Source organism: Dendrobates tinctorius, unplaced genomic scaffold (genome assembly GCF_039654945.1).
Source record: "Dendrobates tinctorius isolate UK_male_01 unplaced genomic scaffold, ASM3965494v1 ptg000326l, whole genome shotgun sequence".
Taxonomy (NCBI): Eukaryota; Metazoa; Chordata; class Amphibia; order Anura; family Dendrobatidae; genus Dendrobates; species Dendrobates tinctorius.
The window spans coordinates 15,209,993-15,354,171 of record NW_027361993.1 but is presented as its reverse complement, the minus strand read 5'-3'; the positions used below and the strand labels follow the sequence as shown (position 1 = coordinate 15,354,171).

General features: G+C 44.5%; 1 long non-coding RNA gene across 1 annotated transcript; it reads right to left on the bottom strand.

Annotated features, from left to right (window-relative positions):
* Positions 1–87,971: 87,971 nt before the first annotated feature.
* On the bottom strand, positions 87,972–130,304 carry LOC141074151 (uncharacterized). Its single transcript, XR_012227137.1, has 3 exons — positions 130,187–130,304; positions 98,871–98,992; positions 87,972–89,928 (listed from the first exon to the last, which is right to left on the bottom strand). It is a non-coding gene; the product is annotated as an uncharacterized lncRNA (long non-coding RNA).
* Positions 130,305–144,179: the final 13,875 nt, after the last annotated feature.

Below are 144,179 nucleotides of genomic sequence, written 5' to 3'. Positions count from 1 at the left end.
TCCCATTTATGATTGTACGTTGATATATATCTTACTTCTCCATCTGTTTTGGGTTTGGATTTTTTCCACCTGTTTCCCAAGAGATCAGCCCTAGAAGACTTTTTTGGCCCGCCAGTAACCTCTCCTAATGCATTTCCCACTATATCCTCTTTGGACAAATCTTTCCCCAAGGTCCACCGCTTGAGCCTCAAATAAGGCATCAGTTGAGCAAATCCTCCTGGCACGCAGAAATTGTCCGACTGGAATGGACCTGATCGTGAAATGCGGATGTGACGAGGATGCGTGCAAAAGGGCATTCACAGAAGTCTCCTTTCTATATAAATCAGTATGGATAAAGCCATCATCCTGTACTTTTAAAATAACATCAAGAAATGTAATTTGACGATGGTGAAAAACATACGTGAGATGGATGTTGAAGCTGATCTGGTTCAGAACACCCACAAAGTCATGTAATACAGAGACAGGGCCTTGCCAGATGAATAAAACATCATCAATATATCTGAACCATCCTGCAATCAGGGGAGCGGCCTGTGCGCCATCCGAGAAAATCTCCCTCTCCCAAAAACCCAAAAATACATTAGCGTAGGATGGCGCACAAGCCGCTCCCATTGCGGTGCCCTGTCTCTGTAAAAAGTATCTATCCTTAAAAGTGAAGAAATTGTGGGTAAGAACGAACTCCAACAGCTCCAAGACCAACTCATGCATGTCCGGATCTAAATTACTTGTTTCCAGGAAAAATCTGGAAGCCCTCAGTCCATCCACATGTCAAATACTGGTGTACAGCGATTCGACATCTGCTGTCACCAAAATCATATCCGCATCCACAAACAGGCCATCCAATCTCCTAAGGACATCATTCGTGTCTCTGACATAGGAGGGCAGCGTCTCAACCTGCGGATGTAAATAGTATTCAATGAATTTGCAGGCTGGGTTGCATAGCCCCCCCATGCCAGACACAATAGGACGTCCAGGAGGAAGCACAGGATCCTTGTGGACCTTGGGGAGAAGATAAAAAGTGGGAACCACCGGAGTATGAACCAACAGGCCCTGCAAAACTTTTTTTGTTATAATGCCTCTTTCATATGCCATTTCAAGAATATTATGTAATTCATTCTGAAAGATCTTAAGAGGACTGTTTGGCAGCTGAGAGTAATTTTCTTTATTTCTCAATTGTCTAAAGGCCTCTTTTTCAAATTTATCTACAGGCCAAAGCACCACGTTTCCCCCCTTGTCAGCCATTTTAATAACTATGTCATCCCAACTTCCAATTTCACATAGAGCCTCTCTTTGTTGTGGAGTCAAATTATCACTTTTTTTATAATTAGTGATGGTTTTAAGATCTTCAGTCACCAACCTTGTAAATATCTCAACCTGGGGACATAGTGAAAAAGGTGGAAACGTGGTGCATCTGGCTGCAATAGGGGGCAAAGATCCACTTACCGAATCTCCGTTAGACTCATTCTCCAATTCTTCTAGAGTGCGTATTGCCTCAGCTTCTGAGACCGATAGACTTTGATCTGACAAAGGGCGTGAATGTAATTTTCTAAGGATGATCTTTCGGGAAAACAGGTGGAGATCCTTTACCGCTGTAAAATAATCAAAATTGTTTACTGGAGAGAACGATAAACCAAGTTGTAATACACTTTTGTGAAGATCAGAGAGCGCATGTGAGGAGAGGTTAATTACCTCTAATGTATTTGTATGAGCTTTTTTATCACCCTTTGGCGAATCAACCATTTTTCTTTTGTTGGTTTTTCCATTCTTCTAACGTCCATCTCTCACATGATCCCTCCTATCCCACAAAGACCGTACACCATCTGAACCGTTCATGGATTCTTCCAATGATGATACCGATGAAAATGAGGTGGACCTTCCTCTTATGGGACTTTTATTATTACTATTCATTTGGCGGGAACGTCATTTATACATCCGATCTTGTTGTCGATCAGTAAGATCACGCTGATATTTTTTAGTTTTTCTCTGAACAATCTCCGTCTCCCATTTCTTTAAAGATGTCTCCACGTCCAATTTCACCTTGGCTACCATCTCACCAGTAAGATTTTTATTCACCTCATCCTGTATAGATCCAATTTATACATCCAATTCATTCAGTTGTTTTTCATTATATTTAGACAGTAACTCCATATATTTCCTTGAGCATGTGGAAGCAGCATCCTCCCACTGATTGATAAAACCACTGTCATTGATATTGAAAGATGGAAACACCTGTATCCATAAGCCTCTAGGTATGAGGCCACAGATCAGGTATTTATCCATGAATGCCTTATTCCACCATAACCGTGTACATTTGTTGAGTAGCTCTTTATATTTAATAATCAATGTACTAGTGTCACCAAGTTTACAATCCGTATTAATACCAGATCCTTCATTAAAAACTTTATCAAGTTCAGTCTGCCACGCTTTCTCGCGTTCACGGAAATCCATATGTTCCTTATTGGTAACTGTGAAAACACAGATAGCAAGCATATAAAACAACACCATATGGAACCAAATATATATCCCAATAGAGTCGCCCACTTTATAGTGCCGACTCAATGGGAATGAAGAATGGACACTCCAGCATAACATATTACACAGGGAGAAATGGAGTACGAGTCTAATATCATAAAAAAATGACAAGATTTATTAAACATGTAGTACTGACAAATTACATACATATATGACAAAAATGAAGGATCAGATAATGTCTGCTGCTTATTAGTCCTACAGATTACAATATAAAGTGCTTAGTGCTTATGATGGATATGGGCCATACTTAAGGGATAAAGAGGTAAGGAGAGATCCTAACAGGTGCACATCCTGAAAAAAATCCCACTATCCCATGCAATAGTGCTTACCCATATTAAACTCCACCAGGACAACAAGCAGCGCCGCCACCGACGCGCGTTTCGCCTCTTTCTCAAGGTGCCGTGATGTGTTGTGTAAGGGACCGGGTTATATATCCTGTTACCAGGTGCTCAATCATGCGGCGCGTGTGTCCGGTGTCCTGCCCCAGAAGCTGCATCACCGCCGGCGACAGTGTGGCGCCGCGCATCAGAAGACATGTCTGTAGCATGTTGTATGTATGTTGTATGTAGTATGTATGTATGTTGTATGAATGTAGTATATATGTAGTATGTATGTAGTATGCATGTATGTATGTTGTATGAATGTAGTATATATGTAGAATGTATGTAGTATGCATGTATTTATGTTGTATGAATGTAGTGTATATGAAGTATGTATGTAGTATGTATGTATGTTGTATGAATGTAGTATATATGAAGTATGTATGTAGTATGTATGTATGTTGTATGAATTTTGTATACAGTATATGTAGTATGTATTATGTAGTATGCATGTTAGTTTGTATGTACGCTGTATGAATGTAGTATATATGTACTGTATGTTGTATGAATGTAGTATATATGAAGTATGTAGTATGTAGTATGTATGTATGCTGCATGAATGTAGTATATATGAAGTATGTATGTAGTATGTATGCATGCTGTATGAATGTAGTATGTACAGTGGGGCAAAAAAGTATTTAGTCAGTCAGCAATAGTGCAAGTTCCACCACTTAAAAAGATGAGAGGCGTCTGTAATTTACATCATAGGTAGACCTCAACTATGGGAGACAAACTGAGAAAAAAAAATCCAGAAAATCACATTGTCTGTGTTTTTTTCATTTGATTTGCATATTATGGTGGAAAATAAGTATTTGGTCAGAAACAAGCAAACAAGATTTCTGGCTCTCACAGACCTGTAACTTCTTCTTTAAGAGTCTCCTCTTTCCTCCACTCATTACCTGTAGTAATGGCACCTGTTTAAACTTGTTATCAGTATAAAAAGACACCTGTGCACACCCTCAAACAGTCTGACTCCAAACTCCACTATGGTGAAGACCAAAGAGCTGTCAAAGGACACCAGAAACAAAATTGTAGCCCTGCACCAGGCTGGGAAGACTGAATCTGCAATAGCCAACCAGCTTGGAGTGAAGAAATCAACTGTGGGAGCAATAATTAGAAAATGGAAGACATACAAGACCATTGATAATCTCCCTCGATCTGGTGCTCCACGCAAAATCCCACCCCGTGGGGTCAGAATGATCACAAGAACGGTGAGCAAAAATCCCAGAACCACGCGGGGGGACCTAGTGAATGAACTGCAGAGAGCTGGGACCAATGTAACAAGGCCTACCATAAGTAACACACTACGCCACCATGGACTCAGATCCTGCAGTGCCAGACGTGTCTCACTGCTTAAGCCTGTACATGTCCGGGCCCGTCTGAAGTTTGCTAGAGAGCATTTGGATGATCCAGAGGAGTTTTGGGAGAATGTCCTATGGTCTGATGAAACCAAACTGGAACTGTTTGGTAGAAACACAACTTGTCGTGTTTGGAGGAAAAAGAATACTGAGTTGCATCCATCAAACACCATACCTACTGTAAAGCATGGTGGTGGAAACATCATGCTTTGGGGCTGTTTCACTGCAAAGGGGCCAGGACGACTGATCCGGGTACATGAAAGAATGAATGGGGCCATGTATCGTGAAATTTTGAGTGCAAACCTCCTTCCATCAGCAAGGGCATTGCAGATGAAACGTGGCTGGGTCTTTCAACATGACAATGATCCAAAGCACACCGCCAGGGCAACGAAGGAGTTGCTTTGTAAGAAGCATTTCAAGGTCCTGGAGTGGCCTAGCCAGTCTCCAGATCTCAACCCTATAGAAAACCTTTGGAGGGAGTTGAAAGTCCGTGTTGCCAAGCGAAAAGCCAAAAACATCACTACTCTAGAGGAGATCTGCATGGAGGAATGGGCCAACATACCAATAACAGTGTGTGGCAACCTTGTGAAGACTTACAGAAAACGTTTGACCTCTGTCATTGCCAACAAAGGATATATCACAAAGTATTGAGATGAAATTTTGTTTCTGACCAAATACTTATTTTCCACCATAATATGCAAATAAAATGAAAAAAAAACAGACAATGTGATTTTCTGGATTTTTTTTTCTCAGTTTGTCTCCCATAGTTGAGGTCTACCTATGATGTAAATTACAGACGCCTCTCATCTTTTTAAGTGGTGGAACTTGCACTATTGCTGACTGACTAAATACTTTTTTGCCCCACTGTATGTAGTATGTATGTAGTATGTATGTATGTTGTATGAATGTTGTATATATGTAGTATGTATGTAGTATGTATATATATTTTTTTCTTTTACATTTAACACATTAGCCGGATGATGGGACTACTACTGTCCCATCATTGGTTAATGTGCCAATCACTGTCATTGTAGCAGGCATAGCCCGATGGGACTTGTAGTCCCATCGGACGATGCCTCCACACAGACACAAAGACCCCTGGCAGCCCACAAAGACCCCCGGCAGGCCCGCACAGACCCCCGGCAGCCGGCACAGACCCCCGGCAGGACCGTACAGACCCCCGGCAGTCCGCACAGACCCCCAACAGCCGGCACAGACCCCCGGCAGGCCCGCATAGACCCCCGGCAGCAGGCACAGACCCCCGGCATGCCCGCACAGACCCCGCCCGCACACACAGACACGCACAGTGTCCGCCCACGCACCGCCCACACTCTTCCCCCCTCCTGAACAGGATGTGCAAGTAAAGAAAGGGGTTTTTTTTAATTCCAATATTTCTGTCCCATTGACTTGAATGGGACTTCCGGTATCGCAATCCGCGGTACCCGATACTTTTTTGGGTATCGGCCGATTCAATCCGATCCGATATTTCTCAATATCGGACGGTATCGCTCAACACTAGTTACAGCCAATAAAAACCCAAAAGTCATTATCTCAGTAAATTAGAATACTTTATAACACCAGCTTGAAAAATGAATTTAAAATCTGAAGTGTTGGCCCACTGAAATGTATGTTCAGTAAATACACTCAATACTTGGTCGAGGCTCTTTTTGCATCAATTACTGCATCAATGCGGCGTGACATGGAAGCGATCAGCCTGTGGCACTGCTGAGGTGTTATGTAAGCCCAGGCTGCTATGATAGCAGCCTGCAGCTCATCTGCATTGTTGGGTCTGGTGTCTCTCATCTTCCTCTTGACAATACCCCATAATTTCTCTGTGGGGTTAAGGTCAAGCGAGTTTGCTGGCCAATCAAGCACAGTGATACTGTTGTTTTTAAACCAGGTATTGGTAATTTTGGCAGTTTGGACAGGTGCCTAGTCCTGCTGGAGAATTAAATTTCCATCTCCAAAACATGAGGGAAGCATGAAGTGCCCTTAAATTTCCTGATAGATGGCTGCACTGACTTTGGTCTTGATTAAACACAGTGGACCTTCATCAGCAGATGACATGGCTCCTCAAACCATCACGATTGTGGAAACTTCACACTAGACCTCAAGCAGCTTGGATTGTGTGCCTCTCCACTCTTCCTCCAGACTCTGGGACCTTGAGTCCAAATGAAATGCAAAACTTACTTTCATCTGAAAACAATACCTTGGACCACTGAGCAACAGTCCAGTTCTTTTTCTCCTTGGCCCAGGTAAGACGCTTCTGGCATTGTCTATTGGTCATAAGTGGCTTGACACAAGGAATGTGACACTTGTATCCCATGTCCTGGATATGTCTGTGTGTGGTGGCTCTTGAAGCAATGACTCCAGCAGCAGTCCACTTCCTGTGAATCTCCCACCAAATTTTTGAATGGCCTTTTCTTAACTACCCTTTCAAGTCTGTGGTTATCCCTGTTGCTTGTGCACTTTTTTCTACCACTTTTTCTTTCCACTTAACTTTCAATTAATACAGTGGGTACGCGAAAGTATTCAGACCTGTTTGAATTTTTCACTCTTTGTTTCATTGCAGCCATTTGGTAAATTCAAAAAAGTTCATTTTTTTCTCAGTTACACTCTGCACCCCTTGATGGAAAAAAACTGAAATGTAGACATTTTTGCAAATTTATTAAAAAACAAAAACTGAAATATCACATGATCATAAGAATGCAAACCCTTTGCTCAGGCACTCATATTTAAGCCACATGCTGTCCATTCCCCTGTTATCATTCTTGAGATGGTTCTACTCCTTCATTGGAGTCCAGCTGTGTTTAATTAAACTGATAGGACTTGATTTGTAAAGGCACACACCTGTCTATATAAGACCTCACAGCTCACAGTGCATGTCAGACCAAATGTGAATCATGAGATCAAAGGAACTGGCAAAGGAACTCAGAGACAGAATTGTGGCAAGGCACAGAACTTGGCATAGTTACAAAAGAATTTCTGCAGTACTCAAGGCTCCTAAAAGCACAATGGCCTCCATAATCCTTAAATGGAAAAAGTTTGGAGCCACCCGAAGTCTTCCTAGACCTGGCCGTCCAGCCAAGCTGAGCAATCATGTGAGAAGAGCCTTGGTGAGAGAGGTAAAGAAGAACCCCAAGATCACTGTGTGTGAGCTCCAGAGTTGCAGTAGGGAGATAGGAGAAAGTTCCACAAAGTTAACTATCACTGCAGCCCTCCACCAGTCAGGCTTTTATGCAGAGTAGCCCGATGGAAGCCTCTCCTCAGTGCAAGACATATGAAAGCCTGCATAGAGTTTGCTAATAAACACATGATGAACTCACAGACTATGAGAAATAAGATTTTCTGGTCTGATGAGATGAAGATAGACTTTTTTGGTGATAATTCTAAGCGACATGTGTGGAGAAAACCAGGCACTGCTCATCACCTGCCCAATACAATCCCAACAGTGAAACATGGTGGTGGCAGCATCATGCTATGGGGGTGTTTTTCAGCTGCATTGACAGGATGGACTGGTTGCTATTGAAAGAAACATGAATGTAACCAAGTACAGAGATATTCTGGCTTAAAACCTCTTCCAGAGTGCTCTGGGCCTCAGACTTGGCCAAAGGTTCACCTTCCAACAAGACAATGACCCTAAGCACACAGCTAAAATAACAAAGGAGTGGCTTCAGAACAACTCTGTGACCATTCTTGACTGGCCCAGCCAGAGCCCTGACCTGATCCCAATTGAGCATCTCTGGAGAGATCTGAAAATGGCTTTCCACCAACATTCACCATCCAGTCTGACAGAACTGGAGAGGATCTGCAAAGAAGAATGGCAGAGGATACCTAAATCCAGGTGTGAAAAACTTGTTGCATCATTCCCAAGAAGTCTCATGGCTGTACTAGCTCAAAAGGATGCTTCTACTCAATACTGAGCAAAGGGTCTGAAAACTTATGACCATGTCATACTTCAGTTTTTCTTTTTTAATAAATTTGCAAAATTGTCTACATTTCTTTTTTTTTTCAGTCAAGATTGGGTGCAGAGTGTACAGTAATGAGAAAAAAAAATGAACTTTTTTTGAATTTACCAAATGGCTGCAATGAAATAAAGAGTGAAAAATTTAAAGGGGTCTGAATACATTCCATACCCACTGTATGCTTGGATACAACACTTTGTGAACAGCCAGCTTCTTTAGCAATAACCTTTTGTGGTTTATCCTCCTTGTGGAGAGTGTCAATGACTGCATTCTGGACATCTGTGAAGTCATCAGTTTTGCCCATGATTGTGGAGCCTACTGAAACAGACTAGAGGACCTTTTTAAAAGATTAAGAAGCCTGTGCAGGTATTTTTTTTGTTAATTATTCTAATTTACTGAGATAATGATTTTTGGGTTCTCATGGGCTGTAAACCTTAATCATCAACATTAACAGAAATAAACACTTGAAATAGATCACTCTGATTGTAATGACTCTATATAATATATGAGTTTGTATTGAAGAACTGAAATCAATTAACTTTTTGATTATATTCTAATTTTGTGAGAAGCTCCTGTATGTATAGATATAATCATATCTCCTATGAACGCCAAGCTAAATGCTAGCTTTCACAGGAGAATCATCATGATAAGCACTGAAGTCTTCAGCAGGTCACCAACTGTCATGACAACTCATCAGCGCCCAGCGATCACATCATGTGGGCACCGATGGGCATGTGGAATGACGCACCCTTCTGCTGGCACGTGCTAAATGCCACTGTCAGAGATTGACAGCTGCATTTAACAGGTTAACAGATGCGGGCAGAGCTCCACTTCACCTGTGGCTATTAGAAGCACATAATGGTCATCATCTGCTTGAAAACATGCCAGCTCAGCGTGCGAACCTGCATCAAAGTAATGGACACCACATATGATGTACAGTATGTACCTCATGTATTGTGAAGGTGTTAATGTATCAGCTCCTGTTACAAGAAAAGTCATACATAAAAAAAATGCATTTAACAGTTCAAAAGTCCCCCACATGCCTTGTGTAGCTATATTGGGGGCACAATGAGCGACGTAAATGTGATGATAAATAAGCACACGTAAAGTATGTATATATATATATATATATATATATATATATATATATAAGAAAAAAGCAGTATATCACATTTTTGTGTGTCTACAAAGAACCACTAAAATACATTTTAAATTGTGTATATATGTATATAGAAATATAAATATATACATTATAAAAGGAAGCTGATGCCAGTCCGAATAGCTATTTCTAGCCCTGTCCCTGTGGAATAAAAAAGCATAATACTTAAAGATAATTGTCACCAAAAGTGAGCTCAATTTAAGATGCATTTTAGTGGTCCTTTACAGATAAAGAAGTGATAAAGTGTTTTTCCTTATCCTTCTTTACATTTTCCCTTGATATAGTAATCAAATGAAATATCGGAACAAAAATGGAAAAGGTTTTGAACTCTTCAAGCTGTATGTATAATTTAAAAAAAACAACTGAAAATGTACCTCATCATGAACAGGGGAAAATGGCCTAGTCTTGAACTAAGTAATGGCAATGGTGCACATTTTACAAGTACCGTATCTTTTAATTTTGGCCATTTACGAACATGAGGCAATCCATTTAACTATGAACTTGTGAACTATCGTTTTGTGTCTCTAAGAACATTTATTTCTTTTCCCTTCTTTTTTATCCTGTTTGTGCAAATGTATATTGATCTCTTCTCTTAACTCTTTGCACCGCTCTAGCAAGCAATAATAAGTCACCGCCCACAAACATTTTGCAGTAGTAGCCAGTCCATGTATTTGATGTTTTTTTTTCTAATGGTTGTTTAGTCTATTGATTAGTTTAGTTAGATATTAGACATTATCTGATTTAAAAATTTGTGCTCCTCTAACGGATTCTATTCAGGGGTATGAATAACTTCAGGACTGCAGTAATCGGTAAAAGAAGCATTTTGGAAAAATTTGCAGAAACCACATGTTACAGTAGTTGCGTTGAGCTATTTATTCTTGTTTTATTAGATTATTGCAAACTGTAGAACATTTGTAAACTCTGCAAATAAATGTAATTTTGAATAATTTTGATTGATAGGTAATATAAAAGGTGAGTGGTTCCTGAATGAAAAATTAATGAAAATAATTAGAAATAATTTTTCAGACATTTTACTTTACTATAACTATACATACAGAAAGTCAGCTCAAGTTTGTACTTTATTATGCATATACATTTGTTATTAAATATGAGCGGATCCGGTAAAATTAATATTCGCCTGTTCGCAGAGATTTTCCTGGGAAACTTGATTTGCAGACAATTTTTTTTTTCTATTTCTTTCATCTTAGGTTTATTATGCTTTTGGTTCTTTTCAGAGCTTAATATACATAAAAAAAAAATAAAAAAAAATGCTTATACTCACCTTCCTGCATCTTTCTGACCCCTCCGTTCTTCACCGTCAGTCACCTGGTCCTCATCATCTTTTAATCACCACCGCTCACTCTAAAATCTCAAAGTCTTTCACAAAAGACTGGGACTTAAGGCCCCATTACCCACCAACGATCCGAGATGGATGGGATCGCTGGGACATCGTTAGGCTGATCACTGGTGAGCTGTCACATAGACAGCCCCTCCAGCGATCAGGACCAGCTGGTTTCCAAATGGATACCCGCTGTTTACCATAGATACCAGCATGCACGCTGGTATCCAATGTACACATCGGGTAACTAAGAGTGCGCTGGTATCTAGGGTAAACAGCGGGTATCCAAGAGCCGCGCGATTCTTAGTTACCCGATGTTTACGTTGGAAACCAGCGTCGCTGATCGCTGGTCTCTCGCTGCCACACGCAGCGATGTGTGCTGGCCAGCGGGAGACCAACGATCAAAAAATGGCCCAGGACGATCGTGTACTTAAATGATGATCCCTATTATTTACATGCCTCTTTCTTGGTTTATTATGCAGTCTTTCAGCATGTAATTGGTGATCCCATACAGCGGTGCCCTCCATATAGTTTGCGGTCGCTGATCCCCGTCACACACAGCGATATCGCTGGAGAGATCGCTGATGCGTCACAAAATCAGTGATCTCACTAGCGATCTCGCTGTGTGTGACGGGGCCCTTACAGCTCTAATGAAGACCACCAGTAGGGTTTAGCACATGGGTAAAGCGTCATGACGTCCAGATGTGTGCTCTGATCTTGCACTTGTATGGGCAGAACCATCTTGGGCCTCTCACACTTGACTAAGGCTTCCAATTGTGATGAGGACATTTTAGCTCAAGCGGCAATGTTCAATAGATGCTCCAAGGACAGTATGGGTGATGATGAGGAGAGGAGAGGTCTAAAAAGTGACAAGTAAGTTGGGTATAAGTATATTTTTTACATTTTGATAGCCTTTTATGGTTTTAAAAATGGCGGCCAGGGCCACTGGAAGCAAATTACAAAAAAATGTGCATTATGGTGATTGCAGATTTTATAAAATTCAAGTAGAATTCAATGCCACTTGAATACCATTGCTCATCTCTACTAGTTATCTTTATTTTTAGCATTATTATGTTTACTTCCTGACCTTTATGCACTTTTTAAAATCGGTTCTACACCTTTGTAATATAATGAGTTGGCAATACGTCTCCTGTTATGATGCTTTCTTCTCTATTTTCGTTTATCAAACAGTCAATTAATATGGCAAAAAATAATCTCTACAATTTGCTCTGCTGGTGTTCAGTAGGCACTTGACCTCCCATACTACAGCTTTCAATGAAGCCTCTACATGTCTTACTTCATCTGTGACAATTTCTTCTTTATTAATCGTCTATTGTAGAAGGACCTTTATTTGATACAGCACTTGATGTATGATTCACTGTGTTCTGTAATATATATGTAAAGGCGCCTTCACATTATGATAATACTCTACATGAAGCATTCACGTGGGGGTTACATTTGAAGAACTGAAAATGGTAATCAGATGTTCCCATCAGTGTATGTTAATTTTAATGAGGCAAAATAATGCATTGCCATTGTTTATTGTGTCTGGCCAAATAGACTTCCTAGACCCCAGCCACATCTAGTGAAAATCCAGGACTTGAAAAAGGGTCACCTTCGAGACTCTATCCTGTAATGTAGGCTTTATGCTATTTTATGATATCAACTAAAATCTGACAAATAGCTATAAAATGTCCAAGAACCCACTTTCAATTCTTTTTGTCTAGATATAGTGGCTTCATGTAGATCAGGGATGGAAATACCATTTATACAATCTGTGCAGTGACCCTGTAGGCAGGAATCCCAGTGGAGAGTTTCGGTAATATTACAAATCTGTTTTCGTTAGGTAATTTGTAAGCTGGTGGTCGAGACTTCACCCTTGGGCCATGTTCTCTCATATCTGTTTTTTTCTGTTCTGTTTTGTTTTCCGCAGGTCCCTGCCCCAAAAAGCACAACAGCAATATGCTCTGGTTATTGTATTGTTATTCATTTTTTATGTGTTTTTCCCTTTTTTGGTGCAGATTTGATACTGTGCTTTTTATGTATTTTTAGTGTAGAAATTCTGGGATTTTGCACTTAAAAACCCTTGAAGAAGAAGAAAGCCGCATGGTGATTGTTTTTTAATCCACAATTGAAGAATTGGTGTATTTAGCTTTAGATGCATACAGGCAGGACAGTGGATAGTGTCTTTGGCTCTTGCCCTGGGCCCTCCACATGTCGTTATTGTCTTAATGTGTCTCCTGTTTCAAAGTCTGAGTCGGTGCTGTTCTCGTTGAGGACGGCGTTTGTGCAGATTGATCTTCCAGTGGTCTTTAATAAAATGGCGCCAGTGGTGCCAGATTTACATCTCGGCATGCAATGAGCTTTCAAACAGGAAGCAGATGCAGAGATCAAAGGAAGGCAGAGGGGCCAGGACCAGGACAGGAGCCAAAGACCCTACCCACAGTCCTGCCTTCAGGTACCTAAGGCTTATTACACCAAAACTTCAAATGTGGATAAAAGAACAACCAGGATGTGGATTCCTTCACTAAAGGTCTATTTAATCTGTATAACAGTGCCATCATGGCCATGCCTTTACATGCAAAATCGTGTTGACGGGTTCTCTTTGATGACGCAGTCATAGACACCTCTGGCAAACACTTTATCTTTTCTTATTTCCACAAATAAGTTAGAACAGGCTTAATTGTTTTAGCAAAACACAGGCATCTTTAGTAAAGGCTACAATTAATGCTAGCATGCACTGGTGCTTGGTGGTTTCGACCTGTACTGTGGACGCAGCTTCTTGACGGTTCCAATACAAACTCCAACAGGAAATTACACTAAAGTTTCTTATCTCTGACTTGGCTCAGGCATCTACACAGTGACAACAAAAAGATGTTACTTCATGCACTCCAGTAGATACTTACATAATTATTTTCTGACACCTGATTATCTGCACAATATACTCCTCAACACAGATACAAGAAGATAAATATTCCTACTCTATGCTCATATCTAAGAGACCTCCAATCTAATTCAAAGCCAACTTCAGGTTACAGTATGACCCAATCTCCAAGACCTCCCTATTTCTTGATTTACACTGATCACAGCCCCAGAAGTAGACCTCACAAAACTAATTCCTAGGCTACAAATACAGTGGTCTAAGCTGCTTCTTTGACAGCTAAAGTAGCCTTGCAAGCTGCTCGATTTGACAACTTTTTGGAGGTCACCTCTTTTTCAAGGAAAGCTCCATACATTCTGTGATAGTTATTAGTATGAGATAGATGATAGATAGATAGATAGATAGATAGATAGATAGATAGATAGATAGATAGATTAGAAATGTTCTTAGATGAGTTCTCACTATAGGAGTTGTAGTCAGTTATAGAAGAAATGTGTTAATTAAGTGTTTGAATTAAATTAAATTTAATTCATTGTTTTAATTAAGAAAGGTGAAGGAAATCAGCATTCCCGCTGATTCGGTAGCACACGTCTTTTTGTGAAAGATAATTAAAAGTAATTCAGACAAAAAAAAAGAAGAGAAAGATTTACTATGAGAACTTTTTGAAAATTCAGAGGGTTGTCCAGGTTCTAGTAAATAACATTTTTAAGAAGCAATCATAGCATTATTTTGCATGAATTTCCTGACTGGGGTCTAACGGGTAGCGTCTTTACTTGTGGAGATTGACATGCCTGACTTGCCAGGGTAAAGAGATTTACAAGCCATGTGAAATTACATATGCAAATTGCCTCTTCAGAGGAAGAGGACTAGTGCCACTTACTGGAAGTGACAAGATAAAACTGGGGAAAGAAAGAGCGCAATAGGGTCTTATCTGGGTAACAGATGAAATAAATTCAAAGGAATCTACTCACCTTTTCCAAGAAGGATAAAAGCATGTAAGTCAATGTCAGCCTGCTGCACGCCCGAGGTTCACATCCGTGACCACAGAAAGAAATCCTTTTGGATAAATTATTTAGGCTTACTTGTGCGCTGCTGAGACCAGGATAAAGTCACCACATGAGAAACTTTTTAACTCTTTATTCCCAACGCGTTTCGAAGTGGAAAATCACTTCTTCATCAGGGGATGACATAGAGACCCCCTGATGAAGAAGTGATTTTCCACTTCGAAACGCGTTGGGAATAAAGAGTTAAAAAGTTTCTCATGTGGTGACTTTATCCTGGTCTCAGCAGCGCACAAGTAAGCCTAAATAATTTATCCAAAAGGATTACTTACTGGAAGTAGCATTCTTAAAAGTCAATATTGATCCTGAGCCTTGTCACAAATCTTGAGATAAAAGCCAAACCTAGATACTCTATTGGCAGACACGTGTTTCAAGGTGTTTGACCCTCCTTATTGAAAAGCAAGAGACCTAATTTGGCTATATGAGATGCCTCTGATGAGGATCTAAGGAGTAGCGCCTCATGTCTGACATACCAATGTAAGAAGACTTATAGGCCAAGCAATGTGCCACTATGCCAATTGACTCTTCAGAGACACGTATTTTGGGGTGTTTGCCAAGATCTTGATTTGAACTGAGGAGAGGCACACACTCTGAAATGTGTGTCTGGAAATAGAGTATATGGTTTTGCTTTTATCCTGAATCAACCTAACTCAGGTTCATTAAAGCATTGATATTGACTACTTTCAGTAGGTGGCACTAGAGTTTTATTCCTCTCCTCTTTGAAGAGGGAATTTGCATATTTAATTTCACAGATCAGCATTGCATGCCCAGTAAGTCTCCATACGCTGGCATGTCAGGCATGCCACTCTCCAGAAGGAGAGACGTCACCCCTTAGAGACCAGTGAGAAGAAACAAGTGACTGCAAATATAGTTTCTGGTTTGGCTTTTTATTCTAAGTCATGAGGCAAGGTTTGTTATCCCCTTCACCCTCAAGCCTGTTTTCACCTTGAAGACTAGGCCAAATATTACAATTCTGACCAGTGTCACTTTCTGTGGCAACAACTCAGGAATGCTTCATCAAGTCCCACTGATTCTGAGATTGTTTTTCGCCACATATTGTACTTCATGATAGTGGTAAATATTCTTCAATATGACTTGCATTTACTGTATTTGTGAAAAAAATTGGAAATTTGGCAAATTTTCAAACTTTTAATTTTTATGCCCTTACATCAAAGAATTATGTCACACAAAATAGTACATAAATAACATTTCCCACATGTCCACTTTACATTAGAACAATTTTTGAAACATAATTTTTTTGTTAGCAAGTTAGGCTACTTTCAGACTTGCGTTAGGAGGCGTAGCGCCGCCGCTAAGCTCTGCCCCCAGCTGTGCCTCCTCCGGTCAGCTCCTCCTGTGGGCGCATGACGCTGCATGTGATCAGCGTAACCTATATTTAGCATTGGGTATGCTGGCCGTGAGCTGGTATGCTGGTATGTGCAAAAAGGGGGCATGCACCGGCAAAAACATACCAGCACACGGCCAGCGTACCCAACGCTAAATATTGGGTACGCTGATCGCATGCAGCATCATGCGCCCATAGGAGGAGCTGAACAGAGGAGGCGCGGCCGGGTGCTCAAAACAACATTCAAGAAGTTTATTAACTCTTCAGGTGCTTTACAGGAACTGAAGCAATATGGAAGGAAAAAATGAGCATTTAACTTCTTTACATCAAAATTTTACTTTAGCCCAAATTTTTTTTTATTTTCTCAAGGGTACCAGAAGAAGATGGACAATAGAAGCAAATGTGGTAACTAGGATGCAAAACTTGATTCCCTAGGGTAATAGTCAATATGCAGCATAGGGGAACCATAAAACTTAACTTTTACTATTGTAAGTTAAAATTGCTCACAAAAACAGACAAAACACCAATCAGGTAAAAAACATGAAAAGTAATTGCAAGGAAAGTGGCAATGACGAACGATATCAGTGCCGAATAAATAAAATTAGATAGATCTCACCTGTTCCTGTAGAGATGAATAACCAAGACTCACTCTGGAAAAGAAGGGGGTATCTAGTCCCTATTAACCCCTGTTGTGCCCCATGTGAGCGGTTCCCACCATAACAAGGCCAGTACCCAAGTATGACTTAATGATAATGAACCCCAACATCCCTACATGTTTTGACCCCTTCTCATGGGCCTCATGAGGGGAGAATGTATTGTGGGGTAGATACAGTGCTGTGCAAATTAATTGGGACAAAGCATTTTTTTTAAGTAAAATCGTAAGTTGGTTACCAGTCAGTGATTCAAACCAGTTTTAACTGCTTTGAACAGGTGTAAAAGTCTGTTCAAAGCAGTTAAAACTGGTTTGAATCACTGACTGGTAACCAACTTACGATTTTACTTAAAAAAAAATGCTTAGTCCCAATTAATTTGAACAGCACTGTATGTGAAGAGAAGAATGAGTGGTGCAGTGGCACTCTGAACTCAAAGGGGTAAACAGGTCTCACCTAACAATGTGCCAGGTAGCAAGTAGGCTGTGTGTAGTCTCAATGAAATTATATAGATGTGTGATGAGCACCTTGAACCCCCAGGTGCTTCACAGAAATTTATAACACTGAGCTGTGAAAATAAAAAAAAAAATCACATTTTTCCCACAAAAATGTTCTTTTAGCCTCTATAATTTTTTTATTTTCACAAGGGTAGCAGGAGAAAGAGGATGCCAAAATTTGTTGAGCAATTTCTCCTGAATGTGCAGATACCCCATATGTGGGTGAAGACTACTGTTTGGGCGCATGGCATGGCTCAGAAAGGAAGGAGTGATGTTCTGGAATGCAGACTTTGATGGAAAGATCGGCCGGTGTCATGTCGCATTTGGAGAGCCCCTGATGTGCTTAATCAGTGGAAATCCCCCACACGTGACTCTATTTTGGAAACTAATCCCCTCAAGGAATTCATCTACATATTTGGTGAGCAGCTTAAATCCACAAGTGCTTCACTGAACTTTACGACATTGATCTGTGAAAATGAAAAAATTCATATTTTTCAACAAAAATGTTGATTTAGCCATGAGAAAATAGACCATAAAACTTGTTGTGCAATGTCTCCTGAGAACACGGATACCCTATATATGGTTGAAAACTACTTTTGAGGCATAGTGCAACGCTCTGAAGGGAAGAAGTGCCATATTGGATTTTGCTGGACCGGTTTGAGAGTGCCATGTCACATTGGCAGAGCCCCTGAGGTGCCAGAGCAGCAGAACTTCCCATAAGTGACACAATTTTATGCACTATGCATCTTATTGAATTCACCTAGGGGTAGAGTGATCATATTGACACCACAGGTGTGTCACAGAATTTTGTACCATTGGGCATTGAAGAAAAAATAATTTACATTTTTACCACCCAAATTTACTTTTAGCCCCAGATTTTACATTTTCACATAGGAAAATGGGTAAAAATGTCACCAAAATTTGTCCCACATTTTCTGCTGAATGTAGAAATACCCCATATATGGCTGTACAGCACTGCATAGCCATATGGAGAGACTCAGGAGGGACAAAGAGCTATTTGTCTTCTAGAGTGCAGATTTTCCTAGAATCATTTGCAGACTACATATACAGAGCCCCTAAGCACTTGAAAAGCAGAATCCCCCAAGTGACCCACTTTTTGAAATTAAATTCCTTTGGGAATTTATCTATAGTCAAAGTGATGATTTTGACTCCAATCGAAGCGGCAGTGGATGTTGCTGAGTGAAAATAGAAAACTGCCACTGTAGTGCCCAGTACATTGTAATCACCAATATGTTGTAGTGCCCAGTACATTATGTCCATCTTGTGTTTCTGAAGACATGCACTCATAAATTAGGCGGGCACTCATTATTACAGAAATGCCAATCACGTGAATGCTAAATCTGGTTTAGCATTCTGTGGTCTCATAAGGGAGGAGGCATTTGGATTTGGGAGAGCTGAAGTAGCTGAATTTCTGTAAGGGGGCGAAGAGCCATTTCCCTTTTCCAGAGCTTTTGTACTACTAGCAGCGGGGCGCTCACCTTCATTTTCATTAACAGATGATGTACCTGAGTGGGGACTTGCCTTTTTGTAGATTGAGTTGAAGCTTTTATTGAGAACATATTACATAACGTTTTGGATCACATTTATCCTGTGCTCTACGCTGAGCACTTATATCTGGGTTTCCATCTAAATCTCCTAATGCAGTGATTCAGATTAAACCCCTGGGGAATACACTCACTATAGGGAGGCAGCAGAGTTACTCTGGACACTGTCTGACCTCTGGTCAGCATTGTCCTTCTATTCAGAAGTGCACAAAACTGTGGCGGACTGCACTTTTATGCAAGTCTAAAAAGCAGAACACCATCGGATCCAAGGTCAAACAACGTCCACAGCTCCTCCATCTACCTTATTATAGGAAACCTCCCTCCAAGGGTTCCATCTGAATCATGTTTTTCAGAGATTTACACGGAAACCCCGGTGTATGCGCACAGCATAGAGAGTAGTATAAATGTGAGCCGAGCCTTACTGCTATCTTTGGGAATAAGAATGAAAAAATCAGCAGCAGGTGAAGAATTGGTTTTATTTATTTTTAACACCGCTCCTCATGCAGTATAAGTGATTAGACGACTTTATATAAATCTGGTATCGCAATCGCACCAACCCGAAGAAAAGTTTTTTTATGTTTGGCAGCTGTCACACGTTAAAAGATGCTTTATTTTGCAAAAACTAGATCCATATTTTGAGAGCTATAATTTTTCCATATTTGTGCCGCCATTTTTTATTGGTATTATTTTCCGGCAAATTACATTTTTAATCGCTTTCTATTCCGATTTTTGAGGGACCAAATGAACAAAATACAAGATTTTATTTTTACGCTGTTCGCCATGTGTTAAACTTGACAAGGCAGCTTTATTCTTCGGGTCAGTAATTACAGCAATATAATATTTAGATTTTTTAATGTTTTGGTGCTTTTACACAAAAACTATTTTATGGAAAAAATAATTATTTTAACATCGCTTTATTCTGAGAGCTATAACTTTTTATTTTTCCACTCATGAAGCAGTATGGCTGCTTGTTTTTTTGACAGACAAAATGTCATTTTCAGAAATACCATTTTTATTTACATTTGTCTTTTTGATCGCGTTTTATACTACTTTGTGTTCGACGGTATGATGAAAAAACATTGTTTATTACCTCATTTTTAATTTCTTTCTACAGTGTTCACTTAAGGGGTTAACTAGTGGGACAGTTTCATAATTCAGGTCGTTCCAGACTCAACAATACCAAATATGTGGACATTTGTGTTTATTTTTGTTTTTACATAAATAAATGTATTTATTGGATTAATATTTTTTCATTTCTTTTTGTACTTTATATTTTGATTTTTTTTAAAGGGAACCTGTCACCCCCCTGGGTATTTTTAACTAATAGAGCCACCTTCAGCAGCACTAAGGCTGCATTCTGTGAAGGTGGCTCTTCCGTTTCTGACCCCCAGTAATGCCGAAATATTAACTTTTATAAATAGTTCCTCATACCTGTAATGCGTCCCATAGGTATGGTATGTCCCCCTGAAGCAGCCGTCTTCCTGCCGTCAATCATGTCTCTGCAGTGTCTGGACCCCGCCTCCCATAGCTGTCCATCATGCCACTGTGCTGCCGTCTGGGCCCTGCCTCCCATAGCCGTCCATCATGCCCCTGTGCTGCCGTCTGGGCCCTGCCTCCCATAGCCATCAATCATGCCCCTGTGCTGCCATCTGGGCCCCGCCTCCCATAGCCATTACCATGTTACAGTATGTGGCATCAACTTTCCACTGACTGATCACTGATCTAAGACTCTGCAATGCTTTTGCACACAGGGAGGAGGCGCATCGTGACCCTGTGGCCACTATTTTTGTCCGGGGTCATCATGCAGATCATCGGCACAACATGATCACAATTGCATTGTGCCTTTGGGAGAAGATAGAGCGCTCGCTCCCTCTGCGATACCCATTGACAGTGACATCAGAGGGGTTAAACACCTGCGATTGTGAGATTTGCTGCAGGGTGTCAGCTCTCATACAGACACCCGCATTTGATCGTGGGAGCACTCAGCATGAGCTTGTGTGATTGTCATCAAGTATATGTACGACGGTTTCCGGGAACACACCTCTAAGAGTGCCGCACATATACTGAGAATATCGGGAAGGGATTTAAAGTGGATGTTGACTTTTAGAATTCATACCTACATCAGGTCAAACCAGAATCTCAATTTGCAAACACATGTTTCAAGCTGTTGCCCTTCCTCAGTGCAAAGCATGAGATCTGATTAGTTTAGGTGGGAGGCCTCTGAATGGGGTCCAAGGGGCAATGTTTTTCCTTGTGGAGAGTGACATGCTTGACATGACAGTGTAAGAAGACTGTCATGCTTCTGGATTCGAACCCTTTATTCTGTGGTCAGCATCTCTTCCCATTGAGCCACTACAGATACACTTTTTCTTTGAGTGTTTTAGATCTGCTATCTTTGTTTCGGTCGTTTTTTGGTAACAGTTGTGCTACATTACTATGTTTGTCTGTCCTATTACCTTGCAGTGCTGCAGCTTTAAATACCTTCCCCTACTGGTGTTTCCTGCTGGTGACAGACTTTGTTGGATTCATTCACTTTGCTGTAGTTTGTGTTGGTTGCAGTTGTTTTGTGTGTGATTCCTTTACTCCTTAGGGAACTGCTACTCTACCCATCCTAGGAGCTGTTAAGGACATTCAGGGTAAGCCACTGTTGAGTGGGGCGTCATTGCCTTATCTTAGGATGCCAACCCTCACTGTCAGGCAGGGAAACACCAGGGTCAGAGTATGGCTATTCCTAGTCTTAAACTGGGACCTGTCAGATTCAGGTATTTATCTCCCTTATTTGTACATTACCCGTATAAATGTGCTTTGGCAGTCATAACAGAGACTTATTGGCCATGGAATGATCCTCTGAGAAATTAAATATGCAAATTGCCTTTTTAGCAAGAAAGGGAACTAGAACTCTAAGGCCGGCGTCACACTAAAGAGAAATACGGACGAGTGAGAGGCGTTAAAAAAATGCATTGCACACGGACTAATAATTCTCTATGGGGTAGCTCCCATCAGCCGTATTTTTGTCGCATATTTTTTAAGGGCCAAGCCAATTGCAGCATGCTGCGATTGTTAGCGTACTGCGACCGTAGTACCACAATGCAAGTCTATGGGTGTGCAAAAAAAAGCATTACACACGGAACACGTGTGACTTGCGAGAAATACACAAGACTTCTCCTGGTGACAGGAAATGGGCCAATCCATCATCAGGAAGCTTAGACATGCAAATTAGCTCAAAAAGCGCTCCAGACATCCAGGAAGTACGCCTCCACTGAGTACAGCAGCATGTCTACCCACATTAATGTGGAGCTGTTGATTGTTTTGGTCCAGGAAAGGCCCGAAATTTGGGACCAACGGGATGCCCATTATTCTGACAGGGCCAGAAAAGAGGCGGCATGGAGGCGCATCTGTGTGCAGATGTTTCCAGACTTTGCCCAACAGCCACGTGAGGAGCAACAACAAATTTGTAAGTAATTGCCTTTTTTACCAATCATCTTAAAGGCCAGAAGTGAGCTTTTTTTTAAAATAGCCCCTAAAATCCTATACTGTGTATGTAGGTATCCCTGTTTGCAAACGAAAAAGCTTGTTAAAAAGCACCCCCTACTAGGCTACATGACTATGTGAAATGTTAGGAATATTGCTTGGCACATTTCCCAAAGGTTAAAGTCAATTTTCCCTTCACATTGCAGTTGAGGATGTGATGAGATGCTGGCGCAGCATCCGCGACCAGTGCTGGCAGGAAAGACAGCAGAGGGCCAGAAGTGGGGCAGCAGCACGGACCAAGCAGAAATACATATATTTTGACCGCTTGTCATTTTTGGCACCAATTATGGATCTCAGACCGTAAGTACAGACATCCCTCCACATGACACATATGGTGTTTAGGGTCAGAGCTACATTTTTTTTTTTTTTACATTTCCTAACAGAACTCAGTCCAACCTCACAGAGATGGAGACAGGGTCGGATTCTGAGGCCATTATAGACCCGGCCAGGGGGAGGTGAAGAGGTGGCTGGCCCATGTTCTGACCCGAGCATTTGCAACCCCCAAGCTCCACCAGCACCAGGACCAGCATCAGGTTCTGGACCTGGTCCAGAACCAGAAGAGCCAACAGCACCCAGCAATGTTGAAGACCCCGGCAACAGCAGCAGCCCTACTGGCCATCTTGAGGGGTCGCCCCAGCCTGCAGCCATAGGCCACCATGGGAGACGGAGAAGAGACAACACTGCCTCTGATACCTGGAGGCATGTAGACACAGGTGTCCTCAATTACCTGCCCAGGGATGCCCAGGATGAGGGTGAAGAGGCATTTTCCCAAAGCCTGGCCCGGGACCTCTGTTCCCTACCCCGTGAGGTGAGGCTACATGTGCGAGGATCCATTCAGACCCTAATTGATGCATGCACACACCCCAATGACCCATATGAGTTATTTGAGTATTTTGAGAGGTGGCAGCTCTCACCTCGTAACCATCTCCGCCTTGCCCGACAACCAGATGTGCATGCTCAATTAGGATCTGAAGTTCCACCTGCATGTGTAGCTACACCTCCACCCATTCCCCCCCAATCCAACTTTGGCCACAACAGGGCCAAATGGCAGCCTATAACCAACCTGCCCAATATGGCCACTTGTACAGACCCGGTTTGGACAACATGGTCATATTGGGGGTATGATGGATGTGGCTACAATCAGCCACAGGAGTTTAATCGCCATTATTCTTATGGTCTCTTTGGCGCGAAGCTACATGACCATGGCCACATATTACCACAGGGCCAAGAACATCCACCCCAACAGGGTGATGGTCAAGCTGGGCACCCCAACCCCCAACTAACAGATGAAGGCATCCCGCCGGTGTAGGGACAGTGACCTGACGGACAGACGTACTTGTCAGTTATAACAGATGGATAACAGCTGGGCAGTAAAAGTGATAGGCAGTACCCTGGGTGACCACAAGGTGGCAGGGGGGAGTGTGAGGAAAAGGACTTGACAGCAGCTTAGGGCTAGGAAACCGTTGGTCATGGGGGCGGAGTTACAGGGAACCAGGAAAGACATAAATACGGAGGGAGGGTTCCAGAAGATTCCAGTCCCCAGGGGGACCTCAGGTGACAGGAGGACTACGACAGTTTGTGCTCTCTGAGGAGAACCAGACCAGGGGGACTGAGGAGAGAGAACGTCAGGGGGGTGGTCCTGACAGGAGGAACCGCAGAAGGGACGAGGCACTGGGTGTAAGACACCATATTTGACACGACGACTAAACAGTAGAAGCGCTGTTGGTTTACAGGCCTAAGGCAGTCACAGTGACAGACCTGTCAGGAGCGTCGACGAGTGAAGAGGGGACAGTGTATGCATACATGTCCCCAGTGTAACGTACAGCGTGTGGGAAGCGGCCCTGGAAACGGAGGGCCGTGAGGTGAAGGAAGTGCGGTGTGCTTCTGAGGCCATCATGCGGACGTCGAGTGAAAATAAACTTGGACCTGTTGCACCCAGAACCTGCCTCCATCTTGTCTCTGTTACATCTCTGCACAGTAAGAAGAGGGACCACCCCCCACCCCCAGCTCGGCCCACGAACCCTACACCGTCACCTCCGCCAAGCTACCAGCAGTTATAAAACCAAAAAGTTGTTTATGTTTTTGCGTTAGCAAATGTTTATTTCTTGTTACCTATTTGAGTGTCCAAATAATATAATGTGCTATACAGAAAAGCCCCAATGGGCAGGGCAATATCTGCCATATGACAAAAATATGGTAAACAGCATTCTAAGTTATTTTTTGTATTTATAAAAAAATTGAAAATGCAACTTTGGGCCTATTCTTTCATTATTTTAGCCATTTGAAAAGTAAGACAACTTTAGGCCATATAAACAGAACACACAAATCATAGGACAGTAAAAAATACTATTTATATACACACACATAAGAACATCACAACATAGATACAGCCTGATCTTGCTAGGTAGTAGCACCCTGAGGTGAAACAAAATACTGGGTGAACACATCACGTACTTTGAGTCCTGAGAGAGGATGCCGTAAAGGGAGCACATGTGGCCTAGGCCTATCCCCATTGTCCACCATACCTTCAGTCACATCAGATGAGGAGCAATCATGCAGTCTAGTGAAGTTATGGAGGACCACACAAGCTTTAATGACCTCATTGACATTGGCTTCACTCAGCTGAATGGCAGACTGGAGGACACGCCATTTGGCACAAAGAATGCTGAAGGCGCACTCCACCAGTCTTTGGGCACTTGAAAGGCGCAAATTAAAAATCCTGCACCGTGGTCAAGGTTTCTGCGCGGGTATGGCCTCATTACATGCCTGGTCAATTGGAAGGCTTCATCCCCCACTAGGACATAAGGCACAGCTTCTTGATTTGAGCCTGGCAGCTGACGTGGTGGTGGTAGGTCCAACTGGTTATGAAGCAGCCGCCGACCCATAATGGAAGAATTGAAGACTCGAGAGTCTCCAGTTCTTCCATAAGTCCCAATGTCTACAATTTTAAATCTGTAGTTACTGTCAACCAGAGCCAACAAAACTGCAGAAAAATATTGTTTATAATTATAGAATTGGTATCCTGAGTTGTGCTTCCCATCCAGGGCTCCAATACAATTGGGGAATTGGCAGTGCGACTCAAATCCCCTGGTAATCCTCAACCAGTCAACCATCTTGGGCTCTGGCATGACCAGTTGATTAAATCAGGACCAGATTTCTGAACATGTAGCCCGAACGATGCCAGATATTGTCGATCGCCGAATCAAAAACTCCAGATGGAGTGCGGCATAAGAAAGGCCAGTTGTGAGGAACCTACAATTAAACAAATGGAGAAAATATATACATTACTACATGCTAAAGGATGCACACATTACATTTAGAACATCAGAACAGTGGGTAAGTAAGAAGATAGGCGAACAATACATATACACATGTACCACGGCAATGTAATGTGTAATAACACATCAAAGTCTTCTTACTTAGAGCATATATTTGGGAACAATTCATAATGTCACTCAGCCAAAAAGGTGCGACTTAGTAAGAGAATTATTTTGGAAACGAATCATCTACATACATACTGTAGCTGAGGAATACATACCGTAACGTAAGGAGAAGCCGCTCCTCCGCAGAGATACATTTGCGCATCAGGGTGTGCTGGAAGGTGATCCCTGGGCGCACTGTCTCCAACAAAACATCAAAGGTAGAAACGGTCATCCGACAATACAGGAAAGACTGGTCAAGATGTGTCCTCAGAGCTGCATAAAGCCTGTGAAAATGGCCTTTATTGAGGCGTTGTCTCAAATGTGGATGCACCCACATTCGTCGTCTCCTCCTCCTCGGATCCACAATCACTGGGTATGGCTGGCCAAAGCGGCGGGACAAAACCCAGTTGAACAGAACACAGTCAGTTGGGGTGAACTGAAGCATGTTTGACATGTTTGTTAACAACCACCAAGACACCAACACAAGCACAGCACCAAAATGGGCAGATTGGAGACTGCCACCTGATGTAGAGGCAATAAATAGGGTTGGTGATAAAGATTTAAATTATGTGCAGGCCTCAAAACCGTTAAATGTCCATTTTGCAAGGTTGCGAGAAAAAAATGTTATACGGATCGCATACGGATCACATACGGATGCTTACATGAGAAAAATACGCGGCCACACCCTGACAATAGATGACATACGGATCACTATTTAGGGACCATTTTTCTACGTTGCGTGTGATGCCGGCCTAATGCCACCTATTAGATGTTGCAGAGGCATCTCATACAGGAAAATAAGATCATATGCTTTAGGCTGAAAAGGGGCAATACCCTAAAACACGTGTCTGGTTTGTCTTTTGTCCTAACTTATGGGGCAATAGAGTTCTAGTCCTTTTGCTCTTTAAGAAGGTAATTTGCATCTTTAATTTCTGAGAGGAGAAAGACATGGCCTATAAGTCTCTTTACACTGCATGTCATATACATAGATAGATAATTTTTATTTGTAAGTTTTTTATTTTTTTTAGCAAAAATTAATACATAATTATTTTTATGCATTACATTTACAAATTATCTATGCATTTGCAGGAAATGTAATATTTGTCATGGAATCTCTTTGAATAATTTCACATACATAATCATAATCAGCTGAACCAACTTTACTCATTGGTATAACATGTGTAACATTAGATACACAGTTCAGACAGACATGATAAATACATCCCCTATTCCTTTTCTCTGTGGGTTTTTCTTTTTGCCACATACTTAATATGAGTTTTCGCTGTCCATAGGGAATTCCACAATGATGGATTTTTCATGTTGACAAGAACGTAAGCATTGCTCCAATTTAATGCACTTCCTGAGTTCTTTGCTTATTCGAGTGCTGGTACCTTTTTAAACAGATCCCAGAGGGTACATGTCAAGGCGCTTCAGTAGTTTTCACTTGATGTACACTGGCAGTGCAGTCAGAATTATAAATTTGAGCAATATGTCATCGAATAAGTGCTGTCACATGCCATCTTTAATGTAATATAAGAGTTCAAGGCATGAATATTGTAATGTACAGTATTGCATGGAGATAACGCCTAACTTAATATTTAATTGCACCATCCATTCATCCTGTAATGATACTGTGTAATATAGCTTGAAGGGGTTGGCCAGTTTGTGGAAAATTTCTGACTGGCTATAAACTGGTGACAGTTTTTATGTTTTATCACTGCTCTGTAATTGACATTCCCTTCCGCCCAGGATTAGTGTCTAAAATCACTGGTGACCGGTGATGTCCACCTCCACAGGACCTAAGATAGTGGCAGCCAAGGGATTTCACTATGTCACCCCACCTTGTGTCCTATGGACATAAAGACCTTTGGTGTCCACTGCTTACATGGACCATAGATGGGCTGCACCGGTGCAAAACTAGGGTAAGGCCTCTTTCACACTTCAGTTGTTTGATGTCAGTTGCAAACCGTCAGGGTGTGTGCTGCGGTGTACAGTACCATTATAACCTATGTAAAATGAAAACCGCAGTGCAGACACTGCAGAATTTTCCGCGCGGTTTTTCTGTGGTTTCAAAACCGCAGCATGTCACGTCTTTGTGCGGATTCCGCAGCGGTTTGGCACCTGTTCCATTACAGGTGTCAAACTGCAGGGGAAAGCCGCAGGCTAAACTGCAGATAAACCGCAGGTTTTTGACCTGCGGTTTTTATCAAATCCACGCGGAAAATTCCACAGAGCAATCCGCAGCGCGTGCACACACCCTTAAAGTGTGAAAAAACGGATCCGTTTCCGCTTTGCAAAAAACGGATGCATCGGATTAGTTTTTTGGACGGAACCGCTGCAGCCGCTAAGTGCATGTAATTTAAAGGAACAGAGGTCTGGAAAAGGAGAGAGAGAGACTATTTTATCCTGTTCCAGAACAGATTTTAGGGTTAAAACGCTTTACATGAAAGATCTTCCGGGCATGTGCAGTTTAAAACAGCGGGTCGGCAGCTGAACAAAACGTTTCTTTGTCCGTCTACTCAAGACAGCGGACGTTAAAATTCAAACAGATCCGTCAAAAAACTGATTCGAGAATAAATAAGATAGTATCTTCTTCGGGTGACCCCAAAACTCACCCTAGGGACATTGTCAACTCGTTTGCAGAATTCTTTAAAAATCTCTATAATCTGAAAGATGACCCCCAAGCACCGGTGGTTAACTCGAATTTTGTAGATTCATTTCTACAGAGTATCGATCTACCAAGAGTCGATGAGCTGGACTTGAGTTATGTCAATAGCCCCTTTACAGAGAGAGAAATTGTTGACGTTATCAAGAAACTGCAGTCCCAAAAATCACCAGGGCCGGATGGCTTCTCTGGAGACTACTATAAATCCTTTTCAAAAGTTCTGGCTCCACAGCTGGCTTCCGTCTTTGATCTGGCGTCCTCTCGGGGTTCCTTCCCAAAGGAGATGTTAGAAGCAACAATTATCATGATTCCAAAGGAGGGGGGGAACCCCGAGAGGATACAGAGCTATAGGCCAATATCGCTCATAAATAGCGATATTAAAATCTACTCAAAGATCATTGCAAACCGATTAAAACACATCCTTCCACGTCTGTTGGCGGATGATCAAATAGGCTTTACAGAGGGCCGCCAGGCCTCAGACGGAACTAGAAGGGTGTTGAATCTGATAAATTTAGCGAACAACCTGAGAACCCAAACTGCTTTTCTGGCACTGGACGCTGAGAAGGCGTTTGATAGGCTAAACTGGCTTTACTTAAAAGCAGCTCTCGCTAGATTTGGCTTTGACAAGAAGTTTCTATCAACAGTCTTCGCCTTGTACTCGGGTCCCAGTGCCAGGATTTATGCAAACAATTTCCTCTCCGCCCCATTCGACATTACCAATGGCACGAGACAGGGGTGCCCCCTGTCCCCCCTTCTATTTGTGCTTGCCATAGAGCCCCTAGCCGAAAAAATAAGAATAAACAATGATATTAAAGGCTTTGAACTGCCATCACGAAATTTTAAAATTGGATTATTTGCAGATGATCTATTCCTCACGCTACTGGATCCTGCAAACTCCATTAAAGCCCTTTCAGTTGAACTAGAAAAATTCTCTAGAGCATCTTATTTTAAGATAGACCCAAACAAATCAAAATTTATAACTCTAAACATGAAACAATCTGAAATTAACGAAATAAAGGCCCAAACCCAGTTCATTTGGGAGGAGAAAGAGATTGTCTATCTAGGGATTAGAATAGCTGGATCAATCCAAGCCACAGTTAGGGCCAATTTAGACAGCATTATAAAGACTATTACAGGCGATCTATCCTTTTTGGCTCAGCTAGAGACTTCCATCTTTGGGAAGATTCTGGCAGTCAAAACTTTTATCCTTCCCAAAATTTTATGCATATTTAGGACTTTACCAGTTAGCCATTGATAGAGCTCAAAAGCTCATCCAACTATTTATTTGGAAAGGTAAAAAAGCAAAAATATCTGCAGACTTGATGTACAAAAATAAAAACATGGGGGCGCAGAACTGCGCTTATTATCAGGCCTCGCTCATCAAACAGAGCTGGCACTGGTTTACTGAAAACATGACGCATCCAGCTTGGTATGGCTTGGAGAGAGATGCTAGTGATAGAGGTTCCTTGCAAAAGCTTTTCTTTCACTTCCTTCTGCAAAAGCCCAGTGCGAACTCATCTCATCCTATATTCCGGCCGATAATCTCAGCCTGGAGGGATCTCATTAAGCCGACTAAAAATATCAAAAAAGCAGAGCAAATCTTAAAGTTGCCTCTATCTTCATTGGCACTGATGGATGATCTCCCGATACTGGAGGTTTGGGGGAAATCTGGAATTAAAAGGGTGGGGGATGTTTTTAGTGGAGTGGAGTTCCTGAAATTCGGTGAGATCAGGGTTAAATATAATTTACCGTCATCTGAGCTAGTCTTTTACACCATGTTGAAAGACAGAATTTGGAAATTCATAAAAGGGAAGACTTTGAATTATGAAATGCTATCTTCACTATTGTGCAACCTTAAAAATAAAAACCTCTGGAGTCTGCGTAATTTGTATAGATCTGTTGTCAAAGATCTAATGAGCCACAAAAACATATACATGAAGAGATGGGAGTCCGATTTTGGTGCTGATATCCGTCTCGAGAACTGGAACGATGCCATCAAAAACACTTACAATTCCAACATATCAATGGGTCTTCATGAGAGTTATTTCAAATTGTTAAATAGGTGGTACTATACCCCGACGAGGTTATCGCATTTTAACACAGAGCTATCTTCCTTGTGCTGGAGAGATTGTGGACACCAAGGGAACCTCTACCATATTTTCTGGGGTTGTTCAAAAATCAAAAACCTCTGGCTTCAAGTCACACAGCACATTAACCTCATTGCTAAGGACTTCACAATTACACCCGAAAGAGCACTTCTTTCATTAGACATGGAACAATTTGATGATTCGGTAAGACACATTATCATACACATCCTCTTAGTGACCAAGACCACGTTAGCACAATGGTGGAAGAAAGCAGAGGTTCCCAAGTTTTCAGACATACTTGACAAGATAGGCCAACAAAGCGATTTAGAACGCAGATTTGCGATTAACAACAATCACATTCACAAATACTCAAAAAAATGGAAGACCTGGAACAACAAATTTCATATCAAATAGACTCAACAAGAGGCACTATATTTTGAAGTTTAAACCTGGGCGCTTTAGTACTGGGATGCTGTATCTCCTTCCAAGAATGTTACCCCATAATAAGGATTGTCGATTTTTTTTTTCTTTTATGTTGTTATTCGATATATGTTATTCTATGACTATTTGTGGGTTCTCTAGTTTTTAAATTTTTTTTTCCGTACCTGTACAAGGTTGTTTATTCCCCACTCCCTTCCTACCTTCCTTTCCCTACCCTGTTTATTTCTAAAAAAACAATAAAATTATTTGAAAACAAAAAACTGATTCAACAGACGAGCATCTGTCACAATCCGCCGCTAATGTAAGTCTATGTAAAAAAAACGGATTCCGCCCAAAAAAAGCCCGGATCCGTTTTTTTCAAAAAATAGCGGATTTTGATTGACGTCAAAAGACTGAAGTGTGAAAGAGGCCTAAGATGATTGTAATAGCTCAAAATGCCTCCACTTTTATGGCCTAAAACAGTGTCTTTATCTAGCGTCCAACTCATAAAAATTGCTACTATACACCTTAAGGTCTAGCTAAACTCATCAATAACTTTTGGTTTGTTGTAGCTACTGGTAAGGTCGTCAGTTCTTGTTAAAACATGGGTGGGGAGGTTGACGATTCGGAATCACATCTGCAGTACTTTAAGAGGACCTGTCCCTTGTTATCAGTATTTTTTTTACCTGGTGTAAATGCCGCTGTTATCCAGAATTTGGCAATTTTTCTATTTTTTTTCTGCTCCTCTCTGACTTGAGATATGGCCTTTTCTTCCCTGTAAATAAATATGATCTTGCTAGCCAAGTTTGAGTGGTGCTCAAATCGTCTCTCGCAGAAAAGAGTTGATAACCAAGCCTATGATCAGATTTACAGTTGTGGCCAAAAGTATTGACACCCCTGCAATTCTGTCAGATAATACTCAGTTTCTTACTGAAAATGATTGCAAACACAAATTCTTTGGTATTATTATCTTCATTTAATTTGTCTTAAATGAAAAAACACAAAAAGAATTGTCCTAAAGCCAAATTGGATATAATTCCACACCAAACATAAAAAAGAGGGTGGACAAAAGTATTGGCACTGTTCGAAAAATCATGTGATGCTTCTCTAATTTGTGTAATCAATAGCACCTGTAACTTACCTGTGGCACCTAACAGGTGTTGGCAATAACTAAATAACACTTGCAGCCAGTTGACATGGATTAAAGTTGACTCAACCTCTGTCTTGTCTCCTTGTGTGTACCACATTGAGCATGGAGAAAAGAAAGAAGACCAAAGAACTGTCTGAGGACTTGAGAAACCAAATTGTGAGGAAGCATGAGCAATCTCAAGGCTACAAGTCCATCTCCAAAGACCTGAATGTTCCTGTGTCTACCGTGCGCAGTGTCATCAAGAAGTTTAAAGCCCATGGCACTGTGGCTAACCTCCCTAGATGTGGACGGAAAAGAAAAATTGACAAGAGATTTCAACGCAAGATTGTGCGGATGTTGGATAAAGAACCTCGACTAATATCCAAACAAGTTCAAGCTGCCCTGCAGTCCGAGGGTACAACAGTGTCAACCCGTACTATCCGTCGGCGTCTGAATGAAAAGGGACTGTATGGTAGGAGACCCAGGAAGACCCCACTTCTTAGCCCAAGACATAAAAAAGAGTTTGCCAAAACTTACCTGAAAAAGCCTAAAACGTTTTGGAAGAATGTTCTCTACAAAAGTAGAGCTTTTTGGACAAAGGCATCAACATAGAGTTTACAGGAGAAAAAAAGAGGCATTCAAAGAAAAGAACATGGTCCCTACAGTCAAACATGGCGGAGGTTCCCTGATGTTTTGGGGTTGCTTTGCTGCCTCTGGCACTGGACTGCTTGACCGTGTGCATGGCATTATGAAGTCTGAAGACTACCAACAAATTTTGCAGCATAATGTAGGGCCTAGTGTGAGAAAGCTGGGTCTCCCTCAGAGGTCATGGGTCTTCCAGCAGGACAATGACCCAAAACACACTTCAAAAAGCACTAGAAAATGGTTTGAGAGAAGCAATGGAGACTTATAAGGTGGCCAGCAATGAGTCCAGACCTGAATCCCATAGAACACCTGTGGAGAGATCTAAAAATGGCAGTTTGGAGAAGGCACCCTTCAAATATCAGGGACCTGGAGCAGTTTGCTAAAGAAGAATGGTCTAAAATTCCAGCAGATCATTGTAAGAAACTCATTGATGGTTACCGGAAGCGGTTGGTCGCAGTTATTTTGGCTAAAGGTTGTGCAACCAAGTATTAGGCTGAGGGTGCCAATACTTTTGTCTGGCCCATTTTTGGAGTTTTGTGTGAAATGATCAATGTTTTGCTTTTTGCTTCATTCTCTTTTGTGTTTTTTCATTTAAGACAAATTAAATGAAGATAATAATACCAAAGAATTTGTGATTGCAATCATTTTCAGGAAAAAACTGAATATTATCTGACAGAATTGCAGGGGTGTCAATACTTTTGGCCACAACTGTATATACAGAAAAGAAGGGACAATATCTCAGTAACAAAAATGAGCAGGGACACAAGGAAAATCACCCCAGATTCAAGGGAAGTACAACATTTACTTGGGATCTAAAATGGCATTTAGGGCAAATGACAGGTCAACTTTAAGGGTTTAAAAGTTTTAAAAATTAATTAAAAGTTAACTTACGCTACACAATATTTTGAAATCTAAATTGGTTCAAAGGTTTGTCTTGAGATCAGTGATCTTTTTTATTAGTTGAAACATCAGATACCCCACATTGACAAAGACATAATTAACCCCTTGCTCTTACATCAAATTTTGGTGGTCAAGACTTGATCACTTTGTTTTAAACTTATCAATTTAATTGGTAACTCCTTTGTAATGCTTCTACATGTTCCAATGATTCTAAGACTGTTTGATTGTGACACATTGTAATTTGTGTTGAAGGTGAAAATATCTGCTAAATTTGCTAAAAGTTTTGAAAACTACCAGTAGCCATTTTAAAATTGTAATTTCATGCGTCTAAAAACTAGTCATACTGCACAAAATAGTTCTTAAATAATCTTTATTAGGGATGAGCGAGTAGTGAAGTATTCGGACTCGCTATACTCGTACCGTGTATACTATAATACTCGAGTATTCGGTACGAGTAGCGAGTCCAATGACAGTCAATGAAAAATGCGAGTAATTGTCTGCTGGACCCTACAAAGTGGTCTGGGGGCTGAGGAAAAGGCTAAAAAATGTGTAAATGTTAAAAAAAATAAAATGTATGCTGTAAACAAATGTATATAACATGGGGGCACCTGGTCAGGGGCTGCACGAGTGGTTTTACACCAGTTTCACTAGAATGTACAAACACTATTTGAAGTCCTGTGGTTTTTTGCCAGCAGAGCGGGACTCATACGCCACTTACGCAGTGCCAGTGATATATCAGAAGTGCCGTAAGAGCGAGTGATGATGGAGGCAATCTTCTGACAGCTAAGTGTGTAAGTGGTGTAAGGAGAGCAATCTGCCCTAGGGGCTGTGTTATGGTTAACGCAAGAAGAAGCCACCCATCATTATCTTCATCACAAGGGTTCACAATTATAAAGCTTGGACTACTCTCCTTGTTGTGCCACTGCCCAATGCGTAGGCATAGACATAGTGTCTTCAAAACATTAGCCCTAGTGCTGTATCATGGCTGATTAAGGAAGCAAGACAGGTCTGAAGAGCCAAACAATTATGACGTAGCTAGGACTACTAGCATAGAGGTTGCAGTGCCCATTGTCCAGGTATAGCCATAGTGTGTCCAAAAATTTGCCCAAGGGGCTGTATCATAGTTGATGAAGGAAGCAAGACAGGTCTGAAAGGCCAATTAATTATGATGAAGCTAGGACTACTAGCATAGAGGTTGCAGTGCCCAGTGTCCAGGTATAGCTATAATGTGTCCAAAAATTAGCCTAAGGAGCTTTATCATAGTTGATGAAGGAAGCAAGACAGGTCTGAAGGGCAAAACAATTATGATGAAGCTAGGACTACTAGCATAGAGGTTGCAGTGCCCAGTGTCCAGGCATAGCCATAGTGTCTCCAAAAATTAGCCCAAGGGGCTGTATCATAGTTGATGAAGGAAGCAAGACAGGTCTGAAGGGCCAAACAATTATGATGAAGCTGGGACTACTAGCATAGAGGTGGCAGTGCCCAGTGTCCAGGCATAGCCATAGTGTCTCCAAAAATTAGCCCATGGTTGATGAAGGAAGAAGGGTCTCACTCTCATCACAAGTGCCTCCGATGGGAAATATTAATTAACGTAACATTGTTTTTAGCTTATTGACCATGAGGTACATGTGTCAGAAGCAGGTTATAAAAACATGTGTAAGAAGAAGAAAAGGGGCTTGTATGGGAAGGGATGGACGTGATCATCACTAATTTAAAAAAAAATAAAGTTTTGGGTGACTTTAGGTTGGGATACTGTCATCTGGAGGGCTTAAATACTGTTGTGAAATCCAGACCTTGTTAAATGTTATCAGAGTCAGCCTGTCTGCATTCTCTGTAGTCAACCGTGTGCGTGTATCTGTGATGATTGCCCCAGCGGCACTGAAAACACATTCTGACATCACACTAGCAGCAGGGCAGGCCAGCACCTCCAAGGCATAGAAGGAGAGGTCGGGCCAACTATGCAGCTTGGATACCCAGTAATTATATGGTACAGAAGCGTCAGGAAGGACGCAGGTATGGTCACTTAGATAGTTATTGACCATCTTGTTCAACTTCTCCCTCCTTGACATTGCTACTGTTCCAGCTAGTCCTTGGTGATGAGCCGGTTTATTGAAGATGGCCCAGTTTGTGGACATTTTATCACCACCCCATTTGGACCTGCTTGGCGTATCTCTCCTCATTAATGCATGCTGTTGCACAGAGCTGGTATCTCTGCTAGCAGTGGTGTCTGATGGTGCTGTTGCCATCAAATGATCGACAACGGCCTTCTTGAAGGATTCCATTGTGAAACCCTTTGGCGACTGCAACAGTAGCGAAGGAAATTTGTCCTTGTACTGTGGGTCTAGAAAGGTGGCCAACCAGTAAAGGTTGCTATTGAAAAAGTGGATTATGTGAGGGTCTTGGCACAGACAGTCAGATATGAAGTGTGCCATGTGTGCCAAGCTGCAAAGAGGCAAATATTCTGTGACCCCTGAAGGAGGAACAATACCCATCCTCTCCCCACACTGACTCTCCTCCTCCACCTCCTCCTCTCCAGCCCACCCATGCTGGACAGACATGAAGCTGGGGTTGGGATTCCCCTCTGTAGCATGAGGTGTCCCCTCAGTGCCACTGAAAAAGAAGTCCTCTCCCTCCTCATTTTCATCATCATCTTCATCCCCCAATGTTACCTGATGATATTGGCTGGGCTGGGTAGGATCACCCATTGTGAAATCTAGCTCCATACCCAGCTGCTGGGCACACAAAGATTCCATTTTTTGATTCTGCAGCGATTTTTTCAGTAGACATAGCACAGGAATGGTTACGCTGATAATAGCCTGATCACCGCTCACATGCTTAGTGCAACACTCAAAGTTATCAAGCACCTCAAAAATATCAGCGATCCACACCCACTCAACAGTTATGTGTCTTGGCTGAGTCTCAGTGTGACGGGCATGTTTAAGCTGGTATTCAGAAAGTGCCCTCTGCTGCTCAATTACCCTTGCCAACATATTATATGTTGAGTTCCACCGTGTTGGCAGGTTGCAAATGAGTCTGTGGTTTGGCAAATTAAATTGCATATGAAGTGCTGCAAGACTGGCAACAGCGGTTGAGGAGTGGCGGAAATAGGCACAAATACGGTGTACCTTCTCATGTAGGTATGGCAAGTCAGGGTATGTTTTTAGAAATTTCTGCACCACTAGGTTCAGCACGTGAGCCATGCATGGCACGTGTACCAGCTTCCCGAGCTTTAAAGCCGCCACCAGGTTACGCCCATTGTTGCAGACAACCAGACCAGGTTGGAGTTGCAGTGGGGAGAGCCACTGATCGGTCTGTTGTTGTATTCCTTGCCACAGCTCTGCTGCAGTGTGTGGTGTTTCACCTAAGCAGATCAGTTCAGCAGAGAGTTTTGCCGCTTTACCGATGCGCTGCTGCACAGCTCCCAACTTGGGAGTGATGTGGAGGGTAATTCAACATAGGATGACGAGGCAGAGGAGGAGGAGGAAGAGAGGAGACTGGACGTACATGATGAGGCGGAAACCCTGATTGAGGTTGGGCCCGCTATTCGTGGCGTGGGTAGGATATGTGTTGAGGGTCCAGTTTGAGACTTTGTCCCACCCTGAGCCAATGTGCCATGACAGATGTATTGTCCCTGGTCACAAGCACTGGTCCACGTGTCTGTTATAAGATGGACCTTGGTTGGTGAGAGCACACTTTAGATTAAGACGTGCTGGTGTAATGTGGATACGGCACACCGGGAAAAATAGTGCCAGCTGGGAACCAAGTATCGTGGGGCAGCCACAGCCAAAAGATCACGGAAAGACTGTGTCCCCACAAGTCTAAACGGCAACATCTCCACGGCTAGCAATTTGGCAATATGCATGTTCAGTATTTGTGCTTGTGGGTGCATGGCTTGGTATTTACGCCTCTTTTCATATATCTTGGTAACGGACAATTGGACGATTTCCTGGGACAAACAAGTTGATGAGCTTGTTGTGGCCTGTGTCTGTGCAACGGCAGCTTGTGAGCAAGAGGTATGATAATCACCTGCTTCCTGCCCAGCAGATTGGAAAGGATGTATCACAGGCGACATGGCAGTGGTTTGACCCGCAGTCGCAGACACTGATTTGGTACCCTGTTGTTCAGCCCACCGACTAGGGTGCTTGGCTGCCATGTGTTTCCGCATACTGGTGGTGCGTTGGTTGCCTTTGCCCTGGCCTCTGCTCAGCTTCCTATGGCAGATGCTACAGATGACAACATTTGGTTCAGAAGGACTATCAGAAAAAATTTTTCAGACAGCGGCTGAACGCACCCTTGCCTTGACTTGGGGCACAGAGAGATTGCTCTTGGCAACAGTTGACACACTTCGCACTCTGCTCAAACCAGTAGCCCTGGGTGCCTTTGTTGGTGCTACGTATCCACCTTCATCCTCTGTGCTGCTGTGCTGGATATGCATGCCAACGGTCCAGGTCGGATCGGTGGTCTCATCATCGACCACCTCGCCGTCCATGTCATCCTCCTTCCGTGTTGATATTGGCGACTGGCCAGATGGCAACTGTTTGTCATCACCATCAGCCTCCACCTCTTCACCCAGTATATCATGTGGATGAAAGTGGCTTTCTTCTGGCCGTGGGGTTTCAAATATTTGGCCTATATGGGTAAATGTTAGCACAGCCAGTGGGGGAGGTGCCAAGCAGTATGTTCCCAAACTTTTAGGATATATATCAAATTCTGGGCACACTCATGAGATTCTGATGTGAGAAAGAAATTTTAATACATACAGTAGCCACTAGTTACAAACGTTTTGGTCATGATAGACCTTCATCAGTGTACTACGGAGGAAAACAAAATAAAATAAAATAAAAAATAAAAATAGTGCAATAGTGTATTCAGATAACGAAAAGTATATACAAAATACATGCGATAAGCATAGGTCAGTAATATGGCAGCTGATAAATAATCATTTTAGAGACAATACAAATTGCATAAACATGTATTTGATCTGATAATAAGATGCTGACATACCTAGAGTAAGTTTGAATGGTCATGTGAGAATCTCACATATGATGTCGCTGAGAAGATAATAGTCTGTGGTAGAAAGAGGGCATAAATATCAGGGCCGTTTGTGGGATACCATAAAGGTAAGTATATAAAAGGTGGAATGAACCTTAATATAGAATTTGATGGGAGTGTTGGTGGTCTGTGACCGCAATAATAGCCAAAAGCTGTAAAGGAAGGTATAAGTAAGCAAATGAGGGCCAGCGTTATGTGAGAGTGAACGCTAGTGGCGTGCACTTACCAATGCAGCTGCACTGCTGTGTGCCCTGTGACGCGGTTTCCGCCGCCTGTCAGGGAGGTGTAAGGAGGAGCGCAATGTGCCTATTTATAGCTACAGAGTGCGCGCACAGCATTCACGAAACCCGGAAGTGGATGGCTATGAGTGATATCTGAAGGGCGGAAGTGCCCTTAGCGTGCGTTCCAGAGCCAGGAAAGTTGACTGGCGTGCGTTCCATGGTGCGTCGGTCACAACGTGGCATAATATGATAATCGATAGTGGAGAGGCGGAGCCTGTGAGACCAGAGCTGGACAAGGTCGGGCAATATAGTGAAAGATCATGTTTCATAATATTCAATACTGGCAGTTCTGTGGGAAAAGAAAAACAGAGTCAGAGCAGGGTATACACACAAAGTATATAAATAGTATATAGGCAAAACATTAGTTAAGCATAATAGCACATCTCAAAACATTTTAGGAGCGGGCAATAAGTAATGGCAGATGTGAGATCCACAATTCAGATGAAGGATTGCAGATCATAGTCTCTGTTGAGACCATTAGGGGTCAGAGTCTTGAGTTCGTGGATCCAAAACGCTTCCCTGCATTTAAGCAATCCTATACGATTTCCCCCACGACGTGTTTGGGGGACATGTTCAAGAACCTGGAAGCATAATTGTGATACGCTATGGCCATTTAACAGAAAATGGTGTGGAATGGGTAGAAGCTCGTTCTTGCACCTCATGCTGGATTTGTGCTTCGAAATTCTGTCCTTAATGCACTGCGTAGTTTCGCCCACATACATCAAGCCACACGGGCATTTAATTAAATACACCACAAAGTTCGTATCACAAGTGAAAAATTGTTTGATATTGTACCTCTTGGTCTCTTAAAGCAGGGTAGAAAGGGTTGTGTGAACTCCTCAATTGAAGGATGAGTAGTATGAAGAATATGCCAGTTTTTCCAAATTGCTTTGTGTATAAGGTATGCTGAAGGATGGTAATGATGGACGAATGGTATGCGGTTTCAGGCATTTTTGTTCCTAGACGGATGGGTATCATCTGGGGGGACCAGGGTATGTGGGGGATAGCCTCTATGGTTTTAAGAGAAACTGAAATTTACAGGATACCCTAGTCAGAGCAGACATAGATACAAGTACACCAGCCATCACACAACATTTTCTCGGTACCCCTAGGATTGGCACTTTTCCGTGTTTAAATTGCAATCAATGCAACAATGACATTAGGGGAGATACCATACACCACCCCCAAACTGGCAAGAGGTACAATATCAAACAATTTTTCACTTGTGATTCGAACTTTGTGGTGTATTTAATTAAATGCCCGTGTGGCTTGATGTATGTTGGCGAAACTACGCAGTGCATTAAGGACAGAATTTCGAAGCACAAATCCACCATCAGGTGCAAGAACAAGCTTCTACCCATTCCACACCATTTTCTGTCAAATGGCCATAGCGTATCACAATTATGCTTCCAGGTTCTTGAACATGTCTCCCAACCACGTCGTGGGGGAAATCGTATAGGACTGCTTAAACGCAGGGAAGTGTTCTGGATCGAGAACTCAAGACTCTGACCCCTAATGGTCTCAACAGAGACTATGATCTGCAATCCTTCTTCTGAATTGTGGACCTCACATCTGCCATTACTTATTGCCAGCCCCTAAAATGTATTGAGATATGCTATTATGCTTAACTAATGTTTTGCCTATATACTATTTATATACTTTGTGTGTATACCATGCTCTGACTCTGTTTTCCTTTTCCCACAGAACCGCCAGTATTGAATATTAAGCAGAGAAAGATTTCCAGTTTGTCAAGGAGCGCTTCCGGCTGACTCATTAATTACTCCGAGTATTTCAAGGAATATCCAGAAAAAGAAGAGGGGTGCAGATCTAAGTGCAGAGTTTTAATAATGTCAGATAGAAATAAAAAATTCGTCTCACCTTTTTGGTGTCTTGTTGCTCAGCGTATAACCCTGTGTTTGGGTACTGGAGTAATCGTCTGGATCTGCTGGCCTGCAGCTCAAAACAGGTGGAACGAACTACCTTGTAGGAGATTCGTCAGAGAATGCAGAAAAGGATTTCCAGTTTGTCAAGGAGCGCTTTCGGCTGATTCATTAATTACTCCGAATATTTAAAGGAATATCCAGTTTATTATTAGACATAAAAACACAACGCGTTTTGGCTATACATAAAATTAGCCTTCATCAGGTAAAATCATATATATCTTTAAAAGACACATTTATATAGGGGAAAAAAAAAAAAAGGTTCCACCCTTCAATCAATTATCATCGATTAAAAACATGTGCACACCTTTCCAAACTGTTGGGAGGCTAGCTGTAGGTGGAATCTATATTATTTGGAATCTAATAAAAAAAACAAAACTTTTTCTATGTGTTTTTTTTTTTTTCCCTTTTTCCCTCTTTCCCTCTTCCTTCCCTTTCCTTCCCTTTTTTCCTTTCTTTTCTCCATTCTCTTCTCATTATATATATATACTTCTTCCATGTTTAAAATTAATAAGGTTATTTATCGTTTAGCATTAGAACTCATGCATTCATATTACCTATATCTTTTTATCTTTATCTTTACATGAATGCATGAGTTCTAGTCCCGACAGATACTAGTTAATCTGATTGTCCCTAGTGATGAAACTAATAAAATGAAATTATCTACGGGTTGGAAAAATAGTTTTGACTCATCAGAGATACAGTTGTGGCCAAAAGTATTGAAACCCTGCAATTCTGTCAGATAATACTTAGTTTCTTCCTGTGGATCATAGAATCATAGAATCATAGAATCGTAGAGTTGGAAGGGACCTCCTGGGCCTTCTGGTCCAACCCCCTGCTCAAAGCAGGATTCGCTAAATCATCCCATATTCCTTTAAATATTCGGAGTAATTAATGAATCAGCCGGAAGCGCTCCTTGACATGCTGGAAATCCTTTTCTGCAGTACTGAATATTATGAAACATGATCTTTCACTATATTGCCCATCCTTGTCCAGCTCTAGTCTCAGAGTCTCCGCCTCTCCACTATCGATTATCATATTATGCCACGCTCTGTACAACGCACCATGGAACGCATGCCAGCCCACTTTCCTGGCTCTGGAACGCACGCTAAGGGCACTTCCGCCCTTCAGATGTCACTCATAGCCGTCCACTTCCGGTTTTCGTGCACGCTGCGCGCGCACTCAGTAACTATAAATAGACACATTGCGCTCCTCTTTACACCTCCCTGACAGGCGGCGGAAACCGCGTCACAGGACACATAGCAGCACAGCTGCATTGGTAAGTGCACGCCACTAGCGTTCACTCTCACATAACACTGGCCCTCATTTGCTTACTTATACCTTCCTTTACAGCTTTTGGCTATTATTGCGGTCACAGACCACCAACACTCCCATCAAATTCTATATTAAGGTTCGTTCCACCTTTTATATACTTACCTTTATAGTATCCCACAAACGGTCCTGATATTTATGCCCTCTTTCTACCACAGACTATTATCTTCTCAGCAACATCATATGTGAGATTATCACATGACCATTCAAACTTACCCTAGGTATGTCGGCATCTCATTATCAGATCAGATGCATAGTTATGCAATTTGGATTGTCTCTACAATTATTTATCAGCTGCCATATTACTGACCTATGCTATTCGCATGTATTTTGTATATACTTTCGTTATGTATTTTCTGCACTATTTTTATTTTTTATTTTATTTTATTTTGTTTTCCTCCGTAGTACACTGATGAAGGTCTATCACGACCGAAACGTTTGTAACTAGTGGCTACTGTATGTATTAAAATTTCTTTCTCACATCAGAATCTCATGCGTGTGCCCAGTATTTGATATATATCAAATATTTGGCTATCATCAACAGACGATACCCCCTCATGTTCCTCTTCAATGTCGTGCGGTGAGAGGCCAGAGGCAATGCAAGGAAATGGATCAACAGAACCTCGGAGTGACCAAGGTTGGGGTCAAATGTTTCCTGTGACTCCTGACCGGGTGATGAACTAGGAACAGGTTGAGAATAGGATGACCCAGCGTTATCTGTATGGACAGTAGACTGTTTTGTCATGGACGATTGGGTGCTGCTAGAACATTTTGCTGAGGCTTTATCAGCCATCCAAGACAGTATCTGCTCTTGTTCTTCTGGCTTCCAGACCCGTTTATGTTCCAGACCGGGAAATTTCGTCAGGAACCTAGATGCATCAACCTTCTTTGGTCTCCCAGACTCTTTGCCTTGTTGGGCACCAACGACCCCACATCCACATCCCTGTCCTTTCACAACAGCCTTTTTAGGAAGTTTGAATATTTCTGCCATAGTTGCAGATGTTCAGATGCAGATATTGGGGAACAAGGAGAAGTTAGTGCTTTGTGGAAGGTAGCACTACAGCCTAGTACTGCTTTGGGTTTTACAAACAGCTCCGAAGCAGCAGAAAAAAATTGCCCTGAGGATTAAGGTGAGATTAAGCACGCCAGTAACCACACAAGACAACGGTGCTGCCACTAAAAAATTGCCCTGAGGTTTAATGCAAGATTACGCACCCCAGTCACCACACAAGACAGCGGTGCTGACTGCGTGTCAGCTGTGCAGTACCGTGCGTGCATTCTATTCGCTGTGAACACAGCACCGCAACAGCACAAAAAAATTGCCCTGAGGTTTAAGGCGAGAATACGCACCCCAGTCACGACAGAAGTCAGCAGTGCTGGCTGCGTGTCAGTTGTGCAGTACCGTGCATGCATCCTATTCGCTGTGAACACAGAACCGCAACAGCACAAAAAAATTTCCCTGAGGTTTAAGGCGAGATTACGCACCCCAGTCACCACACAAGACAGCGGTGCTGGCTGCGTGTTAGGCTGGTTTCACATTTGCGTTAAAACAACGCTGCGCCCTGCGTCGTTAAGCCCCGCCCCGAGCCGGCTCCCTGCCCGCCCCATCCGGGATCACCGCCTACTTTCGCATTTGCACGCATGCGATCGGCGCACCCTATCTTTAGCATAGGGTGCGCAGATCATGCGCTGCCAGTGTGAAAGTAGCGTGCTGCGCACTTTTGACGGTGCGCCGTGCGTGCCGAAATGCAGCATGTTGCATTTCGGCGCGCACGGCGCACCGTCAAAAGTGCGCAGCACGCTACTTTCACACTGGCAGCGCATGATCTGCGCACCCTATGCTAAAGATAGGGTGCGCCGATCGCATGCGTGCAAATGCGAAAGTAGGCGGTGATCCCGGATGGGGCGGGCAGGGAGCCGGCTCGGGGCGGGGCTTAACGACGCAGGGCGCAGCGTTGTTTTAACGCAAATGTGAAACCAGCCTTAGTTGTGCAGTACTGTGCGTGCGTCCTATTCGCTGTGAAAACAGCAGTAGCACCCCAACAGTGAAGCGATCGCTGGGGGACCACTACAATGCAGGGAGACTTCGGTACACAAGTTGAGGTGCAAGCAACAAAGGGTTAATTTATTTACGGGCAAGGAATGCAGTGGTAGGAAAGTGTAAACAGGGGTATGCAAGGACATAAAACAATTTACAAACGTGATATTCTCTAGCTATTACAGATCAGTGTATTCTTTCAAAAGGCCAAACAATACAATAAAGTACAGTATGCTGGTACTCTAACTATAGCCTGACTGGCCGCTGCTACTTCGGCCGCACAGCTGCCGTGTTCTGTCTATTGCAGCCTATCCTAAGCCCTAAACATGTGCGCACACGGGGATAACACTCACAGTAGTTGGTATCTCAGTCCATTCTTGGGGGCCCTGAAGCTTTGCAAGATGGTGCGCACTTCTTCCTGGAAGCTCTGTTTTCCTTGTGTGCAAGTTCAGTGATGCTCCTAGAAATGGTGGATTCCTCCTCTGGGTTCCTTTCTTGTCCTTTCTTCGTGGCTTCTCACGGCAAGTCAGGAAAGCCACCTTTTAATCCTCAGAATAGTTTACAAAGTCACAGTCGCAGACTAAACGTTCTTTTCCTCACAGCTCAGGAGGAACGCCTGCTTCCTGCAGAAATCTCAGGTCTCTCCTACACACAGAAAAGCAGCCCCTCCCCTCTGAAGTCTGGCAGATGAAACCAAACAGCCTTTACAGCAGGGAAGCACAGAATGTCCCACTGCTCTAACCAAGTGGGTGCTGTCTTTTAAAGGGGCATCTTGTCTCTACTGTCCATAGCACTGCCACCCCCTTAAAATAGTACAAAAAAACTGCCCTGCACGGGTAAATGTGACCCCAAAAATAGCTGGGAAAACTGTCACTACTCAGTCCCTGACCTTATACTTTCAGCTCTGAAAAGAGCTTTTGGGTTTTACAGAGGATTTCTGGATGATTTGCACAAAAAACACAACTCTCCCTAGCAGTTGCTCACACTCTCCCTACACTTGCTGTATTCTGCATGCAATATGCAGAAAAAGGCGGAGGCAGGACTTAGAGCCAGGCTATGATGGCTCATAGCCTATGATGACGCTGGGTAGCCAGCCATTCATAGTAATGCCGCCCACAACCAAGAAGTCTGCGGCATTACTGTGATTGGCAACTGCTGGGCGGGAGATCCGAGTAGTGCGAGGCGAGTAGTGAAATACTCGCTATGTTCCGAGTACTGCGAGTACCGAATTACTCGCCGAGTACCGAATAACCACGATTATGCTCGCTCATCCCTAATCTTTATCATTGTCTACTTTACAATGGACTCATTTTGCAATGTCCTTTTATGTTCTTTAAGATATTAGAAGACTTAAAAGTTTAGCAGCAATTTTTCAAATTTTCATGGAAATTTACAAACCCTATTTTTTGGAAACACTTCACTTTTAAAGTGATGTTAAAGGGCCTACATGTCAGAAAACTCCAAAATAGACAGCATTTTTTAAACTGGACACCTGAGAGTATTTAAAACCACATTCAGGAATTTTGGTGACTCTTCATATTCTTCACAGGAATTAGGCTGAAGTGAAATGTAAAAATGAAAGATCATTTTTTTCCACTAAAATGTTAACTTAGCCCCATATTTTTTATTTTCACAAGAGTAATCAGAGAAAATAGACCATACACTTTGTTACACAATTTCTTCTTACCTCAACAACACCTCAAATATGTTCAGAACTACTATGAATTTTATTTGACTTTTAAGATGCACATTTGGCTGGAATAGATTGTGGACGCTGGGTCATATTTGCAGAAACTCTGAGGTGTCAAGACAGAAGAAATTACCCTGTAAGTGACCCCATTCTTAAAACTGCACTCTTCAAGGAGTTCATTAGAGGTATAATGAACATTTTGAACACATGGCTGTTTCACGGCTTTGTGAAACAGTGAGATGTCAAAATGAAAAATGTTATTGTTCCCTCTAAAATGTAGTTTTTCCTCAAGTTTTATTATTTTCATAAGGTGTAACAGAAAAAAAAAGACCCCATTACTTGTCCCAAACATGGCAATACCTTGAGATGTGGTAAAAAAAACTGCTGTTTTGACACATGACAAGGAGATTATAATGCTAGCTGGCGTCCCTGTGTTTTCCCTCTCCTCCTCCCTGCAGAAACATCAACTTAGTCACCGCCCCGGCATGCAGCAGTATCATTGTTTGCTTCCGTGGTTTTGTGCACGCCTCACAGGTCTCCCACTTTGGAAATGAGGCCAGCCAATAGCTGGGAGGCAATACGTTTGTAAGGCACGCATCCCAGTAGGAAGGTGCCTGAGCAATATTTTTCATTCTGTAGTTTTGTGCAACTAGGGAGTTGCCAGGTCTCTTTGTTTAGTATAACCCAAGCTGTTTAGCCCTGTACCCTAAAGCCATATCGGTGGTACCCGTGCCTTAACGCCACTCCTTGCGGTACCTGAATCCTGATACTGCTCTGGCGATACCTGAGTCGTGACACCACGACTTGCGATATTTAAACCCTGCTCTTGCAGTACCTGAACCCTTACACCACTCCCTGCAGTACCTGAACCATGACACCTCTCTGGGTGTACCTAAATCTTGACATCAGCCCCTACAGCACATGTGCCTGAAGCCGTACCTGTGGTATGTGAAGCCTGACACCTGTGCCTGAAGCCACAACAGCAGTATGTGAACTCTGTTGCAGCTCCTGCGGTACCTGAGCCTGACTCCGCTCCAGCAGTACCTGTGCCTGAAGCCACACCTGTGGTACATGAATCCTGACACCACTCCTGCAGTACCTGAGCCTGACACTGCTCCTGCAGTACCTGAGCCTGAAGCCATACCTGAGCTACCTTAACCATGACACCTTTTCCTGCGATACCAGCGCTTAACACCCTACCTGTGGCATCTGAATTCTGACCATGCTCAGGCAGTATCTGTGCTGGAAGCTGCACTAATGGTACTTGAACCCTGTAGCCCCACCCACCTTACCTGAACTTGAAATCGTTCCGACGGTACTTGAACCAGCACCAGTGTTTGCCCTTTTCATTCGAGTCCGTACTGTCAGAGACTGTTACAGTATCCGAATCCTGTCCTGGTGATCCAGAACCCATTTTGTCTGAACAGTGTCTGAATCCTGTCTGAACAGTGACTCCGAGCTTATGTCCAGGTCTGCTATTCTGACACTTATGGTCAGCAGCTGCAGTATTAGGGGCTGCCTAGAAGTGGTACCTGGCCACTACCTGCAGGTCAAGTATATCTCCACCCTCAGGAGCATTAGCAAACAAACACCAATGTCCCTCCTAAAGAAGCCTCAATGGCACAGTGAGTTCATGATCCACATGTGTGACAGCGATTAATTTGACTTTTGGAGCACAAATTTGACAGGAATAGATTGCGGAAGCCACATTGTATTTGCCAAACAGATTAACTTAAAACTGCAATTCTGGAACTGTTTTATATTTCTATTTTTACAGGGTTTGCTGCATGGTATAAATAACATTTTAAGGTTTGGTCCAGGCTAGCGTAGAGCGAAACGGGTCGGTCAAATTCAAAAGTCGCCGACTATAGCTAAAGTCAGGTTTCGCTGATCAAAACCCGACCATAGCGTGAGGTCGGCCATGAGGTCACCGACCCTCGCTCCAAATTCACGTTTCAAATAATGCTTCCAGCGCTTTTTCTCAGCCAATGATGGAGGACGCACATAGTGGGCAGCGCGATGACATGGGCAGCGGCCACCACCATCTTAGAGAAGGGCATTGAAGTGATTGGTTGGATTTGTGTGGCGTCACAGTGGCTATAAAAGGCCGTGACCGCCGACCGCCATCTTACTTCTGCCGATCTTAGAATAGGGAGAGGTGCTGCTGCTGATTCTGAATAGGGAGAGCATTAGGCAGGGAAGAAGAAAAAAAAATAGCTTCTGCTGATAGCGCTTTTCACTGTACAGTTAGTGTGCAGTGAAAGGGGAGGATTTTTGTTGTGTGCAGCAGCGCTGGTGGTGATTAGGCTGCCTTTTAAAGCTACCTGATAGCAGCATTGCTGTGTGCACACTGCTGTTCAAACTGCTTTTTTCAAAGCACTCCAACTTTTATTATTTTGCTCTGGTCAGTTACCGAGTGTTCATTTTTTCACACACCATATAACGGTGTACGCTCCTCACACACTACCATGTACCAGCTGATATCACGGATAAATACAAGCTCTCTGTGTGTGACTCTAGAAAAACAAACCGAGGAGCTTTTCCATTTTTCCAGACCTACACTGTATAGCACTGTCCGCTTTTCAAACAGTTTTGTATATCTGCTGTTTGATTACAGTCAAAACCATACAGAGACAGGGTGTGTCACTCCGTATAAAAATAGACGGAGATTTAAAATTTTCCATACAGACACCGTATATAGGTGTACTCTCCTCACACACAATCGTGTACCAGCTGGTATCACGGACAAATACAAGCTATCTGTGTGTGACTCTGGAAAACAAACCGAGGAGATTTTCCATTTTTCCATACCTACACCATATAGAGCTGTCCGCTTTTCAAACAGTTTCGTATATCTGCTGTTTGATAACGGTCAAAACTATACAGAGACAGGGTGTGTCACTCTGTATAAAAATAGATGGAGATTTACAATTTTCCATAGAGACACCGTATAGAGCTGTCCGATTCTCAAACAGTATTGTATATCTGCTGTTCGCATTACAGTCACATCTATACAGAGTCAGCGTGTGTGTGACATTCCGTAAATACATATACGGAGATTGTTAGTTACACAAAAAACGTATACAGCTGTACACTTCTGATACAGTTCCGTATATCTGCTTGTTGGATTATAGTCAAGTAAATACTGGGAGAGAGTCTATGACTAACAAAATATATATGTAGATTTAATTTTTTTAGGCACCTTACACAGCTGGACGCTCCTCATACAGTACCATCTCTCTGCTGGTATTTTTGGTAAGTTTTCCCAAACATGAGGAAGTATGGTGGAGGAGGTCGCGGACGTGGGCAGGGATGGTGGTGGTCCATCGGCTGGTTCTGGCAAAAGCACAATAGCAGCTAAGGCAGGAGGTGTTGAGGCTGTGTCATCGTCTGGCTCAAGAAGGGCCTGTAAGGTTACCTTTTCTTGGAGGAGGAAAACCGCTTTTAAAGCCGGAGCATCAGGAACAGATTTTGGCGTACATTGCCGAAACAGCCAACAGCTCTATTGCCTCCTCTTCTGAACGTTCGAAACCTGCAAGCACGGAGTCGTCAGTGCAGGGTTCTGGTCAGGAAAAACACCTTTCCTTGTGTCCTTCACCCCCACCAAAAGTTAAGGATGCGGCAGCCCACACTTCAGATTACTTTATGGAGCTCTTATTACATACCATGCCTGGGTTATCCAGTCAAATCCAGAATTCCCCAATCCAAGATGAATCTGACATGGAGTGCATTGATGCACAGCCACTGCTAGATGATTCTGCTGGTACATTGACCCAGAGAACTACATTGCCCTCGCAGTCTCCTGAGCCAGAATCTGACCCTGTTGAAACTCAGGTGCCCCTTCCCGCATACTATACCACCTTACACGGTGACACAGAGGAAGGTAAAGAGGAAGGTGCAGATGACTTTGAAGAAGAGGTGATGGATGACCCAGTTCTTGACCCGTATTGGCATCCATTGGGGGAGGAGGGTGGCGCTGGCAATAGTTCAGATAAGGAGAAGGATCCACAGCAAGCGCTGACATCGCAGCAGCGGTTATCTGGCAGGCCTGTAGCTGTCCAAAAATGTGGACCAAAAACTAAAAGAGTTGCAGGACAGCTTGGCTAGACGGTCAACTTAGCACAGCATGCAAGGCCAGAAAAGGTATACCATAGTAGGAAGAGTGCATTGTGGCACTTCTTTGTCCAAAATCCTACTGATGAGGCAAAGGTTACCTGTAAGAAGTGCGGAAGAACCTTTAGCCGAGGTAAACAACTCAGAAATTTGAATACCAGTTACATGCTTAGACATTTAATCAACATGCACTTGCAAGCATGGACTGACCTCAGGAAGCACATGTGCACCTGCTCCGACTGAAGGTAGCCAGCAACGCTCCATCGCTTCCCCACTGTAAGACCACCGCCACCGTTAATCACACCAACAGCACTAAATGTTGAGGTGTCGTCGCAAGGCCAAAGCACTCAGGGATTCACAATGGTTTTGCAACACAACACTGAATCTAGGCCATCACCACCAATAAAATCACCAACCCCCTCTCACTCCGTCCGGTCCACCGCTACTTCCCCCATATGCAGCTCTCCAGTCCAGCTCACCCTACCAGACACTCTGAGTAGGACAAGAAAGTACTCATCTTCTCATCCACGTACACTGTGTTTGAACGCCTACATTGCCAAACTAATGTCATTAGAGATTATGCCCTACCGTTTGGTTGAAAGCGAAGCTTTCCGCGAGCTCGTGGCCTACGCAGTCCCATGCTATGACCTACCCAGTCGGCACTTCTTTTCTCAAAAAGCCATCCCAGCCCTCCACCTGCATGTGAAAGACGGCATGGTCCATGCACTCAAGCAATCAGTGAGTGGAAAGGTGCACCTCACAACAGATGCATGGTCCAGTAGGCATGACCAGGGCCGTTATGTGTCCATCACAGGGGAATGGGTTAATATTGTGGATGCAGGCTCCACAGGGGACAGCGGCGGTGGAACAGTGCTGCCTAGCCCACGGTATAGAAAACAGTTGGCTGTAGGCTTTCGATCCTCCTCCTCCACAAGCGAAAGCTCGTCCACAGAGCGCAGTCACACGAGCACTCCATCTGCAACTGGCAGTGTTGCACACGAGGTGTCCCACTATAGAACAGCTAGTGGTAAGCATCAGCATGCTGTTTTAAAGATGATGTCTTTGGGCGACAACAGACACACCGCGGAGGTACTGGCCGACTACTTGCAGCGACAAACTGAGTCATGGCTGGGCAGTCTACATCTTGAGCCAGGCAAGGTAGTCAGTGATAACGGATGTAATTTTGTGGCAGCCATAGACCTTGCTAAACTCACACACATACCTTTCCTGGCTCACACTTTGAACCTGGTGGTGCAGTGCATCCTTAATAATTATCCGGAGTTAACATCCCTTCTCCAAAAGGTGCGAAGACTGTGCTCGCACATCCTTCGCTCGCCCGTACACTCCAGTCGTATGCAGAAGCTGCAGCGATTGCTCCACCTCCCCAAGCACCGCCTAATCATAAACATTGCAACAAGGTGGAACTTCACCCTGCACATGGTTGAGAGGCTGTGCAAACAGAGGCAGGCTGTAATGCATTTGTGGGAGGATACACGGGCAGGCAGTTTGAGGGAAGACATGGAAATGTCGGGTGTGCAGTGGTCAAAGCTGAAAGACCTCTGTAAAGTCATTCAGTGTTTTAAGGAATGCACATGGCTGGTAAGCGCAGACAATGCCATCATAAGCATGAGCATCCCACTTATGCATCTGCTAATGAAAAGTTTGATGCACATTAAGAATATGGCATCTGCAGTGGAGGAGGAACAGGAGGAGGAGGAGGAGGGAAGCCTTGCTGACAGTCAGCCATTGTCTGGTCAGGGAACTGCCCTGGACGAGGTGTAGGAAGAAGAGGAAGAGGAGGAGGAGGAGGATAAGGGGGGGAGATTATTTTGGGCAGGAGGATGCTCCTCAGGGGGCAAGAGAATATGTTGGCATTCCAAGGTCAGGTACAGGGTTTGTGCGTGACTGTAGGGATGTGGATTTGCCAGAAAGTGCTCCTCCACCCAGCAGAGCAGTGCATTATTGACACCTGGAACATAGGCCCACATGTGCGATTATGCCTTGAGGATCCTAAAAAGGGACCCCCGCATTTCCAAGATGATGAAGGATGACGAATGCTGGCTGGCCAGAATCCTCAATCCACACTACACAGGCAAATTACACAACATCATGCCACAGGAGATCCTAGAGATAATATTAGCTAACAAACAAGCAACTCTGGTAAACCGTTTGTTTGAGGCTTTCCCAGCACACAGCAGCGGTGCTGGTTCTCCCACGAGCCGTAGTGGGCACAATGGAAGAGGTGTTCGTGGTGCACACAGCCCAAATGGCGTTTGAGACAGGGGTTTTATGACCATGTTGTGGAATGATTTCTCAAGTACCGCTCACACGACTGCTAATACTGCATTAATTAAAAGTGACAGGAGACAGCAGTTGTCGACTACGGTTACAAACTACTTCTCCTCCCATATCGATGTTCTCCCTCACAGGTCATTTCCCTTTGACTATTGGGCCTCTAAACTGGACACCTGGCCTGAATTGGCACAATATGCTTTACAGGAGCTCGCTTGCCCTGCTGCTAGTGTATTATCTGAAAGAGTCTTCAGTGCTGCTGGATCAATCCTGACAGAAAAAAGGACCTGTCTGTCGACCCAAAATGTTGATGATCTAACCTTCATTAAAATGAACCATGCATTTGTTTCAAAGGATTTTGTCCCACCTTCCCCTGATGACACATAGGTTGCCAGAAAACTGCCTCGCTTTTGTCCTCCTCTTCCTCAGACTTGCCCACTTCCGCCATCTACAGCTGCTGAATGTCCAGCCTACACATCAACATATGCCATTTTTTAAACCTCCCTAACTAGGCTGCCCACCCCCCCAAGGGCTGGGGTCAACACCTGGCCACAGCACTTGCAAGTTGCAATACTTACCTCTCCCTGCTCCATCACTATGTAGTCTGGGCAGTTAAATCCTTCACAGGGACAGCCACTAGAAATTTGGTGTATTGATCGATGATGGTTAAGATGTACTGTAGCTATGGCCTGTCCTGATGGCCTCTACCTTCAGATGATCAATGGCTACCATTTGTAATGGACGTCAACTTACAAGAGGATGCAGTGGTGCTTTATGATCACCTTTTACAGTTGTGATAGTCACAGACGTGTGACATTCCTGCCACCATTTTTCAATGTCTCCTCTCATGCCAATCCAATAGAATCGCCTACGGCCTGTGGCTTCTGTCTTTGGCACTCCAAAATGACCAGACACATCATGATAGGCAGTGACGACCATGTCTACATATCTCCCTGTGATCACAATTTGACAGAGACGAGTAACCGTGATGTGATCCACGCTGCTGTGATAAAGCAATCCTTTCTTCACAAAGAACCGTTTTCGCTGTCTCCACAGACACAGTAATTGAGGGTCTGCATCGCCCCTGCAACATCTACCGAGAGGTTTTCCCACGATGAGTATTTCCCAAATTTCTGCTAACACTCAACTTTCCGTCTGTACTTGTTATCCATGTAGTTTCCAGTAGCGGAGAGTCTGGACTGGCTTACTGAGATTTAAATATATACGAAGATTAAAAGTACCACAACACTATATACTGGTGTATGCTTCGAATACCTTTCCCTTTTTCTACTTTTTAAATTCTGGTGTAATACATACTGAGCCTGTGAGTGTCTGTGTCTGACTCTGGAAGTATAGATGAAAATTTACAATTACCCCTAGACTGGATACACCTGGTATGTGCTGTTACAGTACCTTTGTTCAAAATTTTTTTATTACGGTATCATCCATAGTGAGTGAACATGTGTGGTTTATGCCTTCTATATACACGGTGAATCGGAGATACCAATTTTTACCCTATACTCGATACAGCTTGTATTTTGTTAAAACAGTACCTTTGTTCGATATTTAGTATTACGGTCAAATCCATATTGAGTAAGCGTCTGAGAGTGACTGCGGGACTATGTATACGGAGATTTCAATTGTACCCTATAATATAGATACCTGCTATCTTGTTGTCCAGTACATTTTTACAACATTTTTTATTATGGTCAAACCCAGACTGAGTGAGCATCTGAGGGTGACTCCGAAAATATATACCGAGATTTCAAATTTGGCCAACACTGTATACAGCTGTACGCTTCTGATACAGTAACCTTTTTTGCTATTTATATTCTGGTGTAATCCATAATGAGCCTGTGAACGTCTGTCTGTTACTCCGGAAATAAATTTGGAGATTTAAGATTACCCCAACATTGTATACAGCAGTACACTTTGGTTACATTACCCATTTTCTTATTCTTGTGTAATCCATACTGGGCCTGAGATCGTCTGTGTCTGCCTCCTGTAATATATACGGAGATTCAGAATGTTTACACTATACTATATATACCTTGTATCTGGTGATACTGTACTCTTTGTCAACTTTTTATTTTATTGTCTAATCCATACTGAGCCTGTGAGCATCTGTGTATGACTCATGAAATATATACGGAGATGCGGACATGGACGTGAGGGGCCACCTGGTACTGATGGTGTTGGTGGTGGTGCATCTGCTGGTAGTGCCAAAAACACAATAGCAGCTAAGGCAGGAGGTGTTGAGCCTGCATCAAGGTCTAGCTCTGGAAGGTCTGTAAGACTCCCTTTTCTGGGAGTAGGTAGACTGCTTTTAAAGCAGGAGCATCAGGAACTGTTTTTGGCTTACATTGATGTAACAGCCTCCAGCTCTATCGCCTCCTCTTCTGAAGTTTAAAAAAATGCAAGCACTGAGTTGTCAGTGCAGACTTCTGGTTAGGAGCAACCCATTTCCTTGTGTCCTTTACCCACACCAAAAGTGAAGGATGTGGCAGCACACACTTCAGATTACTCCATGGTGCTCTTTTCACATACCATGCCTGGGATCATTAAAAATGGGACCCATCATATACTGGAGCATTCCAAATGGGGGACATCAGACACTGGAGCAGCATTTACGGGGCCCATTATACACTGGAGTATTAGAAATGGAGCCCATTATATATCGAGCATTATCAGGGACAATCATACACTGGAGCATCATCCATGGGGCCCATCATATACTGGATCATTCTAAATGGGGCAGATCAGACACTGGAGCAGCATCTATGGGGCACATTATACACTGGAGAATTAGAAATGGAGCCCATTATATATGGAGCATTATTAGGGCCCATAAGACACTGGAGCATCATCCATGAGGCCCATCATATACTGGAGCATTCCAAATGGGGAACATCAGACAATGGAGCAGCATTTATGGTGCCCATTATACACTGGAGCATTAGAAATGGAGCCTATTATATATGGAGCATTATTAGGGCCCATCATACACTGGAGCATCATCCATGAGGCCCATCATATACTGGAGCATTCCAAATGGGGAACATCAGACACTGGAGCAGCATTTACGGGGCCCATTATACACTGGAACATTAGAAATGGAGCCCATTATATACGGAGCATTATTAGGGCCCATCATACACTGGAGCATCATCCATGAGGCCCATCATATACTGGAGCATTCCAAATGGGGGACATCAGACACTGGAGCAGCATTTATGGTGCCCATTATACACTGGAGCATTAGAAATGGGGCCTATTATATATGGAGCATTATTTGGGCCCATAAAACACTGAAGCATCGTCCATGGAGACCAACATATACTGGAGCATTCCAAATGGGGGACATCAGACACTGGAGCAGCATTTACAGGGCCCATTATGCACTGGACCATTAGAAATGGAGCCCATTATATATGGAGCATTATTTGGGCCCATAATACACTGGAGCATCGTCCATGGGGACCATCATATACTGTAGCATTATGTGGAGATCATCATATACTTTATGGAACATTATATGTGACCATGACCAATTATTCTGTATGGAGAAATATATGGGACTCGTTATTCTGCATGGTGCACAATGTGGTGGCCATAATACTGTATGGAGTAATATACTGTCCTTTTTTGAGCTATTGTACAATTTACAATAGATCAGTCATGCCATGTAAGCAGTGAAGCATTTGTCATTGTACTATACCTATATTTCTGTGCCGTATCGGAGCATCATGAGTTGTGGTATGTGTTAAAGGGGCGCACTGACACTCTTTGGCCCCGGGCACACGAAAACCTGGAGCCAGCCCTACCCCCCCACAACTTTAGCCAAATAACTCCCAGTTTTCAATGCGTAACTATTATTATGAAGTAAATTAAGGTTGACAAGCTTCAGTAATAAGAATTGATGTTTTTGGCATTGAAACACTGTAGGTGTGTTTACTGTCCTCCACTCCCTGCCGACTTTGCTTCCCCATTGACTTGCATTGGGTTTCGTGTTTCAGTCGGCCTCCGACTTTTCCCTATAGTCGGCCGATTTCGTTCGACCCGACTTTTGCGAAAGTCGGGTTTCATGAAACTCGACTCGACCCTAAAAAAGGCAAAGTCACTAATCTCTAGTCCAGGCTTCTTTTGCGCCCACTGTCAGGTGCATACACTCAGGATGTACTGCCCACTAGTTGCCACTGTAGATAGATGCTGCAGTATCCATACAATATAAGGAACCATTGTAAAGAAACATACTGTATTTATTTCTTTGCAGTGGCCCTTTATATAGGAAAGGACAGCCTGCCATGCTTTTCTATAATATTACCAAATATACCTGCCACATAAGAGGCAGAAAGAACACACTTTCTATCTCTGTCTAGGGAATAGTTATCTATGGCAACGTTTATATTGGAAAAAACTCCTCAACGCTGAAATTAAAACACCAAGAAGAAAAAGTGGTGGAATTATGTAAATCACAGGATGGATAGACATGTTAATGATATGCAAATGACATAAAAGATGGAAACAAAATTTCAATTGATTCATTATGGAGTATCAGTACCAAACTCAGAAATCTCCACACTTACAGCCTTGGCTGCTATCAGTGAGCTTATTAATGTTTGTCTGAGGAAAGTTCTGCCCCTGAATGCACTTTGATAAATCATCAAGATCTGCCCCTGGCAGCTGCCTGTGCACTTGCCGACCAATAACATCCCAGATGTGCTTGATAGGAGACAAGTCTGGAGACACTGTAGGCAATGGTAGAACATTTAGGTGAGTATTGCAGTGCATTACAAGTGTCACTTTCACACTGACATACAGCATTTCAGGCTCCATGTCACAAGGAGCCTTTAAAACTTCCTTAAATGTCATATCTGGAAGTCATTGTTTGACTCGTTAGTAGTGTTGAGCATTCCGATACCGCAAGTATCGGGTATCGGCCGATATTAGCGGTATCGGAATTCCGATACTTAGTTCCGATACTTTTGTCATATCGGATTCCGGAATCGGAATCGGAATAGGAAGTTCCCATCATGCTATGAGCCTGCTTGCTTTGATTAAGCCAATGGGAATCCTCCGAAGTGTGGGCACATCCTGTTAGGCATGTAGGCATGTTAACTATTGGCATGGCTGTGATTGGCTGCCGAAATGATGTCATGATGCACTATAAAAGCCACCGCAGCCGCCATTTCTGGTCACTCTGCTGTGAATTCAGTTAGGGACAGGCTGCTGTAGAAGACTGTGAGGGACAGTTAGAAATAGCGATTCCACCAAACATCTAGTGCTTTACCCAGGCTACATAAACCACCACTGTAGCCTTCTTTGCCCTAGCAGCAGTGTTCACAGCTGTCTGCAAGGGCTGTGTGAGTGCAGCTCACGCTGTGGAGTGGGTCCTGCAGCCACGTCAGGCTGTAGGCCACCCAGTGTGATCACTGCTGCCTCATACATCTTTTATTTTTTGAGCTGCATTTTTTACATAATTTCAATCTAGTGTGCTTCCATCCGTATCCATATACGTTGGTTGCAAACACTAGTAGTAGACAGCGGAGCCTTTCTGCAGCCTTTCAGTGCTAGTGTCCACTTTGCTGCACTGTTCACGGCTGTCTGAGAGGTCTCTGACTGTGTGTGAGTGCAGCTCACGCTGAGTAGTGTGTCCTGCAGCTACGTCTGGCTGTAGGACGCTCAGCGTGCGTCAGTGCCTCACACATATTTTTATTTGAGTGCAGCTCATTTTTTCTTCTATTAGTGTGCATCCATCCGTCTCCATCTACGGTGGTTGCAAACACTATAAAGGAGTACACAGCGGAGCCTTTCTGCAGCCTGTCAGTGCCAGTGCCCACTTAGCTGCACTGTTGACGGCTGTCTGAGAGGCCTCTGACTGTGTGTGAGTGCAGCTCACGCTGAGTAGAGTGTCCTGCAGCTACGTCTGGTTGTAGGACGCTCAACGTGCGTCACTGCCTCACACATATTTGTCTTTGAGTGCAGCTCATTTTTTCTTCTCCTATTAGTGTGCATCCATCCGTATCCATCAACATTGGTTGGTTGCAAACACTATATAGGAGTAGATAGAGGAGCCTTTTTTTCTGGCTTGTGCCCTGCCGGCGCAGCCAGATTAGTATTACCCAATTTTTTTGGAGCCTCATCTTTTGCATTGTAGGTTACCTGCCTGCATTGTAATAGCTCCAAAAAGTTGGTGATACTATCAGTTTCAATTCTTTGTTCACATACTTTGAGTTTGTTTCCAACAAAGAAACCACAAAAAAAGTTCACCAAACACTACATTTTGAACTTGTGTAGGCCACATCAGCTCCTATTAAAGTCTAGTCCACACACACACACACTTCATAAAATTAGTGTTTCTTGTACCTGTAACCAGCTGTTCAGGAATAAGCACACTAAGGCCCCCCTTTGTACTTTTTTGCCTATCTTAAGCAGTCTTGCAAGATGAAGAAGGCAGGGAGTAAGGCGCGTGGGCGTGGGCGTGGGCGTGGAGTTTCAGCAGGGAGAGGACGTGGGGATTCTGCAGGGAGAGGACGTGGGGATTCTACAGGTAGAGGACGTGGGGATTCTGGGCCTGCTGCGGGCACCAGTGGATCAGCATCCCCCAGTTTTAGCAGGCAACAGTCCTTTATGCGCAGCTTTGTAGGACCTCAACGTACCCCACTGCTGCTGGAGGAACAAATTGAAGCCGTTGTCGGATGGATGGCAGCTAACGCATCGACTTCAATTACTTCCGCATCCTCTCAGGGTCAGAGCACCGAAGAGCAACCATCTGTCTCTTCACCACCTGCCAAAGTGCCCAGGCAGTCAGAGAGACATGGACAGGAGCCATCACAGTCTCTACTTCTGTTCTCGGAATCTGTTGGCTTGGAAAGAGGGGGCCAGCCAAGCAGCATTCCTGAATGTGAAGAAGAGGGAGTATGCAGTGATGCGCAACTTCTTTGTCCCTCTGAATCTGAAGAGGCGAGTGGGCCAGTGCCTATGGTCAGCACACCTCAGTACGCATCAGATGATGACGAGACTCAGTTGCCACTTTCTGGTGCGTACGGTGCTGGCGAGACAACCCCGGAGAAGCAGCTGTTTGAAGAGGGGAGGGAAGATGATGAGGTCCTTGACCCATCATGGCGTGAGCAACAGGAAGGTGGTGGGAGCAGCTCGGAGGAAGAGATTCCCCTACCGGCCAAAACAGGAGGCAGAGGGAGGGGGAAGACTTGGTTGCCTGTACCCTCCACTTCGGCACCCGTTAGGAGCATTCCTCCTTCCAAAGGCAAACCGGGCGCTCACAAGAGTTGCAGTGCGTGGTCCTTTTTTGACACAGTTGCAGATGACATTTGCTTTGTCAAATGCAAGCTGTGTCATCAGAGAGTCAAAAGAGGGAGAAATGTCAGCAACCTCAATACCACAAATATGTGGAAACATGTGCGCACCAAGCACGAGTTGGAGTTGCAGAGACACCCTGAAGACGTAGGCCAACGTACAGCACCACCTACCACCTCTTCAGTTCGTGTTGGGCCCTCTTCCTCCAGCTCACACACTGCTGGTTCGGCTTCCTCACAGGATCGCCAAGGAAGAACCTCTGCCACTGTTGTCCGGAGACCCTGTCAGATTACACCCATAGCAGCACGTTCCCATCCATCACAGCCATCGGTAGCACAGGCATGGGATAAAAGGCGCCCTTACTCGGCAAACCATCCCCGAGCACAGTCTCTGAATGCTGGCATTGCCAAACTTCTGGCAGTTGAAATGCTGTCATTCAGGCTGGTGGACACTGACACCTTCCGGGACTTAATGGCATTGGCAGTCCCCCAATACAACGTGCCCAGCCGCTTTTATTTCAGCAGGCGAGCCGTCCCTGCCCTGCAGAAACATGTTGAGGGCAAAATAAAACATGCGCTACTAAACGCCGTTAGTAGCAAGGTCCACCTGACCACCGATGCGTGGACCAGTAACCATGGACAGGGACGATACCTTTCCCTCACTGCCCACTGGGTCAATGTTGTGGAGCCGGGTACGGATCTGGAGAGTGGCGCTGTACGTGTTCTTCCAACGCCACGGATTGCAGGACTCCAGTCTGTACACATAGACTCCTCCTCCTACTCAAGTTCCTCAGAAACAGCAGAGCAGGAGCCTGTTACGACCGATATGAGCACAGCCGTGGCCAAACGTCAACAGGCTGTACTCAAATTAATTTCTTTGGGGAATCGAAGCCACACAGCGCAGGAGCTCTGGAATGCTATCAAGCTGGAGAGCGATGTGTGGTTTGGGCCAGCGAATCTACAGCCGGGCTTGGTAGTGTGTGACAATGGCCGAAATCTGGTGGCAGCTCTTGGCCTAGGCAACCTCACACACATCCCATGTCCGGCACATGTTCTTAACTTGGTCGTGCAGAGCTTTCTGAGGGACTATCCGGATCTTGCAGCACTGTTGCACAAGGTCCGCATAGAGTGCGCTCACTTGCGACGTTCCAGCACGGCAAGATCGCGCCTCGCTGCTCTGCAGCGACGATTTGGCCTTCCGGAACATCGCATCATATGTGACCTACCCACCCGGTGGAATTCAACGTTACATATGTTGGAGCGGTTGTGTGAGCAGCAGGCAGCAGTCATGGAGTACCAGCTGCATCAGGCGCAAACAAGTCGCACTGTGCGCCGTTCACACTTCAGCACCATTGAGTGGGCCTCTATGAAGGACATCTGCCTCGTTTTGCGTGCCTTCGATGAATCCACGCGGATGGCGAGTGCAGATGATGCACTAGTCAGCATGACTGTCCCCCTTATCTGCCTGCTTCAACAAACACTGCAAGCACTAAGGGATGAGGTTTCAGAAGAGGTGGAGGATGAGGAGTCCCAAATGCCATCTGCTTCTGGACAGTCTGCGCTACGTGTTTCCTCACAAAGGCCTAGGCAGGGGACACTTTGTGAGGAGGATGAGGAGGAGTCGATGGAGGAGGAAGACATCTCTCCAGAGGAGGGAGGTACACAAACCTCTACTCAGTATGTACAGCGAGGGTGGGGTGATGCAGAGCAGGCCGAGGTCACGCCTCAAACAGGGGACAGCGGTTCTTTGGCAGTTGGGAGTCTGCAGCACATGGTTGATTTCATGCTGCAGTGCCTGAGAAACGACCGCCGCATCGCCCACATTCTCGTCTCGGCTGATTATTGGGTGTACACCCTCCTAGATCCTCGCTACCGGGACAGCGTACAAAGGCTCATACCAACGTTGAACCGGGAGCGTAAAATGCGGGAGTACGAAGAGTCACTGGTGCAGTCCATAATGTTTTCCATTCCACCCGACAGCATTGTTGCTAGTGCTTTACAAAGCAGCTCTGTGCGTCGAGGCAGTGGAGGAAACTCTGCACAAAGAGGGAGCAGAGGCAGCGCCGCAGCACAAGGCAAGACCACTATGGCCCAAATGTGGCAAAGTTTTGTGTGTCCACCACAATTGTCTACACCATCAGCGACGCCTCGAGTCAGCAGGAGGCAACGCTTCCGTCAGATGGTGTCAGACTACATGTCTTGCCCTGTCGCTGTACTCCCAGATGGCTCTTCCCCCTTCAAGTTTTGGGTCTCTAAGCTGGAAACATGGCCAGAGCTTAGCCAGTATGCATTGGAGGTGCTGGCTTGCCCTGCTGCCAGTGTATTATCGGAACGTGTCTTTAGTGCCGCAGGTGGTGTACTAACAGACCGTCGCACGCGACTATCTTCCGATAATGTTGACCGGCTGACTTTTCTGAAAATGAACAAGGCCTGGATCTCCAAAGACTTTGCCATTCCTCTTACAGACTAAATTAGTGGTTGGCAACTGTATCCAGGTCTGCTGGTGTGTTCATTTTTCTACCACCTGAACTATAATCCCTTTGCTTCAACACAGCCAGTTGTCGCTCAGATGTGTCGTCTGCACAGAGAAACACACTAGCTCCTGTGTTAGTGGGGTTCAGTAATGCCAGCTGATCCCCTGCTGTGTGGATGGCAAAGTCACCAGCTCCATCAACATTCAAACCACTACTGATTTTTAACCGTGCCCAACTTAGGTCTCTGGCTCCACTGTCTCTACTATTTCCTCTGACCTCCAACCCCGCCATCTACATCTCTGAAGTGGCGTCAGCACAATCTACACTTGTTCCTGTGTTCCTGTGGCTCAGTCCCATCAGTTTATCCCCTGATGTGTGTCCGGCAAGGTCTCCTGCTCTGTCCACATTCCCATAACCAGTAGTGGGAATGAGGACAGAGCTGGCGAACTTGCCGGACAAACATCAGGGGATCAACTGACGGGACTGAGCACCAGTAACACAGGAACAAGTGTAGATTGTGCTGACGCCACTTCAGAGATGTAGCTGGCGGGGTTGGAGGCCAGGGTAAATAGTAGAGACAGTGGAGCCAGAGGCCTAAGTGGAGCATGGTTAGAATCAGTAGTAGTCCACAACCTCCATAAAAACCGCTGCCCATTGGCCTCTGCATGCGGCATGCGTAATCCTGGGCTCCAACAGCTTCAGTTGGTGTTCAGAAGTGTCGTCTCCACAGAGCCAAACACATTCGTTAGAGTGTTAGTGGGGTTCAGCACTGCCAGCTGTTCCCCTGCTGTGGAGATGGCAAGTCTCCTGCTGCCTTCACCTGCCAAAATCCAGTAGGCCACAGCCTGCTCCTCGCCTAATCCTGGGCTCCAACAGCATCAGTTGGTGTTCAGAAGTGTCGTCTCCACAGAGCCAAACACATTCGTTAGAGTGTTAGTGGGGTTCAGCACTGCCAGCTGTTCCCCTGCTGTGGAGATAGCAAGTCTCCTGCTGCCTTCACCTGCCAAAATCCAGTAGGCCCCAGCCTGCTCCTCGCCTAATCCTGGGCTCCAACAGCGTCAGTTGGTGTTCAGAAGTGTCGTCTCCACAGAGCCAAACACCTTCATTAGAGTGTTAGTGGGGTTCAGCACTGCCAGCTGTTCCCCTGCTGTGGAGATGGCAAGTCTCCTGCTGCCTTCACCTGCCAAAATCCAGTAGGCCCCAGCCTGCTCCTCGCCTAATCCTGGGCTCCAACAGCGTCAGTTGGTGTTCAGAAGTGTCGTCTCCACAGAGCCAAACACCTTCGTTAGAGTGTTAGTGGGGTTCAGCACTGCCAGCTGTTCCCCTGCTGTGGAGATGGCAAGTCTCCTGCTGCCTTCACCTGCCAAAATCCAGTAGGCCACAGCCTGCTCCTCGCCTAATCCTGGGCTCCAACAGCGTCAGTTGGTGTTCAGAAGTGTCGTCTCCACAGAGCCAAACACCTTCGTTAGAGTGTTAGTGGGGTTCAGCACTGCCAGCTGATCCCCTGCTGTGGAGATGGCAGTCTCTCCTGCTGTCTCCGCATTACAAAGACAGTAGGCCTCTGCCTACACCCTCCTATTTCCTGGGCTTCAACACAGCCAGTTGTAGTTCGGAAGTGCCGTCCACACGGAAAGAGATACTTGCTCCCGTGTCTCAGTGGGGTTCAGTAATGTCAGCTGATCCCCTGCTGTGTGGATGGCAGTCTCTTCTGCTGTCACCTCATTCAAAATACAGTAGGCCTCTGCCTATACCCTCCTATTTCCTGGGCTTCAACACAGCCAGTTGTAGTTCGGAAGTGCCGTCCACACGGAAAGAGATACTTGCTCCCGTGTCTCAGTGGGGTTCAGTAACGTCAGCTGATCCCCTGCTGTGTGGATGGCAGTCTCTCCTGCTGTCACCTCATTCAAAATACAGTAGGCCTCTGCCTACACCCTCCTATTTCCTGGGCTTCAACACAGCCAGTTGTAGTTCGGAAGTGCCGTCCACACGGAAAGAGATACTTGCTCCCGTGTCTCAGTGGGGTTCAGTAACGTCAGCTGATCCCCTGCTGTGTGGATGGCAGTCTCTCCTGCTGTAAACTCATTCAAAATACAGTAGGCCTCTGCCTACACCCTCCTATTTCCTGGGCTTCAACACAGCCAGTTGTAGTTCGGAAGTGCCGTCCACACGGAAAGAGATACTTGCTCCCGTGTCTCAGTGGGGTTCAGTAATGTCAGCTGATCCCCTGCTGTGTGGATGGCAGTCTCTCCTGCTGTCACCTCATTCAAAATACAGTAGGCCTCTGCCTACACCCTCCTATTTCCTGGGCTTCAACACAGCCAGTTGTAGTTCGGAAGTGCCGTCCACACGGAAAGAGATACTTGCTCCCGTGTCTCAGTGGGGTTCAGTAATGTCAGCTTATCCCCTGCTGTGTGGATGGCAGTCTCTCCTGCTGTCACCTCATTCAAAATACAGTAGGCCTCTGCCTACACCCTCCTATTTCCTGGGCTTCAACACAGCCAGTTGTAGTTCGGAAGTGCCGTCCACACGGAAAGAGATACTTGCTCCCGTGTCTCAGTGGGGTTCAGTAATGTCAGCTGATCCCCTGCTGTGTGGATGGCAGTCTCTCCTGCTGTCACCTCATTCAAAATACAGTAGGCCTCTGCCTACACCCTCCTATTTCCTGGGCTTCAACACAGCCAGTTGTAGTTCGGAAGTGCCGTCCACACGGAAAGAGATACTTGCTCCCTTGTCTCAGTGGGGTTCAGTAATGTCAGCTGATCCCCTGCTGTGTGGATGGCAAAGTCTCCTGCTGCCTACACAGTCGTACCACTACTGATTTTTAACCGTGCTCCAATTAGGCCTGTGGCTCCACTGTCTCTCGTATTTCCCCTGTCCTCCAACCCTGCCAGTTACAGCTCCGAAGTGGCGTCTGCACAATCCACACTTGTTCCTGTGTTATAGGTGTTCAGTCCGGTCAGTTAATCCCCTGATGTGTGTCCGGCAATGTCGCCTGCTCTGTCCACATTCCCATTATGGGAATGTGGACAGAGCAGGCGACATTGCCGGACACACATCAGGGGATTAACTGACCGGACTGAACACCTGTAACACAGGAACAAGTGTGGATTGTGCAGACGCCACTTCGGAGCTGTAACTGGCGGGGTTGGAGGACAGGGGAAATACGAAAATCAGTGAAGCCACAGGCCTAAGTGGAGCTTGGTTCAAATTAGTAGTCTACAACCGATCTTAAAATTTCTTCAATGCAGCCTCAGCCTGCTCCGTGCTTGTCCCTGGGCTTCAACACAGCCAGTTGTTGCTCGGAAGTGCCGTCTTCACAGAGTAAAACACTAGCTCCTGTGTTTGTGGGGTTCAGTAACGTCAGCTGTTCCCCTGCTGTTTTGATGGCAATCTGTCCTGCTGCCTCCCAATTGACAGCACATCAGGCCTCAGCCTGCTAAGTGCTTGTCCTGGGCTCCAACATCGCCAGTTGCTGCTCATAACTGACTTTGGCACGGGTACTCCCTCCTGCCCAGCTTGGTTCCAGCCCTGCCTGCTGTTTCCGGGAAGTGTCAATGTCAGTTTGCCACCCCAAGTTGCCATGTCGTGTTGCGGTTGGGTTAGCCGAGGCTAGGGTGCCAGCAGTTTAGGTGCTTCCTATGTGGACTGCGGGTTCTGGTAAGAAAGGTTTGTTCCATAGTGCCAGTAGGACAAGCACCCCCTGTAGGACTGTGTGATTCGGTAACTGCGGCCAGCTTGCGGCATGCCAACTTTGCTTTTCAGGGGTAACTTCTGATACCCCTCCGGGTTCCAGCACCGTCAGCTGGTTCTCATCAGAGCCTTTGGCCTAGGTGCCTCCATCTCGGTATCCGAGTTCCGGCAACGTCTGCTGGTCCTTGGTAGTGCTTTGTAGCACAGGTACCTCCTGCTTAGTAACCGGGTTCCAGCACCGTCAGCTGGTCCTCGGTTGTGCCATTGGCTCTTATTCCTTCTGCTGCCCCTCCGGGTGCCAGCACTGTCAGCTGGTCCTCGCTATTTCCATTTGCTCTTGCAGCTTATGCTACCCCTCCGGGTTCCAGCACCGTCAGCTGGTTCTCGTCAGAGCCTTTGGCCTAGGTGCCTCCATCTCGGTATCCGAGTTCCGGCAACGTCTGCTGGTCCTTGGTAGTGCTTTGTAGCACAGGTACCTCCTGCTTAGTAACCGGGTTCCAGCACCGTCAGCTGGTCCTCGGTTGTGCCATTGGCTCTTATTCCTTCTGCTGCCCCTCCGGGTGCCAGCACTGTCAGCTGGTCCTCGCTATTTCCATTTGCTCTTGCAGCTTATGCTACCCCTCCGGGTTCCAGCACCGTCAGCTGGTTCTCGTCAGAGCCTTTGGCCTAGGTGCCTCCATCTCGGTATCCGAGTTCCGGCAACGTCTGCTGGTCCTTGGTAGTGCTTTGTAGCACAGGTACCTCCTGCTTAGTAACCGGGTTCCAGCACCGTCAGCTGGTCCTCGGTAGTGCCATTGGCTCTTGTTCCTTCTGCTGCCCCTCCGGGTGCCAGTACCGTCAGCTGGTTCAAGAGGACAAAGAACAGGAAGACAACCACCAAGATGCAGAACAACAAGAGAGAGAAGACAAAGAAGCATAAAAAAAACAAAGCAGAAGAACATTAAGCATAAGACTAATACTCTGAGCAAATGATATTATCTTATTTATAAGCAGAAGAAGACTAAGCAGTGTATGGGGGTGAGTCCGTTCCTCCTCGTGGTGCCCCTGGAAAAGGCCTGCTGCTGCAGGCCAAACTGAACGCGGACAAATCCTGTTGTAAATCTTTTGTGACAGGCAGAACGGAAGGTGTAAACTTCTAACTTTTCTAGATAACAACTACAGGAATGCCTGACACAAACAAGAATATGATGAAGAAGAATAGGAAGAAGATGAAGAAGCTGAATATGTAGAATAATAATTGTTGAATAAGAAGAATATGAAGAATGTAAGAAAAGGAAGAAGAAGAAGAAGAAGAAGAATGTAAAAAAAGGAAGTAGAAGAAGAAGAAGAAGAAAGAAGAAGAAGACATACATGTCTGGCAAAATATAAATGAGGCTAACATAGTCAATATCTTTGTAACTCCTAACATCTTTAAAAAAAAAGTTTAATTCCTGCTATTCCATTTGATTGGGCTAAACCTCTATGGCTTTAATGTCTCCTCCACCTCCCACAATACATTCTACATTATTCTTAGTTGTTTTTCTTCATGTAGAATTAACCTACAAGGAAAGAAAGGGTTTTTTTTAATTCCGATATTTTGGCCCCATTGACTTGCATTGGTTCCCGGTATCGGAATCGGCGATACCGATACTTTTTTTTAAGATCGGCCGATCCATTCCGATCCGATATTTTCAAGTATCGGCTGGTATCGCTCAACTCTACTCGTTAGTCACCGGGATTCTCCCTCTGCACAGGAGGAATTTCGGGCCATGTTTTCTCCTGAGGTCTCCCATTCAGTCTCAGCAGATCCTGCTCGGTAGAGACGTCGGTCTCAGCATATTGCTCAGACCCATGCTGTGCGATTGATTGTTTCTGCCTCTCTAGGTTCAGCTATAGCAGTCAACAGCAAACAGCAGCGACCTGTCATTCCTGAGACTATGTCCGGGTTTTGCCCTACTGAGCATGCTTTGGTGGTCGGTGGTCAGCTGCTCAGGTCCTCAAGCGAGCCCAGATGGGTCCACTAGCAAGGTCCTGGCAGACTGGGATATATAAAAAGATCTCACAGCCGCACGGCCGTGTGCTAGTATAGACCATGTGGTGTGTGTGCTGTATGCACGTATGATTGCCTCTGGTGACTGACTCATTATGATCCCCTATCCTTGGTATGCTTGAGTTGCTCAGCCCTGCCAGCTAGTGCCTAGGCTGATAGTGCAGGATGAAGGCAGAGTCAGTGCCAAATGCCAGCGCCTAGTAGTGGCATCGCTTGTGCGATGCCATGTGCATTGTGGGTCCGGTTAGACTCGAGTCCCCGCGTTCTAGGGGCTGAGTGTAGAGACCTCACTCGCGCCATATCAGCCAGCTGAGCTCTGTGACGTTTAACAGGGAACAGCGTTCTGTTTCATTGTTGCTGTGTCTCTGTGCAGTAACTGAGTTCGCCGCTGTTCACACCAGGTGACTAGAGATGAGCAACTTTGCCTTTTTTTGGGTCGAGTCGGGTTTCACGAAACCCGACTTTCGCAAGTTGGATCGAGGAAATCGGCGGATTATTGTGAAAAGTCGAAGTCCGACTGAAACACGAAACCCAATGTAAGTCAATGGGGAAGAAAAGTCGGCAGTGAGTGGAGGACAGGAAACACACCAACAGTGCCCATTTTAATGCCAAAAACATAAATTCTTATTCCTTAAGCTTGTCAACCTTAACTTACTTTATAATAATAGTTAGGCATTGAAAACTGGGGGTTATTTGGCTAAAGTTGTGGGGGGGTAGTGCTGGCTCCAGATTTTCATGGGCCCAGGGCCAAAGAGTGTCACTGGGCTCCTTTAACACATGACACAATTCATGATCCTTTGATATGGCAGAGAAATAGTGGTACAGTACAATGAAAAATACTTCAATTCTTACATCACATGACTGATATCCATTTTAAATTCTCCAATAGCTCCAAAAACAGACAGTATATTCCTCCATCCAGTATTATGGCCACCGCATAGTGCGCCATACAGAGTAATGAGGCCCATATATTTCTCCATACAGAATCATTGGTCCCATATAATGTTCGATACAGTATATGATGAGCTCCACATAATGCTACAGTATATGTTGTTCACCATGGATGAAGCTCCAGTGTCTTTTGGGCCCAAATAATGCTCCATATATAATGGGCCCCATTTCTAATGCTCCAGTGTATAATGGGCCCTGTAAATGCTGCTCCAGTGACTGATGTCCACCTTTGGAATGCTCCAGTGTATGGTGGGCCCCAGATATCATTCTCCAGAGTATTGTGCTCCCCAAAAATTGCTCCCAACCTTTAAAACAATTAAATAAGTCTCCTCACTAAGGAATCACTGTACTCTGGACTCCTCGTCGTCCCCATCTTCCATCTCTCTGCACTTGGACTGTTTAGGCAGAGGGCGTACAGACATGATGTCATCGTGCTCTTTGACCAGAATGTCACTGTCAGGAAAAGTGTTTGGTTTCCTGGGGCAGTATGGTTGCAAAGCTGTACCTTAAAGGAATGTCCAGAAGGGCATGACCAGGAGTGGAGCCTGCAGCTTAATTGGACTCAACACGGGCAACCTCAACCATGCCATCCACAAAAAAGCTGCACTGATAGCAAGCTTAATTCCGTTAACGAATGAGACTCAGGCATGCCCCCGCTGTCCGCGTCCAGCTTACTAGAGGGACATGCGAGGCTCTGGCACGCGAGATCGGCCAGTAACAGGTCTGTCACGCCCTTACATGCGAGCTACAATGAAAGGACCAGCGTGTATCACTTACAGGTGTGGATAACACGCTGAACTCTGTTAGTAATGGGGATCTGGGATTACAATTCTTCCCTGCGAACAAGCATTTCCCAGTAAGTGCAGGTCAACCGTAATTCTGGAATTAGGCCTAAACGGCATTCCAGAAAGAATGTGAAAAAATTAAGTGTCCAAACCACAGGTGCTGTAGCTTGCTTAACAGCTGGGCTCCTCTGCTGAGTAGCACACAGTTCTTACATAAACAGGCGGCATAGCTTGGTTCACGGGTGGCCAACTCTGCTGAGTAGCATACAGTTACTAGGCCCAAAGTGTTAAGTGGTGTAAATGCAGTCAAAAACTGGTTCTTTCATAAACAGGCGGCATAGATCAGTTCACGGGTGGGCTCCTCTTCTGAGTAGCAGACACAGTTACTAGGCCCAAAAGGATTTTCAGGACAATATGCGGTAAAAAATTATTAGAAACACACAAGGTGTAGCTCCTTCACAGGTGTACTACACCGCTGGCTACCAGACACCGCTACTATGCCCTAAAACTGTCTATTATCATTGAAAACCATTATTAATGTGAAAAAAATGATACGCTTTTGTTTAACGAAACGTTCTCGAACGGAAACTCGAACAGCCAAATTTTAATCAAAGTGTTGTAGTTCGACGAACGGATCTAACACCTCCCAAAACAGCTAGAATTTGAACTTGGCCAACAGTTCCACTCAAACACCACTCATCTGTAATCAGGAGGCAGACTCAGACGGTCTCAGGCACAGTATGGATTCGACAAGATTGCAGAAAGTTGAGAAAGGGTACAGTATCACCAGATAACAGGTATATACAGCATAGTTTAAACATTTAAAATTTGCGTCTTTATTTCCGAAGTACGACAAAGACACTCACAGCCTCAGTATGGATTAGACAACAATCTAAAAAGTAGAAAAAAGGAAATGTTTTTGAAGCGTACACCAGTATACACTGTTGGGGTATTTTTAAATCTTCATATATATTTCTGTCTCAGTAAGACAGTCCAGACTCTCCGCAAGAGGAAATGAGATGGATAAAAGTACAGACATAAAGTCGAGTGATTGCAGAAATTTAGGAATTACTAATCACAGGAAAAACTCCCGGGAGAATTCTCAGAGGCGATGCTGACCCTCAATTACTTTGTGTGTGGAGACAGTGAAAACAGTTCTTTGTGAAGAAAGGGTTGCTGTATCGCAGTACCGTTGATCCCATCACCGTTACTCATCTCCATCAAATTTTGATCACAGGGAGAGATGTAGACATGGTCCTAACTGCCTATCATGATCTGTCAGGTAACTTTGGAGTGCAAAAGACAGAAGCCACAGGCTGTAGGCGATTCTATTGGATTGGCATCAGAGGGCACATTTAAAAATGCGGGCAGGAATGTCACACGTCTGTGAGTAGGAAAACTGTGAAAGCTGATGATAAACCACCACTGCATCTCATTGTGAGTCGACGTCCATAAGAAATGGAAGCCATTGATCATCTGAAGCCAGAGCCCGGCCAGCAGGACAGGGCATAGCTATGTCTTAACCATCATCTATCAGTTCGCTAAATTTGTAGTGGCAGTCCCAGGGAAGGATTTGACAGCTCAGACTACACAGCGGTAGTGGCACTGGGCCCCTCATAGTACGCCGGTGTGTCTGACGGCGGGTGTGCACCCCCACCGTCAGAGACACTTGATTGCACTATGAGGGACCCTGTGCCAGTGCCAGCGCCCAAGAGTCAGCCCACCCACCTGTCCAGGGCAATGGCACTTGCACGGTTGCGTGCGCTAGGTGGTGACCCCGGCCATGGGGGGGAGGCAGCCCAGTTAGGGAGGTTTAAAAAATGGCATATGTTGATGTTGAACATTCAGCAGCTGCAAATGGAGAAATTGGAGAAGTCCGTGGAAGAGGAGGACAAAAGCGAGCCATTTTTCTGGCAACCTATGTGTCATCAGGGGAAGGTGGGACAAAATCCTTTGAAACCCATGCATGGTTCATTTTAATGAAGGTTAGATCATCAACATTTTGAGTCGACAGACAGGTCCTTTTTTCTGTCAGGATTGAGCCAGCAGCACTGAAGACTCTTTCCGATAGCACACTAGCAGCAGGGCAAGCGAGCTCCTGTAAGGCATATTGTGCCAATTCAGGCCAGGCGTCCAGTTTAGAGGCCCAATAGTCAAAGGGGAATGACCTGTGAGGGAGAACATCGATACGGGACGAGAAGTAGTTTGTAACCATAGTTGACAACTACTGTCTCCTGTCACTTTCAATCGATGCAGTATTACCAGTCGTGTGAGCGGGACTTGAAAAATCAGTCCACAACATGGTCATGAAACCCCTGTCTCCAAAGCCACTTCTGATGTGTACACCAGGAATTCCATGTTGCCCCCTATGGCTCGTGGGAAAACCATCACCGCTGCTGTGTGCTGGGAATGCCTCAAACAAACGGTTTAGCAGAGTTGCTTGTTTGTTAGCCAGTATTAGGTCAAGGTTCTCCTGTGGCATGATGTTTTGGAATTTGCCTTTATACCATGGATCCAGGATGCTGGCCAACCAGTAGTCATCATCGTTCATCATTTTGGCAATGCGGGGGTCCTTTTTTAGGATCTGCAAGGCATAATATAACATGTAGGCCAATGTTCCAGGTGTCAATGATGCACTGCGAGTGCTGGGTGGAGGAGCACTTTCTGGCAAATCCACATCCCTCCAGTCACGCACAAATCCTGTACCTGACCTTGCCATGCCAACATTTTCTCTTGCCCCACGAGAAGCATCCTCCTCCCCTAAATAATCATCCCCATCATCATCCTCCTCCTCCTCTTCCTCTTCTTGCTCCACCTTGTCCAGGAGAGGTCCCAGAGCAGACAATGACTTACTGTCATCAAGGCTTCCCTCCTCCTCTTCCTCATCCTCCTTGGCTGCAGACGCCTGCTCCTTAATGTGCGTCAAAGTTTGCATGAACAGATGCATAAATGGGATACTCATGCTTATGATGGCGTCGTCTGCGCTTACCAGTCGTGTGCATTCCTCAAAACACTGAAGGACTTTACAGAGGTCTTTCAGCTTCGACCACTGCATCCTCAACGAGGGTTGAACGCCTACAGCCAACTGTTTCCTATACCGTGGGCTAGGCAGAACTGTCCCACCACTGCTGTCCCCTGTGTACTCTGCACCCACCACATTAACCCAGAGCGCAGTGATGGACACGTAACGGCCCTGGCCATGCCTACTGGACCATGCATCTGTTGTGAGGTGCTCCTTTCCACTCACTGATTGCTTGAGTGCATGGACAATGCGGTCTTTCACATGAAGGTGGAGGGCTGGGATGGCTTTGCGAGAAAAGAAGTGCCGACTGGGTAGGTCATAGCATGGTACTGCGTAGGCCATGAGTTCGCAGAAAGCTTTGCTTTCAACCAACCGGTATGGCATCATCTCTAACAAGATTAGTTTGGCAATGTGGTCGTTCAAACCCAGTGTATGTGGATGAGAGGATGAGTACTTTCTTGTCCTACTTATAGTCTCTGGTATGGTGAGCTGGACTTGAGAGCTGCATATGGTGGAACTAGCGGTGGACATGGTGGACTGAGAGAGGGTTCAGGATGGTGATGGAGTTGGTGTTCTTTCTGATGGCCTAGATTCAGTCTTTTGTAGCAATAACATTGTGATTCCCTGACTGCTTTGGCCTTGCGACCACACCTCAACATTTGCTGCTGGTGGTGTGCTAACCGGTGGGCTTACAGTGGGGGAAACGATGTAGCGTTGCTGACTACCTTCATTGGGAGCAGTTGCACTTGTGGTACGTGAGGTTTGGTAGTCCGTCCACGCTTGCAAGTGCATGGTGGTTAAATGTCTAAGCATACAACTGGCATTCAAATTTCTCAGATTTTTCCCTCGGCTAAAGGTCTTTGCACACTTCTTACAGATAACCTTTGCCTGATCATTAGGATTTTGTTCAAACAAGTGCCACACTGCACTCTTCCTACTATGGAAGACATTTTGAGGCCTTGCACGCTGTGCTAATTTGACCATCTGGCCTAGAGATCCTGCAATTCTTTTGGTTTTTGTAAACCGTTTTTGGACTGCTCCGGGCCTGACAGATAACAGCTATTGCGATGTCGATGCCTGCTGCGGGTGCTCCTCCTCCTCTTCTGAGCTATTGGCAGCGGCACCCTCTTCCCCCAATGGATGCCAATCTGGGTCAACAACTGGGTCATCCATCACCTCCTCTTCAATGTCATGTGCACCTTCCTCTGTGTCACCACATAAGGTGGTATAGTATGCGGCAAGGGGTACCTGAGTTTCATCAAGGTCAGATTCTGGCTCAGTACACTGCGAGGACAATGTAGTGCTCTGAGTGAATGTACCAGCAGATAAATCTAGCAGTGGCTGTGCATCAGTGCACTCCATGTCAGATTCTTCTTGGACTGGGTAATTCACGATTTGACTTGATAACCCAGGCATGGTATGTGAAAAGAGCTCCATGGAGTAATCTGTAGTGTGGCCTGCCACATCCTTTACTTTTGGTAGGGGTGAAGGACACAAGGAAAGGTGTGGTTCCTGACCATGAGCCTCCAATGACGACTCAGTGCTTTTATTTTTTGAAAGTTCAGAAGAGGAGGTGATAGAGCTGGAGGCTGTGTCAGCAATGTAAGCCAAAACTTGTTCCTGAAGCTCTGGCTTTAAAAGCGGTTTACCTACTCCCAGAAAAGGGAGCCTTCGAGACCTTGTGGAACCAGACGATGACGCAGGCTCAACACCTCCTGCATTAGGTGCTATTGTGCTTTTGCCACTACCAGCAGATCCACCACCAACACCATCATTACCAGCTGGCTACCCCCGCCCACTTCCACGGCCTCTTCCAACACATTTCCTCATTTTTGGGAAAAAGTACCCAAAATACCACCAGCAATATGGTACTGTAAAACAAGGTACAAGGTGTATATAGTATTGGGGAGAATTTGAATCTCCCTACAGACTTGAGGACACTGAACTATTATCTCAGGCCCAGTGTAGATTACACCTCAATATAACAGGCTGAAATTGGATGGTGTATAAAATGTCTATATAAGACTGGGGAGAATTTGAATCTCCCTACAGACTTGAGGACACTGAACTATTATCTCAGGCCCAGTGTAGATTACACCTCAATATAACAGGCTGAAATTGGATGGTGTACAGGGGTGAATCTAGCCTCTCTGCTGCCTGAGGCGAACAGCAAAATGACGCCCCCCCTGACTGGAGCTTACTACAGAGATATGGGAGCAGAACCAAGCTTACTACAGAGAAATGGGAAAAGAGCGGAGCTTACTACAGAGATATGGGAGCAGAACAGAGCTTACTACAGAGATATGGGAGCAGAACCAAGCTTGCTGCCTACATAGATACTGTAACAGTAGCAAGCTGACTACAGAGATATGGAAGCAGAACCGAGGTTACTACAGAGATATGGGAACAGAACAGAGCTTACTACAGAGCTATGGAAGCGGAACCAAGCTTACTACAGAAATAAAGGAGTAGAACCGAGCTTACTACAGAGATAAGGGAGCAGAATCGAGTTTACAACAGAGATAAAGGAGCAGAATCGAGCTTACTACAGAGATATGGGAGCAGAACCAGGCTTGCTGCCTACATAGATACTGTAACAGAAGGAAGCTGACTACAGAGGTATGGAAGCAGAACCGAGCTCACTACAAAGCTATGGAAGCAGAACCAAGCTTACTACAGAAATAAAGGAGCAGAACAGAGCTTACTACAGAGATAAGGGAGCAGAATCGAGCTTACTACAGAGATAAGGGAGCAAAACCAAGCTTATTACAGAGATATTGGAGCAGAACAGAGCTTACTACAGAGATAAGGGAGCAGAATCGAGCTTACTACAGAGATATGGGAGCAGAACCAAGCTTGCTGCCTACATAGATACTGTAACAGAAGCAAGCTGACTACAGAGATATGGAAGCAGAACCGAGCTTACTACAGAGATATGGGAACAGAACAGAACTTACTACAGAGCTATGGAAGCAGAACCAAGCTTACTACAGAAATAAAGGAGTAGAACCGAGCTTACTACAGAGATAAGGGAGCAGAATCGAGCTTACTACAGAAATATGGGAGCAGAACCAAGCTTGCTGCCTACATAGATACTGTAACAGAAGCAAGCTGACTACAGAGATTTGGAAGCAGAACCGAGCTTACTACAAAGATATGGGAACAGAACAGAACTTACTACAGAGCTATGGAAGCAGAACCAAGCTTACTACAGAAATAAAGGAGTAGAACCGAGCTTACTACAGAGAAAAGGGAGCAGAACCGAGCTTACTACAGAGATATGGGAGCAGAATCGCGCTTACTACAGAGATAAGGGAGCAGAACCGAGCTTACTACAGAGATAAGGGAGCAAAACCAAGCTTATTACAGAGATATTGGAGCAGAACAGAGCTTACTACAGAGATAAGGGAGCAGAATTGAGCTTACTACAGAGATAAGGGAGCAGAACCGAGCTTACTACAGAGATAAGGGAGCAAAACCAAGCTTATTACAGAGATATTGGAGCAGAACAGAGCTTACTACAGAGATAAGGGAGCAGAATCGAGCTTACTACAGAGATATGGGAGCAGAACCAAGCTTGCTGCCTACATAGATACTGTAACAGAAGCAAGCTGACTACAGAGATATGGAAGCAGAACCGAGCTTACTACAGAGATATGGGAACAGAACAGAACTTACTACAGAGCTATGGAAGCAGAACCAAGCTTACTACAGAAATAAAGGAGTAGAACCGAGCTTACTACAGAGATAAGGGAGCAGAATCGAGTTTACAACAGAGATAAGGGTGCAGAATCGAGCTTACTACAGAGATATGGGAGCAGAACCAAGCTTGCTGCCTACATAGATACTGTAACAGAACTGAGCTTACTACAGAGCTATGGAAGCAGAACCAAGCTTACTACAGAAATAAAGGAGCAGAACCATGGTTGCTACACAGATAAGGGAGCAGAACCAAGTTTACAACAGAGATAATTGAGCAGAATCGAGCTTACTACAGAGATATGGGAGCAGAATCGAGCTTACTACAGAGATAAGGGAGCAGAACCGAGCTTACTACAGAGATATTCCAGCACCCCCTCCATCATTTCCAGCACCCCCTCCATCATTTCCAGCACCCCCTCCATCATTTCCAGCCCCCCTCCATCATTTCCAGCACCCCCTCCATCATTTCCAGCACCCCCTCCATCATTTCCAGCACCCCCTCCATCATTTGAAGGTCCCTCCATCATTTCCAGCACCAGCTCCATCATTTCCAGCACCCCCTCCATCATTTCCAGCCCCCTCCAACATTTCCAGCACCCCCTCCATCATTTGCAGCACCCCTCCATCATTTCCAGCACCCCCTCCCTCATTTCCAGAACCCCTTCCATCATTTGAAGGCCCCTCCATCATTTCCAGCACCAGCTCCATCATTTCCAGCCCCCCTCCATCATTTCCAGCACCCCCTCCATCATTTGCAGCACCCCCTCCATCATTTCCAGCACCCCCTCCATTATTTCCAGCACCCCCTCCATCATTTCCAGCACCCCCTCCATCATTTGCAGGCCTGCTCCTTCATTTCTGGCACCCCCTCCATCATTTGCAGCCCCCTCCATTATTTCCAGCACCCCCTCAATCATTTGCAGCCCCCCTCCACCATTTGCAGCCCCCTCCACCATTGGCAGCCCACCTCCATCATTTGCAGCCCCCCTTTCATCATTTGCAGCCCCCTCGCAAATTTAGTTCACTTGATAAAGAAAAAGAAAACGTTTTTCATACTTACCTCACCAGTGATCCCCAGCAGGCACAGCTGCAGCTCCTCTTGTCATGGCAGATGCTGTACCTGGAAGGAGCCCATACATTGTATCACTTTCAGCAGTGAATCAGCTAGACTGTATGGGCTGTAGTCAGGACCTGCAAGGAGCCCCTACATTCTAGCTACAGCCATGTCACATGACCAGAAGTCCAGGGAGGACAGAGGGATAGAGTCGGAGCTACGCAGCTGTCAAGGTAAGACAGCTATGCACAGCTCAGAGAAAGCTGCCGGCCCACGTGTGCACCTGGGGGAGCGGCCCGGGGGGCATATGCCTCCCTGCCACCCGGCACAGCCCGCCCCTGCTCGTCAACAATCACCACAAACAGCATTGCAGCCAGCACGGCATCAGCTTGTCTGATTGCAGGGGATAAAGCTGCTCTGCCGCCGCCTCTCTTCAGAGACTCTGTGCCGCCTGACCAGACTTCTCACCTTGGCTCATGGATGATGCGGCCCTGATGGTGTATAAAATGTCTATATAGGACTGGGGAGAATTTGAATCTCCCTAGAGATTTTAGCAAGCTAACAATGTTGCTCTTAGTCCCAAGTATGGCAGCAGGCAGCCTAATAAGCAGGACTGCTGCACACAAAAGTGTGGAAAAATGAACGCCCTTTTATATCCCCTATGACGCCACACAAAGCAAGCCAATCACTTGCATGCCCTTCTCAAAGATGGTGGTGACCGCTGCCTATGTCATCGCTTTGCCCACAGTGTGCGTCCTCCATCATTGGCTGAAAAAGGGCGTTGGAAGCATCTTTTGAAAAGCGACTTTGGCGCCATGGTCGCTGACCTCACGCTATTGTGGCACCCCCAGGAGTATGGCCACCACAGTTGCTTTGCCTTCCTCCAGGGGAGGGTAATGCCAGGCTTGGAGACAATGATGGGTCTCTCTCGCAGTCAATCTATGCATGCAACACAGTTCCACTCCAGGCCAGCAGGGGGAGCTCTGAACCGGGATTAAGGGGAGGAGTGCTCTCTGAGGGCCAAGAGAAATTAGTGTTCAGTTAGTCTGTGGAGGGTGAAGTGTGCAGACGTGTGGAAGGAGCACTGAGATAGAGCTGGGAGGAAGAGCTCATCTCTGGAGAGAGCGCATGAACTGGAGCCTGGTCTCCACAGTTGTACAGATACTAACGGTCCTGCAACAGACACCAGAGGAGTAGGAGGCTGTAAATGCCCTACTCCCATCTAAGACTTGAGGGCACAACAGCAGCTTGGATAGTGAGCCGGAACTCAGGAGAGAGGAGTCCCCGAGATAGGCTACAGCTGTCTGCCGTGCAAGTGAGGTTCTTGAGAACATCTGACAGGAGGAACTTCAGTGCAACTCGGTACTGGAGATCCCGCAAATAAGCGCTAGTAAGGAGACTGCACAACCCATCTGCTGAGAGAGAATCCCTGAATTGCTTCCAGGCTAGCCTGCTCCAATACCATCTGTAATCAGGACCCGGGACTGCAGTTATCAAGTAAAGGTACAGAAATTGCACCCCGCTGTGTCTTGTCTGCTTCCTACCTTTCTGGCACCACTACATCCCCGTGCCAACCACATCTACACTGCCCTGGGACTATAGCTTCACCTGTGGGGAGCTTTTACATCTTTGCTGCACCATACCATCAGTCCCAGCAGATCTACATGCAGTGTCGGCTTAACACCTCCCTTGCTGAGCACCACAGATGGCGTCACAAACTATTCATCTAACTACATTCCACCATTCTCATCTTCCTATTACTTGGGCGCCCAGGGCCACGTTCCGGGTCACCGCTGCTGTGACACATCCCACTGATACCGTCCCGGGCCCGAGTACCCCACAGCCCTGGTAGGGAGACCCACTATGGTCGGGTTTCGTTTCATGAAACCCGACTTTTGCGAAAGTTGGTGACTTTTGAAATTGACCGACCAGTTTCTTTCAACTCTACAGGTGACATTTAATTCTCATGTTTTCGGTGTTCAATGGCCATCTTGTTCCGCCATTACTTAGCAGCAGGTTCCATCTCTGCAAGGTGGACCCCAGGTTGCTAGCGCACCTTATTATTATATTTCTGTAAGGTTTCCTGACATGTTTTTGAATTTCAGTTTTTTCCGTTGGCCATTTTGCTTTCTGTCCTGCTGCAGCTATCTTGCCCTCAGTTAATATGGAATTTCCAGCTTTCATGTTCCCGCCCTGATTCTCTCCCTCTTGTCTCTTAAGCAGCCTCAGCTGAGCAATCATTGCTTCAGAATCAAGTCTGCAGTTAGGCTGTGACCTGCTCCTGGAAGTCTTGGACTTGGTACTCCAGCCATCTCCTGCTGAGGAACTTTTGCACTCGTGGACACTGGAAACCTGCTGTCTGATAAATCCACAGTTGCAAGGGAAGTAACAGAGAGAGACCATGAACCTGTTGTGGAAGTTCTGATGTGCTTAATGTTTACTCTGGCCTGCTGTGTCTCCTGCCTCTGTATCTGCAAACTGTGTTAACCCTTTTGGCTTACTTGTATGAAGTAATACAAGTCCTTTCTAATCACACCTGTGTCTCCTGTGTTTTTCCTCGCACCCAAGCACAAGACGCCATATGAATTGTACACAGTACATCACAAGATTCTAAAGCCAACATTGGTGTCTGCTGGGTCTGGGAAGGCCGTGTCTGCCGTGACCGTGGATGTCAGGTATCCATTTATATCTTCTGTGATGACAGCGGTTGTGACTTCTCACAACTATTCCAGGTGAGTGCATTCCCTTCTTTTTATTCTGGATTGTAACTACATGTAAACACTATTGTGTGCTTTTTTTTTCCTTCCATTACTTTTGCCCTAAAGGATCTGGAAGATGGAGGCTCGCATCAAGGGGTTGTGCGGAGTGACTGATACAATCCTTGCAGATATACAGACTTTAAAAACCCGCTTTTCAAGCCTGCAGGAACGTTCTAATCATAATTTGCAGGTTTTTGGACAAACTACTCAGGATTTATGAGCCAGGATTGAGGCTCTAGAGGAACGAGTCCAGGCTCCATCCATAACCCTGAGTTCTGGGATCTCCAAGTTACCCCTCTTTCGTTTTGGCGGTGAACGTGAAAAATTCAGGGGATTTATTGACCAATGCAACCTATTTTTCTCTGCACATGCTTCACAATTTCCCACTGAACAGTCCAAAGTACTTACTATAATAATGCTGCTTACCAACAAGGCTCTGATGTGGGCAAATCCTCTGATTGAGACTGAGGATGAATGTTTGAATCGTCTGGATGCTTTCATTTTAGCCATGGGGCAGGTGTTTGATGACCCCAACCGAGGTGCAACAGCTGAAGCAGCCATGTTAGCTTTGCGCCAAGGTAAGCGCTCAGTAGCCGAATATGCCTTGGATTTCAGGAGATGGGCTCTTGATACCACTTGGGACAGTTCTGCTAAAAAATCTATTTTCCAGAAGGGGTTGTCTCCTCTGATTAAAGATGAACTTGCTCGAGCAGACCCTCCCACGGCGTTAGGTGACTTTATTAACTACTGCATCCATATCAATGCTTGTCTTACTAAACGCAGACAGGAGAGATGGTTCGAAAGTAGTAGCACTGACTTTTTCCTACCTTCCTCCCCAGCTAAGGAAGCTTTGAGTAGAATCACACGGGAACCAGAACCTGAACCCATGCAGGTGGACTCAGTACAGAGACGGGTTAGTGATGCACGCAAGGAATTTCGCCTAAAGGAAAATCTATGTTTCTACTGTGGTAAGTCAGGGCACTTCATTATAAACTGCCCCAGCTGTTCTCGTAAGTCTACTGCAGCAGTCATTCACTGAGAGTGTTGCGAAAGGAGGTCTGTCATGTCTGAGCCTCAGGCTCCAGAGAGATCTGCAGCCATAGATATTGATTTCTAGAACTTAAACTCTGTTAGTCCTGAGGCCAAAGACTGTGTAAGCGCAGCAATTTTTCAAGTTTCCTCAGCAGTGTCCCAGCTGAGCAGTAAGAAGAACAATTCTCATTGCTTCCTTTCCATCAAACTCTGGGTTGACTCTGTCTTGGTGTCTAGCTCTGCTATGATCGGCTCAGGGGCAAGTGGCAATTTTATGGATATTTCCTTTGCTCTGAAACATGGGATACGTTCAGTGAAGAAGGCTACTCCAGTACAGATGGAGATTGTGGATGGCTCCCTGCTGACCTCTGGACCAGTGGATCAGGAAACAGAGCCTTTGAAGGTCCTCATGGGTAAAGATCATCAGGAGAAACTGTCTTTTATGCTTATCTCTTCTCCCCAGTTTCCCATTATTCTAGGGCTACCATGGCTGTAGGCTCAGAACCCTACAATTAACTGGGAGACCAAGGATCTACACTTTCCGGAGAAACAGATGAGTCCAGAAGTTTGCTCTGTTCCTAAAGGAACCATGTCAGTCCTGGAACTACCAGCTGTATACCAGGACTATGTGGATGTGTGTGACAAGAAGAATGCTGACCAGCTTCCCCCTCACCGTCCATATGATCGTCCAATTGAATTATTGCCTGGAGCAGAGATACCTTTTGGCAAGATCTAACCCCTGGCGGGGCCTCAGCTAAAAGCTTTGAAGGACTATATAGACGAAAATCTAGCCAAGGGCTTCATACACCACTCTTCATCTCCTGCAGGTGCACCCATCTTCTTTGTAAAGAAGAAGGATCGATTGCTGAGACCCTGCATAGACTATAGGGAATTCAATAAGGTTATTGTTAGAAACCATTATCCATTGCCTTTGATCCCGGAGTTATTGGAGAGAGTGCGGCATGCCAAAATTTTCTCTAAACTGGATCTCCGTGGGGCCTATAACTTGGTCTGTATTAGACCTGGGGATGAATGGAAGACTGCGTTCAGGTCACGCTACAGACACTTTGAATATCTAGTCATGCCTTTTGGTCTGTGTATCGCCCCAGCCACTTTCCAACACTTGGTGAATGACATCTTCAGGGATCTCCTAGATACATTTGTGGTGATTTATCTGGATGATAATTTAATTTTTTCTAACTCCACAGAGCAACATCATGGACATGTGAGAATGGTTTTAGAATGCCTAAGACTAAACCATCTTTACATCAAACTTGAAAAGTGTGAATTCCATAAGACCGAAATTCAATTTCTGGGGTATGTAATGTCTGCACAAGGAATTAGTATGGATGGAAGCAAGACCCAAGCCATCAAAAATTGGCCAGTTCCTAGGAATGTGAAGGAGGTGCAGCGCTTCATCGAGTTTGCCAATCTCTATAGATGATTTATTGGGAATTTCTCTGAGATAGTGTCACCTATCACACAACTTACCTAGAAGGAGTCTAGGTTCTCCTGGACCCCTCAAGCCCAAGAAGCATTTTCCTGCCTAAAGGATAAATTTACCACCGCACCTATCCTAGTGCATCCCAACCCCGAACTTGCCTTCATAATAGAGGTGGATGCTTCAGACTGTGCCATCGGAGCTATACTGTCTCAGAGAACAGGTGAGAAGAATGTCTTGCACCCTTGTGCTTTCTTTTCCCAGCGGTTGTCTTCGGCTGAGAGGAATTATGATGTGGTCAATAGAGAATTGTTGACCTTTATTGCCGCCTTCAAGGAATGGAGAGATTTTCTTCAGGGAGCTGCACAGCAAATAGTCATCCTGACAGACCATCGCAACCTTGAATTTATCAGGTCGGCTAAGTGCCTGACTCCTCTCCAGGCTAGTTGGAATCTTTTCCTAAACCAATTTAATTTTGTAATTTCTTATAGTCCAGGATTGCGCAATGGAAAGGCTGATGTACTCTCTAGGATTCATTCAACAGAGACCCGTCCACTTACTCCTCCTAAAGGGGATTTTACACATAGCGATATCACTAGCAAAAGTGTCACCGATTTTGTGACGCAGCAGCGATATTGCTAGCGATATCGCTCTGTGTGATACTTACCTCCGACCGGCTCCCCCGCTGGCTATCGCTGATTGCGCTGCTCCATTTCTCGTCGGGCACTTCCTGCTGGCGCCGACAAGCGACGCGTGGATGCGGGCGGAGTACGTCAGGATCGCCGCGTCTGAAAGGTAAGTAACGACCGCTGCTATGTCGCTAGTGAGATCTGCCTGTTTGGCAGCTCACTAGCGACCATTTAGCGATGCACCAGCGATCCTGACCGGGTCGTATCGTGGTCGGGATCGCTGGTGCATCGCTAAATGTAAAGGGGCCTTTAGACTATTCTTCCTGACACTAGATTCCTGGGAGTGATTTATAATCAAGACCTACTTAAGGGCGTCAAGGAAGCATACCATTCGGATTCTTTGCTGGCACAACCTCCAAGGGACGTAAGTCTTGTCTTTAAGAATGGTGTGTGGATACAAGGACATTGCTTGTATATACCTGAAACAGTCAGATTGAGAGTATTGCAACTTATTCACGATTCTAAGATAGCTGGGCATAGAGGAGTTCTAAAAACACAAGAATTACTTTCTCATTTCTTTTGGTGGCCCACTTACAGAAAGAACGTTTTAAACTGTCACTTCATGTGAAGTCTGTGCAAGATGCAAGACACCATGCTCCTCGCCATCGGGTCTATTGCAACCCCTTCCCACCCCATCCCGCCCATGGGGATACATTTCTATGGACTTACTCTGGAGTTACCAACCTCTCAAGGGAAGAACACCATTCTAGTGGTGGTGGATCGGTTAACAAAGGCAACCCATTTTATTCCCTGTGTTGGCTTACCCACTGCAAAACAGACATCAGATTTGGTGATTCAGAATGTGTTTTGCTTGCATGGAGTACCGGATGAGGTCATTTCAGATCGAGGGGTGCAATTCACTTCAAGGTTTTGGCAGAATTTCTGTGCCGCATTGGACATTAAAGTAAATCTTTCTTCTGCTTTTCATCCCCAGACTAATGGACAGACAGAACAGACCAATCAGACCCTGGAGCAGTATCTCTGTTGCTTTATCTGCCACCCACAGGATGATTGGGTGGATCTAATTCCACTAGCTGAGTTCTCTTATAACAATTCTCAGAGCGCCTCCACTAAGCAGTCTCCTTTTTACGCCAATCTAGGTTATCATCCTAACATTCTTCCTCGGTTCCCCATAGATACGCCCTTGTCGGCAGTGGCTGAAAGAATCACATCTTTACAAAAGAATATTGATCTTCTAAAGGAAAATCTGGAATTGGCTCAGGAAAGGTACAAGAAAGCAGCAGATAAATTTCGCAAACCTGCACCAGCTTTCAAGGTAGGAGACTTGGTCTGGCTGTCAACCAGAAATCTTAAGTTAAAAATTCCATCATCTAAATTGGGACACAAGTACATTGGACCTTATAAAATCAATAAAATTATAAGTACCGTTGCTTGTCGTCTTCAACTGCCCAGATCTATGAGAATCCACCCTGTCTTTCATGTTTCCCTACTAAAGGCTGCAACACCTAACACGTTTCCTAGATGTTCTTCTCCTCGCCCTGACCCAGTGCTGGTTGATGGTCAGGAAGAATTTGTGGTGGAAAGAATTCTAGATTCCAGGTTGTACAGAAATCAGTTACAATACTTGATTAAATGGCAGGGCTACCCAGTGGAGGACAACTCATGGGAACCAGTCAATAACATTAATGCTCCTCGCTTACTCCGCCAGTGTCATCAGAGGTACCCAGACAAGCCAGGTCTGAGGTCATCTGGAGGCTGTCCCTAAGGGGGGAGTAATGTAAGGTTCTCAGTCTTTTTTAACATGTTTTTGAAATTCGTTTTTTTCCATCTGCCATTTTGCTTTCTGTCCTGCTGCAGCTATCTTGCCCTCAGTTAATATGGAGTTTCCAGCTTTCATGTTCCCGCCCTGATTCTCTCCCTCTTGCCTCTTAAGCAGCCTCAGCTGAGCAATCAGTGCTTCAGAATCAAGTCTGCAGTTAGCCTGTGACCTGCTCCTGGAAGTCTAGGACTTGGTATTCCAGCCATCTCTTGCTGAGGAACTTTTGAACACTTGTGGACACTGGAAACCTGATAAATCCACAGTTGCAAGGGAAGTAACAGAGAGAGACCATGAACCTGTTGTGGAATTTCTGCTGTGCTTAATGTTTACTCTGGCCTGCTGTGTCTTCTGCCTCTGTATCTGCAAACTGTGAACCCTTTTGGCTTACTTGTATGAAGTAATACAAGTCCTTTCTAATCACACCTGTATCTCCTGTGTTTTTCCTCGCACCCAAGCACAAGAAACCATATGAATGGTACACAGTACATCACAATTTCATTTGGTGCATTCCACCAACCCTAACATGATCTTCGGCTGCCAAAGCAACCATCGGCACCCCATGATCGTTTCATAGGGGTGCAGGAGTGGCACAAAGAAAGTACCCTCACTCTGTCAAACACATAGATGCCACTGACACTACAGCATTATCTAAAAGATTAAATTTATTGAGCAAAGTGTACAGCTGACACCCACGGTACACTGTTTCTCCTCATTTTACTCACAAACAGAACTTAAACCAATAATGTCACGATGATTTCTTCGAAGACTTCAAAGCAGCATGATATCAAAACTGACATCACGGCAGATAGATCACTCTCCATAGATATACAGCGAAGAATCACAAAGCCTAGCAAGTGAAGATGCATATTTTCGTTGAGGGGTCAGAAAACAATTTAATTTTAAGTCTCTGCCACCACTAGGGGGAGACACAAACTCCTTTTACTGCAGTTGTGCAGTAATAAGAAGCAGGGTTAAAAAAAAAATACAGTCTACTGATCCATGGGGGTCCCAGCAGGTAGGCCCAAGCAATCAGACATTTATTGCCTAAATAGTGATAATTGTTAGCTATGGGAAAATCTTTTTAATCATTATAATCTAATGCAAATAGTTCACAGCACAGCTGGAAAGAAAGAACACGACATTTCAACCGATTGAGTTTTCTCAATTTCAAAAAAATGTCAATTGGGAGAATAAATAAAAATAATTTGCAAAAATGTATTAATAGAATATTAATTTACAGGGCAAAATCAATAGACTTTAAAATGTAAATTGAGATATTTACAGAATGGACTTAGTTTTATGTTATTAATGCAGTTTACTTCTCGCTGTGAAATAGCTGAATGTTCTTTATCTGTCTGCTCAGTGCTCCTTCAAAGCGCTAACAGAGCTCTAATAAAAGCCCACTGATTGGCTTTTCAGGTTCCTGGGGGGAGTAATCATCTCAGGATCTTATATCTGATAATTGAACAGTAAGGATGAATTCCTTGTGAATGTCATATCTGATAACTGCTCCCTAACATGCCGCCTTTCCATGTTCTAAGGCTGGTTTCACATTCGCGCTTTTTAAGCGCACGCACGGCCGGGGGTAGCTCCGCCCCCGAGCGGGCTCTCTGCCCGGCGTGCCCGCCCCTTCCTTGTAGCGCCGCCTCCTAGCGCACAGCGGCGCCTGCGATCGGCGCACCCTATCTTTAGCATAGGGTGCGCAGATCGTGCGCAGGCCGTGCGCTAGTTGCGCTTTGACCTGCGCTGCGCACTTTTGACGGTGCGCCGTGCGCGCCAAAATCAAACTTTTCGGATTTTGGCGCGCACGGCGCACCGACAAAAGTGCGCAGCGCAGGTCAAAGCGCAACTAGCGCACGGCCTGCGCACGATCTGCGCACCCTATGCTAAAGATAGGGTGCGCCGATCGCATGCGCCGCTGTGCGCTAGGAGGCGGCGCTACAAGGAAGGGGCGAGCACGCCGGGCAGAGAGCCGGCTCGGGGGCGGAGCTACCCCCGGCCGTGCGTGCGCTTAAAAAGCGCGAATGTGAAACCAGCCTAATGTCTTTGTTTTATAAGTTGTATTTCTATGAAGAGTAAATACACAGAATTAAATGTTCAAGGCGTTCTTGACATTGTAAACCTGCCGGGAATAACCTCTGTTAAATCTTGCAATTAGTCTCTTAATACCAGGCTTTAAATATGTTCTCATCTTAGACTATAATATGTTGTGTTAGGCCATCTGATCATTATGAGTTACTGTTCTAGACAAAGACAAAAAGATAAAAAAAAAAAAAATAATGAGAAACCCCTTACATATAATAGCTAAAACTAGCTTACTTAGTTTTATTTGTTCTACAGTGGCTTGCAAAAGTATTCACACGTTGTGGCTTTTAACCTATTTTGTTACATTACAACCTGTGGTTAAATGTAATCTAATTTGTGTGTGATTCAGCACTAAATAGTTTAAGATGGTGAAATGAGAAAAACATCGGCATAAATTAAGTTTTATGGGATCAAATAACTAAAAATTGGCATGTGCATATAAATTCAACCCTTTTGCGATGAAGCAACTAAAAATTTCTGGTATAAGCAATTACCTTCATAAGTCCCATGCTTAGTGATAGGACGTCCACCTGTGTTGCAATCTGTGTCACATGTCTGTCAGTATGGGTCACCCTCCCAGGTGTCGGGGGGATGTGTCACAGCAGCGGGGACCCGGACCGTGGCCCTGGGTGCCCAAGTAATGGCGATATGTTAATGGTGAATAGTTCGTGACGCCACCTGTCGTGTTCGGCAAGGGAGGTGTTAAGCTGACGCTGCAGACAGATCCTCCGGGACAGATGGTGTGGTGCAGCAATGATGGTATAGCCCTCCACAGGCAGGGCTGATGTCCCAGGGCAGTGTAGATGTGGGGACACTTAGATGGTGTAGTGTCCGGCGCAGGAGATGTAGCAGTGTCAGGCGTACGGACGCAGGAAGGAACGGAGGACACCAGGGCATGCAGTTCCAAAGCTTTACTCACAGTCTGTGGTGCCCGCTTCTGTGCCGTGTCCTCCGGGTCAGGGACTCAGTCAACCTCCAGGCAAGATGGAAAGCTCCCTTCCACACTCCGCCAACTTATGTACCTTTTCTGAACATCTCCTCTATAGCGCCTTTAAGTGTGAAGATCTCCTAGCACTGAGTTACACCGGAGTTCCTCCTGACAGATGTTCCCAAGAACTCTACTTGCACGGCAGACAGCTGTAGCCTGCCTCGGGGACGCTCTACTCCTAAGTCCCGGCTCTCTATCTGTATTGCTGCCCTCAAGTCTTAGATGGGAGTAGTGCATTTACAGCCCACTACTCCACCGGTGTCTGCTGCAGAACCATTAGTGTCCATACAACCTCGGGGACCGGGCCCCGGCCTTGCGCTTAGAACTTCTAGGCAGGGTTCCTCTTCTAACCCACGTCCTCTGTGTTCCCTTTTACTCCTACGTTCCGTGCTTGTCTTTCCCTTCTATGGAAGCTCAGGTTTCAGGTCAATGTCCTTCTCCTTCTTTCCTTTCCTTTCCATTCCCGTGCCAGCTGGCTCAGGTCACTGAGGCAGCTGCAGCACTCCTTCCTCCATCCCTTCTTCCAGGGATCCCCACTTCTCCCGAGTGGCTTCCTTCCTCACTGACCTCCCATCAGACTGACCTGTAATCCTAAACCATCCCACTCTTTTATGTATCCTAAACTCCACCCGCCTCCCAGCATGTCTAGTGTTCCAAGCAGGGAACCACCAAAGGTCCTCTGCTACTCTCTAAGCAAGGAGCCGCAATGTGGTTATGCTGAATGTGGGGTGCGAGTGCTTGAGCGTGGTCAGGAGCCTCCAACTTACCTGGATGGTGGGGCACCACACCTTAGGAGAGAGGAAAGTGCAATACCTCTGTGGCGACTGAGCCTCAGGGGCGCCAAAAGTATATACACTTTACTTTTTCTGATAGGCCACAGAGGCTGCAACACCATTAACAAGAGGCTCCGCTAACTCCAAACAACAACATGAAGACCAAGTCAGGGACACAGTTGTTGAGAAGAAGTCATGTCTAACTGACATTCTGTACAGAAGGGCATTTGTTTGTTCTTGCCTTTCCAGCTATTTATATGAACCTTGGGTCAATTGCTTACCTAGATGGTTGCTAAAAAGACAGATATTTGTTCGATGTTTCAATCAACTGGTGGACATCTGTGAAAGATATAGCCAAGAATATAAGGTAGATGTGTAGCCGTATGTGTATCTGTACCCTATTCACCCGACTATATCCTACACAGATGACCTTGAGAAACACAACTAGTCAGCCCAAATGTTGGACAAATACGCATTTTCTTTGGTGCCAAATCATAAACAAAATAAATTTGCAGCAGGAATCTGTACACTTTTCTTTTTGGTGTTGAGATTTCTGTCACAAAATCTGTATGTTGTAGTGACTAAAATGCCATGTAAATAATTGGGAGTCCTGATCCAGAGGCTCTCTCTAATAACTTAATACACTGGTCAAAAGCACTCAGCTCAGGAGGCAGAAGCGATCCATTCCTGAATATATAATTTTAGAAAATATGCTTTTTTCTTTACTTCTGAGAATTATTTTTCTCCACTTAGCAAATCTATCATTCATCCTGAAAAATAGCTAATACTTTTCTTGGTCAAAACAAGATGGGCTGCCAGTTCACTGAGGGATTGGATTATAGCTGCTTATTAAACTTGATGGTGAGTAGTGGAGGGGAAAGCAGTATAAAATAGAAAGATACAGAATCAAACAGAACTTTGCTGCTTTCTACATGGTATACCAAACTCTGATCAGGATTAACAGTTACACTGCACAGTAATGTTGTTTGCTGTCCTCCATGCTTCTGAATATTTGTAAAATAGACACATGAAGGTATACTGTGTATGGGATACATCATGGCAGCTAGTCTTCACCCATAAGCTTACAGATAACTGAAAAACAAAAGAGAGAAAAAGCAGATGGAAAATTGATAAATGCAGAAAACAAGTCATATAATGGATAGAAATAGTATTATTGCTCATTGTATAGAAGTTGGCAACTATCTGTTTTGGTAGCTTAATAATTTGGGCGCTACTCCATCGTCAGTGTACAATGAGACACAGTGTTTACTACATGTACCACAGTGAGGTGCTGTAACTAACCAGTGTAAGTATTGTTGTGGAACTAACCAAAGGTTAAAGAGGACCTGTCACTTGCTGAAAAAATAAAGTTAAGTATCTTATAAACATCCATAAGCTCTTTTTTTCCCATTTTGTGCTGTGTCAGTTTATTGCAGAACTATTCACATTTGTTGCTTTTGGAGTGCAATATGTGAAATCTCTGCTTGTAATCCAGCTAGGTGTTACTTCAGAGTGCTCTGGAAACCTTTTTTACCCCTCCCAGATGCTGCAAATCTCAGCTTGGCAGCATCTGAAACTGCTAGTACCCAAGGGCGTGACTACAGTGGTCGCAACTGCGACGGGGCCCAGAGTGCTTAGGGGCCCGATCGTGGACCTGCAGCCACTCATTGGCTGTTCAGCTCCGTGCTTTGATTGGCTGCCAGGCTGCAATTGGCCTGACGTGATGGCTGCTCTGTGCGCACAGGACATGTGATGAGGTCACAGGAGCGGAGGAGTCAGGGGTCACATGATCAGAAGCCTCCGTGTATGCAGGTCTCTGCTGTGCTGGTTGGCAATGTGCTGTGTTGTGAGTTCATTTTCCCCTTCGTCACTGAGGTCTGGTGAACTCCCTATTCTGGTGAAGGAAGGTAATGAGCCTGATTATCAGGCACCTGAGCCTGATGAGGATGACTGGCTGAGTGGAGTCATGGACTGGATATAAGGCTGCCGACGCCCTTCTGCCCTGCGGGTGATTTCTCTGTGGACTTCTAGGACACCAGTCTGATTTCTGCTCCTCTAAGCTAAGTTTTTCTGCTTTGCCTGTTTGCATTAGTGTTTAGTTTTTGTTTTCCTTGCTTTTCTGGATTCTGCCATTCCCTGCTGGGGTGAGCTGAATCTCCTTTTGCCTGTAGCTTTGTCTTCAGAATATTCCTGAGTACTGACATAGCTTTTTTGAAGCCTATCGTCTTCAGGGCCTTTTTCACTGTCAGTCTGTTGGCTCTTATTTTCATAGGGTTTTTCACGGATTGCAGACAGCAGCCTTCCTGTCCTTTCCTATGTAGGTAGTTTGCGCCCCGTCTTTGCTCAGTCTATCTTTCTGTCTGTGTTAGTGTTTTCATCTTGCTTCACCGTCATTATATGTTGGGGGCTGCCTATTGCTTTGGGGTCTGCTCTGGGGCAGTTTAGTTTTCCCCTTTCTTTCTTTAGGCCTAGTTATTTCTCCGGCTGTGATCGAGGGGTCTAGGGCATCGTAGGAACTCCTCACGGCTACTGCTAGTTGTGTTGATAGGTTCAGGGGTCTGCAATCCGATAGCTGCCAACTTCTCTGGTTTTCTGGACTTAGCTAGCAGTTCTGTTTTGGCCTCCTACGGTGACTCAATCATAACAGAATCACCCGCCATACCGCAGATCCTAGGGTATTCTATAGAAGGAAAGAATTGTGTTTTAAAAAACAAAAAAAAAAGGTGTTTGTATATTCTTTCCTCTATATCTCTGAGGCCGTAGGGGGAATTTTTTTTTTTCTCTCAATGGAGATAAAGCAATTGTCTGATCGTGTGGAGCAGCTCGCTGCGGAAGTGCGGGGAATTTCCGCCTACCTTGCTCGTTCGCATGCTGTTGAAACAAAGATCCCTACACCTGATGTATTTTTTGGGGATCGATCTAAATTTTTGAGTTTCAAAAATAATTGTAAATTATTTTTTGCCTTGAAGCCTAACTCGTCAGGGAGCTCCGCGCAGCAGGTTAAAATTGTCATCTCTTTGCTGCGTGGCGATCCCCAGGATTGGGCGTTTTCTTTGAAACCAGATGATCCTATTCTGACTAATGTGAACGCATTCTTTCAAGCTTTGGGGTTGTTGTATGACGAACCTAATGCTATTGATCAGGCTGAAAAGACCCTGTTGGCATTGAACCAGGGTCGAGATTTTGCAGCGTTGTACTGTCAAAAGTTCCGAAAGTGCGCGGTCCTTACTACCTGGAATGATAATGCCTTGGCTGCTCTCTTTCGGAAGGGTTTATCAGAAACTGTAAAAGATACTATGGTGGGATTTCCTGTTCCCTCTGGTCTGGACGATTCTATGTCATTAGCCATTCAGGTTGATCGGCGTTTACGTGAACACAGGATTGCACGAGAGGTGTTGCCTCCGGTTGAACAGACGTCTGAACCTATGCAATGTGATAGAGTTTTGTCTAAGGCGCAACGTCAGGAGTTCAGTAGGCGTAATAAGCTGTGTTTTTTCTGTGGAGATGCCTCGCATATTATTTCTGTTTGTCCTAAACGAGAGAAACGCTTTGCACACACGTTTTCTGTTGGTGGTGTTCAACCTAAGTTTCTTCTGGCAATTACTCTGATCTGCTCCCTGTCCACATTTTCCGCCAAGGCTTTTGTGGATTCGGGAGCAGCGCTAAACCTAATGGACTTGGATTTTGCTAAACGTTGTGGATTTCCGATGACACCTCTGCAGACGCCTATCCCTTTGAGGGGGATTGATGCTATTCCTTTGGCTAAAAATAAACCTCAGTTTTGGACCCAGGTGGTCATGCGGGTCGCCCCAGACCATCAAGAAAATTGCAGATTTTTGGTGTTGCATGGTCTGCATGATGCCGTTGTTCTGGGGTTTCCCTGGTTGCAAATTCATAATCCAGTTTTGGATTGGAAATCTGTGTCTGTGGTGAGTTGGGGTTGTCGGTGTACCGGTGAGGCTCCGGTTTTTTCCACCTCTCCTCAGTCGCATGATGTTCCTGACTATTTGGCAGACTTTTATGATGTATTTAGTGAGAATGAGTCTGCGTCCTTGCCTCCTCATAGGAGTTATGACTGTGCAATTGAACTAAGCCCGGGGTGTAAATTTCCCAAGGGTCGGCTCTTCAATTTATCTGTACCCAAGCACGAGGCTATGCGGTCCTATATTAAGGAGGCGTTGGAGTAGGGTCATACTAGACCATCCTCTTCACCCTTAGGTGCCGTTTTTTTTTTTGTGGCCAAAAAGGATGGTTCTTTAAGGCCTTGTATTGATTATCGTGCCCTCAATAAAATTACTATTAAATATCAGTATCCGTTACCCCTGATTTCTGATCTATTCTCTAGAGTTAGAGGTGCTTGCTGGTTTACCAAGCTTGACCTCAGGGGAGCGTATAATCTTATCCGCATTAAGCAGGGGGATGAATGGAAGACGGCGTTTAATACTACGGAGGGACATTTTGAGTACCTTGTGATGCCTCTTGGGCTCACTAATGCCCCTTCTGTCTTCCAGTGCTTCATGAACGATATTTTTCGAGACTTTGTCGATAAATTTTTGATTATCTATCTGGATGATATTTTGATCTTCTCCAAGGATTGGGATTCTCATGTGGAACATATTCGGACTGCGTTCCGGATCTTGAGGGAGAATTCCCTGTATGTCAAAGGATCGAAATGCCTTTTTGGAGTACAGAGGATTTCATTTTTGGGATTTATTTTGTCTCCGTCAACTATTGAAATGGACCCTGCCAAGGTACAGGCCATTTATGATTGGGTTCAGCCCACATCTTTGAAGGCCATCCAGAAGTTTTTGGGTTTTGCTAATTTTTATCGGAAATTTATAGCAAAGTTTTCTAGTATTGCCAAGCCATTGACTGATCTGACTAAGAAGGGTGCTGATGTGTTGAATTGGTCTCCGGAGGCTGTTGCTTCCTTTCAGGAGCTGAAGCGAAGATTTACCTCCGCCCCGGTTTTGCGGCAACCTGATGCCTCACTCCCGTTCCAGGTAGAGGTGGATGCTTCTGAGATTGGTGCAGGAGCTGTTTTGTCCCAAAAGGATCCTGTAACAGCTAAAATGAATCCCTGTGCTTTATTTTCCCGAAAGTTCTCTCCATCTGAACGTAACTATGATGTGGGGAATCGGGAACTGTTGGCCATGAAATGGGCCTTTGAGGAGTGGAGACATTGGTTGGAGGGAGCTAAACATCAAGTTGTGGTCCTCACTGACCACAAGAATTTGATTTACCTAGAGTCGGCTAAACGCTTGAACCCTAGACAGGCTAGGTGGGCCTTGTTTTTTACACGTTTTGATTTTGTGGTCTCTTTTCTTCCTGGAACTAAGAATGTCAAGGCAGACGCCCTCTCTAGGAGCTTCTTTGCTGATTCTCCTGTGGTGACCAAGCCTGCTACCATCTTAGGCGAAGGGGCAGTTCTTTCTGCCATCTCGCCCGATTTGAGACTTGCTCTGCAAGAGTTCCAGGAGGACAAACCTGAGCGTTGTCCCAGTGGAAAGTTGTATGTTCCTGACCAGTGGAAGAAGAGAGTGATGTCTGAAGTTCATTGCTCTGCATTGGCTGGTCATCCAGGTATTTTTGGTACTAGAGATCTGGTGAGTCGCTCTTTTTGGTGACCCACCTTGTCTCATGATGTCAGGAATTTTGTGCAGTCCTGTGGGACTTGCTCCCGGTCTAAACCTTGTTCTCGCTCTAGTGGGTTGTTGATGCCTTTGCCTGTCCCCAAGAGGCCATGGACCCATATTCCAATGGATTTCATCTCTGATATGCCGGTCTCTCAAAGAATGACTGTTATTTGGGTGATTTGTGATAGGTTCTCTAAGATGGTTCATCTTGTACCACTCCCTAAGTTGCCATCTTCCTCTGAGTTGGTGCCCCTGTTTTTGCAACAGGTGGTTCGCTTACACGGGATTCCTGAGAACATTGTATCTGACAGAGGAGTTCAGTTTGTGTCTAGATTTTGGAGGACTTTCTGTTCCAGGCTGGGAATTCAGTTGTCCTTCGCCTCTGCTTTTCACCCTCAGACCAATGGGCAGACAGAGAGAACAAACCAGACCTTGGAGTCGTATTTGAGATGTTTTATTTCCGCTGATCAGGATGATTGGGTTTCATTTTTGCCCTTGGCCGAATTTGCTTTAAATAATAGAGCTAGTTCTGCCACTTTGATGTCACCTTTTTTTTGTAACTTTGGGTTTCATCCTCGATTTTCTTCAGGGCAGGTGGAGCCTGCCCAGGTGTTGACACTGTGGTGGAGAGAATGCACCAGATCTGGGACCAAGTGGTGGATAAGTTATCTCTCTCCCAGGAAAAGGCCCTGCGGTTTTCCAATCGACATAGGACCATTGGTCCCCAGTTTAAGATTGGTGATATGGTGTGGTTATCATCAAAAAATATTGCTATGAAGGTGGCTTCTCCTAAGTTTAAGCCTAGATTTATTGGACCTTACAAGATTTTGGAGATTATTAATCCGGTCTCTTTCCGTTTGGCTCTTCCTGTCACATTTAAAATCCATAATGTGTTCCATAAGTCCTTGTTGAAGAGGTTTGTTGAACCAGTTGTTCCTGGGGTGGCACCTCCAGACCCTGTATTGGTTGAAGGTAACATGGAATATGAGGTAGAGAAAATACTGGATTCCCGTCTGGCTAGACGGAGACTCCAGTATTTGGTTAAGTGGAAGGGTTATGGTCAGGAGGATAATTCCTGGGTCTCTGCCTCTGATATTCATGCCAAAAGATTGGTGCGTGCCTTTCATCGGGCTCACCCTGATCGCCCTGGTGGCGTGGTTGAGGGTAGGGTGACCCCTCCTCAAGGGGGAGGTACTGTTGTGAGTTCATTTTCCCCTTCATCACTGAGGTCTGGTGAACTCCCTATTCTGGTGAAGGAAGGTAATGAGCCTGATTATCAGGCACCTGAGCCTGATGAGGATGACTGGCTGAGTGGAGTCACGGACTGGATATAAGGCTGTCGACGCCCTTCTGCCCTGCGGGTGATTTCTCTGTGGACTTCTAGGACACCAGTCTGATTCCTGCTCCTCTAAGCTAAGTTTTTCTGCTTTGCCTGTTTGCCTTAGTGTTTAGTTTTTGTTTTCCTTGCTTTTCTGGATTCTGCCATTCCCTGCTGGGGTGAGCTGAATCTCCTTTTGCCTGTAGCTTTGTCTTCAGAATATTCCTGAGTACTGACATAGCTTTTTTGAAGCCTAACGTCTTCAGGGCCTTTTTCACTGTCAGTCTGTTGGCTCTTATTTTCATAGGGTTTTTCACAGATTGCAGACAGCAGCCTTCCTGTCCTTTCCTATGTAGGTAGTTTGGGCCCCGTCTTTGCTCAGTCTATCTTTCTGTCTGTGTTAGTGTTTTCATCTTGCTTCACCGTCATTATATGTTGGGGGCTGCCTATTGCTTTGGGGTCTGCTCTGGGGCAGTTTAGTTTTCCCCTTTCTTTCTTTAGGCCTAGTTATTTCTCCGGCTGTGATCGAGGGGTCTAGGGCATCGTAGGAACCCCCCACGGCTACTGCTAGTTGTGTTGATAGGTTCAGGGGTCTGCATTCCGATAGCTGCCAACTTCTCTGGTTTTCTGGACTTAGCTAGCAGTTCTGTTTTGGCCTCCTAGGGTGACTCAATCATAACAGTGCTGGATGATGGTAAGTTTATGTGTGGGGTCAGGAGGGGTTTACAGGGTAGACATAGCAGAGCCGTATGTGTGCAAGGTGTACGGAGCGGAGCCATGTGTATACAAAGTGTATAGAGCGCAGCCATGTGTGTACGAAGTGAGCGGAGCCGTGTATGTATGAGGTGAGCAGAGCCGCGTGTGTACGAAGTGTATGGAGCAGAGCCACGTGTGTATGAGGTGGACGGAGTGGAGCCGTGTGTGTACAAGGTGTATGGAGAGAAGCCGCATGTGTACGAAGTGTACAGAGCGGAGTCGCGTGTGTACGAGGTGTACGGAGAGGAGCCATGTGTGTATGATGTGGATGGAGCGGAGCCGCGTGTGTGCGAAGTGTGCGGAGCCGCATGTGTATGAGGTGGACGGAGAGGAGCCGTGTGTGTATGAGGTGGACGGAGCGGAGCTGCATGTGTATGAGGTGGACAGAGAGGAGCCGTGTGTGTAAGAGGTGTACGGAGCGGAGCCACATGTGTACGAAGTGTACGGAGTGGAGCCGCATGTGTATGAGGTGGACAGAGAGGAGCCGTGTGTGTATGAGGTGGACGGAGCCGAGCCGCATGTGTATGATGTGGATGGAGAGGAGCCGTGCGTGTATGAGGTGTACGAAGCGGAGCCGCATGTGTATGAGGTGGACGGAGAGGAGCCGTGTGTGAAGATACCTTTTCACTTGGTGAATCATATCCCATATATTATAAGACAGTAATCTGAAAATATTATCTTCTTTTAGCCTTCTCTTAAAACAATAGAAATCTCGATGATAATTTAATTTTGCTTTTATTACAAAGCTACTGATTTAAACGTAACATAGCACAGATGGGAGCAGGGAATTTGTGCTGCCAGGGAGCATTGTTTTTGGTGCTCAATGAACATTTTGCATATTAAAAATTCCTGCTGGTAGATAATCGAATATTTGCTGGGAAAAAAAAATGTATTCCTGTTTCCTGTTGGGTGTAAGCTAATCCGTTGTCGTTTTATATTACAGCATATTCTGACTTTGTTTTGCCTTTAGAGATTTTTGTTTTTCTTAATTGCAATAATTAAATCTGTCATGTCTCATATTTACAACAACTTCGGAAATTTTTTCTTGTTCTCTAGGAAAATAACGGCACGAGCAAGGTAAAAAATATGCACGCGGTAATCGGAAAGAACAGTGACACAGTTTGAAATCTCGGCAAAGCATGTTATTTTATTTACATAATGTAATGGATTTTTTTCCTTTACCATTCCTGAAGAAAATAAAAATGATAATTTTTGATGTTTATGCATGCCAAGGGCATAGGTACTATGAAAGCAGCCCCAGAGGTTGCAGTAGGTCTGTGAAGACGGGATGTAAACTCCATTTGGTTCCTGAGTGGCTTACACGAATTACAGGTTTCTCAATACTAATAAACACAGAAAGGTAAGGCACCTTTCGACATTATCTCTTAGAGAAGCTAATTAAAGTAGACCAAGGACTATAAACAAAGGAAACTTTTTTCTCTAGTAAGGACGGGTGACCTCAACCACTTATAACCCAATTATAAAATAAGCATGTGCAGTGCTTCCTAAATTTAACAAAAACATATAAACTGCAAAAGCTTATGCATTAAATAACAAAAATCATCTTTATTTGAACATAATAAATAAACATAACTAAAATACACACTGTCACATATGCCTGAGGCCACAAACTTAAAGAGGCTACCTTGGATAGTCTGGGCCCAAGCCACTCCGTCTGGCACACTCCAAAATAACACCAATACCCTTTTACCTGTATACAGGAATCTGGTTTTACGAAAGGATCCAGCAGATTGCTACCACAGAAAGGCTGTCATCTGGAAGTGCAAATCAGAGGTTGGAAGAGCCGCCAAGATAGGTCAAAGCCAAGTGGTCCATTCAGGAGCAGAATCATTAAACAAGCCGGTAGTCAAATATCAAGCTGAGGTCAAATAACGGGAATCATCAGCATAAAACACGGAAGCACAGCACAGAAGTCGGAACCAGGATAGCTGAACCATTGACTGGCTGTGAGAGCTGGCTGGTTTATGGAGAACAGCTCCACCCAGTACTGACAAAAGACAGAAACCAAATCAGCAAGATTAACCCCAAAGTTTTCAGAGTCACAAGTCCCAAGAATAAAATATGATTGATGCTATCAAGCATGACCCGCAACAACAGTGTGGTGCTACCTGGCATAAACCGGCACTAACATAATAAATTAACAGGAATTATGGGACATAAACTGGACCAAACATGATGTCAAGAGTTCAATCATTTTAAAATGGTATCATAGTAATATCATATAAAGAAATAAAAAGAGACAAGTGCTTATAGGGTAATGTGGTATGGTAAAATTAAGGAGTACGTGGTGAGATACTACTCACGTGGTGGAGTTATGAATGTCACAATACCAATTAAAGCCTGCAGCCGCTGCAGTCCACCAACACGTAGAAGTTTCCCTTCTTCTGCAGGCCATGGATAATAGGAGGATAGGTGTTGGAGATGGCTGTAGGAGATAAAAAGGTTGCACAATCCAAGGTAAATGTAGGTAGTTTTATTACGTGTTTCTGGCTGGAACTGAGCCCTTTTTCATATACAAACTACAGAAAGGGAGCAGTTCAGAGACACAGGGTTTTAAATCATGCAAAAATTCAAAAAGAGCGTCAAAGGATAAGGTAACCCTCCTCTGAGTGCAGACAAGGGTGATGTGAAAAAAGTCAGTGAAGCAAATGGAAAATGTGTACTCAAAAACTCCACAATCACTATATAGAAGAAAAATGTGCATTTAGATGAAAAATATGCTAGAATAAAAATAATGTGAAAAGATAGAAATATGTACAGTATTCTTGTGCCATTTGATAAATAGAGAAAGGGTGTGATCCCATTAATAAATTACACAAGAGCTATAGGCAATGCTTTGGCTGCTGTCTTGAGAATTATCAGTACACCAGTTCATCCTAAATACTGGCAAGGGTTGTCCACTTGGCTTGTCCTCAGCTATAGATGGTCTTCTGCCTCAGAGGGTTGGGGAATTAGGGAATAGTCAGGGACCATTTTTCATTTTGGAGAAGGTTTGCATTAAATTGCATCCTTGGGCACTTTTTGTGTGGCACATTCACATTTTTTGCATTCAAAATTATATCATGCAATCTTTAAAAAGAGTAGCAGTAGAGGGTAGACAATTTGTCTTCAAAAAGAAAAAAGGGCCTATTCCACTTGTTCTATTTCTTAAGGGTCTATACGCAAAAAGAGTTATTAGATATTACTATTTATTTTATTTCCTCTATGCACAGTCATAATAGAAAAAGTGGTCATGAACCTGTTGTGCATTGAAAGAGAATACATTACTCTTGTACGATACTAGGGCACCAGTTCATCCCAATCAGTTCCACGGGTCGGCCACTTGACTTGCCTTTGATTCTGGAGGGTCTTTTGGCTTGGAACCTCAAGGAATAGTCAGAGACTATTCCTCCTTTGTAAAAAAAAAAATAGCTACACTATAACTAAGCTTCACTGAAGATGAAAAAGATGAGAGAGTATTATGAGACCTACTGTAACTAATGACATAGAACAGCCATTCATGTTATTCATGCCTAAATTTTAAAGTAATAATTCAGAATCCATATTTACTTAACAAATTTTAAAGATTTGTTAATTTCACTATTGAAAAATTGAAAAAAAAATCACAAACATCTATTTTTAGCACAAAATATTACACATTTCCAACGAAGCAATCTGAAAATTAATTAATGCCAGACTTGATTAACTGGTATTCATTAAACAAATTGTGCAAGATGAAGATTGCAGGATCCGTTCTCTGGCTCCTTTCAAAATAGTTCCTTTTAATGACCTTTGGAGAATTGAAATCTTTGTGGACATTGACTAATGAAAAATGTCTCTTCCGCTATGGTTGCATTTACATGAAAGGTTTGCTCTAAAAAGTCTTGCAAAGCAGCAATAATTTCTTACTGGTTAAGCAAAAGTACTGTAGCCTTTCATTTGTTGATCTTTGAAGCAGAAGTTCTCATCATTATTGGATAACACTGTCTCTTATACTGGGGTCCAAAGCAGGGTTGACAACTGTCCAGAAATTCAAGGACATTCCATATAAATATGGCTCTTTTTTGCCCCGTCTGTAAAAAAAAATGTGATTTTTTTTTGAAGCTTAAGAAACTTGTACAAATTAATTTGAATTTAATGATCATGATTTTACAGATTACACTAACTGCACCTGATGCATTCATTTCACAATTATGGGCACTTACAATTATAATAATTTATTATGGTTTTCCAATGTGTCCGAAAAAGATATTGTCTGTCTGTGATTTTTTTGGTCAGCTGTCCAGAAAAATAAAAATAAAATCAAGTTGGCAACTAGAGTTGAGCGAAACGGGTCGGTCAATTTCAAAAATCGTCGACTTTCGCCAAAGTCGGGTTTCATGAAATAGCGTGAGGTCGGCCATGATGTCGGTGACCCAAGTGCCAAAGTCGCGTTTTAAATTATGCTTCCAGCGCCTTTTTTCAGCCAATGATTGAGGACGCACACTGTGGGCAACGCGATTGTATAGGCAATGGCCACCACCATCTTAGAGAAGGTCATTTAAGTGATTGGCTGGCTTTGTGTGGCGTCACAGTGGGTATAAAAGGCTGTGACCGCTGACCGCTATCCTAATTCTGCCGATCTTAGCATAGGGAGAGGTTCTGCTGCTGATTCTGAATAGGGAGAGCCTTAGGCAGGGAAGAAGAAAAAAAAACTGCTTCTGCTTTTCACTGTACAGTTAGTGTGCAGTGAAAGGGGAGGATTTTTGCTTTTGTGCAGCAGCACTGGTGGTGATTAGGCTGCATTATAAGGCTACCTACTAGCTGCATTGCTGTGTGCACACTGGTGTTCAAACTGCTTTTTTCAAAGCACTCCAACTTTTATTATTTTGTCCTGGTGAGTTACTGAGCATTCATTTTTTCACAGACCGTATAGCGGTGTACGCTCCTAACACACTACCGTGTACCGGCGGCTGGTATCACGAACAAATAGAAGCTATCTGGGTGTTACTCTGGAAAAAAAGCCAAAGAGTTTTTCTGTTTTTCCAGACCTACACCTTAGAGTGCTGTCCATATTTCAAACAGTTTCATATATCTGCTGTTTGATTACGGAGAAAACTAGACAGAGACAGCGTGTGTCAGTCCCTATTCAAATAGACGGAGATTGACAATTTTAGCAGACAGACACTGTATAGCGGTGTACGATCCTCACACACTACCCTGTACTGGCTGGCATCACGGACAAATAAAAGCTATCTGTGTGTTACTCTGGAAAAAAAATCCGAGGAGTTTTTCCGGTTTTCCAGACCTACACCTTAGAGTGCTGCCGCTTTTCAAACAGTTTCATATGTCTGCTGTTTGATTACGGTGAAAACTAGACAGAGACAGCGTGTGTCAGTCCCTATGGAAATAGACGGAGATTGACAATTTTCCATACAGACACCGTATAGCGGTGTACGATCCTCACACACTACCATGTACCACCTTGTATCACAGACAAATAGAAGCTATCTGTGTGTGACTCTGGAAAAAAAGCCGAGGAGTTTTTCCGTTTTTCCAGACCTACACCTTAGAGTGAGTGCTGTCTGCTTTTCAAACAGTTTCGTATATCTGCTGTTTGATCACGGTCAACACTAGACAGAGACAGCAAGTGTCAGTCCCTATACAAATAGACAGAGATTGACAATTTTCAATAGACACACCGTATAGAGCTGTCTGATTCTCATACAGTATTGTATATCTGCCGTTCCCATTACAGTCACATCTATACAGAGTCAGCGTGTGTGTGTGACACTCTGTAAATACATATATGGAGATTGTTAGTTACACAAAAAACGTATACAGCTGTACACTTCTGATACAGTTCCGTATATCTACTTGTTGGATTACAGTCCAATACATACTGTGAGAGCGTCTGTGACTAACAAAATATATACGTAGATTTAATTTTTTTAATACACCTTACACAGCTGGACGCACCTCATGCAGTACCTTCTCTCTGCTGGTATTTTTTGTACATTTTCCCAAACATGAGGAAGTATGTTGGAAGAGTCCACGGACATGGGCAGGGGGACGCAACTGGTACTGATGTTGGTGGTTCATCGGCTGGTTCTGGCAAAAGCACAATAGCAGCTAAAGCAGGAGGTGTTGAGCCTGCATCATCCTCTGGCCCAAGAATGTTGTGAGTTCATTTTTCCCTTCACCATTGAGGTCTGATGAACTCCCTCCTCTGGTGAACGAAGGTAGTGAGGCTGATTACCAAACACCTGGGCAGCTAGATGATGACTGGGTGGCTGGAATTGAGGACTGGATATAAGGCTGCCGACGCCCTTTTCCTGGCTGGTGATTTTCCTGCTGGATTCTTGGAGACCAGTCTGATTCCTGCATCTCAAAGCTAAGTTTTTCTGCTCTGCTTTGTACTCTTCAGTTTTGTTTTTGTTTTGCCTTGTTTTTTGGGAGTTCTGCCATCCCTGGCCGGGGGTGAGCTGAATTCCATTTTTGTCTCTGATCTGTTTGATCTTTTGCTCTGTCTTCAGAATATACCTGAGTGCTGATATAGTCTTTTGAAGCCTAGCGACTTCAGGGCCTGTTTTTCCTATCAGTCGGTTGGCTCATTTTGATAGGGTTTTTGCGGATGGCAGACAGCAGCTTTCCTGTCCTGTCCTATGTAGTTAGCTTGGGCCCCATCATTTGCTCAACCTATCTTTCTATCTGTGTTAGTGTTTTCATCTTGCTTCACCGTCATTATATGTTGGGGGCTGCCTATTGCTTTGGGGTCTGCTCTGGGGCAGTTTAGTTTTTTCTCCTTTCTGTCTTTAGGCTATGTAGTTCTCCGGCTGTGATCGAGGGGTCTAGGGAACCGTAGGAACCCCCCACGGCTACTGCTAGTTGCTGTGGATAGGTCCAGGGGTCTGCAATCCGATAGCTGCCAACCTTTCTGGTTTTTCTGGACTTAGCTGGTATTTTGTTTTTCCTCCTTCGGTGACTCATCATAACAGAATCACCAGCCCTACCACAGATCCTAGGGTACTCAATAGCAGGAGAGAATTGTAAAAAAAAAAAAAAAAAAAAAGTGTCAGAATTTTTTTTTTTTGTGTGTGCATATTTTTTTCTCTATAGCTCTGAGGCCGTAGGGGGAATTTTTCTCTCAATGGAGATGAAGCAATTGTCTGATCGTGTGGAGCAGCTCGCTGCTGAAGTGCGGGGAATTTCCGCCTATCTTGCTCATTCACATGCTGCTGAACCAAAGATTCCCACTCCTGATGTGTTTTTTGGGGATCGGTCTAAATTCTTGAATTTCAAGAATGATTGTAAATTATTTTTTGCCTTGAAGCCTAACTCGTCGGGGAACTCCGCGCAGCAGGTTAAAATTGTCATCTCTTTGCTGAGCGGCGATCCCCAGGATTGGGCGTTTTCTTTGAAACCTGATGATCCTATTCTGAATAATGTGAACGCATTTTTTCAAGCCATGGGGTTGTTGTATGATGAACCTAATGCTATTGATCAGGCTGAAAAGACCCTGTTGGCATTAAGCCAGGGTCGGGATTCGGCAGAGTTGTACTGTCAAAAATTCCAAAAGTGGGCGGTCCTTACTACCTGGAATGATGGTGCCTTGGCAGCCCTCTTTCGGAAAGGTTTGTCAGAAACTGTAAAAGATACTATGGTGGGATTTCCTGTTCCCTCTGGTCTTGACGATTCTATGTCATTAGCCATTCAGGTGGATCGGCGTTTACGTGAACGCAAAACTACACGAGAGATGTTGCCACCTGTTGAACAAATGTCTGAACCTATGCAATGTGATAGAGTTTTGTCTAGGGGGCAACATCAGGAGTTTAGAAGGCGTAATAAGCTGTGTTTTTTTGTGGAGATGCCTCGCATATTATTTCTGTCTGCCCTAAACGAGAGAAACGTTGTGCACACACGTTTTCTGTGGGTGGTGTTCAACCCAAGTTTCTTCTGGCAATTACTCTGATCTGCTCCCTGTCCACATTTTCCGCCAAGGCTTTTGTGGATTCAGGAGCAGCTCTTAACCTGATGGACTTGGATTTTGCTAAACATTGTGGATTTCCTATGACACCTCTGCGGACGCCTATCCCTTTGAGGGGTATTGATGCTACTCCTTTGGCGAAGAATAAACCTCAGTTTTGGACCCAGGTGGTAATGTGGGTCGCCCCAGACCATCAAGAAAATTGCAGATTTTTGGTGTTGCATAATTTGCATGATACCATTGTTCTGGGGTTTCCCTGGTTGCAAATCCATAATCCAGTTCTGGATTGGAAATCTTTGTCTGTGGTGAGTTGGGGTTGTCGGTGTGCCCTTAGTGATGCTCCTGTTTTCTCCACTTCTCCCCAGTCGCATGATGTTCCTGACTATTTGGCTGACTTTTATGATGTATTTAGTGAGAATGAGTCTGCGTCTTTGCCTCCTCATAGGAGTTATGACTGTGCAATTGAGCTGAACCCGGGGTGTAAAATCCCCAAGGGTCGGCTTTTCAATTTATCTGTACCCAAGCACGAGGCTATGCGATCCTATATTAAGGAGACATTGGAGAAGGGTCATATTAGACCATCCTCTTCACCCTTAGGTGCTGGTTTTTTTTTCGTGGCTAAAAAGGATGGTTCATTAAGGCCTTGTATTGACTATCGTGCCCTCAACAAAATTACTGTTAAATATCGGTATCCGTTACCCCTGATTTCTGATCTATTCTCCAGAGTTAAAGGTGCTTGCTGGCTTACCAAGCTTGACCTCAGGGGGGCGTATAATCTTATTCGCATTAAGCATGGGGATGAATGGAAGATGGCGTTTAATACTCCAGAGGGACATTTTGAGTACCTGGTGATGCCTTTTGGGCTCACTAATGCCCCTTCTGTCTTCCAGTGCTTCATGAACGATATATTCCGAGACTTTGTGGATACATTTTTGATTATCTATCTGGATGATATTTTGATCTTCTCCAAGAATTGGGACTCTCATGTGGAACATGTTCGGACTGTGTTCCAGATTTTGAGGGAGAATTCCCTGTATGTCAAGGGATCGAAATGCCTTTTTGGGGTACAGAGGATTTCATTTTTGGGATTTATTTTGTCTCCGTCAACTATTGAAATGGACCCGGCCAAGGTACAGGCCATTTATGATTGGGTTCAACCCACTTCTTTGAAGGCCCTCCAGAAGTTTTTGGGTTTTGCTAATTTTTATCGGAAATTTATAGCTAATTTTTCTGGTATTGCCAAGCCATTGACGGATTTGACTAGGAAGGGTGCTGATGTGCTGAATTGGTCTCCGGAGGCTGTTTCTTCCTTTCAGGAGCTGAAGCGAAGATTCACTTCTGCTCCGGTTTTGCGGCAACCTGATGACTCACTCCCGTTTCAGGTGGAGGTGGACGCTTCTGAGATTGGTGCAGGAGCGGTGTTGTCCCAAAAAGATCCTGTGACATCTAAAATGAATCCTTGTGCTTTCTTTTCCCGAAAGTTCTCCCCATCCGAACGTAACTATGATGTGGGGAATCGGGAACTGTTGGCCATGAAATGGGCATTTGAGGAGTGGAGACATTTGTTGGAGGGAGCCAAACACCAAGTCGTGGTCCTTACTGACCACAAGAATTTGATTTACCTGGAGTTGGCCAAGCGCTTGAATCCTAGACAGGCTAGGTGGGCCTTGTTTTTCACACGTTTTGATTTTGTGGTCTCTTTTCTTCCGGGCACTAAGAATGTCAAGGCAGACGCCCTCTCTAGGAGTTTCCTTGCTGATTCTCCTGTTGTGACTAAGCCTGCTACCATCTTAGGCGAGGGGGTAGTTCTTCTGCCATCTCGCCCGATTTGAGACGTGCTCTGGAAGAGTTTCAGGAGGACAAACCTGAGCGTTGTCCCAGTGGAAAGTTGTATGTTCCTGACCAGTGGAGTAAGAGAGTGAGGTTTGAAGTTCATTGCTCTGCATTGGCTGGTCATCCAGGTATTTTTGGTACTAGAGATCTGGTGAGTCGGTCTTTTTGGTGGCCCGCCTTGTCTCATGATGTCAGGAATTTTGTGCAGTCCTGTGGGACTTGCTCCCGGTCTAAACCTTGTTCTCGCTCTAGTGGCTTGTTGATGCCTTTGCCGGTGCCCAGGAGGCCATGGACCCATATTTCAATGGATTTTATCTCTGATATGCCTGTCTCTCAGAGAATGACTGTTATTTGGGTGATTTGTGATAGATTCTCTAAGATGGTCCATCTTGTACCACTTCCTAAGTTGCCATCTTCCTCTGAGTAGGTGCCCTTGTTTTTGCAACAGGTGGTTCGCTTGCACGGGATTCCTGAGAACATTGTATCTGACAGAGGAGTTCAGTTTGTGTCTAGATTTTGGAGGACTTTCTGTTCCAAGCTGGGAATTCAGTTGTCCTTCTCCTCTGCATTTCACCCTCAGACCAATGGGCAGACGGAGAGAACAAACCAGACTTTGGAGTCGTATTTGAGATGTTTTATTTCTGCCGATCAGGATGATTGGGTTTCATTTTTGCCCTTGGCCGAATTTGCTTTAAATAATAGAGCTAGTTCTGCCACTTTGATGTCACCTTTTTTTTGTAACTTTGGTTTTCACCCTCGATTTTCTTCAGGGCAGGTGGAGCCTTCTGCCTGCCCAGGTGTTGACACTGTGGTGGAGAGAATGCACCAGATCTGGGACCAAGTAGTGGATAAGTTGTCTCTCTCCCAGGAAAAGGCCCAGCGGTTTTCCAACCGGCGTAGGACCGTTGGTCCCCAGTTTAAGGTGGGTGATATGGTTTGGTTGTCATCAAAAAATATCGCTATGAAGGTGGCTTCTCCTAAGTTTAAGCCTAGATTTATTGGACCTTACAAGATTTTGGAGATTATTAATCCGGTCTCTTTTTGGTTGGCTCTTCCTGTCACATTTAAAATTCATAATGTGTTTCATAAGTCCTTGTTGAAGAGGTTTGTTGAACCAGTAGTTCCTGTGGTGTCTCCTCCTGACCCTATATTGGTTGAAGGTAACATGGAATATGAGGTAGAGAAGATACTGGATTCCCGTCTGGCTAGACGGAGACTCCAGTATTTGGTTAAGTGGAAGGGTTATGGTCAGGAGGATAATTCCTGGGTCTCTGCCTCTGATATTCATGCCGAAAGATTGGTGCGTACCTTTCATCGGGCTCACCCGGATCGCCCTGGTGGCATGGATGAGGGTTCGGTGACCCCTCCTCAAGGGGGAGGTACTGTTGTGAGTTCATTTTTCCCTTCACCATTGAGGTCTGATGAACTCCCTCCTCTGGTGAAGGAAGGTAGTGAGGCTGATTACCAAACACCTGGGCAGCTAGATGATGACTGGGTGGCTGGAATTGAGGACTGGATATAAGGCTGTCGACGCCCTTCTTCCTGGCTGGTGATTTTCCTGCTGGATTCTTGGAGACCAGTCTGATTCCTGCATCTCAAAGCTAAGTTTTTCTGCTCTGCTTTGTACTCTTCAGTTTTGTTTTTGTTTTGCCTTGTTTTTTGGGAGTTCTGCCATCCCCGGCCGGGGGTGAGCTGAATTCCATTTTTGTCTCTGATCTGTTGATCTTTTGCTCTGTCTTCAGAATATACCTGAGTGCTGATATTGTCTTTTGAACCCTAGCGACTTCAGGGCCTGTTTTTCCTATCAGTCGGTTGGCTCATTTTGATAGGGTTTTTGCGGATGGCAGACAGCAGCTTTCCTGTCCTGTCCTATGTAGTTAGCTTGGGCCCCATCATTTGCTCAACCTATCTTTCTATCTGTGTTAGTGTTTTCATCTTGCTTCACCGTCATTATATGTTGGGGGCTGCCTATTGCTTTGGGGTCTGCTCTGGGGCAGTTTAGTTTTTTCTCCTTTCTGTCTTTAGGCTATGTAGTTCTCCGGCTGTGATCGAGGGGTCTAGGGCACCGTAGGAACCCCCCACGGCTACTGCTAGTTGTTGTGGATAGGTCCAGGGTCTGCAATCTGATAGCTGCCAACCTCTCTGGTTTTTCTGGACTTAGCTGGTATTTTGTTTTTCCTCCTTCGGTGACTCATCATAACACAAGAAGGCCTGTAAGGTTGCCTTTTCTTGGAATAGGAAAACCGCTTTTAAAGCCGGAGCATCAGGAACAGGTTTTGGCCTACATTGCCGAAACAGCCACCAGCTCTATTGCCTCCTCTTCTGAACATTCGAAACCTGCAAGCACGGAGTCGTCAGAGCAGGGTTCTGGTCAGGAAAAACACCTTTCCTTGTGTCCTTCACCCCCACCAAAAGTTAAGGATGCGGCTGCCCACATTTCAGATTACTCTATGGAGCTCTTTTCACCTACCATGCTTGGGTTATCCAGTCAAATCCAGAATTCCCCAGTCCAAGATGAATCTGACATGGAGTGCACTGATGCACAGCTACTGCTAGATGATTCTCCTGGTACATCGACCCAGAGCACTACATTGCCCTTGCAGTCTATTGAGCCAGAATCTGACCCTGATGAAAGTCATGTGCCCCTTCCCGCATACTATACCACATTGCACAGTGATACAGAGGAAGGTAAAGAGGAAGGTGCAGATGACTTTGAAGAGGAGGTGATGGATGACCCAGTTCTTGACCCGGATTGGCATCCATTGGGGGAGGAGGGTGGCACTGGCAATAGTTCAGATAAGGAGAAGGATCCGCAGCAGGCATTGACATCGGAGCAGCGGTTATCTGGCAGGCCCGTAGCTGCCCAAAAACGTGGACCAAAAACTAAAAGAGTTGCAGGACAGCTTGGCCAGACGGTCAACTTAGCACAGTGTGCAAGGCCAGAAAATGTATACCATAGTAGGAAGAGTGCAGTGTGGCACTTCTTTGTCCAAAATCCTACTGATGAGGCAAAGGTTACCTGTAAGAAGTGCGGAAGGACCTTTAGCCGAGGTAAACAACTCAGAAATTTGAATACCAGTTGCATGCTTAGACATTTAGTCAACATGCACTTGCAAGCGTGGACTGACTACAAAACCTCAGGTAGCACATGTGCACCTGCTCCGACTGAAGGTAGCCAGCAATGCGCCATCGCTTCCCCCACTGTAAGAAAACTGCCACCGTTAAGCACACCACCAGCACTAAATGTGGAGGTGTCGTCGCAAGGCCAAAGCACTCAGGGAATCACAATGGTTTTGCAACACAACACTGAATCTAGGCCGTTACCACCAATACCATCACCAACACCCTCTCACTCCGTCCGGTCCACCGCTACTTCCCCCATATGCTGCTCTCCAGTCCAGCTCACCATATCAGACACTCTGAGTAGGACAAGAAAGTACTCATCCTTTCATCCGCGTACACTGCCAAACTAATCTCATTAGAGATGATGCCCTACCATTTGGTTGAAAGCGAAGCTTTCCGCAACCTCATGGCCTATGCTGTCCCACGCTATGACCTACCCAGTCAGCACTTCTTTTCTCGAAAAGCCATCCCTGCCCTCCACCGTCATGTGAAAGACCGCATTGTCCATGCACTAAAACAGTCAGTGAGTGGAAAGGTGCACCTCACAACAGATGCAAGGACCAGTAGGCATGGCCAAGGCCGTTACGTGTCCATCACTGCGCACTGGGTGAATGTGGTGGATGCAGCGGAGGTGGAAAAGTGCTGCCTAGCCCACGGTATAAGAAACAGTTGGCTCTAGGCTTTTGATCCTCCTCTATCAGCAAAAGCTTGTCCACAGAGCGCAGTCGCACGAGCACTCCATCCGCAGCTGGCAGTGTTGCACACGAGGTGTCCCACTATGGAACAGCTAGTGGTAAGCGTCAGCAGGCTGTGTTAAAGATGATGTCTTTGGGCGACAACAGACACACCGCGGAGGTACTGGCCAACTACTTGCAGCGACAAACAGAGTCATGGCTGGGCAGTCTACATCTTGAGGCAGGCAAGGTAGTCAGTGATAACGGATGTAATTTTGTGGCAGCCATAGCCCATGCAAAACTCACACACATACCTTGCCTTGCTCACACTTTGAACCTGGTGGTGCAGTGTTTTCTTAATAATTATCCGGAGTTAACATCCCTGCTCCATAAGGTGCAAAGACTGTGCTCGCACATCCGTCGCTCGGCCATACACTCCAGTCGTATGCAGAAGCTGCAGCGATTGCGTCACCTCCCCAAGCACCGCCTAATCATAGACATCGCAACAAGGTGGAACTCCACCCTGCACATGGTTGAGAGGCTGTGTGAACAGAGGCAGGCTGTAATGCATTGTGGGAGGATAGATGGGCAGGCAGTTTGAGGGAAGACATGGAATTGTCGGGTGTGCAGTGGTCAAAGCTGAAAGAATTCTGTTAAGTCCTTCAGTGTTCTGAGGAATGCACACGGCTGGTAAGCGCAGACGACGCCATCATAAGCATGAGCATCCCACTTATGCGTCTGCTCATGCAAAGTTTGACGCACATTAAGGATCAGGCATCTGCAGAGGAGGAGGCGGGAAGCCTTGATGATAGTCAGCCATTGTCTGGTCAGGGAACTGTCCTGGACAAGGTGTAGGAAGAAGAGGAAGAGGAGGAGGAGGAGGATGAGAGGGATGATTATTTTGGGCAGGAGGATGCTTCTCAGGGGGCAAGAGAATATGTTGGCGTTCCAAGGTCAGGTACAGGGTTTGTGCGTGACTGTAGGGATGTGAATTTGCCAGAAAGTGCTCCTCCACCCACCACTGGCAGTGCATCATTGACACCTGGAACATTGGCCCACATGTGCGATTATGCCTTGCGGATCCTAAAAAGGGACCACCGCATTTCCAAAATGAGAGATGAAGACTACTGGCTGGCCAGCATCATCGATCCACGCTACATAGGCAAATTACACAACATCATGCCACAGGAGAACCTAGAGATAATATTGGCTAACAAACAAGCAACTCTGGTAAACCGTTTGTTTGAGGCTTTCCCAGCACACAGCAGTGGTGCTGTTTCTCCCATGAGCCGTAGTGGGCACAATGGAAGAGGTGTTCGTGGTGCACACAGCCGAAGTGGCGTTGGAGACAGGGAATGATTGTGGAATGATTTCTCAAGTACCACTCACACAACTGCTAATACTGCATCGATTAAAAGTGACAGGAGACAGCACTATTGGGCCTCTATACTGGACGCCTGGCCTGAATTGGCACAATATGCCTTATAGGAGCTCGCTTGCCCTGCTGCTAGTGTGTTATCTGAAAGAGTCTTCAGTGCTGCTGGATCAGTCCTGACAGAAAAAAGGACCCGTCTGTCTACCCAAAATGTTGATGATCTAACCTTCATTAAAATGAACCATGCATGGGTTGCAAAGGATTTTGTCCCACCTTCCCCTGATGACACATAGGTTGCCAGAAAACTGCCTCTCTTTTGTCCTCCTCTTCCTCGGACTTGCCCAATTACGCCCTTTGCAGCAGCTAAATGTCCAGCCAACACATCAACATATGCCATTTTTTAAACCTCCCTAAGTGGGCTGCCCACCCCCCCAATGGCTGGGGTCAACATCTGGCGCACCCGGGCAATTGCCGTTGCTCTGAACAGGTGGATGGGCCCACAGATGGTCGACTGCACTGGCACAGGGCCCCTCATAGTACAATACAGTGTCTCTGATGGTGGGAGGGTCCACCCACTGTCAGACACACCAGCGTACTATGAGGGGCCCTGTGCCAGTACCGTCAACCACGAATGTGCCCCCCTGCTTGGTCGTGGCCACAGCACTTGCAAGTTGCAATACTTACCTCTCCCTGCTCCACCGCTGTGTAATCTGGGCAGTTAAATTCTTCTCAGGGACGGCCACTAGAAATTTGGTGTATTGATCGATGATGGTTAAGATGTAGCTATGACCTGTCCTGCTGGCCTCTACCTTCAGATGATCAATGGCTACCATTTGTAATGGACATCAACTTACAAGCGGATGCAGTGGTGCTTTATGATCACCTTTCACAGTTGTGATAGTCACAGACATGTGACATTCCTGCCACCATTTTTCAATGTCTCCTCTCATGCAAATCCAATAGAATCGCCTACGGCCTGTGGCTTCTGTCTTTGGCAGTCCAAAACGACCAGACACATCATGATAGGCAGTGAGGACCATGTGTACATCTCTCCCTGTGATCACAGTTTGATGGAAACGAGTAACGGTGATGTGATCCACGCTACTGCGATAAAGCAATCCTTTCTTCACAGAGAACCGTTTTCGCTGTCTCCACAGACAAAGTAATTGAGGGTCTGCATCGCCTCTGCAACATCTACCGGGAGGTTTTCCCGCGATGAGTAATTCCCAAATTTCTGATAACACTCGAATTTCCATCTGTACTTGAATCCATGTAGTTTCCAGTAGCGGAGAGTCTGGACTGGCTTACTGAAATTGAAATATATACGAAGATTTAAAAGTACCACAACACTGTATACTGTTGTACGCTTCGACTACCTTTCCCTTTTTCTACTTGTTAAATTATGGTGTAATATATACTGAGCCTGTGAGAGTCAGTGTGTCTGACTCCGGAAGTATAGAAGAAAATTTACAATTACCCCTAGACTGGATACACCTGGTATGTGCTGATACAGTACCTTTGTGCCAAATTTTGTATTACGGTATCATCCATAGTGAATGAGCGTGTGTGAGCATGTGTGGATTGCGCCTTCAATATATACAGTGAATCGGAGATACCAATTTTTACCCTATACTTGATACAGCTTGTATCATGTTATACAGTACCTTTGTTCGACATTTAGTATTACGGTCAAATCCATTCTGGGTAAGCGTCTGAGACTGTCTACGGGACTATGTTAACGGAGATTTCAATTGTACCCTATAATATATATATACTTGATATCTTGTTATCCAGTACCTTTTTTACAACATTTTTTATTATGGTCAAACCCAGACTGAGTGAGCGTCTGAGGGTGACTCCGGAAATATATACTGAGATTTCAAATTTGCCCAACACTGTATACAGTTTTATGCTTGTGTTGCATCATCCATGAGGCCCATCATATACTGGAGCATTCCAAATGGGGGACATCTGACACTGGAGCATCATCCATGAGGCCCATCATATACTGGAGCATTCCAAATGGGGCAGATCAGACACTGGAGCAGCATCTATGCGGCACATGATACACTGGAGCATTAGAAATGGGGCCCATTATATATGGAGCATTATTAGGGCCCATAAGACACTGGAGCATCATCCATGAGGCCCCTCATATACAGGAGCATTCCAAATGGGGGACATCAGACACTGGAGCAGCATTTATGGAGCCCATTATACACTGGAGCATTAGAAATGGTGCACATTATATATGGAGCATTATTTGGGCCCATAAGACACTGGAGCATCATCCATGGGGCCCATTATATACTGGAGCATTCTAAATGGGGCAGATCAGACACTGGAGCAGCATCTATGGGGCACATTTTACACTAGAGCATTAGAAATGGGGCCCATTATATATGGAGCATTATTTGGGCCCATAACACACTGGAGCATCGTCCATGGGGACCATCATATACTGTAGCATTGTGTGGAGCTCATCATATACTGTATCGGACATTATATGTGACCAATTATTCTGTATGGAGAAATATATGGGGCTCATTATTCTGTATGGCACACAATGTGGTGGCCATAATACTGTATGGAGTAATATACTGTCCTTTTTTTGAGCTATTGTAGAATTTAAAATAGATCAGTCATGTCATGTAAGCAGTGACGTATTTGTCATTGTACTATACCTATATTTCTGTGCTGTATTAGAGCATCATGAGTTGTGGTATGTGTTAAAGGGGCGCTCTTTGGCCCAGGGTACATGAAAACCTGGAGTCAGCCCTACCCCCCCACAACTTTATCCAAATAACCCCCAGTTTTAAGTGCGTAACTATTAATATAAAGTAAATTAAGGTTGACAAGCTTCAGTACTAAGAATTGATGTTTTTGGCATTGAAATGGGCACTGTAGGTCTGTTTACTGTCCTCCACTCCCTGCCGACTTTGCTTCCCAATTGACTTGCATTGGGTTTCGTGTTTCAGTCGGACCCCCGACTTTTCCCTATAGTCGGCCGATTTCGTTCGGCCAGACTTTTTGAGAAAGTCGGCTTTCATGCAACCCGACTCGACCCTGAAAAAGGCAAAGTCGCTCATTTCTATTGGCAACCCTTCCCAAACTCAAGAGTAGAGATGAGCAAATATGTTCAAAAAACGATCGCCAAATCCGAATTTTCCATATTCATGCTCTATTCGTACCATATTTATGCCGCATGTATGTTTGATGATTGTTTCCGAACATACTCCGATTGACTCCAGTGGCTTTTGGCTTTGTTCGGTTAATATTGCAAATACAATGATCATAATCCAAACTGAATATTGAAATATTCGCTCATCTCTACTCATGAGGTGCCCCTCAGTGGCTAGTGAGTCCCAGTTAAGTATCTTTTTTGCTTATTTTAATGTTGAACTAGACTCGGGAAACAAATTTTAAGATCAAGTAGGAAAATTTTTCCTTTTTTTCATATTAATTACAACCAATAGTAATACTTAAGATGACAAAGAACATGTATCTAAATTAAGATTCCTAAAATACTAGACAGGCCCATTCTACTTTTGCTTTCAAGTATCATCAATTCCTAGTAATGGCTACTCAATGGAGATCTATTCTGTTGAGCTGATCCAAACTACCATCAATCTGATATCGTTTTCAAGTTAAGACATCAAGCTTGCTTTATGTACCAAGGGAGACAAGTACAGATGATCTACTGATTCTGCATTCACAAGGGTCACAAGTAGAGCTAAACTTAACCCCTTAACGACCGCCGATGCGCCTTTTAATGGCGGTAATTAAGGGTACTTAAACCACAGCGCCGTTAATTCACGGCGCTGTGGAGAAAGTAGATAGCGCCCCCCAGTGTCGGATTTTCTCCGGGGTCTCGTCTGCCAGGGGTAGCCGAGACACCAGAGAACATGAATCGGTTGGTTTTTACCGACCCAACTTTTGCGATCACCGTTATTACGCCGGGATCACACTTGCCATTTAAACGGCCGAGTTTCGCATGGTAATACACGGCGCTGCCGCCGGGACTCAGGAGCGGGGCATGCGGCCGCACAGCAATACATGGAGCTGCACGCCCCGCTCCTGAGTCCCGGCGGCAGCGCCGTGTATTACCATGCGAAACTCGGCCGTTTAAATGGCAAGTGTGATCCCGGCCTTAACCCTATAACGGCGACCGCAAAAAAAAGCCGCTATTATGCATTAAATTTCTCTTTCCTCTGATGTGATCGCACATCAGAGGAGAGAGAAATAGGGTCCCCGATCCCCCCAATCCCCCCCGATACCTCTCCGTGGTCCTCCGTCTCCTTCCGGTGATCCCGTGTCCCGCCGGCGTCCTCCGATGGACGCCGCCAACCCCGCCGGGAATCTGCCGGCTTCGGCTAGCAGATTCCATTCATTATTTTGATCACTATGATAAACGATCATAGTGATCAAAATAAAAAAAATAGTTAGGGTTAGGGTGGGGCTAGAGTTAGGGTTGGGCTAGGGTTAAGGCTAGGGTTAGAATTAGGGTTAGGGCGAACTAGGATTAGGGTTAGAATTAGGATTAGGGATTAGGGTTGGGATTAGGGTTAGGGGTGTGTTGGGGTTAGGGTTGGAGCAAGAATTGAGGGGTTTCCACTATTTACCCACTTTGGGGGTCTAAAAATTGGGGTCTAAAAAATCACTTTTGTGGAAATAAAAAAGACTTTTTATTTTCATGGCCCTGCGTTTATAAACTTCTGTGAAGCGGTTGGGGGTTCAAAGTGCTCACCACACATCTAGATAAGTTCCTTAATGGGTCTAGTTTCCAAAATGGGGTCACTTGTGGAGGGTTTCCATTGTTTAGGCCCATCAGGGGCTCTGCAAACACAACATGATGCCCGCAGACCATTCCATCAAAGTCTGCATTCCAAAATGGCACTCCTTCCCTTCCGAGCTCTCCCATGCGCCCAAACAGTGGTTCCCCCCACATATGGGGTATCGGCGTACTCAGGACAAATCGCACAACAACTGTGGGGGTATGATTTCTCCTGTTACCCTTGTAAAAATAAAAATTTGGTGGCAAAAAGATCATTTTTGTGGGAAAAAAATGGATTTTTATTTTCACAGCTCTACGTTATAAACTTCTGTGAAGCAATTGAAGGTTCAAAGTGCTCACCACACATCTCGATAATATCCTTAATGGGTCTAGTTTCCAAAATGGGGTCACTTGTTGGAGTTTTCCACTGTTTAGGCACATTAAGGGCTCTCCGAACGCAACATGGCATCCGATCTCAATTCCAGCCAATTCTGCGTTGAAAAAGTCAAACGGCGCTCCATCCCTTGCGAGCTCTGCCGTGTGCTGAAAAAGTGGTTTACCCCCACATATGGGGTATCGGCATATTCAGGAGAAATTGTCCAACAAATTTTGTGGTTGATTTTCTCTTTTAACACTTGTGAAAATGAAAAAAAATTGGTTCTGAAGTAAATTTTTTGCAAAAAAAAGTTAAATGTTAATTTTTTCCTTCCACGTTGCTTTAGCTCCTGTGAAGCACTTAAAGGGTTAATAATTTTTAGAATGGTGCCACTTTTGGGTATTTTCTGTCATGTACACCCCTCAAAATGACTTTAAATATGATGTGGTCCCTAAAAAAAATGGTTTTGTAAATTTTGTTGTAAAAATGAGAAATCGCTGGTAAACTTTTAACCCTTATAACTTCCTAACAAAAAAAAATTGTGCCGATGTAAAGTTGACATGTGGGAAATGTTATTTATTAAGAAATTTGTGTGACACATCTCTCTGATTTAAGGGCATAAAAATTTAAAGTTTTAAAATTGCAAAATTTTCAAAATGTTCGCCATATTTCCTTTTTTTTCATAAATAAACACAAGACTTATCAAAGAAATTTTATCACTAACATGAAGTACAATATGTCATGAAAAAACATTCTCAGAATCAGCAGGATCCATTAAAGCGTTCCAGAGTTATAACCTCATAAAGGGACAGTGGTCAGAATTGTAAAAATTGGCCTGGTCATTAAGCGGCAAACTGGCTCTGTCGCTAAGGGGTTAATCTAATATATAAAGCTCAATGTGGGTGTGTATGTATGTATGTATGTATGTATGTATGTATGCCCGGGATTGGCATCCGCACCGTCGCAGACACAGCGACAAAATTTGGCATAGTCAAACGTCTGAACGCCAAGAGCGTCATAGGCTATGTTGTGAGGCGAAATTTTAAACCCGTGTGTTCCAATTCACCAAACAATTTTACCCCTATCTACATAATGGGGAAAAGTGTATGTATGTATTGGCATCTGCACCGTCGTAGCTACAGTCACAAAATTTTGCACAGTCACACGTCTGGACCCCGAGAGCGCCATAGGCTATGTTGTGAGGCAAAATTTTAACCCCGCGCGTTCCAATTCACCAAATAATTTTGCCCCTATCTACATAATGGGGAAAAAGTGAAAGGAAAACTGTTGGAGGCAAATTGACAGCTGCCAGAGGTGAACAAGGGGGACTTAAAGAATGAGAGCGATGGCGCCAAAGAGTATATACCATACAGTTGCTAAGGTGGGGCCCTGACATGGGATACTCACCACACACTGGAATATGAACACACACACAAAAAGGGCCACACACTACCACGTGCTTCATCACATATACCACCCTCAGCACACATTTCACCACACATACACCAACCTCGCCACATAAAAGTCAAAACACAAAAGTAGCCACTCAAAACCCGCCACGCTGTCCCAGAGCTGTTTAAACGATGAAAAATGAGCTGTGATTGGTTGCTATCAGCAACAGTTTTCTTTGTAGACAGTTGTGGTAACTGAGGCCTATTATTCTTATCATTTCTATGGTATTATCGTCCTTCTGTAAAGCTGGAAATAACACAATTTATTACCGTGCCAACACAGACCACCCTCTGATACAGACTGCAGGGGGAGCCCAGTATCATACAGGATAGGATTAGATACATGGCTCAGCAGTCAGTATCACACAGGATAGGATTAGATACACAGCTCAGCAGGCAGTATCACACAGGAGAGGATTAGATACACAGCTCAGCAGTCAGTATCATACAGGATAGGATTAGATACACAGCTCAGCAGTCAGTATCACACAGGAGAGGATTAGACACATGGCTCAGCAGGCAGTATCACACAGGATAGGATTAGATACACAGCTCAGCAGTATCACACAGGATAAGATTAGATACGCAGCTCAGCACACAGTATCACATAGAATAGTATTAGATACACGGCTCAGCAGACAGTATCACACAGAATAGGATTAGATACACGGCTCAGCAGGCAGTATCACACAGGAGAGGATTAGATACACGGCTCAGCAGTCAGTATCACACAGGATAGGATTAGATACACAGCTCAGCAGTATCACACAGGATAAGATTAGATACGCAGCTCAGCACACAGTATCACACAGAATAGTATTAGATACACGGCTCAGCAGACAGTATCACACAGGATAGGATTAGATACACGGCTCAGCAGTCAGTATCACACAGGATAGGATTAGATGCATGGTTTATATGTGCAATATAATCATTATAATTTGTTATAACTAACCACAGTTGGTTACTATGCCCAGGCAACGCCGGGCTCTTCAGCTAGTAGCTGATATTAATGATGGAAAGTGTATTCCCTTGAATTTGTCCACATTTTTACACATAGTGCCCATTAAATTGACACTCACGAAATCCATAGTCTCGGCAGAGTCCCCACTTGAAGAGGGAATTATCTCTATCTCTATCATGTCCAACTAAATCTAATTGCTCTTGTTTCTAGGGAACAAACATGTTAATTTTTTTCTAATTTGCATAAATTGTATTAAAAATTCTATGGAAGATACTATATTTGACAGTATAAAAATGTATACCTTTTAATATTTTAAGATACAGTAATGTGTGATATAGCCAAACTCTAAGATATCCAAAGGTGCCGAAATTCATTCAGCGAGAGTTGGTAGACCCAGACAATTTTGGCAGAATAGCCTGACAGCATAAAGTGTATTGGGGTCTATTGACTCTCTCTTATGACAGATTTCAAAATTATCAATTCTTTGTCTGGCAGCAGTATATTTGACTTTCACCATTGAATATTGGGCAGTCAAATTAGCATTCACCCAACGGAATAATGTGTGCTGTCATCTATACATTAGAAGAGAGTCCCACCCTTATGATTCTCCTTGCTTGTACAGACCCCATAAAAAATAGACTAAAGTTGATCAAATCTGAAAATATTGATAGGTTCACTCAACAGATGATTGTCTGGGGAAATAAGGATCTGACATGTCTGATTTCAGACTACCGATCACTTTGTTGTCTCTGAGAAAAGCCAACACCCGAAACAGCTGAGAGTGACTCTCTAATAGAGAACACAGTAGCACTCAGCCGAGCGAGCGCTCCTTTTATAAAGACGAGACAGCCAAGAAAGCCACTGGCGAATGATCGGCCAAACCATCTTTTGGCAAACAGGCATCGGATGTGTATGGTGGGGCTTTAGAGTAATTATCAACAGAAATAATCTGACCAATTTCTCTATTATTGAATAACGTTTAACTTTAAAGAGAACCTGTCATGTAAAACAACGCTATTAACCTACAAATATGAGGTTAATCTGCAGGTTAATACCGTTTTAAAGCTGCCTGGTGTTATGAGTGGTGAAACGCACTAAATAAAATTAAAATAAAGTGCATTCAACGCTCGGGGTCCACCGTGTGGTAGATGGGGTAACCGCTGCTAAAAGAGGCAGGGCACTCAGGCGGTAATGTGCACAGGGTTTTAGCTGCACTCAGTGCACTAAAGCAGACTCTGTTATATGCACAGAGCTGCCAACAAAAACATAAATACCGCTGAGTCTGTATAGGGTCACAGACTTCAGCGATGTGGACACGGTATTAAAGGTCACAGAAATAGCCTTAAACACCAGGACTATCCCCTCTAGACCTACCGTAAAAAATAAGGTACGAGGTGTCGCAACTGCGAACACCCGGGAGGCTGCAACCACAGCGCGGCATGAACAGAGCTGCAAGCAAGGCGCTGCAAAGACGCTGGCGCAATGCTGGACGTTTAGCTGCTGAAAAGGTATAGCTGGAGCGCGCTGGCACTAGCGCTGCTACTGGCGGCTGCCCAATCACTCACACAATCGTAATATCAGAGGGAAGGGGTTTCATAATAAGTCATCCACCAGTCCAAGCATCCATACCAAACACACAGCAGCAAGTATGAGAAATACTAGCGCATGGCGGAACAGCCATGCGCACTTTTTATAGTGACTTTATTTCCCCTTTAATCATCATTTTTCATCGGACACCCAGGGCCACGGACCGGGTCACTGCTGCCGTGACACATCCCCTTAAGAACCGGCCCGGTACCGAGTATCCCCACAGCCCTGGCGGGTGCTCCATGATCACCATTCAGCTTCTGAATGCTATTAACCTGCAGATTAACTGCAATATCTACAGGTTAAAAGTGTTTTTTTATATGATAGTTTCCCTTTAATTCCTTGTCTATACTTTATAATGTAATTTGTTCAGACAGATAATCCAGAAAACATTTCTTTTAGGCCACATTTATTATAAGAACTTAATTCAATTTCATCTTCATATTCTTCATTTCAAAAATACATGATACCATTTTACATTCTTTCAGAAGTTCACCTAGACCTGTAGAAGGAACTATTTTCGGCTTCCTTTTTCACTCAATTGCAAAATGGGTTACCCTGGAGCAATTTAATAACATCCAAGCTTTTCTGTAGGATGAAAATTCACACGAGAATATATTGGACATTATGCTAAACTCCTACTCAGATGTTCATTTCTCTTGCTGACAATGCCTATTAACTGTGTGTACAACTATAACCTTTGCCTGTGTATCATCACTCCAGGCTCTACTTCATGTATACTTTATATTACTTTATTCTTTTATTGCTCCCTAGAAACCAAGCCACAAGATTTGCATGACCAATATTCTTATTATATCTGTAGTAGCATTTACCTCTCAGCTGATAGTGTGTAATTATCTTTGGTAGTTAGTAAATGGTAATAAAGGTTGACATGTCACTTGGCACCTGTAGATATCAATTCACAGATTAGCATGAACTCATTAAAAAGCACTATGAATTATGGTCTAAGGATAACCTATTATATGATTATTTAACCCACATTAAGACATGATTACAATGTTGGTTTTAGTTCAATTGTCTCAAAAAAAAAGGGCATTTCATGTATGAAAAATAAGACAAGACCCATTGTTACCACCATGATATTGAGGATTCTTGTTCTTCCACTTTCATGATTCTACAATTTTGCATTGTTAGCATGTCTTATCTAATAAGCCATGTTCACACCGTTTTAAAATTCACATATTCATACAATCTTTACAAAGAGGTTGAGTGGAAGTTTTGGAATTTGTCTGGGAAACAGAAAAAGTAACCATCAGGTTCCATGTTTACCAAAACTTGGAACATATAGACTTTGCTGACAAAGCAAAGCAGGAGCTCCCTCAAAACTTTTGGACTTGGTTTTGTTGACCTCTACTAATCTTAAGGTGAAGTTCTTGAGATTTTCCCAACAAAATCTTGACCATTGAAAAGCATAAAGTTCAGATATTGTCCCTAAGTATTGGAGGTATTTTATTGTGCCTAAGCTCCAATAAACTAAAAGACCCAAAATGTATAATAAGTGAAATCTCAATTCGGATGGGATTTGGGAGAAAATCACTTGTCACTGCTCTATTTTTCATGAGTTGATACCCCAAGAAAATTATCTTTTATTGACTATGTCCTGTATATACAATGATAATAGAAAAATTATGAAGTTGACAGGTACATGTTTTGCATAGATGGAAAGTAAACTTCTCTTGGAAGATAGCAGTTCATCCTAAACATTGAAAAGGGTTGGATACTTGACTTGTCCTTGATGTTTGCTGATCTTCTGGCTCAGTGGGTGTCACAGGTGTGTCAGGTGTGACAGATAGTTATTCCAGATCCAGTTGTAGAAGTTCACTGTGCCTGGCTCTATAGGCACATTCTTGATCTTGCATCTCTGCTGTGGAGTGATATCCTTCTCCCTCTAGGACCTAGCGGTGATCTCCACCTTCTGCTGCTTATTAACACACCCTTGCTGGAGGCTTAAAGACCTTTAGTCACTTCAGCAAGGTGCCGGTGATAGCTCTATTTACCTTTGTCTGTTGGAAGTGCTAGAAGTCGACTAGTTTCTTCTTAGAGCCTCTTGGAGGATTGCTGGAGTGAGCTCTCTTGTGTCATCTCAAGCTAAGTGCATGCCCTCACTTGTCTTCCTGCTTTGTCTTTAGTTGTAGTGGGGTGATAGGTGCGGAACCTATTTAGGGACGTAAGGGCACACAGGGTGTTGTTAGATCTGCCTAGGGGACTCCATTGCACCCTTTTCTAGTGTTTAGGCTCCCCACCCTCTTCCCGTTGCTGTGGACCTAGCTTCTCTCTTACCCAAAGTGACAGTGGGACACTTTTTTGCTTGGCATATTCTGTAAAGATGGTGAGTAAATATCTTCTGGCAGACCTAGGAAACCCCAATTTGATAGTGGGGACAATTATGGCCAAAGACACTTTTATGGTACCTAGAATAATAATCACCAAACCTCATACCAAAGATAGAAATACATTTGCTCTTTTAAGCCAATGCAGAAAACTAGCTAGGACTTGGTCACAAAAGTGTAGAGATGGGGGATGTGTAATTATAACTCATTCATCATTGCATCTTATATAAGTAAACCTTAACTTTTATAAAGAATTTGTCCTAGTAGTAACCCAAGGAACTGAATTGCTACACATGACATACTACAAAGACTGATGAACAAGTGACTAAAAACTTTTAGAAACCAATATATGCATCTGCAAAATTATTGCAAAAAGAATCTAAACATATCATTACTAAAGGAAGCATAATGAGAAATACATTTGCAATTACATTTTCTAAAGCAGTTAGACTGTAACTGATTAATGTTGTGCCAAAATGTTGCTCTGAGCAAAAAAGATTTCTTTGAAGTCAAGATCCGCACAAGTGTAACTCAAGATGGGTAATTTCCAAACTAGTTTAGTAATTTGAACACTGTTAATTTAATCATATTTGATAATAAAATAATGTGTCATATTCAGTCATTGTATTAATATTGTAATGGAAATGTAATTATTCCTGGCTTAATAGAAATTGGAAGTATTTTATGTAAATAATTTATTTTAATTTATAATTAAATCATGTTACTGCTTTTAATACACAAGTTTTCTTTAATTTATATACAATGCTATATAAAAGCATAACATCAAAAGTGATTTTGAAGTCAGTTAACCAGATTTTTATTTAAAAAAATCCTAAAAAAGAATAATCTAAAGCTTTTCCTGGTTTATAGAAATAAAACTTGATATATTATATTATACAATATATTATACATTGGATCTGGTGAATGCCTCCATATTTGGCTGACCAGCACTTTAAATCTGTAGGCTTTTGGCCAGAAGAGGTACACCTGATAGGAAAGGTTAAAGTCCCATTAAAAATATGGCTACCTTATCATGTCTGATGTAGACACATAATTTGGCCAAATTGTGCCCTAGACATCTTAATTGTTCATTGTTGTTTTCTTAGGATAATACTTTTGGTATTTTTTAATGAATAGTTCGGCATTCTGCTAACTAGCAGCTATTATATAAATTGAATTATTATGGTAGTTTACATTAAGGACATAATGTACGTACACCACTGTTGCAAACCAAGTAGGACCCTTAGAGAAAAGAGGATAAGCTTTGGTTGATCATCATTGTTCTCTAGCAAAAAGATGGTACATTGTATCTAGGATCATAAAAGGGAAATTAACAATGTGACATTCTGTGCCCAACTTTAATCTTTGCTATTAAGTCCCTTTGTATTGTTTATACATCACTGACTATGACTAAAATCTTGTTTAATCCAACTGAATTTTCCTGTGGATAGAAATGATGGTACCTTTAACTTAATATTTCATTACACAACCTTTGGACTCAATCACACATCTAGATGTGTAATAAGTACCTTGAACTCCCAAGTGCTTCACAGAAATTTATAACGTTAAGCTGTGAAAATAAAAAAAATCAAAATTTTCCCACAAAAAATCTTTTTTAGCTATAAAACTCCCTGACGAAGGAGTTCTTCCGAAACGCGCGTCGGGGCGCGTTACTGTGGCAATCTGCCTCTACCACTGCTCTTCATCCACCGGGTAATATATTATGCTTTACCTAGCTTTATGCCCTTTTCGCCATTGAGCGCTGGACATTCTGTTTAGTCCACCATACCATAGACTTAGTCTGGTGGTGGCTTAGACCTAGTCTTGTACTGGCCCATGTCCATTAAGCAGCGTTCTATGATAATTTAATTTACCACATGGGTTACCATATTAGGTCATGTACTCTATTACTAAGCGCTTTATTCATTGCACGGCTTAACATAGCATTTTCTCTGTGCTGGTTTATGTTTAATATTTAGCGCTACATGGTGGTTTATCATATTATATTGGGTTTATTGCTGTTTGTGCTATATAAGTGCCGGACAATTCACTTATTGTATATATGGTGCGCCAGAGACACACATATATATTTCTTTTATACAATTGCTCATTAGCTTATAGTTTGCACTTTTTTGTCTCTGTGCTGGCCCATGTTTACTACATAGCGCTATATGGCAGTCTAAATCCACCACATGGGTTTTATGTTAACTTTTGAGGACTTGTTATTTCAGCCTTTTCTATGTATATGTTATGATTGTGCTGGTCCATGTCCATTTTTATAGCGCCTTGTGGTAACTCAATCCATTACATTAAGCCACATATCTTGTGTTTGATTTTAATATATAGCGCTATATGTCCATTCATTCTAGGCTTTATGTCTTGTTATTAAGCGCCATATAGTTTATATACTGGCATTACATATTTGCAAACAAATTTTGTTTACCCAATTATTTCAGCAGTTTATTATATCATATACAGTGGGGAAAAAAAGTATTTAGTCAGTCAGCAATAGTGCAAGTTCCACCACTTAAAAAGATGAGAGGCGTCTGTAATTTACATCATAGGTAGACCTCAACTATGGGAGACAAACTGAGAAAAAAAAATCCAGAAAATCACATTGTCTGTTTTTTTTTTCATTTTATTTGCATATTATGGTGGAAAATAAGTATTTGGTCAGAAACAAGCAATCAAGATTTCTGGCTCTCACAGACCTGTAACTTCTTCTTTAAGAGTCTCCTCTTTCCTCCACTCATTACCTGTAGTAATGGCACCTGTTTAAACTTGTTATCAGTATAAAAAGACACCTGTGCACACCCTCAAACAGTCTGACTCCAAACTCCACTATGGTGAAGACCAAAGAGCTGTCAAAGGACACCAGAAACAAAATTGTAGCCCTGCACCAGGCTGGGAAGACTGAATCTGCAATAGCCAACCAGCTTGGAGTGAAGAAATCAACTGTGGGAGCAATAATTAGAAAATGGAAGACATACAAGACCACTGATAATCTCCCTCGATCTGGTGCTCCACGCAAAATCCCACCCCGTGGGGTCAGAATGATCACAAGAACGGTGAGCAAAAATCCCAGAACCAGGTGGGAGGACCTAGTGAATGAACTGCAGAGAGCTGGGACCAATGTAACAAGGCCTACCATAAGTAACACACTACGCCACCATGGACTCAGATCCTGCAGTGCCAGACGTGTCCCACTGCTTAAGCCTGTACATGTCCGGGCCCGTCTGAAGTTTGCTAGAGAGCATTTGGATGATCCAGAGGAGTTTTGGGAGAATGTCCTATGGTCTGATGAAACCAAACTGGAACTGTTTGGTAGAAACACAACTTGTCGTGTTTGGAGGAAAAAGAATACTGAGTTGCATCCATCAAACACCATACCTACTGTAAAGCATGGTGGTGGAAACATCATGCTTTGGGGCTGCTTCTCTGCAAAGGGGCCAGGACGACTGATCCGGGTACATGAAAGAATGAATGGGGCCATGTATCGTGAGATTTTGAGTGCAAACCTCCTTCCATCAGCAAGGGCATTGAAGATGAAACGTGGCTGGGTCTTTCAACATGACAATGATCCAAAGCACACCGCCAGGGCAACGAAGGAGTGGCTTCGTAAGAAGCATTTCAAGGTCCTGGAGTGGCCTAGCCAGTCTCCAGATCTCAACCCTATAGAAAACCTTTGGAGGGAGATGAAAGTCCGTGTTGCCAAGCGAAAAGCCAAAAACATCACTGCTCTAGAGGAGATCTGCATGGAGGCATGGGCCAACATACCAACAACAGTGTGTGGCAACCTTGTGAAGACTTACAGAAAACGTTTGACCTCTGTCATTGCCAACAAAGGATATATCACAAAGTATTGAGATGAAATTTTGTTTCTGACCAAATACTTATTTTCCACCATAATATGCAAATAAAATGAAAAAAAAACAGACAATGTGATTTTCTGGATTTTTTTTTCTCAGTTTGTCTCCCATAGTTGAGGTCTACCTATGATGTAAATTACAGACGCCTCTCATCTTTTTAAGTGGTGGAACTTGCACTATTGCTGACTGACTAAATACTTTTTTTCCCCACTGTATATCTTTTTAAAATTTTTTTTATTACATTATGGTTTTTTACACACATTTAATAACACATATATCATCACTATCGTCACATAGTATTTAATATATTTTTTCATTGTGTACTTTTTCACAACAATTATTTTTCAATTTTTTTTCTTTTTCACTTTATTTATTTATATTTTTATGTATGTATACTGATATATATATATATATACATATATTTTTTCTGCTGTTCTATTGGGGATTACTACAGAATTTTGTTCCTGACTATACAAATAAATTGTCCTTTTGCAGTGGTAAAAATATAAAAACAGTTTATTACCAATATATTGGGGTCTTTTTGTGCCACATTTTTTAATTATTTTATTTGTCTTTTATATTGTTGTTGTACATTGTGCTAGAATTTATATCAATAAACATTATTCTCTTCATACATTCCTTGGATTTTCTTTATTTACATTTACACAATTATTCATTTGTGGTTCGTGTACATCACATGGTAGTTTCTTTTTCTTTAGCTATGAATTTTGCATTTTCACAAGGGCAAAAGGTGAAAATGGACCCCAGATTTTGTTGTGCAATTTCTCCTGAGTTCATCGATACCCCATATGTGGTCGAAAACTACTTTTGAGGCACAGTGAAAAGCTCAGAAGGGAAGTAGCGCCATATTACAGTGCAGATTTTGCTGCACTTGTTTCAGAGTACCATGTTACATTGGCAGAGCCCTTGAGGTGCCAGAACAGCAGAACCCCCCATAAGTGAAGCCATATCACCAATTAAACCTCTCAATTAATTCATCTAGGGGTGCAGTGATCATATTGACACCACAGGTGTGGGTCGCCCTCCCAGGGCTGTGGGGTACTCGGTACCGGGCCGGTGTCGGCGGGATGTGTCACAGCAGCGGTGACCCGGTCCGTGGCCCTGGGCGCCCAATTAATGGGGGAAATTGAATGGTAGAATGTAGTGAATGGAATAGTTTGTGACGCCACCTGTGGTGTTCGGCAAGTGAGATGTTAGGCCGACGCTGCATGCAGATCCTCTGGGGCTGGTGGTGTGTTGCAGCCATGATGGTGAAGCTCCCCACAGGTGGAGCTGTAGCCCCAGGGCACTGTAGATGTAGGGGAAGAGGAGAGGCACAAGCGGTGTAGAAGCTGGTACCCGGATGTAGCATTGCTGAGTGCGTTGGCGCAAGAATGAATGGAGGACACCAGGGCTTGTAGTTCCAAAGCTTTACTCACAGTCTGGAGTACACACAGGTGCCTGCCTCCGTGCCATGTCCTCCGGGTCAGGGACTCAGTCAACCTCCAGGCAAGATGGAATGCTCCCTTCCAACGCTCCGCCAACATGTACCTTTCTGAACGTCTCCTCTTATAGCATCTTTAAGTGTGAAGATCTCCTAGTACTGAGTTACACTGGAGTTCCTCCTGACAGATGTTCCCAAGAACTCTACTTGTACAGCAGACAGCTGTAGCCTGCTTCGGGGACTCCTCACTCCTGAGTCCCGGCTCACTATCCAAGTTGCTGTTGTGCCCCAAGTCTTAGATGGGAGTAGTGCATTTACAGCCCACTACTCCACTGGTGTCTGCTGCAGGACCATTAGCATCCATACAACCTCGGGGACTGGGCCCCGGCCTCGCGCTTAGAACTTCTCCTAACCCACGTCCTCTGTTCCCTTTTACTCCTTCGTTCCATACTAATCTCTCTCTCTTATGGAAGATCAGGTTTCAGTTCAATGTCTTTCTCCTTCTTTCCTTCCCCGTGCCAGCAGACCCGAGTTACTCAGGTCTGCTGCAGCACCTCCTTCCTCCATCCCTCTTCCAGGGATCTCCTTTCCTCACTCCTCTCTGAGTGACTCTCCGACTGACTCCTGAAATTCTAAACCTTCCCCCTCTTTTATGTATTCTAAACTCCACCCACCTCCCAGCACGTTTAGTGTTCCAAGCAGGGAGCCACCAAAGGTGCTTTGCTACTCTCTAAGCAAGGAGCCACAATGTGGCTTTGCTGAACTACTCTGTTGTGTGGGGTTTGAGTGTTAGAGCGTGGTCAGGAGCCTCCAACTTACCTGGATGGTGGGGCACCCAACCTCAGGAGGAGGTGCAGTACCTCTGTGGCGACACCAGCAGAATAGTGAATGCAGCTCTGGGGTATAATACAGGATGTAACTCAGGATCAGTACAGAATCAGTAATGTAATGTATGTACACAGTGACTCCACCAGCAGAATAGTGAGTGCAGCTCTGGAGTATAATACAGGAGGTAACTCAGGATCAGTACCGGATAAGTAATGTAACGTATGTAGACAGTGACTGCACCAGCAGAATAGTGAGTACAGCTCTGGAGTATAATACAGGACGTAACTCAGGATCAGTACAGGATAAGTAATGTAATGTATGTACACAGTGACTCCACCAGCAGAATAGTGAGTGCAGCTCTGGAGTATAATACAGGATGTAACTCAGGATCAGTACAGGATCAGTAACGTAATGTATGTACACAGTGACTGCACCAGCAGAATAGTGAGTGCAGCTCTGGAGTATAATACAGGATGTAACTCAGGATCAGTACAGGATAAGTAATGTAATGTATGTACACAGTGACTGCACCAGCAGAATAGTGAGTGCAGCTCTGGAGTATAATACAGGAGGTAACTCAGGGGTCAGTACAGGATAAGTAATGTAAAGTATGTACACAGTGACTCCACCAGCAGAATAGTGAGTGCAGCTCTGGAGTATAATACAGGATGTAACTCAGGATCAGTACAGGATCAGTAATGTAATGTATGTACACAGTGACTGCACCAACAGAATAGTGAGTGCAGCTCTGGAGTATAATACAGGTCACTGCTTCGGATCAGTACTAGATAAGTATTGAATGATATTAATATATCTTATTTAAGGGACGCAAAGTGACACCTGAATCTGACAATAAGATTGGATCCTTTTCCAGGTCACAGATTCCCTAATGTAAGTGACTCTGAATGACTGTGAGCTTTTCAACTAATGGAACCAATATAACCATAGATAAAAAAGTAAACTCTGAGCAGTAAATCTTCCATCCACATACATACACATAATCACTCATTTGTGGCCTTGCTTACCTCATTATCCTCTACTGTCGGTGCAATATTTTGACAGTCAAGATGGATGTGCTGGTAGACATTGCTCTAAGTTTAGTAGCCACAATGAACGTATTCTAATGATTAGCACAGCATAGTCGGAGAGAGGACGGCGAGCCTCGTCTCCATAGCTACGCTGCTTGAAACTGCATCAAATGTTTTAATTTCAAGTGTTGATTTGGATGAAATCCCAGGAATAATCAACAGGAGATTAAAAACATTAAAACACAGCAGGGAATTTTAATGTTGTAGGGGAATGGGCGCCAATAGAGTATCTGATACAATTAAACCTCAAACCCAGTTATAAAGGTATAGGAGCCAAAGCCAAACGATACTCTGTACTAATTGGTTTAACAGCATTTGTGCATCCTGTGGATACAGTTGATAAGGTTCTTTTTTTCAAATGCCCCATAACAACAAATAATGAGTGTATTGTTCCAGCCTGCCGTAGTGAAACCCCTCAATCAACGCTGCTCTATTAGATCTTAATAGGAAGAGCAAGCCTTTTGTAATTTTAACACTTTCTGCTTCTTCTTGAAAGACCAAAAAAGTATGTTTGGTTAAAGACGAGCACGAGAAATGTTCCAAGCGGCAATGAGTCTTGTGTCCTTCCAGCAATTCAATCATTTAAAAAGAAAGATCCCATCAAATCCTAATTTTACATTGAGACCAGTCTAATGTCATTAATAGACCCACCCAGAATGGCCAGCCTGCTTTTCAATTTTGTTAAGACGACTGGACCAAAATTAACCCCTTCACCCCCAAGGGTGGTTTGCACGTTCATGACCGGGCCAATTTTTACAATTCTGACCACTGTACCTTTATGAGGTCATAACTCTGGAACGCTTCCATGGATCCCGGTGATTCTGACATTGTTTTCTTGTGACATATTGTACTTCATGTTAGTGGTAAAATTTCATTCAAATAACTTGCGTTTATTTGTAAAAAAAACGGAAATTTGGCAAAAATTTTGAAAATTTCGCAATTTTCCAACTTTGAATTTTTATGCCCTTAAATCACAGAGATACGGCGCACAAAAAACTTGATAACTAACATTTCCCACATGTTTACTTTACATCAGCACAATTTTGGAACCAACATTTTTTTTTGTTAGGAAGTTATAAGGGTTAAAAGTTGACCAGCGATTTCTCATTTTTACAACACCATTTTATTTTTAGGACCACATCACATTTGAAGCCACTTTGAGGGGCTATTTGATAGAAAATACCCAAAAGTGACACCATTCTAAAAACTGCACCCCTTAAGGTGCTCAAAACCACATTCAAGAAGTTTATTAACCCATTAGGTGCGTCACAGGAATTTTTTTGAATATTTAAAAAGAAATGAACATCTAACTTTTTTTCACAAAAAAAATACTTCAGGTTCAATTTTCTTTATTTTACCAAGGGTAACAGGAGAAATTGGACTGCAAAAGTTATTGTGCCATTGTCCTGAGTACGCTGATACCTGATTTGTGGGGGGGAACGACTGTTTCGGCACATGGCAGAGCTCAGAATGGAAGGAGCGCCGTTTGACTTTTTCAATGCAAAATTGGCTGGAATTCAGATCGGACGCCATGTCACATTTGGAGAGTCCCTGATGTACCTAAACAGTGGAAACCCCCTACAAGTGACCCCATTTTGGAAACTAGACCCCCCAAGGAACTTATCTAGATATGTGGTGAGAACTTTGAACCCACAAGGGCTTTACAGAAGTTTATAACGTACAGCGGTACAATTAAAAAATCATATTTTTTCCACAAAAATGATCTTTTCACCCCAATTTTTATTTTCCCAAAATTAACCGGACCCTAAAAGTTATTGTGCAATTTGTCCTGAGTATGCTGATACCCCACATGTGGGGGTAAACCACTATTTGGGCGCATGGCAGAGCTCGGAAGGGAAGCAGCGCCACTTGATGTTTTTGGCTGGAATTGAGATCGGACACCATGTCACGATTGGAAAACCCCTGATGTACCTAAACAGTGGAAACCCCCCACAAATGACACCATTTTGGAAACTAGACCCCCTAAGGAACTTATCTAGATGTGTGGTGAGAACTTTGAACCCCCAAGGGCTTCACAGAAGTTTATAACATAAATCCGTACAATTAAAAAATCATATTTTTTCCAAAAAATGATCTTTTCACCCTCAATTCTTATTTTTCCAAGGGTAACAGCACCGTAAAAGTTATTGTGCAATTTGTCCTGAGTACGCTGATACCCCACATGTGGGGGTAAACCACTATTTGGGCGCATGGCAGAGCTCGGAAGGGAAGCAGCGCCATTTTGACGTTTTTGGCTGGAATTGAGATCGGACACCATGTCGCGATTGGAAAACCCCTGATGTACCTAAACAGTGGAAACCCCCCACAAATGACACCATTTTGTAAACTAGACCCCCCAAGGAACTTATCTAGATGTGTGGTGAGCACATTGAACCCCCCAGTGCTACACAGAAGTTTATAACGCCCGGGCGTGAAAATAAAAAATTCGTATTTTTTCCACAAACATGATCTTTTAGTCACCATTTTTTTTATTTTCCCAAAGGTAACAGGAGAAATTGGACCCCAAAAGTTGTTGTCCAATTTGTCCTGAGTATGCTGATACCCCATATGTGGGAGAAAACTACTGTATGGGCACACATCGGGGCTCGGAAGGGAAGTAGTGACGTTTTGGAATGCAGACATTGATGGTGTCATGATCCAGGACGGGATTTCGCTTTGACCCGTCCTGGTTATACTATGGGTTAATTGTGCTGCCTCTCTCTGGCAGCAGGAGGCTATTTAGTGCTCACTGGACCTGGGTCCGGTGTCAGTTATACTCCTGCCCTCGGCTGAGTTAAGTGACCTCTTGTGTACGTGTGCCTTGTGCCTGATATCTTGCTTGCTTGTTCGGTTGTGATCTGGTTCTGTCCCTGTTACGAGTTCTGCCTGACCCTCTTGTACTGTGCTACCTCTCGTGTATGACTCTCTGCTTGTGACCCGACTTCTCTCTGCTCGTTCCCTTGGTACCACGTCGCCCTCTTGTGTATGACCTTTGGCTCTGTCTGACTACCCGTCTGTCTGTCCCTCCTGTACCTCGTTTGCCCGTACTGCTGTGACCTCTGTTTTGCCTGACTCTGAGTTGTTGTATGGTGTCCTGCCCTATCTGAATACAGGACGCTAAGCCCCGCCCCCTTGCAGTCACATGACCATAGGTCCCGTGCAAGCTTACTCATTCTTAGTGTCCGCAGGTCCCGTGCCTCTTTACCTTCCAGCGCTGACTGGACCCTGACACTATTAGCCTGAAGCACGCATGGTCACCTCTGCTGCCCTGCACCACAGGTATCTTTTAGCACTGCTTCTGTACTCAGGACACGCGCACTGGCTCTATGAGCAAGTGCAGTGCGGTGTCACTGACATTATAACTGACCCATACCATTTTTTTTTCTCTGCTCCCATTCACCTGTGTGTGTGATGGATCCTATGCACGCTCTTTCTGAACAGGTTAAGCATCTGACGCAGATGTCTCAGAAACTCTTTGGAGAACAAAGAGTCCTGGCTCAGTCTCAGCAGCTGATCACTGACACTGTGCAGGGGGTTCTTTCATTGGGGGCTCGGGATGTTACATTAATTTCCCCTGAGTCTCCAGTGAAGTTACCAGATACCTTTTCTGGAGATAAAAATGACTTCAGAGTTTTCAAGGAGAGCTGTAAGCTTTTTTTTTCCTTAAGACCACACTCTTCTGGGGATGAAAGTCAGAGAGTGGGGGTCATTATGTCTCTGTTAAGGGGAGCCCCCCAAGCTTGGGCTTTCTCCCTTCCTACCACGGCCCCTGAGCGTATGACTGTGGATGCATTTTTTGAGGCCCTGGGGCATATTTATGATGAGCCTGATCGGGTGCGTATGGCTGAGGACAGGCTGATGAATGTTTGCCAGGGGAAACACTCAGCCGAGTGGTTTTGCTCAGAGTTCAGACGCTGGGCTGCTGAGGTCTGCTGGAACGACGCCGCTCTCCGGGGGTTGTTCCGTAGAGGCTTGTCTGAGCATCTGAAAGACGCCTTGGCTCTCCACCCCCCACCTGATGCCCTGGAGGAAGCTATGACACAGGCCGTCCGAATGGATCGCAGGTTACAGGCAAGGGGAGTGATACAAACCGAGACATCATTATTCTCCCGAGGAAGGGGAGCCAGTTCTTCATTGAAAATCACGGAGATGGGAACCATCAACCTTAAGAAGGAAGAAAGGAGACAACGGCACGTGGGAAAATGCTGTGTTCACAGTGGAGAGTCTGGACATGGGAAAAAGGATTGCCCCTCCCGGCCACTAACCAACAAGCGACTGAGCCCGGGTGATATTCGTGGAGGTCACCCAGGCTCTCAGGTACCCTTTTCTGCATTTTCTAAAATGTCATTTCAAGTGGAACTTTGTTGTGGGGGTGTCTCCATATCCACTTCTGCCTTCGTGGATTGTGGTTCATCATTGAACTTTATTGACTCTGACTTGGTGGCCAGGTGTAAGTTAGGGACAGTTAGGTTGGAGACTCCGATTCACCTTGTCGCTATTGACAAAACACCACTGGTTAAGAATGACATTGTGTTTTGTACTGAAGAGTTTCTCCTTAAAGTGAGTTCCTTACATCAGGAACGTATTTCAAGTTTTGTAATGAACAACCTGCCTGCGGGACTGGTGTTGGGGTTCCCCTGGTTACAGCTGCATAATCCTGTGATTAATTGGGAATCTCGGGATATTGTTAAATGGGGTCCCTATTGCTCTGAGAAATGTCTTGTTTCTGTGTCTGTGTCGTCCGTGGGTCTAGAAGGCATTCCGGAGTGCCTGATAGATTATACTGACGTTTTCTCCGAAAAAGAGGCTGAGGTTTTACCACCACACCGCCCATTTGATTGTGCCATTGACCTGGTTCCAGGTGCTAAATTGCCCAAAGCCCGCCTGTATAACCTCTCGGGTCCGGAACGGGCTGCGATGAAGGAATATATTTCCGAGAGCCTCCGTAAGGGACATATTCGTCCTTCTGTTTCTCCTGTGGCGGCAGGGTTCTTTTTTGTAAAAAAAAAAGACGGTGGTTTGCGCCCATGCCTTGATTTTCGTGAGTTAAATAAAATAACTGTGAGGAATACGTATCCCCTTCCACTTATTCCTGATTTATACAATCAGTTGTCCGGAGCTAAGTGGTTTTCGAAATTAGATCTACGGGGAGCGTATAACCTTATCCGAGTCCGGGACGGAGATGAATGGAAGACCGCTTTTCTCACTACTGAAGGGTTGTTTGAAAATTTGGTCATGCCCTTCGGCCTGACCAACGCTCCAGCAGTCTTCCAAAATTTCATAAATCATGTTTTCTCCGATTTGATTGGACGTTTTATGGTGGTGTATTTGGATGACATTTTAATCTACTCGCCTGATAAACAGACTCACATTGGTCATGTTCGGGCAGTTCTCCAAAGGCTCAAGGAGAACTGTCTGTTTGCTAAACTTGAAAAATGTTTATTTTTTGTTCAGGAACTGTCCTTTCTGGGGTTCATCGTGTCTGCTGAAGGGTATCGCATGGATCCTAATAAGGTGCAGGCCATTCTCGAGTGGGTTCAACCGTGTGATTTGAAGGGTCTGCAACGTTTCCTAGGGTTCGCTAATTATTATCGGAAATTTTTAAGGGGGTTTTCACAGGTGGTTAAACCCCTCACAGACATGACTCAAAAGGGGGCCGATATCAAGAATTGGTCAACCGCAGCGGTAGCGGCATTTCAGTTTTTGAAAAAATGTTTCATGTCGGCCCCCCGGTTCTTATCCAACCGGACCCCTCTGAACCATTTATTGTTGAGGTAGACGCCTCAGAGGTGGGGGTGGGGGCGGTATTGTCCCAGGGACCCGCCACTTTGACCAATTTAAGACCTTGCGCCTTTTTCTCAAAGAAGTTCTCCCCTGCGGAGAGAAACTATGATGTGGGGAATCGGGAACTTCTGGCCGTAAAATTGGCTTTTGCAGAATGGAGGCATTTTTTGGAGGGGGCTGTTCATCCTATAACGGTAATCACGGACCACAAAAACCTAGCTTACATTGAGTCAGCTAAAAGGTTGACTCCCAGACAGGCTAGATGGTCACTTTTTTTTTCCCGATTCAACTTCTCGATCACTTTTCGACCAGGATCCAAGAATATCAGAGCGGATGCGTTGTTACGCAGTCTTGATCCGGTGTCCCCCCCGGAACCTCCATCCTCCATTCTTCAGCCTGGGGTGGTGGTGGCAGAGGTTTCTAATGTGTTGGAACGGGAGATTCGAGAAGCCCAGGCTCTTGCACCTCCAGCTAAGCCGGTGAATAAACTTTTTGTGCCAGCTCAGTTTCGTCTCAAGGTCCTCCAGGAGTTCCATGACTCAGTTCTGGGTGGACATCCAGGGATCTCAGCGACCCGGAAGGCCATTGCTAGAATATTATGGTGGTCTTCTTTAGCCTCTGATGTTGGGGAGTATGTGTCTGCATGTGAGGTTTGTGCTCGTGCGAAAACTCCCCATAACCGGCCGGCCGGGGAATTGGTACCACTGCCAATTCCTGAGAGACCATGGACTCATCTGTCCATGGATTTCATCACCAACCTTCCCCCTTCCAAGGGTAATACCGTGGTCTGGGTCATAGTGGACAGGTTTAGTAAGCAGGCACATTTTGTACCTTTGGCAGCTCTACCTAATGCGGAAACATTGTCCAGATTGTTTGTGGAGCATGTGGTGCGGTTGCAAGGGGTACCCCTGAATGTGGTGTCTGATAGGGGAGTGCAATTTGTGTCCAGATTTTGGAGAGCTTTTTGTAGGAGGTTGGGTATTGGTCTGTCCTTTTCATCCGCCTACCATCCAGAGACTAATGGGCAGACTGAGCGGACCAATAAGCCTCTGGAGCAAATTCTGCGTTGTTTGACCTCAGCCCGACAGGATGATTGGTGTTCTGTGTTACCATTGGCTGAGTTTGCATTTAACAACCGCACTAACCAGTCTACGGGTACATCTCCTTTTTTTTGCAATTATGGGTTTCATCCTCATTTTGGAGAATTTTCCCGCTTGAATTCTGGGTGTCCTGGGGCGGACGAGACGATCCTGCGGTTGGGGGAGGTATGGCGGGAGGTCCAAAATAACATTACGAAGGCCCAGGACAAATTTAAATTTTTTGCGGACAAAAAACGATCCGTGCGTCCAGTGTTTCAGGTCGGAGATAAGGTATGGTTATCCACCAAAAATATAAGGCTCAAGGTCCCCTCTGCGAAGCTTGGACCCAAGTTTATAGGTCCCTATGTAATTACAGAAGCAGTTAACCCGGTGGCTTTTCGGTTGAGTCTTCCGCCATCTCTAAGGATCCCTAATGTTTTCCATAAGGCCCTTTTGAAACCTGTGAGGTCCGGTGGGGAGGGATCATCATCTTCCCCGACACCGGTTCTGGTAGATGGGCAGGCTGAGTACGAGGTGGAACGAATTGTCGACTCCAGGTTGGTCCGTCGCGCCCTTCAGTATCTGATACATTGGAAGGGCTACGGTCCTGAGGAACGCTCGTGGGTTCCTGCTCAATCAGTTCATGCGGATCGGTTGATCCAAGCCTTTCACGCCAAGTACCCTGAGAGACCTGGGGGTCCGGTGGCCCCCCCATTGAGAGGAGGGTACTGTCATGATCCAGGATGGGATTTCGCTTTGACCCGTCCTGGTTATACTATGGGTTAATTGTGCTGCCTCTCTCTGGCAGCAGGAGGCTATTTAGTGCTCACTGGACCTGGGTCCGGTGTCAGTTATACTCCTGCCCTTGGCTGAGTTAAGTGACCTCTTGTGTACGTCTGCCTTGTGCCTGATATCTTGCTTGCTTGTTCGGTTGTGATCTGGTTCTGTCCCTGTTACGAGTTCTGCCTGACCCTCTTGTACTGCGCTACCTCTCGTGTATGACTCTCTGCTTGTGACCCGACTTCTCTCTGCTCGTTCCCTTGGTACCACATCGCCCTCTTGTGTATGACCTTTGGCTCTGTCTGACTACCCGTCTGTCTGTCCCTCCTGTACCTCGTTTGCCCGTACTGCTGTGACCTCTGTTTTGCCTGACTCTGAGTTGTTGTATGGTGTCCTGCCCTATCTGAATATAGGACGCTAAGCCCCGCCCCCTTGCAGTCACATGACCATAGGTCCCGTGCAAGCTTACTCATTTTTAGTGTCCGCAGGTCCCGTGCCTCTTTACCTTCCAGCGCTGACTGGACCCTGACACTATTAGCCTGAAGCACGCATGGTCACCTCTGCTGCCCTGCTCCACAGGTATCTTTTAGCACTGCTTCTGTACTCAGGACAAGCGCACTAGCTCTATGAGCAAGTGCAGTGCAGTGTCTCTGATAGATGGAATGGTCTGCAGGTGTCATGTTGCCTTTGGAGAGCCCCTAATGTACCTAAACAGTGGAAACCCCCCACAAATGACCCCATTTTGAAAACTAGACCCCCTAAGGAACTTATCTAGATGTGAGGTGAGCACTTTGAACCCCCAAGGGCTTCACAGAAGTTTATAATGCCAGGGCATGAAAATAAAAAAATCGTATTTTTTCCACAAACATGATCAATTAGTCCCCAATTTTTTTATTTTCCCAAGGGTAACAGGAGAAATTGAACCCCAAAAGTTATTGTCCAATTTGTCCTGAGTATGCTGACACCCCATATGTGGGAGAAAACTACTGTATGGACACACGTCAGGGCTCGGAAGGGAAGTAGTGACGTTTTGGAATGCAGACATTGATGGAATGGTCTGCGGGTGTCATGTTGCCTTTGGAGAGCCCCTAATGTACCTAAACAGTGGAAACCCCCCGCAAATGACCCCATTTTGAAAACTAGACCCCCTAAGTAACTTATCTAGATGTGAGGTGAGCACTTTGAACCCCCAAGGGCTTCACAGAAGTTTATGATGCCAGGGCATGAAAATAAAAAAATCGTATTTTTTCCACAAACATGATCAATTAGTCCCCAATTTTTTTATTTTCCCAAGGGTAACAGGAGAAATTGAACCCCAAAAGTTGTTGTCCAATTTGTCCTGAGTCTGCTGACACCCCATATGTGGGGGAAAACTACTGTATGGACACACGTCAGGGCTCGGAAGGGAAGCAGTGACGTTTTGGAATGCAGACTTTGATGGAATGGTCTGCGGGTGTCATGTGCGTTTGGAGAGCCCCTGATGTACCTAAACTATTGAAACTCCCCACAAGTGACCCCATTTTGGACACTAGACCCCCCCACAGAACTTATCTAGATGTGTGGTGAGCAATTTGAACCCCCAAGTGCTTCACAGAAGTTCATAACGCTCGGACGTGAAAATAAAAAAATCATTTTTTTCCACAAAAATGATATTTTTGCCCCAAATTTTTTATTTTCCTAAGGGTAACAGGAGAAATTGGACCCCAAAAATTGTTTTGCAATTTGTCCTGAGTAGGCTGATACCCTACATGTGGGGGTAAAACACTGTTTGGGCGCATGGCAGAGCTTGGAAGGGAAGGAGCACCATATGACTTTTTCAACTCAGAATTGGCTGGAATTGAGATCAGACGCAATGTTGCATTTGGAGAGCCCCTGATGTGCCCAAGCAGTGGAAACCCCCAATTCTAACTCCAACCCGAACCCAAACACACCCCTAACCCTAATCTCAGCCCTAACCCTAACCCTAGCCCTAACCCAAGCCCTAACCCTAGCCCTAAGCCTAACCCTAGCCCTAACCCTAACCCTAGCCCTAACCCTAGCCCTAACCCTAACCCTAATGGAAAAATGGAAATAAATACATTTTTTTTTATTTTATTATTTTTCCCTAACTAAGGGGGTGATAACGGGGGGTTTGATTTACTATTTATGGCGGTTTTTATGTTTGGCAGCTGTCGCACGCTAAAAGACGCTTTTTATTGTAAAAATATTTTTTGCATCACCACATATTGAGAGCTATAATTTTTCCGTATTTTGACCCACTGAGTCATGTGAGGTCTTATTTTTTGCGGGACGAGTTGACGTTTTTATTGGTACCATTTTCGGGCATGTGACATTTTTTGATCGCTTTTTATTCCAATTTTTGGGACGCAGAATGAACAAAAACCAGCGTTTCATGAATTTCTTTTGGGGGAGTGCGTTTACACCGTTCCGCGTGCGGTAAAATTGATAAAGCGGTTTTATTCTTTGGGTCAGTACGGTTACAGCAATACCTCATTTAGGTCGTTTTTTTATGTTTTGTCGGTTTTATGCAATGAAAACTATTTTATATAAAAAATAATTATTTTTGCATCGCTTTATTCTGCGAGCTATAACTTTTTTTATTTTTTCGCTGATGATGCTGTGTCATGCTTGTTTTTTGCGGGACAACATGACGTTTTCAGCGGTACCATGGATATTTATATGCGTCTTTTTGATCGCGCGTTATTACACTTTTTGTTTGGCGGTATGATAATAAATCATTATTTTTTGCTTCGTTTTTTATTTTTTAAGGGGTTCGCTAAAGGGGTTAACTAATGGGACAGTTTTATAGGGCGGGTCGTTACGGACACGGTGATACCTAATATGTGTACTTTTATTGTTTTTTGTTTTTTTTATTTTCAAAAAATGAATTTATTGGGGAATATTTTTTTTTTTTTACTAATTTATTTGGCGATTTTTTTAAAATTATTTTTACACTTTTTTTTTTATTTTTTTTTTACTTTATTACATAGTCCCAGGTGGGACATCACTGTCCTGTGACAGATCGCTGATCTGTCACATCACAGATCACTGTGACAGATCAGCGATCTGTCACAGGCAGTACCGAAGGCTTCCTCATGCCTGCGCTTTGCAGGCACTGAGGAAGCCAGCTTCCTGCAGGCCCCCGAAGGCCCCGTCGCCATCTTGGATTCGGGGGCCTGGAGGAAAGGAGCCCCCCGCAGCAGCGCTGCACATTGCGCTGCCGTGGGGGGCTCATTGAAGCACGGAGGGAGCCCCCTCCCTGCCGATGCTTCCCTTTAACTCCCGGTACACCGCGATCATGTTTGATCGCGGTGTGCAAGGGGTTAACGTGTCGGGGGCGGTCCGTGACCACCCCTGACACATTGTGCCGGGTGTCAGCTGTGATAATCAGCTGACACCCGGCCGCGATCAGTGGCGCTCACCACGTGGGCGCCGCTGATCGCTGAGACGTACTATCCCGTCCATGGGCATAGGGGCCCAGGTCCCATGGACGGGATAGTACGTCGGATGGCAGGAAGGGGTTAATGGATGATACAACATTTTCATGTACATTCACCCTGCCCATTTCTAAAGGCCTTACCCAATGATCATGCCCTCAATTCGTCTCAAAAAATGTAAAGGGTTGTCTGTGTTAATCTCATAGTTAAGGTAGCAGAAAAAAGAAAACACTCTTTTTGCATACTGTCAGCAACTTTATAATGGTTGGCAACCTAGTTGTGCAGTGTCTATGCATGTAGATAGAGACCAGATACTGAGAATTACACCCAGTATACAGGACAGGAGAGCTAGTATATATATATATATATATATATATATATACAGGATAATACAGACACTGAGCATTGCACCAAGTATATAGAACAAGATAGAAAAAGAGAAAAGAGTAGTGGTACCGTGCAGAAACTCAGTATATAGGACAGTAGAACTGGTACTGTGCAGTGAATATACAGAAAAATACAGATACTGAAAATTACACCCAGTATTCAGGACAGGAGAAGAGGTACTGTGCAGTGTATGTACAGAATAATTCAGATACTGAGAATTACACCCAGTGTACAGGATAGAAGTGGTACTGTGAAATGTATATATGCAGAATAGTACAGATATTACGAATTACACCCAGTATACAGGACAGGAGAAGTGGTAGTGTGGTGTATATACTGTATATTGTAGTGCAGCGATAGCACCCTGTGCAGTGATGAGGCAGTGACTCAGCAAAGTTGCAACAAAAGTCTCTTTAATGCTTACAGCAAAACACAGCACACGATATCCTCCAGATCACAGCTGGGCTCAAGACAATCCACCTCCGGTTCGCAGTTGGGCACATATCCTCCAGATTACAGTCACTAAACACGCCTGCCCACTTCCATGACTGTTGCCGTGGGCGACTGCACCACCGTGTATGCTGTGGGTGCCAGGCTATTCAGCTGCCTTGGCTGTTTGGCCCCGCTTGCCTGTGTTCCCTCACACAGGTGGAGAACTGCAGAGCCTCCTGCTCTGTTCTCCTGCCAAAACCAGACTGACACTGACTCTAAACCTAACACACCCAAACCCTAGACTGCAGGGTTTATAACTAGAATCTGTAGCCTTCAACCACATGGAGAACCTGGGCTGGGAATGAAATGGACTGCAAAGCTACCATCTGCAGTCTGTTTTAAAACACCAAAAACCCAGAGCAGGTTTTCCCTAAATCTGCCTTGGACAACCAGCATGTCCAAGATCTATACTCACTTTAGTCTGCATTGCAACCACAGCTACGCCTGTGACTGCAATGCCCTCTCATGGCCTCAATACACCTCCATGCGCATCCTGGGGGGGAACATATAGCGACCCTCACATGTAACACCAGTCACTGCCTCACAATATACAGAATAATTAAGATACTGAAAATTACGCCCTTTATACAGGACAGGAGAAGTGATACTGTGCAGTGTATATATATAGAATGAGGCCAGAGTCACACTAACGAGAAATACGGATGAGTGCTATGCGAGAAAAAATCACATAGCACTCGTTCCAATGTTAATCTATGGGGCAGCTCCCATCATCCGATTTTTTTCTCGCCCGTATTATATGTGCGGAGGAAATCGCAGCATGCTGCGATTTGAACTGTATTATGCCCGAGACTCGCCAATGCAAGTCTACGGGTGCGAGAAAAAAGCGGATTACACACGGAGAATATGTGTGACTTGCGAGAAATATGCACCGGTGTCTTTTCCAAAAGCCGGCAATTCAGTGCGCGATACAGTAAAATCACACTGACATGTTTAATAAAGAATAGAAAGAATAGATATATACACATAGAATACATATATATACTGCTCAAAAAAATAAAGGGAACACTATTCCATTTGCAACAGGCTGTTTGTGTTCCCTTTATTTCTTTGAGCAGTATATATATACATGTAATTGAGACACACACATATACAGTTGTGGCCAAAAGTATTGACACCCCTGCAATTCTGTCAGATAATACTCAGTTTCTTCCTGAAAATGATTGCAAACACAAATTCTTTGGTATTATTATCTTCATTTAATTTGTCTTAAATGAAAAAAAACAAAAGAGAATGAAGCAAAAAGCAAAACATTGATCATTTCACACAAAACTCCAAAAATGGGCCAGACAAAAGTATTGGCACCCTCAGCCTAATACTAGAGTTGAGCGACTTTTGGTTTTTTAGGGTCGCGTTTCGTTTCGTGAAACCCGACTTTTCCAAAAGTCGGGTCGAGCAAGATCGTCCGATTATAGGGAAAAGTCGGGGTCGTCCCGAAACACGAAACCCAATGTAAGTCAATGGGGAATAAAAGTCGGCAGTGAGAGGAGGACAGGAAACACACCTACAGTGCCCATTTGAATGCCAAAATTATCAATTCTTCTTTCTTAAGCTTGTCAACCTTAATTAACTTCATAATACAAGTTACGCACTGAAAAATGGGGGTTATTTGGCTACAAACTGTGGGGGGGGGAGGGCTGGCTCCAGGTTTTCAAGTGCCCTGGGCGAAAGAGCGCCCCTTTAACACATACCACAACTCATCATGCTCCGATACGGCAGAGAAATAGCGGTATAGCCAATGAAAAATTCCTCCCATATAATGTTTGAAACAGTATATGATGAGCTCCACATAATGCTACAGTATATGTTGGTCCCCATGGATGAAGCTCCACTGTCTTATGGGCCCAAATAATGCTCCAAACATAATGGGCCCCATTTCTAATGCTCTAGTGTATAATGGGCCCTGTAAATGCTGCTCCAGTGTCTGATGTCCACCTTTGGAATGTTCCAGTG